General features: G+C 27.7%; 9 protein-coding genes across 12 annotated transcripts; 6 read left to right on the top strand and 3 right to left on the bottom strand.

Moving 5' to 3' along the window:
- Positions 1 to 2709: 2709 nt before the first annotated feature.
- On the bottom strand, positions 2710 to 6288 carry LOC124913403 (respiratory burst oxidase homolog protein C-like). Its single transcript, XM_047453988.1, has 11 exons — positions 5757 to 6288; positions 5515 to 5677; positions 5382 to 5430; positions 5192 to 5305; positions 4307 to 5110; positions 4133 to 4228; positions 3920 to 4035; positions 3735 to 3837; positions 3572 to 3645; positions 2967 to 3487; positions 2710 to 2876 (listed from the first exon to the last, which is right to left on the bottom strand). Exons 1-11 carry the CDS (start codon positions 6286 to 6288, stop codon positions 2767 to 2769), a joined length of 2682 nt encoding a protein of 893 aa, XP_047309944.1. The 3' UTR covers positions 2710 to 2766.
- Positions 6289 to 27642: 21354 nt separating this feature from the next.
- Positions 27643 to 36456, top strand: LOC124920456. The gene is made up of 12 exons (XM_047460948.1): positions 27643 to 28986; positions 29560 to 29694; positions 29807 to 29951; positions 30329 to 30628; positions 31404 to 31665; positions 32244 to 32410; positions 32559 to 32669; positions 33807 to 33858; positions 33940 to 34046; positions 34133 to 34261; positions 34928 to 35017; positions 35561 to 36456. Exons 1-12 carry the CDS (start codon positions 27809 to 27811, stop codon positions 36101 to 36103), a joined length of 3219 nt encoding a protein of 1072 aa, XP_047316904.1. The 5' UTR covers positions 27643 to 27808; the 3' UTR covers positions 36104 to 36456.
- Positions 36457 to 40146: 3690 nt separating this feature from the next.
- Positions 40147 to 43916, top strand: LOC124920457 (chaperone protein ClpD, chloroplastic). Of its 2 annotated transcripts, none has more exons than XM_047460949.1 (11): positions 40147 to 41232; positions 41304 to 41461; positions 41547 to 41776; positions 41841 to 41949; positions 42031 to 42161; positions 42248 to 42349; positions 42423 to 42704; positions 42790 to 42875; positions 42954 to 43248; positions 43339 to 43572; positions 43647 to 43916. In XM_047460949.1, exons 1-11 carry the CDS (start codon positions 40565 to 40567, stop codon positions 43899 to 43901), a joined length of 2550 nt encoding a protein of 849 aa, XP_047316905.1. In that variant the 5' UTR covers positions 40147 to 40564; the 3' UTR covers positions 43902 to 43916. The 2 variants fall into 2 exon arrangements, with proteins under 2 accessions (XP_047316905.1, XP_047316906.1); XM_047460950.1 differs by having other exon boundaries at positions 42793 to 42875.
- Positions 43917 to 43945: 29 nt separating this feature from the next.
- Positions 43946 to 44389, top strand: LOC124920459 (chaperone protein ClpD, chloroplastic-like). The gene has a single exon (XM_047460951.1). It carries the CDS (start codon positions 43973 to 43975, stop codon positions 44282 to 44284), a length of 312 nt encoding a protein of 103 aa, XP_047316907.1. The 5' UTR covers positions 43946 to 43972; the 3' UTR covers positions 44285 to 44389.
- A 1230-nt stretch (positions 44390 to 45619) lies between these two features.
- LOC124918665 (U2 small nuclear ribonucleoprotein A'-like) lies at positions 45620 to 47419 on the bottom strand. The gene is made up of 8 exons (XM_047458702.1): positions 47286 to 47419; positions 47170 to 47210; positions 46954 to 47083; positions 46671 to 46876; positions 46253 to 46420; positions 46043 to 46093; positions 45837 to 45959; positions 45620 to 45749 (listed from the first exon to the last, which is right to left on the bottom strand). Exons 1-8 carry the CDS (start codon positions 47365 to 47367, stop codon positions 45744 to 45746), a joined length of 807 nt encoding a protein of 268 aa, XP_047314658.1. The 5' UTR covers positions 47368 to 47419; the 3' UTR covers positions 45620 to 45743.
- Positions 47420 to 50308: 2889 nt separating this feature from the next.
- On the top strand, positions 50309 to 50762 carry LOC124913411. The gene is made up of 2 exons (XM_047453994.1): positions 50309 to 50358; positions 50477 to 50762. Exons 1-2 carry the CDS (start codon positions 50309 to 50311, stop codon positions 50760 to 50762), a joined length of 336 nt encoding a protein of 111 aa, XP_047309950.1.
- Positions 50763 to 65559: 14797 nt separating this feature from the next.
- LOC124913427 (E3 ubiquitin-protein ligase RSL1-like) lies at positions 65560 to 83145 on the top strand. The gene is made up of 4 exons (XM_047454013.1): positions 65560 to 66122; positions 66622 to 66674; positions 81377 to 81420; positions 83089 to 83145. The coding sequence occupies exons 1-4, from the start codon at positions 65560 to 65562 to the stop codon at positions 83143 to 83145; spliced, it is 717 nt and encodes a 238-aa protein (XP_047309969.1).
- A 5912-nt stretch (positions 83146 to 89057) lies between these two features.
- Positions 89058 to 94432, top strand: LOC124920460 (ribulose bisphosphate carboxylase/oxygenase activase, chloroplastic). Its single transcript, XM_047460952.1, has 12 exons — positions 89058 to 89488; positions 89603 to 89688; positions 89788 to 89797; positions 90199 to 90261; positions 90605 to 90718; positions 90901 to 90962; positions 91762 to 91816; positions 91939 to 92140; positions 92489 to 92595; positions 92718 to 92773; positions 93933 to 94028; positions 94125 to 94432. Exons 1-12 carry the CDS (start codon positions 89158 to 89160, stop codon positions 94230 to 94232), a joined length of 1290 nt encoding a protein of 429 aa, XP_047316908.1. The 5' UTR covers positions 89058 to 89157; the 3' UTR covers positions 94233 to 94432.
- A 4850-nt stretch (positions 94433 to 99282) lies between these two features.
- LOC124920461 lies at positions 99283 to 101693 on the bottom strand. Of its 3 annotated transcripts, none has more exons than XR_007097639.1 (2): positions 100058 to 101693; positions 99283 to 99971 (listed from the first exon to the last, which is right to left on the bottom strand). XR_007097639.1 is itself a non-coding variant. In XM_047460954.1 (2 exons), exon 1 carries the CDS (start codon positions 101090 to 101092, stop codon positions 100124 to 100126), a length of 969 nt encoding a protein of 322 aa, XP_047316910.1. In that variant the 5' UTR covers positions 101093 to 101693; the 3' UTR covers positions 99283 to 100022; positions 100112 to 100123. The 3 variants fall into 3 exon arrangements, 1 of the variants encoding a protein (XP_047316910.1); XR_007097638.1 differs by having other exon boundaries at positions 99283 to 99738; positions 99833 to 101693; XM_047460954.1 differs by having other exon boundaries at positions 99283 to 100022; positions 100112 to 101693.
- Positions 101694 to 144179: the final 42486 nt, after the last annotated feature.

Raw genomic sequence — 144179 nt, forward strand, 5'->3', positions numbered from 1 at the left:
TCATGTTGGATGCCTCATATGCAAACGAAGGCGTCACCTATATTTACTTTTGCAGGGTCAAACATAATAAAAATAAGAATTATGAAATTATTTAACAAGATGATTTTCATGAATATAATATTTTAGCCATGGACTGTTTTAGCTAAGAGAATTTTGAGTATCTTGACACTTTCACCAAACCACTGCAAACATCATTCGTAAACACATGTGTTCAGTAGTTATTTCTTCCTATTATGGGAAATCCATAGAAACAAAATAAAAATTAAATTCAACAGTTAGTTACCTCTGATAAGTTGAGGCAGTTATGTTGATAAAACTTGTGTCTGCTCCAGTTGCAAGTGCCTTAGCAATAAGGGTTTTCCCAATTCCAGGAGGTCTAAAAAGTAATATATCCCATTGCAAAGCTAAAACAAACAAACAAAAGTATATTTCTTTTTTTATTTTCTAAATGGGAGTATTATGATGAAATAGACTAATGAAACAGTACTACTAATAGTAATTTAATTATTTTAGTACCTCTAACAAATTTTCATGAGAGAAAAAGTTTGGGTCTCCTCAATGGGAGAATGATAAGTTCATCTAATGCTTGTTTTAGAGCTTCCAAAGGCACCAACATCATCAAACATAATCTCAATTTCGCCTGGACTTTCAACGGCTGAGAGAAAATGCTCCTCATACTCCAAATCATCATGCATGAATTTATAACCTAGTATATATAATCTTGAAAAATTCAATTTAAGATTCATTTACATTACAGGTATGTGTAGTGATTTTGTGTAGTTTTTATCGATTTGTGACTCATAAGCCTCACTATTGCAGTCTCAATGCTACAAAAGATGCCAAGTATTCTTTGTTATAAATTTAAGCAGGAATATATAAGTATTAAACTTGACAAGTGATAAAGTGAACAAGTAGTTGTCATCTCTATTATTCTTATTTTTTAATTTATTTCTCATTTATATTAGAATAAGTTGGTTAAAAGGAAAATCATCAATAATATTTGTATAAATTTCTTGCAACTTATTATGAGAATAATATCTCAAAAGTATCTCTTTCACTCTATTAAAAAAATCTCACAAATAATTTGTGAATAAAATATCAAACAATTCTCTCTTATTTTTACCATTTAAGAGGCAGATTCAATTGTTCTCCTTCTATTGGGATTCCGACGTCTTCGTCGGGGGTCGTCGTCTTTTTAGAGAGAAGAAGGAGAATGGGAGAAGAGGAAGTGAAGAGAGAGAACAATGAAGAAAGAAATGAAAAGAAATGAGAAGAACTGAAAATTTTCTAATTATATAGCAAAGACATTGTTGACTTTTCACAATGCACTCGTGCGTTACGCAACTGGAGAATGTCACGGAATGTGTGACGCAATATGGGCATTTTCGTTAGAAAAAAAAAGAGGGTCACCAGCGCTATTTAATTTATGCCCCACACTTTCCGCATTTAGGCTTATTATTGGGGTCATTTCCTAGAGTAATGATAGGGTAGCGAAAATATTGTAACGAAAGTGTAGCGAATGACATGTGAAAGTGATTAGGATTGATGATTAGGTCTTCTTTAATATATTTATTTATCTCTCCTCCTTTTATTAATAATTTCTCTCTTCTCTTCATTTATAATTTTTTTTCTTTTTATTTATTAATTTATAATTGTATATTTAAATTAATATATATATATTTAAAAGTAATAACTGTAAAAATTAATAAATATATATATATATATATATAAAAATAAGAAGTTAAATGTGAATATGATTAATTTTTTTAATTTAATTAATTTTTTGCGATTAATAGTTAATTAATTTATTTATGTATTTTTAATATAAATAATATTAAGGAGAACGAATAAATCAAATTAATAAAATATATAAATGCACATATTTTTTAAAATATATATTAAATTTTAAATATATATATATATATAAAATAAAAATTAAATATATATATTCATAATTTGAATTATTTCTCATAAAAAATATTCATATTAAATTATTATTTCTCTTTTTTAAATCATTCTTATTTCTCTTAAAAAATAAAAAGTCTCTTTTTATTATTATTTAATTTTCTTATAAGATATATATTAAAAGTCTAAATAATATTATAACTTTCATTTTTATATAACGTTTCTTTATATATATTGAAAATTAGTAATTTGAATTTTATTTATTATAAATATTAATAATTTGTATTTTAAGTTAAAATTACAAATTTATTTTTTTTAATTTTAAATTAAGTAAGTATTTATAATAATTTTATAATAAAATTAAAGAATGGAAAATATTAAATAATTTATTTAAATAAAAAAGAATTAAGAGAGAAAAATTATTAAATACAGTGTACAAATTAAAATGAAAGAGAGAAAAATTGATAAGCGTCCTATTTATTAGGGATACAATGCCACATCATTCATTCGCTACAATTTTTTCGCTCCCTCTATCATTACTCTTTCCTCAAAATTCCCCCCTAAACACAGTTTCATTTTTTAATAACTATTTTCCTCTTTTTTTTTAAGTTTCATTTTATCAAGAATTTGCTCTTCTTGCTTAATTGTGTTAATTTTTCATTTGTAAATAGAGGTAAAAGATTAATTGAGAAAACAAAAAGCTATTATTCGAATAAAGAATTTAATGTTTCACTACAACTTCCATATTATACTCTTACACTAATAACATTAATATCTTACAAAAACAATTTATTGCACAAATATACTATATTTGTGTAGTATATAATAAGAAAAATAATTTAACTCCTTTTGCTTGAATGTTCAAAAGTTCTCTTTATGGAAATCAAATTTGGTGGAAGTCTTTCTAGAGAAATCCAAAGCTAGTTGCCTTAGCTCTTTCGTCAATGCTGGTATCCCGCAATAGAAAACCCCTGCATTTCAATTATCAACATGTTAGAATCATTCAATCTTTTTCATTATAAACCGAACCAAACCAAACCAAATCAAACCGAAAGACTTACCAATGCGCGAATTGGTATGGTTGACAGCAATCCGTTTATAAACATTCCGCCAATTGGGTTTAGCAAAATGACACTTAACACGCGTACCCGACACAACATCAACCCCATTCTTCGCATGGTTAAGAGATTGAAGCATGGTGATCAATGCAGACCGGGCATCGCCTTCTTCATAAACGCTAGTGCAATAGTTATGCATTTCTATCACTCCCTCATTGTCCATTTCCGCCACCTCGTTCATGATACCTTTAAACCAGTCGAACGAGCCTTGCTCGCGTGTTACCCAATAGAAATAGGCTCTTTTCGTCTTAAAATTGTTAGAACTTCTCCTACCACTGCCACTCCCATTCTCGAGGGATTTCTCTTCTTCTTCGTGTCCTGCCTTAATGTTGCTCATGATGTCTTTAACAACACTGATCAATGGCGTTGCACCTATGCCGAGACCCACTAGCAATACTACGTCGTACTTCTTGTAGTCTTGTGTTGGTGTTCCGTATGGACCATCAATCAACACCTTTGGAAAACTGAAATACAAAACACATATAAGCATCTTTCACATTTGTTATTCTTTTATTCATTTGAACAAAGATAATTATATTTATACTTACTTGGGATTGTTTTCTCCCTGCATATAATCAGCCCTGAGGAGTCCACTTTTTCCATTAGGAGGTGGCTGACAAACCTAACAACAAAAACCACAAACAGATTTAAATTCAATGTCGAAAAACATCCATTCCATCTTATGTTAAATGAAATGAAAGAAAAACACACCTGAGAGAACACGGTCTTCAGCTGTCGAGTCCAATCACCCAATGTTCGAATATGGACACTCAGATGGTCTTCATTCGGAGCCGATGTAATAGAAAAAGGATGCCTGTTGGCACAATTCAATGATTGTTATAAATAGTGACAAAATATCTAATGTTTAACTATCCTAAGCATAGTTAGTTAACTACCATTCAAATGGAGAAACCGCAGCACAGTTGACAAACATGCATTGCCCGCTCTTGTACTTGAAGCCCTGAGGTTTCGACATGTGAAGTGCAAGTACATTTCCAGGATAAACCGTCACCTTCAAGTTTCAAGACCAAGATAAACTCATCAGATAAACTTTTACGTGATACATCTGAAAATCAGCAGAAATTGAAATCAATTGTATAAATAAATACCTTCTGGATCTTAGCAGGCTTGATGCTTGATCTAAGCACTCGAATTAATCTTTCGCAGGCATACAATGTCACTGGGATGGCCAGGTACATCCAAGTCTGTAATTTCAAAAACCAACCAAATAAATTACACCAATCTAGCAAAAACTACAGAAAATATATGTGAAAAGCACTTACAGTTTTCTTGTACCATTCTTTAGACAAATAGAGTTGGATTCCATGGGCAATGAGCAAACCATAGACGATTATGAATAAGTGATGAGTATACCAGAAAGCATTGAATCCGGTTAGCTTGTTTAACGGTTTAGGTAATTTGATTTTGCTTCGTCTGAACCAAGGTGTGGCAAGAGTGAAAGCTATAGCCATCAACACTATCATGATTATCCCACTTATCCCTTCAAAGCTCTTAACGAAATGCCAGTAAGTAGTCGGCTGCTTCCCAAAATACTGAATCATCGGCTCGTATGTGTCCGAGCTTGCACTAATAAGCCTCGGGAAATCACAAGCCAAGTGATAAATCCCGTGAATTCCAACACCAATCACAATCCCGACAGCTATCACTTTGTGAAAGTTAAGATTGTCGTCAAATGGAACAACAACTCCCAAACCGGTCTTGTTCCTGACCCAAGTAATTGTGTTTCTGCATACGGGCATCAAGATTAAAGCCATGTTCAGCTTAAGGGTTTCAGCCCCGCCCTTAGCCATGGAAACGCAATATCCCATTACATCATATGCAGCCCTGTTCTTATACTGAATGAACTTCCATGCGAATAGACCAGCCATAACTCCAACCCACAAAGCGATAACCCAAATCCTCTTCCAGTTATCGACGAAGAAGTAGTTTAGACCTCTAAAGAACCTTACTATTAGGTTGCGTTTTGTTGGTTTTAGTTTCTGGCTTATCATTTGGCTCAGGATTTTACTGTCTCCTCTTACAGAATGGCTTGGCGCTTGCAATAAGAGCATCTCCAAGTTCTCTATCTGTTTTTACACCATTTAAGAACTTTTACAAACTTACAATCATTATAGTTCGTAAATGAACAAAGCTTTAAAGGAATTTACCAAGACATAGCCGCAATTATCTGGGTCAAGTTCTTCCATGATCAAAGCTGCGTATTCATCTGCTTGTTTCTGAATTGTTGACAGCTTGTTGGCGGAAGCGCTTAGAGCAATAATCTGCAAAGTGAGCTTCGATTTAAGTAAAGGCAAAAGCAAAAGCAAAATCATCATGAGCTGTTATTCTTTCACTTACCTCTTTGACTTCTTCTTCAGTGATTCTTCCATCTGCATCTTTATCAACCCTACATTCATTGAAACTCTCTGGTTATAGCTTTGTTTGGTCATTCTTTAACAATAGTTAGGAATTATATCACAAATAATCTTACATGTCGAAGAAAGTCTGAAGACGAGAATCGAAACTCTGGTCAGCAATCTGATCCCAGAATTCTTTCAACTCCGTCTTGTTAATCGAATCGCCGGTTATTCCTCTCCTCCGGCCAAGCGCGTCGAATAGTTCAACTGCAAACTCCTTCGATTCCTTGTTCATCCCTGAGATTAATCGAATCCTCAAATATTAGGTTATTGAAATTTGAAATCAAAGTTAAAATCAGTCTCGAGTTAAACTCACCAATGCATTCACCAAACAGAGAACGAGGAAGTAATCCATTTGTAGAGGAAGTAAGATTATCAAACCGTCCCTCCACAGCAGACCAACCTTCGTTTCCATCAACGATGAACTTCAGACTCTTAAGTGCATGCGAGGCGGCCGACTTAGTCCGATCAAACCGGCCTTGCGGTGGCCGTCGCGTAGTTATAGAAGCAAGTCGTTTCAGTTCTTGAGAAACCTGTTTGATTCGAGAAGAAGCATTATGAATCACCGTAGAACCGAGTGAAGCACGTTTCTCAAGACCTTTCGCTAGAAAGGAAATCTCCGGATCTTCCGTCTTAACACTGTGTACAGCAACTGAATCGTCACGTACGTCTAATGTGATCTCAACGTACGCTTCGTCGTCTTTAGTAACCGTCTCCGGGATGTTGAAGTGAGCGCTCTTCCGTTTGTTCATTGGACCACTGTTTCCGGCCGACGGAGGATCATTTCCGACGATTTCGATTTCTGGATTTTGAGTTCCTTTGCTTGGATTATGATCACCGGTCCACATCTTCTACGTTTTAGGTTTTTGAATATCTTCATTGAAAGGGATGGAGACTCCATTTATAGCAGGGAGATATTGACTCAGTCGATAATGTTCAGCTCAGGTGAGTTTCCGATCAACTTTTTTTTAGATTTAGTTGAAAAGTCCGGTCACGGACATTCTATTTTAAAAATAATAAATTTAAGTTTTTTTACTTCAACTTTATGTGGGTATTCTCAATTTTACCAAATAGGTTTTATAATTTGATCTTTTACTATTGAACTGTCTAATGTGCTAATTATATGCTCAATTAATTGAAGACTAAACAACCCAATGTGTGAATTAGGATAAAAAACAAGTATTAACATCAATCAATGCCCTTGCTCAATTTGGCTCAGATCTGGATGCTACGACTCAAGCATTACTTAATAGAGAGGCAAGACTTACAAAAGTACCGAAACAACCGCAATATACACCACTTTTAATTTTGAACAACGAATTCTAGTCATTTATGCATTAGTCAATGGATTCTGTGATCAAATTCTATTATGAGAGAGCCATTCCAAGTAGTGTAAAACCAAACTTATTTAAATTATTTTTAGAAAAAATTGGATTAACTAATGAAAGAAAAATAAAATCAGATACATTCTTAAAAGAAAGTGTTTCACCATTTTTTAATAAGACAACAAATAAAAAGGCTAGTCCCCGAAAATGCCCAGAACGTAAGTTCCTTTGTCGTTGGTTTTTTTTAACAAGGGTAGAGGACATAACAAGGTACCGAAGAGAGTGGGGATATGTGGCTGCAGGGGCGGAGCCAAGTACAAGCCGGCCCGGGCTATAGCCCGTGTAGCCCTAAATATCCTGTATGTATTCATCAATAACGACGGTAAATTACTGTCATTATTGATTATTTCCCGTCACTAAAAGGTACTAGTGACAGTAAACTTAGTTTATTTTGTTTGTTTATTTGATATTATTATAAAATTAGCCCGGATAGATTTTTTTGATAAAAAATTAACCCGGGTAGGATTCAAATTCTGGCTTCACCCCTGTGGCTGGATTGAATCCTTTCAGATTTGATTTTCTTTCTTTGGTGGATGGTATCCTTTTGATCTTCTCTAGGGTTTTTTTCTAAAGACGAAGGCAGAATGACTGCTTCTTCCGCATCTCAGAATAAAAGTTCTGATTCTATTACGAATCTTGTCTACGATTGGAGGGTTTTAACTCTTTCTTCCCTTAGAATGAGCCATGTGTAAATTTTTGTCGAGAATCATCTAGAAGGATAGAGGAGTTGAATCCTTATGTTAGTGTGGCTAACGATTTCTTACTCTAAAGTTGAATATCCAATCTCGTTAGTTTCAGTTACCTTTTTGGTCTCCACAAATAGATTCAGCGCCAGTTGAATGATAAGTTTGAATTGAAATAGAATAAACCAATTATCACATATTTTTTACTTTAAATCTCAAATAAATTAAATAAACAACACAAGTTTATCTACAAATGGTTATCACAAATTGATTTCAATATAAAATTGTTAAAGTAATTAACAATAATGATATTTAAATGGTCTAACGATTAAATCGGGTCAATTGAGATTTTAGACATTTTCTTTCAAACTCATAATTTGGGGCGGCTTATAGTTTAAGTTACACGTTTTGTTACGACGATTTCAAACGTCGTTAACTTATTATTTGTGAGATTTATAAATAAATAAAATATTAATACCACTAATTTAACTACAAAATTTTAGCGAATTAAGGTTTTGACTACCGATTTTATGAAACTCGGAATTCAAAACTTTTATTTTGTTGAAATTCGGTAGTTAAATTAGTGATATACTTTATTTATTTATAAATATCGCGTAAATAATTATAATTAATGACATTTAAAACCGTTAAGACAAAATATTATTTTGTATAACTTCAACAATAAGGGCACTTGCACCAGAAGTGCTAAATTTTATACCTAAAATAATATTAAAAAATACATATATCTATTTTACAACATCTCAATTCAAAATACTCTACAACAGCATTTCTATCTATATACCTATAACATTAAAATATTTATTTTTTGCAAAATTAAAAAACAACTTGTAACTACTTTTTAAAATTCAAAAGACTATATTCCAACGCCTATATTTCAAATTCAAATCCAACGCCTATATTTCAATTTCAAATTCAAATTCCAACACCTATATTTCATTGGCATGTTCTATAAAAAAAATTGAGATTCAAATTTCAAATTCAAATTCCAACAGCTATTTTCCAGCGGTCATATTTCGAAATCCAACTATAAATAAAGTTTTTGTTCATTCATTCTTCACCACACTTTAAACTTTATCCTACACAATGAGTGGCAACTACGTAAGCGAAAGTTTTGAAGCTTACGTTTGGAGGAGAAAAGAACCTACAGTGTTGGAAAGAACTTATGCTTTCTCTGCTATGTGAAAAAAAAATATGAGAGAGAATAATGTTCCCGTCAGTTTTGAGAAAAAAAGATGAGAGAAAATAATGTTGCCGCCAGTTTTGAGTATATAACATGAAAAGTGGTGTTCTATATATAGAACACTACTGTTCATTTGGGCTAAATTTTTTAAGTATAGTCCATCTGATTTAGATCAAATTTGTTGTAATTTTTAGTTTTTATTTCTATTTTAGATATAGAACACCTAATAGAACATCTACTACAAGTGCCCTAAGGAGACTCAACCGGTCAGATTTAAAATAAGAGACCCTAAATCTCAATTATCTCTTCATAAGGAGATACAATTTAATAATTTGAACATATTTTAATTGTAAAACGATCTTCCTTAAAATACATTAAAATTATAAAGTTTGAATTTTATTTACAAGAGATAGACAAGAGTCATGGTAATAAGTGTGTTCGTGCTAGTTTTTACCAATAAAAAAACAAAATCACAAAAATATTGTATAGATCATAATTCAAATTGAGATGATTTTGACTCAATTTAATCATTCATTCTATAATAACCAATTTTTAGTCAAAAACAATGATATTAATACATATTAATTTTTGCTATATAATTAATTCCTTATCCAACAATGAGGATCCCAAACAAACAAAATGCCAGTAGAGGCTACTAAGTGCTAACTTCCAAATTGGGGTTAATTGAAAGTCAATAAATCAAAGTCCAATTATGTTGCATTAATTAATAGGTAATTATTTGGTATACATACCTCTAAAATTCATTAATACAAAACAATTTAAGACAAATTTAATCAATTTACAATATTCCATTTAGGAATAGTTTGATTCAGCTTATATTCTCATCTTATTGACGTTAGCTTATCCAGCTTATTCTCAGGTACGTTTTATACAGTTTTATCTTATTTAATCGTTAAGATTGGATATGTTCGATTCAGCTTATACGCTCAGTTTATTTTTTTATATAATATTATTTAATAATTAATATTATATATATATACATAATGTTATATATATTTATTAATTTAATTTTAAATATTAATAGATGATTTAAATTAAAAAATAATATATATTGCAAAATAAATTATATTAATATATTAATTTTTATAAGTTTTTTTTGTTAATATATAATTTTAAATATTAATAAATGACTTAAATTAAAAAAAATATATTCTAAAATAAATGATATGAATAAAAAATAATAATTTATTATTATTATATATATTTTTCACATTTCCACACTCTTCCGATCTAATCTTTCAATTATTTATTTATTTTTGAGTGCTCTCACCCTATTCGTATTATCATTCATTTCAATTGTAATTCGATACTTTTATATAATCAAGGCTAGTTTAATTTGTAATATTATAATTATAAAAAAAATTATAATGTATTTATATTTTGCTTAATTATTTTATATATTAAGATACATATATTATAGAGAAATGATTAGATGAGGGAATTTTGTGAGGGAATTTGGTGAGGGAATGAGGTGCCATAATCTTATTCGCTGAAAAAATCAAATAATTTCTCTCTTTTCTCTCTTTCCTCTCACTTTTACATTTTTCAACCAATACAATAAAGGTGATTACACGTCATTCCCTCACCAAATTCCCTCACTAAATTCCCTCACTCTATCACTCCTCTATATTATAAATAATAAATAAAAATATATTTAAATGTATGTTTTTTGAGAAATGATTGAGAGAAGGAATTTGAGAGAGGGAATTCGGAGGGAATGATGTGGCGAAATTTGATTAGCCAGAAAAAATAACAAAATTTCTTTATCTTCTCTCTCCTCACCTTTTATCATTTTTCCAACTAGTGACACATTCATTCCCCTATCACTCCCCATATTTTTTTATTATAATAATTTTATATAAATATATAAATATATAAAAATATTATAAATATATGTAATAGATGTGAGAGAATGAATAAAATGATTAGAGAGAGATTAAATTGACGAAAGAAAATGAATAAAATGATTAAAAGTTAATAAAATAGATGAGAGAGAATGAATAAAAAATATTTAAAATTAATAAGAGAGAAAAAAGCTGAGATTATAATTTTAAAAGCTGAGATTATTATCTTAAACGCTAAGGAAAGAGGTAAAGAGAAAATTGAGTTTAAACGTAAAAGTGTGTTTGATTATAATTTTTTGTATGAGCTTATTAGACAAAGTTACTGTAACAACTTATTAAACGCCCATACTCAACTTATAAACGCTAAATCAAACAAGTCCTTACTTTCAATTCATTCAAACATTTTACATTTTTTCTTAAAAATCAAACCATAAACATACTTTTCAAATCAATCAAATCATCCCGTACGTATGCTTATTTGTCTATTCCTCATAACAAAATTATAATTTTAAATATAATGATTAGTTAGTCAAATATAAAATAAGAGAGATAATATATCATTGATGCATGCACTAGAACAAGATTTATGCTTCTAGAAATATTTTCTCTCTCCTAACTACAAACAACTCATTAATTTATTATTTTATTATATATATTTAAATAAAACTTTTAATATTATAATTTTTTAAATCAATTATTCATATAAAAAGAATTGAGGAATTTAAAATTTATCTGAGTTAAATTTTTTTATAAAATTTATTCGGATTAGAATGATGATAATATTAAACAAATAAAAAAAATATATCTAGTTACATGTCTATAGCTAATTCCCTTTATCGATGGTGAAAAAATCTCAATAAATGCAGTATTTTTCCGGCTGCCCGAGATAGCCCGAGTAAGAAATCCCCAATTATTATTATTATTATTTTTTTAATTCACACAAACTTTAATTTTTAGATTGGTAATCCCTAAATATAGATTATATAGATGTTTAAATTATTTAATTATTTAATGCTACTAACCAATTCTAACTTCCATTATTAAAAGGAAAAAGAAGAAGAAGCTTCTCTCTAAGTTTGTTTTTGTTTGTCATGCTTATCAAATAGTTGACTGACTATATTAAAAACAAACAGTTAAATTACTATCTCTGTTTTCTTAATTTATATATGTCCTTGTTTGTTTTGGTAGATAGTTATTTAAGTCTTAACATACAAAAGAAGTATGACTAATTATTTTGTATACATATGAGCGAAATCAGTCAAAAGTTTAGAGTTTGAACAAGTTTAAAATAAAATCAACATAAAATATTAGTTTATTGACTTGTTTGTTAAATTAATCTTAAATTATTTATACTTGTTAAACAAGTATTTATCATATTACATATCCTCTCAAATTTAATTATCAATTAGATACCTTACTTTTTTTTTTTAAATTAAATAAAATTTATATCTTATTAATTTGATTCAACTAAATCCCAAAAATCTAATTTTTATAGATTTTTTTAATATCCCAAGTTCAAACAACCTCATTATTGGCATATTAATTATGAGATGATTATTGACTTTAAAATATGCAACGAAAACAATGTGAATATTTTTTTAAAAAATTATGATTTATTTATTAAAATTTTGGTTTAAACGGCCACAATTTGTTAATAATTTATGTGAAAAGTTACTTTCTTACTAATAATGAAGATCATCTATTTTCTCGTAATAATTTAAGGGTAAAATTTAAAATAGAAAATTATTTTAGGGCTTATTTATAACTTTAGTTATTTTAAAACTTTTCTCTCTCCCGCGTTGGTCAATATTTGTACAATAACTAACCAAAACAAACCGCGCTTTCTAATTGGAATAGTACGGAATATGTTCTTGAATCTTGACTAGCTAGATTTCAAACAATTCACCTTAAAATATATATATATATATATATATATGCAACAACTTATGTGTCATTCTAAGAAACATGACATGTAGTCATTTTTATCACTTTAATTATAAAGGTATATGTCTTCATAAAAATATTTAATATTTATTTATTATTTTTTAATATTTTATTATTAAACTATTATATATATATATATATATATATATATATATATATATATATATATATATATATATATATATATATATATAACAACTTATGTGTCATTCTAAGAAAATTGAGATCCTCTACTACCAAATAAGCATGCTCCTGATGCCTCTCACAAGGGAAGGTGCAATATAGTAAATAAATGAACACTTTCATTTATTTACGCCTCTCCCCGTGTGAGAGGCATCGGGAGAGCATGCTTATTTGGTAGCAGACGATCCTACTCCATTCTAAGAAATATGACATATAGTTAGTTTTATCTCTTTAATTATAAAGGTCACCATAAAAATATTTAATATATATATATTTTTTAATAATTTATCTCTTTTTAATATTTTATTATTAATCTATTATAAATAATATTTTAAAATTATTAATATATATATTATTATTATTATATAAGATGATTGGGAGAGAAAATTTGAAAAGGGATTTTGAAAGTGAATTACTGACGTGGTCAAATTGATTAGTTAAAAGATTAACAAATTTTCTTTTTATTCTCTCCTCTCAACCTTTATTCTTTTTCAATCAATGATTTAGTCCTTTTATTATATATAATTTTAAATGTATTATTAAATCATTTTTTATTATTTATTTTATTAAAACTAGCATGTATCTTGTACATTTGCACAAATAATAATATAAAAAATCGTGAATTTTTTTTTACGGTAAAAATGTGATAGCATTTTAAATTTTATTTTTAACCGTTTTAAGTTTATGGCGGGTTAACCCACAATCCGACTCAAGTATCAATTTACTCTCATATTGCAGAACGATCTTTAAAATAATTGATATAGTTTGATTATTAACTCAATAATTAGTTTGACCTCTAGAGTCCACTTCTTCCTTATACTACGAGTGAAACAAAAAATGTAAAGACTATCATTAAAGTAGCTCAAGCGAGACTTACTAAATCCACATGAATTATGTCTCATAACTTTATAAATATGACGAAATTCTTCTATTATTGCTCACTAATAATAGTGAAATCTATAACACAAAGTCAAATAAAAACTATTGATGAATCACCGCGTTCATCAAATTTGGTGTTGAATTTAAAATATAAAGTGTTATTAGCCTTATTGGTTAAAAGGTTATACTTGTTTTGTTAGGTTGCAAGTTTGAACCATACCTATAACATTTTTAATTTTATTTTTAACCGTTTTAAGTTTATGAGTGGGTCAACCCACAATTGATACAGTTTGATTCTTAACTCAATTAGTTTGACCTTTAAAGTCCACTTCTTCCTCATACTACGAGTGAAAGAGAAAATGTAAAGACTATCATTAAAGTAGCTCAAGCGAGACTTACTAAATCCACATGAATTATGTCCACTATCTTTATAAATATGAAGAAATTCTTTTATTATTGCTCACTAATAATAGTGAAATCTATAACGCAGAGTCAAATAAAAATTATTGATGAACCACCACGTTCATCAAATTTGGTGTTGAATTTAAAATATAAAAGTGTTATTAGCCTTGTTGGTTAAAGGGTTATACTTGTTTTGTTAGGTTGCAAGTTCGAACTATACCTATAACATTTTTAATTTTATTTTTAACCGTTTTAAGTTTATGAGCGGGTCAACCCACAATTAAGTATCCATTTACTCTTACATATATATCCAAATTAACCACAACTCTCGACCCGACAATCCGGACACTTTAAAAATTAAGTATCATTATATATATATATTAGTTAGTTAAAAAATTGAACTTATATTATTAAAATGTCCCGCGTTCATCAAATTTGGTGTTGAATTTAAAATAAAAAATGTTATTAGCTTAGTTGGTTAAATGGTTGTATTTATTTGGTTAGGTTGAAAGTTTGAACCATATCTATAGCATTTTTAATTTTATTATTAATCGTTTTAAGTTTATGGGTGGGTCAACCTACAATCCGACCCAAGTATTTAATTACTCTCACATATATATCCAAATTAATTACGGTTCTCGACTCCGAAGTCCGCACACTTTAAAATTAAGCATCATTATATATATATATTATATCATAGACAAATTCTTAATTAATAAGATTATTGTTAAACTTTAATCAAGAAATCAGAAACCAAAATCAAGAAAGAAAGATGAAAAATGGTTGAGCTCAACAATGATGAAAAACCAAATGTATTTGTTACAACTCTTAGACATATCATGATCCTCATATTATAAAATTACAAATTGGTTTTGAACTAATGTTATAATTAAAAAAAAAAGTGAATAAATTTTATAAAATCTTGTTTGAAATTGCAAGTGTTAAATATATAATTATAAGAAAATAAAGATCATTAATATAAACTAATAATTAATTATTAAATAAATGTACTTATCTCAATGCTCCTCCCTCAAAATGAATATCTTGAAAAAATAAATATGATCGAAGGTTTTGAAATTGAGAAAAATCTAATACTTTCGTGAAAATATCTACAATTTGTTTCTTTGTTTGCAGATGAAAAAATTGAATAAAATCAACCAAATATTGATTTCTAACTATATGACAACCTATGTCAATATATTTCGTTCTTTCAAAAAAATATGGATTCTCAGATATGTGTATGACAATTTTATTATGACAATAGAAAAATATTGGTAACTGTAATTTAAAATTCAGGTTATTAAGAATATAAGAATTTCATTGAAGCTCACAAACGGTAACAACAAAGCTATGATGTTTAGATTCTGCAAATATCTAGAAATAGTTGTTTCTTTTTTGACTTTCCAAGATATGATTGAATTACAAAAACATATACAATACTTTTTTATAGATTTTCCTGTTTCAACACAAGAATCATAATTAGATATGCAATTATGGCAGAATCATTTTCATATGAATAAAAGATACCTAATGATGTTGTACCTCTTAAATATTTAACTAAGTACAAATTGCATTTCAATGACATAAGAGAGATTCCAATATTTGGTCTTGTGTAGTTTAAATATAGAAGTATCCCAATTATCCTTCTATACCTAGAAGGATCACATAATATATCTTGAGTTTCATATTCAAATTTTATGCTTTTAATCATTGGCGTGTTTGTGGGTTTACAACTTATTGACCCGTATCATTAATAAACTAGAATATATTTCCTTTGGTTTACATAAATACCAAGATCATTTTGTACAATTACAAGACTAAAAAAAACTTTGCATTTCCAAGATCTTTGATAGGAAATTTAGTATCAATCATATATTTGATCTTTTTTATCTCTTCATAGCCATTCCCTATTATTAACAAGTCATCAACATATATTACTACACCAATCATATTCACATCATTTTGTTTAAAATATAAACAATGATCATGTTGTGAAGCCAATATCAATCAAAAATTAGATATTTCATTATACCATTGTCTTGATGTTTGTTTCTAACCATAAAGACTTTTTCTTAATTTGTAGATCATGTTTGTGTTATTAACATTATTTAAACATTACAAAAGTTTCATAAAAATATATTATTTACATGAAAAAATGCATTATTTATGTCAATGTGATTCAACACAAATTTATCAATATTATGTTATCACAAATTGATTTCATTATAAAATGGTTAAAGTAATTAACAATAATTATATTTAATTGGTCGAATTGTCAAATTAGTCTCTTTATTACGAGTTAATTGAGATTTTGGACATCTTTTTCCAAATCTCAAAATTTATGATTATTTATTGTTAAAGTTGTACGTTTTGCTGTAATGTTTAAACTGTAATGATTTTAAACGTTATTTTTTGGGGGGAAAATAGCTTAGTGTCATTTCATTAAAAAAAACCAAAAGAGGGAAAAAAAATACAAAAGTTTAAGATCAGATCTAGACAATTTCTAGATTTGACAATGAAACAATAATTGAATTACAGACAATAACAATAATCAATTACAGCCTACAACATTTTTACTTTTATTCTACTTGTGATATTCTCAAACGAAATATCCCATATATGGCAGAGCTTTCTATTCTCTTCATTCCTTTCGATTCTCTCCAGGATTGAATGAGTGTATTTCCATCTGAAGTTATATCTCTCCAAATATCTTCAGCGGTTCTACTTCTTCCACTATGAGTTCATGAATTTCTTTCTTTCCAGATATTGTAGATTACTGTTTCAAAATAACATTTCAACATACTTACATATAATGATCTTTCTTTTGCTTTATTCTTCATCCACTCTTGGATTTCTTCCCATATTCCTGGAAAGTTGATGATGTTCATGTTTGTAGCATACATCCTCCAAATTTGCATTATAAAAGAGCATTCCCCAAATAAATGGTTTATGCTTTCCTCAACTCATGAACATAGAACACAGTTGATATCAGGAATATTTATGTATTTTCGAATTCTATCTTTTGTTGTCAACATTTTCCTGTATACCAGTCAGAGAATAAATTGGTGACGAGGAATAATCTTTGGAGACCATACCACATTATGCCAATCTACCTCCTGTCCTCTTGTTCTAACCATTTCCCATGTCTTTTATGTAATAAACTTCTCATTGCTTTCTATTTTCCAGCATATTTCATCATTACTTTCATTGAGTTGCTTCTGCCTCATTAGGTTTAGGATTCTACCACCTTCTGAAATACGCCTCAAAAGTGAATCACATTTACCTTCATAGACGTCTTTAAATGAGTACTTGATGTATTCTCTTCTAACTATGTTTCTTTGCATTTCTTCTTTGAATATAATGAGAATATTATCCAACCAAGGATCATGCCAGAATAGTACCCCTTTTCCATTTCCAATTGTGGTTTTCACCATTTGAAAGGCATTTTTTCTTGTTTTTAGGATTTTCTTCAATGACCATTCCATTCTTTTATTGGTGCTTCGTGTCCATATACTTTGTTTTTCTTTCATAAATCTTGTATGCACCCATTTGACCCATAGAGAGTCCGCTTTTTGCTCCAACTCCCATAAGTTTTTGATGGTGAGGGCTTTGTTCCATTCAACACAACCTTTTATTCTTAGTCCTCCTTCTTCTATGGGAGTGCAAACATCCTCCTATTTGACTTTTTTTCCTCCTCTACCTTGTGTTCCCCATATGTAGTCTCTCATGATTCTATAGAGTTCATCCATTACTTTCTTTGGGATGACTATCTGTTGTGCCCAGTAACCAATAATTCCAAAGATGACTCTTTTAACGAGCTCGATTCTACCTGCATAAGACAGTTTTTTCGTAGCCCAACCCAAGACATAATTTCTAACATTTTCTACCAGTTGTCTGAAGTGATTGTATCAGAGTTGTTTTGATGACAGGGGTACTCCAAGGTATTTCACTGGTAGTTCACATTCCTTGATTCCCATAATATTGAATATGTTTTTTCTTTCCTTTCTTCATTAACCCCTCCATAGAAAGCCTGACTTTTGTCCTCATTGATGTATAGACCTGTAAAACTCGAAAATATTGTTAGAGCTTCTTTGATTATACTAACAGATTCAACATCCGCATAAGCCACAAAAAATAGATCATCTGCAAAACATATATGAGTTATTGTTTCCTCTTTACAGTACGTGTGAAATTTGAAATAATGACTTCTCAAAAACATTTTTAAAATGCAGTCAAGAATTTTCATCATTAAGACGAATAGGTAATGAGATATAGGATCTCCTTGCCTTACTCCCCTTTCACCCTTGAAAAAGCCTCCATGAATACCATTCACGCTCACAACAAAGTGGGGAGTGGAAACACATTGCATAATCCAATCAATGAAAATAATTGGAAAACCTGCAGCAATGAGGAATTCGTGGATTGATCCCCATCTGATCGAGTCAAAAACTTTTTTAATGTCAATTTTGAAAGCCACATGCGGCGATATGTTTTTCTTGCCATATCCATTCAATAAGCTCTGCATGAGTATGATGTTATGGGAAATAGAGCGTTTAGGAATAAATGTTGATTGCCCTAATCCTACAAGCTTATCAATAACTGTTTTTAAACGTTGCGAAATAATTTTTGAAATAATTTTGTAAATAACATTACAGCATGAAATAGGACGAAAGTCCTGAATTTTTCCGGAATTGAATTCTTAGGAATCAAATTCAACACTGTGACGTTCCATTGCTTCAACATTTTCCTGTTTTGGAAGAATTCTAAAACCCCTTCGCTTACATCTTTACCTATTATTTCCTAGTTTTCTTTGAAGAAGTTCGCGTTGAAACCATCTGGCCTTGGGCTTTTATCCTCATTCATCGAAAATACAGATTTTTTGACTTCTTCCATACTGACTCTTATAATCAATTGGTTATCACTTTCTTCACTGATTTTTTCTTTGCACAATCTGTTAAAGAAATCTTTGGCTGTCATCTATTATTGTGCTCGTTTCTGCTCCAATCAGCTCTTTGTAGAAACTTATTGCTTCCTCATGAACTGCCTTTTGTCCCTGTAAAACATCTCCATTTGAGTTTGTGAGCCTTAAGACCTGATTTCTGAAATTCCTTGATGAACATTTTTTATAGAAGAAAGAAGTATTATTGTCTCCTAATGAAGCCAATTTTCTCTAGATTTTTCCTCTTTAGAACAGAGATCTCTGAATCGCGTAAGAGCCTCTTTTTCCTCTTCTCTGTTATAAGGTAGATTTGGGGCTCTTAGTGCCTTGTTTTGTATTTCCTCCAGTTTTGTTCTGACTTCCTCTACTTTTTTAGAAATCCCACTATATTTTTTCTGGTCTAACTTATTTAGTTTCCCATTTAGTAATCTTAGTTTCTCACAAACTCTGAACATCTTTGTTCCATTAATTCTGATGTTCCAAGTTTCATTAAGGATTTCATTAAATTCTTCATCTTTCATCCAAAAGTTGAAGAACTTAAGGGGTGTTTTCTGTTTTTTTCCTTCTCCCAAAAGAATTTCAAAGGGCAGTGATTAGAGATACCTGGTTACAAAACCTAGATTTGGCTTCTTAGGTAAAACTCCACCCATTTTTCATTCACTAGGCCTCTATTAATTCTGCTCTTTCTCATGTTGTCCGCCCCTCTTGTAGTTGACCATGAAAATAGATTACCAGAGGAAGACGGTTCAATGCAGCTTATGTCTCGAATGTATTCATTAAAATCCTGAATGTCTTGTGTTATGTCTGTCTCAGGTTCTCTTTCATTTCTGAATCTTGTAACATTAAAATCTCCCATAATAACCCACGGTTCGTCGTCCGTAATGCTTCTTCTCAAATCATTCCAAAGTGTCTTCCTCTCTGTCCCAGAGTTGCTTGCATAGACTACCGCAAAGAATATTTTTACCCTTGTCACCAGATTGATAACCTCTGTCAAAATAACTTGATTGCTTTCAAAAAAATTCTTGATTTCAACTCTTCTTTTATCCCATCCTACCCAGATTCTACTTTTAACCCCATCAGAGTTATGAATAAATTCTCATTATTCTTTGAAGCAACCTTGGGCAACATTCTCTATTAGACTTTGTCTGACTTTTGTTTCAATAATTCCAAATACTGTGATTTCATTCTTTTTTGCTATTATTCTAACCTCTCTTCTTTTTATAGGGTCATTTAACCCTCTAATATTCCATGTCATTAAATTCATTAATGAAAAGAAGATGTTCCAGCTTTACTTCCCCTTTCTTTACTTTTTATTCCTTTCTGTTTTTCCCATATAGCAGGGCTATAAGGAATTGTATTTTCCTTAATTTGATTACCTTGATGTTTTGGGATTTTTGTGTTTCTCTAGTCAACTTTCTTTTGAATTGGAGATTGTACAGTTTCAATCGATTTAGCTGTCTCTTCTTTATCTTTCCCATTTCCTTTACCCACTTCCCCTTTCTTGTTTTTTCCCACGCTTTCTCTTTCCACAACCTCTTCGGTATTCATTCTTGCTTCAAGTTCAAGTTTCTTTGCTACCTCTTCATTCTCAGCCTTTAATTCTGAATCTATTACCACTCTATCTTCCTTCCCCTGTTCTTCAAAATAATGTTCTGAATTTCCTTCCTTATCTTGATCTTTCTGTTTACTCAATACTGATTCTTTAGTAACCTCTTTCTGCCTTTCATTCTCAACCTTTTCCTTTTCCAAACTTTCTTGTTCTTCTTTCTGTTTCTTTTCTGTCTCTGTCTTTGTCTCTTTCTCGGTCTTCTTTTTCCTTTCTTCTTTAATTATTTTCGGGCACTTGTAACAGACATGTTCGAATGTATTACAGTCAAAGCATCTATTCGGCCTCCACTCATATGAGATTCTCATAATTGTGGATTCACCTTTTCTGTTCATTACCGTCATCTGGTATGAAAGATTTGATCTCGGGTGTATCTCAATGCACATCCTAGCATAAGTAATATGTTCACCTTTTTCTGTAGTTGGGTCCATGTAGAGTGGACTCCCCAATAGGCTCGCAAAGTGACTTAATGCTTCAGGGTTATACATGTGGGGAGGGATGTTGCGCAATTGGAACTAAATTTGCGCAGTTTCTTTGGGCTTGCTGAAGAGGTTCATACCTTCTGTCCATTTTTCGAGTTTCATGTAGTTTTTCCCAACAAATGTGTGCCCGTTGATCAGAATATTTTCGAGATCTGATCCTTCTTTGAATTTGAGAAAGTACAAGTCATGAATGTTTGATGTTACCTTTTCTAGACCATTTTCCCCCAATTGTTCCATTAGGGTTTTTTTGGTTATTAGAAATGGCACCTTATTTCTTCCGATGAAGTTGCCCACTATGACATTCTTGCATGACTTTACGCAGTTTTTCTCAACTTTTTGGGATAGTTTGAATTCAAACGGGGAACCGATAATTTCAACTTTTGGCTTAAATGTTCTAAGGAAAATCTTTCCCCTCTCTTGAATTGGATTGTCAGCTTTTGTTTCCCCTTTGTTCTTCTGTCCTGCATTCTGTTTCTGTTGTTCATTCTGCTCGTTACTCTGGTTTTGCCCTGTTTTCTGATCATTTCCTTGAGTTTTGTTTTGTTCTTTAGTTTTCTTCCAGACCTGGTCTACATTCCAATTAGAATTGTTCTTGATAAAGTAGACTCTGGTTTTGGGACATTTAGAGAGCTTTCTCAAAGTTTCAACAGACCAGCTCACAATAGTATCGTACTCCTTCTTTTTAGAAGATTCCAGTCTTGTAGGTAATGTAGGTTGAGCTGCTCTGTGTACTGTTGGCTTTTCTCTTTGCTTAAAACGATTTGGCATTTCTTTCCCAATATCAATAATTTTGTTATCTGATTTCTAAGCCCTTTCAGATTGACCCTTTCATTAAAACCAACCCTCCATTTCCTCGGGTTTGTTTCTTTACCCAATGTTTTCGCTGTCATTCTTTGCGTTTTTTCTAGCGTGTTGACTGCATTTTAAACGTTATTAACTTGTAATATACGTGACATTTATAAATAAATAAAATATTAATATCATAATTTAATTATCGAATTTTAATTAAAATTTTGAATTCAAATTGAGATATTTTGACTTCATTTAATAATTCATTTATAATAACCCATTTTCTTTTAATGAAAACAATGATAATAATACATATTATTATTTGATGGATAATTAATTCTTTATCTCAACGAGGATCCAAAAAATTATTCATACAAAATAATTTATGACAAATTTAATTAAAATTAAGTACAATATTTTATTTTATTTTATTTCAATTCATTCAAATATTTCACATTAAAATATATATATATATATATATATATTTCAATTCATTCAAATATTTCACATTAAAAAAAAAAATCAAACATAAACATACCTCTCAAATCAACAAAAACATCCCTTCTTATGGTTATTTGTCCGTTCCTCATAAATAAATTATTAAATAAATAAATATAATCAGACATTAGTTAGTCAATATAAAATAATATATCATTGATGCATGCACTAGACCTAGATGTATGCTTCTAGAAAGATTTTTTTTTCTCTTAACTAAGAATAACTTATTAATTAATTTATTTATTTTAATATATGAAATGAAAATTTTAATATTCTAAAAGTATAAATTTAATAAAAATCAATTATAAACACAAATATGACATATATTATCATATGTTAATACAAAAATTAAAATATTTGTATGACCATGGTAGTTCAATTTTGTTTTTATTGGAGGAGTCCAAATCAAAATAAATTATAATTCTCTTTAATTTTAATTTTTTTAATTAAATAGAAACCTTATTTTCTTGCTTCCTATTTTAACTCAAAACGCAAATGGAATTATGTAAATAAATTTGTGTTATTTTAATCTCTTAAGTCAATTCTTACCACCTCTATAAATATTGTATTTTTGTCCATCATAATAAATTTCATTCTAAATTTAATATTTTTATCTTTGTATATAGAGTTAATTCTTACTAATTTAAATAAAGAATTACATTTAAATATAAAATAATTAAATGAAAATCTAAATATTAAATATTATGATAATTTATTTTTAAAAAAAATTAATAAAATAATCTAATAAAATAATACATAAAAAGAAGAAGTATCAATAATTATTTTTGATACATATGAGCAAAACTAGTCAAATAGTCAATTGAGAGTTTGAGAAACTAAAAAAAATATTATTAAAAATAATTATTATCAATAAAATATTATTAGTTTATTTGACCCTTTTTTTTTTTCTTAATCTTATTTTTCTTTTAAGAGTTCGTATATTATGGGATGAAATGATTCTTGAATTTAAAATATGGGTAGGATATTTTAAAAATATATATTATAATTGATTTATTAATAAAATGTTATTAAAAATAATTATTATCAATAAAATATTATTAATTTATTTGACTTTTTTTTTTAAATCTTATTTTTCTTTTAAGAATTTGTATAGAGAAATGATTAGGTGAGAGAATTTTGTGAGGGAATGATATGGTATAATCTTCGCTGAAAAAATCAAATAATTTCTCTATTTTCTCTCCTTCCTCCCATTTTTACATTTTATATGGGTAGGATATTTTAAAAATATATATTATGATTGATATTTTTACATTTTATATGGGTAGGATATTTTAAAAATATATATTATGATTGATTTATTAATATTTTATTTATTTTTGTATTTAGTTACATATGTGAAAAGTTATTTTTTTCTTGTAAAATATTAAATTATTTTAGCGTTTATTTCTAATTATTTCTAACCTAATAAAAAATATAAAGAGAGTTATTATTAAAATAATTTTATTTCGTTAAATTTATACAGTTTGAAAATAAGAGTTATTATTAAAATTAAATATTATAAATTTAAGTTTTAAAAAATAATTATAATTTTTCAAAAAACTAAATTGTTTTAATCGATTTCAATTTAGTTATGTAATTTTAATATTTTATTAAATTATTAATTTGTGTTAAAATTAAATTAAGTATTTTCAAATATATTTATTTTTATAGACTAAATTATTATAAAATTTAAAATAAAACATATTTTTATAATATTATAAAATTATTTTTTCTTAAATCTATTAATATAAAAAAACAATATATTATTAAATGTTTTTGTAAAATAAAAATGTTTTATATAAAAAACAATATTTATAAAATAGTGATAAATTTATTTTGTTTTAAATAAAATTAATTAAATTTTATATAGAAATAAATAAATCATTGATATGAAATATATAATATTATTATTAGTTATTTATTTTCAAATTATAAATTTATTACTAAATATTAATATTTAAATTATGTTTTATTTAATTAATATTTATTTTAAATATAATAATTATTAATTATTTTTAAATATATAATATCCTTTTTTATTAATATATTAACTTTTGTTAATGTAAAATAAGTAATTATTTGTTTTAAATAATAATAAAATAAATTTATATTATATATTTTTTTTAAATTACAAAATAATTTTATTCTTTTAATAATTATAAATTAGTTTAACAAGTTATTTTAATTTATATTGGTTTTAATTATATTATTATTTAAGTAATATAAAAATAAATATTTAAAAATAATAAATATACTAATAAATTAAAACTGTAAAATTTAAATTTTATATTATAATGATAAATTATTTTAAAAATAATTATTCTGTTTTATGTTTTAAGAGTTTATTTTTCAAAATTTTGTTTTAATAAGATTATAAAATATTAATATATAAACTTTTATTATATAATATTAATTAATTTTATTTTTTTTAATTTTATATTTATTTGTTTTGTTAAAATATAATATTTTTTTTTTTATTTTCAATCAAATATTTAAAAAGATATTAATATATATATATTTAAAATGAATTTTTAGTCTAGTAACATTTGATGCATATTTAGACAGTAAAGACAATATATTATATTATTATTTATTTATAAAACAAATAAAAATAAAAATTTTTATTTTTATTTTTAATTAAAATTATTTAAATAATAATTATTATTTTTTTAATATTGTTTTTTCAAATTCACAATAAATTAATATAAATATAATTAGATGTTCATTAAAATATAATATTAATTTAAAATAAATGTTTTTATAATATTAGTTTTTAATTTTTTTATTTTTAAACTTTAATTTAATAACAGTAATATTAAAATTTTAAATAATTCTAAATATTAATTTTATTTATTTAAAATTAAATAAATTTAATAGAGTTTCAAAAAAATTTGTTAACAAATATAATTTTATTATTTATATATTGTTATAAATGTCTGAATTAATAATAAATTTTTTTCAAAAAGAATAATCTTAAAATATAATATTAAAAAATGAAATTAAAATAAATAATTTATATATTTTAAATATTTATAGACTATATTATTATTATTATAAAATTATAAATAATATTAAAAATTATTTATTTTAATATATATTATTTTATTTAAGTATTAAGTAAGATTATTTAAATATATATATATATATATATATTATTTTTAGTATTAAGCTATACATAATATTTTTTATTAAAATTAAATATTCTAAATTTAAGTTTAAAAAATAATTATATTTTTTAAAACAAATAAATTGTTTTAACTTATTTTAATTTTAATTTAGTTTTGTAATTTTAATGTCTTATTAACTTATTAATTTGTGTTAAAATTAAATTTTATATAATAAATTAAGTATTTTCAAATATATTTATTTTTATATACTAAATTATTATAAAATTTAAAATAAAAACATATTTTTATTATATTATAATTATTTATAAAAAATTATATAATTATTTTTTCTTATAATATCTATTTTAATTTAAGACGTTATAAATAAAAATTAAATTTTAAGCATTTAATTTCTTAAAAACTATTTAGATGATATTTGAATGTTAATTAAATATAATAATAATAGAAATAACAATAAAAAATAACTGAAGTTAAAAAATACCAATTAACAAGGAATTCATAGTAAATAACAATCATTAAGTTGGTTGGCTATACTTCAAAAATGATTTTTTTTTATTGGAATTTAAAATATCGTAAATAAAGAATGTGGTAAATAAAATTAAATAAAATTCAAATTAAATTTAAAAGAAAGGATAAATAGTAAAAAAAAACATATAGAGAATGATGTGTTTCATGGCTATACTTCAAAAATGATTTTTTTTTTATTGGAATTTAAAATATCGTAAATAAAGAATGTGGTAAATAAAATTAAATAAAATTCATATTAAATTTAAAAAGAAAGGATAAATAGTAAAAAAAACATACAGAGAATGATGTGTTTCATGAGGAATTAAAATCATTATCATATTTTAATTAATATATTTCCCGCATATCATTTCTCTAAATTTAAACGTTAATTAATTAAACGGTGAAATTTGATATTTCATTCAAATTTATAATTTAAATTAATTAATTTATTAATTATTTCATTAACATTAAAATGTTTGGAGGAACCACTAAATATTGATATATTTAATATATTTATTGTTATCAATAATTAATTATAATATTATTATTAACAATTGTTTTTAAAAAAAATAAAGTAGTGATAAACAGCAGAAAAATATTTAAAAAAATTGTAAAGAATAATGTGTCACGTTCAAAATAGATTGAATAATACTTTGTTTATACATAATTACATCTTTAATTCTTTTAAATGTTTGAAAAATGTCAAATGTTGTTTGTTTTGAATAGTGTTATATAAATTGAAACATTTAATTGATGATCTTCATTCAATCATCAATTAAACTTACAATCATTAATCACTTATTACTTATAAAAGGGTTATTAGGAACACAATAATGCAATTCATTTTCTATGGATTGTTTGGTTAAAATTATCTTATAAAATTTAATATAGTTTTCAAACCAATTATTATATGACTATTTCTTATTTGTTTTCTAATTATAAAAAAAGGAAAAGACCCATTATTGATCTTGTTTCATTCATCATTTTATTTTTATTTTATTTTTAAATTCACTCCAATTGTATTTTAAATCACATTAACTCAAATTTTTAGACATGTCTCATAATTTTTATGACAATCTTATGAATAATCTTAAAAAATATTATTTTTTAGTTTAGTATAAGATTGGTGTGAATCTAATTCAAATTATAATATAATTTTTGTTGTTTTATTTAATAATTAATTAATATTTTAATGTTGAAATAAAAGTTTATTTCATATGATATTAGAAATTCATATCCATGTATTCTAATTTCAATTTTTGATATTTTTAATAAAAAAATTGAAATTTTTATAATTTTATAAAGAGAAATGATTAGGTGAGAGAATTTGGTAAGGAAATCACTTGTCTGAAAAAATCAAATAATTTCTCTCTTTTATCTCTTTCCTCCCACTTTTACATTTTGCAGAAAAAGTGATGCCAAGTTATTCCGTCACCAAATTTTTTCTCTCTGTCAATCCTCTTTTATAAATTATAATTTAAATAATTCTGTAATTTTTTTGAATAGTAATCGTATCTTTTCCTCGTAACACATGAAAAATGGTTATTTTCGCAAATTTTATTTCCCAAATAAGGATTATTTAATCAAAATTTCCCTATTCAAGGCCCACTAAAATGAATCAATGATGACTAATTTGAAAGCCCAGAAAATAATAAATAAAAAGGCCCAGAAAATGGTGAATAAAATTTGGAGGGAGAAAGAGAGAAATTGATTGAAATCTCTTCAATGGGATCACATATAGTTTTGTAGAATTCGACTACATTTTCCCGATAATCTTGTTTGTTTGATCTTCCACCATTGAATCAATACATTCTTCATATATACTTGTACAATTCTACTATTATACTTTTATTTCTGGTTTAATCGATTGAATTGCTATGAAATCTTCGTCTGGAAGTCTTATCAAGCGAAATCGATCCAGTGATTTTCCTGATTCACTAATTTTATCCCGTAAGAGACATAGACCAGTCGTTGCAAACGTAGCATATGTACAAATTAAAATTCTTGGACTTCCGTTGATTTCATCAGTCTCTGGTTCTTCATTGGGATCCATTCGTCTCGAGCCCTTCCGCTCATATACTATAGGCCGTCATCACTTGAAATGTGAATTTGTGTTTGAGGATAGGAGGGTGAGCAAACGGCACTTCCAGATTCGGTTTGATGCAGTGAACAGGAAGGTATGGATTGGGGACGGTATGTGTTTGTCTGACTCAACTGATTCTTCTAGGGTTTCACTGAATGGTTTGTTTGTTGATGGGGTTAAAGTGGCGAGAGGGGAAGCTGTGGAGTTGCGTGATGCTAGTGAAGTTTCATTGGTTTGCAGAAATTTGGATACTTGTGGATCCAATATGGGTTCTCGGATTGGGTTTGTTGTACATAGAATTGTTTATAAAGAGGAGGTTATTGATGAAGATGCACATAAAATTGGTCTAGAAAGATCATTCATTTCTGATGTAGAATGCAATAGGACTGTTAAGAGGGTGAATTCTCTTTTGTATAAATGTAGACAGGTTCTTGAAAGCACTGATCCTATTTCATGCATTCAGAAGTGTATTATGCGAAGGAATTACGACAGTTCAAGAAAAAGTATTGGGATCTCGACATTCACTCCAAGCTGTGATGCAGAATTTCCAGTGGGATTGGACTTGAGCGGTGTACAGGTGATAGCACAATCAGGTAAAAGCTCACCTGCAGATCCAGTGATCCAAAATTCAAATGCAGTTCATGTGGTTCCTGAATATTCCCAGAACAGTCATTTAAAACATGCTGACATCCTTGGAGCTAAAGCTGTGATTGACGTGGCTGCAAATGGAATCAAGGACTTGCATTCAAGTCCAGTGATCATGGAGAGCGATCCCCAGCCTTGTGAGGTGGTGTATGTTGATAGTCAGGAATGTCCTATTCCACCACCTGGAAGTAAGTTCTGCCTAAACCGCCTTAAAGGTGTCAGCCAAGGACTGCTAGATCATCATGTGGTTTCTTTGCCAGAACTTCTCCATCCAGTTGAAAGTCTTTCACAAATTTTCATTGCAACTTTCACTTGTGATATTCTTTGGTAAGTTATGGAATTGGATGATACCTGCATGATCCTTTGTGTTTCCTATCTAGAAATATAAATGTCATTTATACTGCTAGGTTTTCACTTTTCACTTGTGATATTAATATTATATTGCTAGGTTTTCACTAACTTCCACTTGTGTTATTAATGTTATATTGCTGGATTAAACTTAGTGAATTGCAATCCATGATGTTTGTTTGAATAGGGAGAATCATTGTGATATGGAAAAGAAAGAAAACCTACATGCATGCAGGTCCATTCCGTAAATTTGGATTAGCTGTTATAAAATCTTTGTCAACTAAATAAAGTGTTGATATATAAATTTTCATGTGTTCATCTCTGTAATTTGTTAAGTTGATAATAAGGTGTCATTATTCTTATTTGTATCTCCAAGGCTGTTACACATACTTCTCTAGAAAGTAGGCAACTTAAACTAATCTCATTTACCTTCTATGTGTTAAAGTTTGCATTAATAAAGTAGTCAGAAATTGTAATTGAAACATGCTGTGGAAGTGATTTTTTGCAATACAGACACAAGCAAAACTCAAAGTGATCTCCATTGCTTGTTAGGTTTTTATCTTACTGCGAAATATCTCCTTTCCTGCCTGTAACCGTTGCATGTCATGACCGGACGAAGTGCTGGAGTTCAAGTCCTAATGAAAGGATTTTGATGCCTTACTCAGATTATCCAAATGTTACAGTAGTGTAAGTGTAAGCTTTGGTTTTAATGTTTTTCAAAAGAAGGTTTACTCCTTGACATGCAGAAGTTGCATGTAATTGTTAGAAGTCGTGTAACCCTGTCAAATAATCCTAATAGGTATCCTCCATTCCCTGAGTCTATAGCTTTTGGGACGGACCGCAAGAAATTGGGCATTGCTTGCCATCATCCAAAATTGTTTGTGCTGCAAAGAGATGATTGTATCAGAGTGGTCATTACTTCTGCAAACCTGGTCCCAAAGCAAGTCAGTGTTCCATTTCCTACTTTTTTGGCTTTTTAAGATCTCAGTAAAGGATTAGCTTCTGTTTGTGTTCTCCTTAGCAATAACAAACATCACCTTTCCAATATATGTGGTGAGAAGTGTGTTGCAGTGTATTTTCATAAGCAATCTACATAAACATAGGATTAACTTTCTTGAAAGGGTTTCTGCATTGTTAATGGGTATACTAACCAAATATTACCCGTTTTCCCTGGTACAACGGTTAGGTTTACTTCTACTTAGTATAATTTTGTTTTCACCTTTCTGATGTGTCAAACTCTTGCTTTAGTATGGTGTAAGAATTACTGACCTTATATTTTCTTTCACATTGTATATTCTTCTACATCTCTTGGCTTCTACAGTGGAACAATGTGACAAATACTGTTTGGTGGCAAGATTTTCCTCGCAGAAGTACTCCTGATTATGCAGCTCTTTTTGCCGATTCATTCGGCACGGAACATGAATATCCAAAATCTGATTTTGCTGCTCAGCTGGCTGGATTTATTTCTTCTCTTGTTGTGGGTATACCCTCAAAGGCTCATTGGGTTACGGAGTTGACAGAATATGAATTTAAGGAAGCAACTGGACACCTGGTTGCTTCAGTATCTGGGGTTCACAGTCAAAAACCTCTTCCTATAACATCATCAATGTATCACTTGCCTGTTAGTATATGTTTGTCTCTTCTTTCTGTCACTGTGTTTTTCTATTTTTAATTTGATTGAGAAATGATGGGGATGTGTTCTCTTTTAGGGTTTTAAGACTCTCTTTCTTGTTATTGCTTGACAGACAAATTGATGTTCTTTTTCCACATGTCTTTCTCAGTGTTTCCTCGTCCAATATGTGACAGATAATTTTGCTCATTTTTTTTTTTTTTAATTTAGGAAGTTAACACGACCCCCACAGTCATGATCCCCATTTTAACTTAAACGTTCTAAGTGAGAATCGAACTCGTGACTTTTGTCTTAATTTTGTTCATTTTATAGATCTTAATATGCATAGGGCTTTCACCATACTGCTGGAACATTATGTGAGCCAAGGGATTTCTTTTATGTGCTTCTCCTTTTTAGTGGTGTTAAAGCTACAAAATTGGCATACTAACTAGTAATCTGATTTTTTGTTTGCTTAATGTTCTGTGAGAAAACTTTAAGTTTGTCCTCTTACCTAACATTTATACTGCTTCCACAGTTCCATGTCTATTTTGTAAATCTAGTGCCTAAGGGATTTGTTTTTTCTTATAGAATGAATAGTCTATTAACCATGGATGTGACTGCATTTATGTATGAAGGCGGATGTTCGTTCATTTTATGATGTCAATTTCCTTTGTTCTAAGAATGTTTTTTTAATCTTTCAGGTTGTTTTTCCGTGCACTGTCACTTCATTTTCACAATGTCAATATCAATAAATCAATAATATGGTTGATTTCCATTTTCATTCCAGGATGGGTATTCTGCTACAGGATTTCACAAAGTGAAGATTTTAGGTTCCATTGATACAATGGTTGTTGGTCTGGGCCATCTTTTCCAATCTAGAGCAGATTCAACTGGTGCTAAGTTAAAAAAATTGGCTGATTTCATAGGAAGGTGCCGTGAAAATGAAAATGGGATGCTGGAGGTAATTTTGAGAAGAAATACAAATATCAAAGCTGATGCGAATGCTGTGAGTGTCCTTGTCCCAGACCCAGAAGATATATGTGGTCTAGGTAATCTGTTCTCCCTCAGTTTATCGTTTTCTTTCAATTTGTCACTTTAGCTCCCAATGCAACTTGTTAACAAAGCAACTATTAGATGTGTCCAGTATAATCTGGTAAACATCCAAGTTGATGTTCTGACTACCTCAGTTTGTAAGCATTGTAATTTTGTACCTTATCTGCTTTCCCTTTTTTTTTTTTCAATTTCTCCTTGACATGTCGAGGATGATTAAAGTATGAAAGATGGTCATTAAACAAGAGAGAAGGATAAATACTTCTACCTAGCCATGGACCAGTAAATATTGTTGAACTCCTGAAGTGTCATCCCTTTACAGTTTTCACTATGACCAAAATAGTCTCAATATGTTTATATAAATTGTGTGGACTATGTGATAGGAAAAACTTCTGGTTAGTTTGGATGTTCCATATATTGCCTGAGGAGCTTCTTATAAGGATGTTGATGTATAAGAACTTAGTTTTAAATGCATGAAATATTGATTCATCTTCCTTTCCATCAGCTCGATTCCTTGTCTATTCTATGTGGTTATACTATTAATCTATTTAGCTTCCATTTCATCCCTTTGTGCTAGATGGTGTTCAAATTGGGTTTCTACCAAGAGATGTAGCAAAGTGGGTTGCTCCTCTATCAGATAGTTCCATGTTCCGGTTTTCTGGGTACATATGCCCCAAAGAAGTTCTTGCAGCTGCTTTAGGAGGAAGTTCCGGCAGGGTCCAACTTATTTTGTATGTGTCACAGGTACAATACTTTATCTATTATCTTGACATAATATTTGATTCACCAAAGTGTCATTTTTGTGGTTAAGCATTTTGAACAAAGTTTGTAATGATCAACTGACACATCTATTCCAAAGTATGCTTTCAAATTCTGATGTTGTATTATGCAGGGATCAGCATTTTCAAACATATCAAAGATTGTAGAATCCAAACATACTTTTGCAATATGCTGTATGGTTGCATTAGTGCAGAGATGCACAGGCATTTGGCGACTTCAAGAGGTAATTATGATCAAACCGTGGTATGTGGTTACCCTATGCTATGGCCTATGGGGTGGTAGAATAGCTAATGGCAAGATATAGTTTACTCTATACCAGGATTGCAATATATAATTATAATGAGCAAAACAAAACACGTGTGAACATGTTTTTGTAATAGTTGTTAGCTGCCGCTGCTTTGAACTTGGATTACCTTTTGGAGTTCTGTCATGAGTTAAATATACCAAGAGATTGTTTGATCTTGGGTTATTTGAAAAAAATCTGGATTATGAATTCAAAATCTTGTTTGATGAAAAAGTGGATTTTTGAGTTAAATTACTAAAGTATCCTTTTGTATTTATAATTGAATAAAAAAAGGAAAGTAAAATAGGGGTATTTTGGTTAATGAATTGTGAGTGATTTGATTGTTGAAAGGATATGTGATGTGATAAGGGATTATTTGGAAATAATCCAAATAACCCAAGATCATACTAAAGGCTATGTACTTTAGTGTTTCTTTATAACTGTTTTGATTCCCTAAAGACCAGCTAGCATATGGTTATATATTTTCCGTTAGTAGTCTTGAATTGTTTGGTGACCTGGCCAATCTGTTAGGGTTAGGTCCTTTAATGCAAAAGAGCATAAGGGGTAGAGGAGAGGGTATGTGAAAAGAATGAATTGAAATTGTATCTCGCATCCTCCCTTCAATCCAAGTCACACCTCCATTTCTTCTAGGTCTTATCACCTTTAATGGTTTTCTCTTAGTCTCATCTTCTCTTATCTCATTGTTCACTTGTTACAAGTTCTCATACAACAGTCTTGCTACCTAGAATTGCAATTGACCAAACAAAACTGCTATAAGATGTGAGATATCTGTTGGAATCTAACTTTTCCTCTTTGTTTTTGTTTTTCTGTTGTTTGTATCTCATTTGACAGTAAAAATGTCCACAATTCGCGTTCATAATTTGTTTTTAGTAAAATTGACCCTTTTTAAGAATAAAATGATATGGGTCAAAGCTACTCAGCTACTGATTCCACCATGTAATGAATTGTCAAAGTCACCATTAGAATGATGTTAATCACTGTTTGATAGCAAGCTTGCATCAGCACCCGCAGGCGTTGGACTTATCTTCTTCTCTGTTTTTTCTTAACTTGTTTAAGGTCTTAAGCCAATATAAATGGCCAGAAGAGCTGGAAACTGATTTCTTTTTTGGTGAGTGTTACATCAGCTGCATCCTTGAGTTCTTATTAGCATCTATATGAACTTCTTGCTCTTTATTTCCCTATTGCTAAGGTTCCTCATCAGTTGGGTCAGTCAATGCCCAATTTTTGGCGGCATTTTCTGCAGCAGCTGGAAAGACTACACCAAATATTTGTGAGTCGGAGGAATCGGACCCAGATGTAAAAGTTCAATTTGTTTTTGTTTTATGCATTTTAATGAAACATTTGGTTTCTTACTCAATTAGTAAGATTTATTTTCTTTTCAGTGGGGGTGCTGGAGTGCTAGTCAGGAATTAATTAACCCATCAATTAGGATAATCTTCCCCACAATTCAAAGAGTGATAAACTCAAGTTCTGGAATCTTTGCTTCAAAATACATGCTATGCTTCTCTGAGGTACTCTGATTGTTTGATTAACTTCAGCTCTATTGCACCCATTCATTAGTTTTAGATAAATGTGCAAAACTAATCTTACGTCACAAGAACTTTCTTCTTTTTCTGTGTAAGTTGTAACTATTTTTATGCTTGGATTGAAGCTTTATTCAGCTAAGTATAAATAACCAGGTTAACATGCATAGCATTGATGCCAATAGGTTGAAACTAGCTAAATTTGATGCTCCAGTGGTAAATATGATGTATTTGGCCATATAGTGGACTCATTCTTCTGTGCCATGTTTGTTTTTTCCATATCTTTTGGAATGTTGGTATGTTTAGACTGAACTGAAGTTTGTATTAATTATGTTGTGGCAAGGGAAAATTCTAATAATATACAATGTCCATGTTGAGTCTTATACACACGTTCATTGAACAACTCAACCATCAAACCATCTTAAATTAGTATAGCTTTCACATTTCTTAGTCATTAGACCTCTATATGGCATAGTATAAGAAAAAAAGACCTCAATAGAGTCAATAGATGTTGATATTAGGTTGTATTGTTTCATTACAATTACCATTACACTCCTATAAAGTTTGTATATTTCTTTTGTTTTGTTCATATAATACCAGTTAGAGTTTATATATTACCAGTCAAATTTTGTTCATATTTCTCTTGCTCCTCAGAAAACGTGGCAAAGGTTGAAGAACGTCAATATACTGCATGATGCAGTTCCTTGTCCAAGTGATAGAGTGGGCATTCCAATGCATGTTAAGGTATGTAAAACTCCATATCATTCTAGTTAAATTTATTCCACTGCGTTTAGACTTATGTTAATTCCCAAACAAATGGTCTTTGTCCATGCAGTGTCTTGTTCTGGCCATTCTTATTTGTATGTATATAATTCTTATAATGGTATGCAACAGATCTAGGGTTTATAAGAGAAATGAGGTGAGAATGGAATAGCCTAATCTAGAGATGAGAAACAGTTTGTCTTTCAATATATAACATCTGATAGAAATAACCTAACTACTTCCTCTATTTATAATAAAGCTAACAATAACTAACTAACTATAATCTTATACTAATATGGACCAAGTCCGGCCCGTTAGATCTCTAATGGGCCCATAAACCCTATGTCCTTTACATGTTAAGGCTTGCTTTTTTTATCTGCCATATTGGAATGTGGTCACCTTCCACTAAACCAAGTCTCGGGGTCGACCACCCTTGTATATATATTGGATAATCTCAGATGGATTTTGCAAAATAATTAAGAATTGACAGAGTTAGTGTTTGATAAAAAAAAAATGGAAACGCAGGTAGCTCGAAGGCGTTTTCAGTCGAAGAGAGGTGGAGTGCCTTTTGGTTGGGTATATTGTGGTTCACATAACTTTAGTGCAGCAGCTTGGGGACGGCCACTTTCTAGTCCAAATGGCATAAGCAAGCTCAATAGACCTGCAAAAATAAATTCTGTGACAGGTTCAAGGCTTCACATCTCAAACTACGAACTTGGTATAATTTTCATTGTTCCCCCACCGAATAACACAAAGGAGGAGAAAAGACATGTAAGCTTGGACGACATAATGTTGCCATTTGTTACACCTGCTCCAAAGTATAGGGGCAGTGACCGCCCAGCAACAGCGCGGGCTATGAAAGAAGCATGGATTGATCAGCTTAGCAGACCAGAAAAAGAAATTGTGGTTGTGGATGATAGTGATGAATTAATGGAAGAAGATGAAGAAGAAGAGGTCCCAGATGAAGAGGATGAAGTTACAGAGCAGCCTAATGGAATTGAAAATGAAGAGGAAGGTGATAAGGCCTATGCTGAGGTACTTTGGTGTCAAGTAGATGATTCTTCTTAAAGTCTCAAGGAAAAGATGAAAAAAAAAAGCATTCATGTGTAAAAAAAATTTTCACATCATCACGAAACCAGTGGTTCAATTCCCAATTACAACGCCTTGATTGAAGTGGGAGTTGGGTTAGTTTTTTCCGGAAAATAAACTCTGGTTTTCGAAAAGATAGACTACATAATGCAATGGAGTTGACTAGGAGATTTCATATTCAAATGAATTGGAGATGGATTTGAAGGCAAATTCATAAGTGTTATGCCCTTGAAGGAGGAGAAAGTGATCAAAGATAGTCCAAAAGTAGCAGAAATCATTGCTTATTTTTATTTTTAATTGTGTTTTAGACTTTTAAAGAGCATGTGTTCTATTTGTTGAGTTTAATTGTACATTTCAATATGAATTGACATTGTTTCTAATTTAATTTTACAGAATTGTAATTCAATTATAGAAAGGAATTCATTTCAATTTTATGTTTGAAAAAAAATATAATAAAAATAATTTAAATATACATTATTTTGATACAGCTTATTAAAATAGTTTACTTTTCGTCTCTTAAGAGAATATATATATATATATATATATATATATATATTAACTTACTAAATAAATAAAAAAAATATAAATTTAATTTCTTAAATTCAAACAAATAAAATATAAATATTTATTTATATATATAAATAAATAAAAGTTCAAAATATTAACTTATTAAATTTTAATTTTTTTATTAATTTGACATTTTAACCACTTAAATTTAAAATAAAATATTATCGATTTGTTTATCACATGGTGTAATAATAATTTTTTATTTATAATATATAAAAAAATATATTTTAAATTACAACTTCAAGCTCAAATAGTTGAATTAAAAATTATTAAAACACATTATTTTGAATTTCATTATAATTTTAATTTTAATTCTAATTCTAATTCTAATTTTAATTCTTAATTTTAAAATCTAAAAATTAAAATTATACTTAAATTTTAATTTTATAATTACCAAACACATTCTTAAAATATTTTTGTAATGTTTCATATGAAAAAAAAAAAGATGTTGATAGGTTAGGCAGTCTCCTTTAATTTTATTCATATTTATTTATTCTCAGATATGCTATATTTTAAACATTTTCAAGATGTCTAAATACCATGGCTTGACTTTAATGTTTGTCTATTACATTTTATGTCCGTTTAAAAGTATAACCGTTTACATTTTTTAATAGTATAATTTTATTTATTTTAATTTTTTCAAATTTACATTTGGTTATATAATATGTGAGTGAAGTTGACTACATCCTTTAGGGAATGGAAAGGTCAAATCCGTTTTGAGGAATGAAAAGGTGTACAATATAGAGAATATAAACAGAATTAATTATTGACTTAAAAAATTATAGTCATTTGAACTTGCTTATTTAATTCTAAAAGCCCTAATCATTTGTTTCAATAAAGGGGAACTATATAGAATATGTTTTTTTAGAAGTATTATTATAAAATGTAATTAATTTTGAGAAATGGTTTATCACAATCCTAAAATGACTTACTACCAAATAGACTCACCTGTTATTATATATTGTTATTTGCTAAATTATAATAATTAATTCCTCCCAATTTAATTCCAACATTAAACAAAAGTAGAAACCCTTCTTCAAGTACAAGCCAACAACACAAGTGGTCATATTTAATCACTTTTAGAAGTACAAATTGCTGTTTTTATATTGTTTTTAGTAAAACTAAAATTGTAAAGTTATTGAGATTGAATCCTTCAAAAATAATTGTTCAATTATATATTTCTCTAAAAAAAAAATTACAAAGGAATTGAATAGTTCAATTGTATTTTAATTTTTTTTCATGATTATTCTAGTATACAATGGTCGTCTTTTTTTTTTCTTTGCATCACTCAGATTTAAGTGTGTTAGTTTTGTTCGATATATTGTTTAGTCAAATTGAAATTTTCGCATCGTATTTTTGTGATTTTAATAAAATTTCAGTGTCCGTACTCTTCTTAGTAGTAAAATTGATGAAATTATCGTATCTAGAATTATTTTTTATTTTTTTTATTAAAAAATTATTAGAACTGATTTTTTATATAGAGACCCTCCTATAAGTATTTTTTCATTATTTTTATGATTTTTTTTTTATTTCGGTTATATAGGTAGATGATTCATTATTATTTTGTAGGACATTTTTTGACGACATTGTTTACTAACTCTCGGCTAAACTCATAATATTTTATATATTGCTCTATTTCAACACCTATTACTTAAGAATTTAATTGTGTTTGTCTTTTGAGTGATACTCAACAAATTATATGATTATTAGATTTTTTTCAATTCTTTTAATTTAATAAATATTAATTTTGTATTATTTATTGATTAATATTTGTTGTATGTAATTTTAAATTAAATTTAATTAAAATTAATTTCTTATTAAAACAACTAATTTCCCCCTAAAAGAATGTACATGCACTCAAATAATTTTATTATTTTAAAGAGTTAACACAATTTAACTTAATATCTCCAATAAATGAAGTTTTAAGTGAAAAATAGAACTTAGATCTTGCCATAATTGTAACCCTTATTATTACCTAGTAAGTTAATATTTAATATACATTTATAAATAATAATAATAATTTTTATAATTCTTAATTTTATTCCTTTTCTTACGAATTTGACATCTAAATCAATAATTTTTTGTTTTAATTTTATAAATGTTATTTTTTTTATTATTTATTAACTAATTTCTTATATGTAATTTAAAATTAAATTAAATTAAAATTAATTTCAAATTAAAAAAAAAACTATTTTTCTCTTTTTCAAATATAAATGATTTATGATTTTGCTATGGTAGATAATTTTAGTTGAAAAAAAATTAAGAAGATAAAATTACAATTCATAACTTTAAGATAATAAATATTTATTATTAATAAAAAAAATTAACACAATTTAGCTGAATATCTATACTAAATGAAGTGAAAATAAAACTTTGATCCTGCCTTTATTCTAACTCTTAGAATTACTTATTAAGTTAATATTTCATTTTTTAAAATTAGTTTGAGAAAATAAACACTTTATCCCGTGTTTAAAAAATATTTTAAAATTTTCAGTTCTTACAATGATGAAAATATTTCCAGATCAACACATCTCTCACTAATGAAAACGGTAGAAACCGAGAGGTAGACAGTCATCACCACCACCGCTCTGACTAAGTCACTCCACTCTCAAGTTGAACAACTTCGATCTTCACGGGTTGGAGTCTAGTTATCTTCTCATAATCGGCGTAATCAACCTTGGAGTCTAGTTATCTTCTCATAATCGGCGTAATCAACCTTCCTCACCTCCGACTTTCATTATATTTCTCTATCTATTTCAATTAGCACAAAAAGTTCTATCTTAATTAGTACAAATCTTATTCTGATTTGATGAATTTATTTGTATAGTTAATGTATTCCTTTATTGTGTTGTAGATGTAATTTAGGATGCTATAGGTCTTCCTAATATTAGATATATCTTTCGTAACATGAAAAGATAATGATTTTCATGTACAAAATAAATACATTAAAATAATGAATTGACTCAAAACTTTTTAAGAAGAGCAAAAAGATCTTTACACGATTTTACATCTAATCTTTGACATCGTCATGATAATTCCATTGTGAAACAGCCAGATTGTCCACCAAAAAAATTATAAGGATACGAGACTCAAGTCTCAAGTCTCGTATTTTAAGTCATCCAAATTCATGTCTCCCAATAAACAATTTTTTTTTTAATTATATTTCAAAATAGAAAAGAGTTACTTCATAATTCTTCATTCATGTCTGAAATTTGTTATGTATAATTGAATTATCATTTTTCAATTTGACACAGGTAAGAGATGCACTGATTGGAAAATTTGGTCAGAAATAAATATATATATTTTTTAAAAGTAATTTTTAAACATTGAACTAAAATGTCTATTTTTCAAAACAAATCATATTCAAGTTTCTTTATTCCTATTTTTTTTAGGATTCTTAATTTTATTTTATTTCTTACCAACCTTAATAATAACTTTCAAAAAAATATCAATAGTAACCGTCAAAAGAGAAAGAGGATAGAAGAAGGCTCGACGGCGTCGGCTTGCCATGGCGGTGCAGAGAGAAGGTTCAATCGTTCAACCTCCATCTGTGTACATACGATAGATTTACAGAGTCAAAGTTGGAGAAGAGAGAGATTTAGTCTTAATCCCGTTTTCCTTGTTTATATTTAGCCGCTTTTACCATTCTCAATCAGTTTTGACAATTCCACGCAATCCATTTCGTCTTCACAAGCAACGGTGACTTTCCGTGTAAACTTCTCCTTCTTCTTCTTCCTCTGTGTTTTCATATATACCTTCCTTTTTCTCTCTTCTACTCAATTCCATTTCATTATACGTAATCTCAATCTACCGTACATATATACATATCGTCATCTCTTTACATTTCTGTATATTTTCTATTCCCAATTTGTTATGGAAGCTTCCTCCTCCTGTTCGTCTCCACTTTCTGTTCACTCATTCATCGATTTCCTACCTTCTTCACTTTCCCGATCCAAAAACCGCTCCGTTTCAGCCAAATTCGGAACCTCACGTGACTTCCATGGCCGCCGTAAACTCATCGCTAGTTGCAGCAGCAGTTCATCTAGTTCATCTTCCTATTTCGGTTTCTCGATTCAACCTAAAAGGTCAGTGGATGCGATTTTCAAATCTAATAGAAAGAGACGTTCGTTAATCGTGTCGGCTGTGTTTGAGCGTTTTACCGAGAGAGCAATTAAGGCGGTTATGTTTTCTCAGAAGGAAGCTAGGGTTTTGGGAAAGGATATGGTGTTTACTCAACATCTTCTATTGGGTTTGATAGCTGAGAATCGTGATCCTGATGGTTTTCTTGGTTCTGGAATAAACATAGACATGGCTCGTGATGCAGTTCGTAGTATTTGGCATGAGGAAGGTGTTGATGATCAGAATCAAGTAGCTAAAACTGCATCTGCAACTGATGTTCCGTTTTCTGTTAGTACGAAACGAGTTTTTGATGCTGCAGTTGAATATTCGAGAACTATGGGGTATAATTTTATTGCTCCGGAGCATATTGCCATTGGCCTCTTCACAGTTGATGATGGCAATGCAGGCCGCGTACTCAAAAAGTAACAACAAATCTCTTACTTTATCGTTGGAAATCATTTAACATACTGACAATGAATGGTGTTTGTTTCAGATTGGGCGTAAACACGAATTACTTAGCAGCTGTAGCAATATCAAGACTTCAAGGAGAGCTCGTCAAAGATGGAAGAGAACTACCTTCTTCGCAAAAGAAAAAAGACGAAAAGTTGTCTTCAGGGAAAATCATCATCGATAGGTCATCTGAAAGTCGCGGTAAATTGATGAAGATTCAAATTGTCTGCTTCCAAATTTGTTTTTTCGTAAATATGGAAATTCATTCTTTTTAATTCTGGTTCAGACAAAAGTAGTTTGTCAGAGTTTTGCGCGGACCTTACAGCTCGAGCTCGTGATGGAATGATTGATCCTGTCATTGGGCGGGAACTCGAAGTTCAAAGAATTATTCAAATACTCTGTAGAAGAACAAAAAACAATCCTATTCTCCTTGGAGTTGCAGGGGTTGGAAAAACAGCAATTGCTGAAGGCCTAGCTATTAGTATTTCTCAAGGAGATGTCCCCGTGTTTCTGCAGGTCTGTCTTTTTTGTGTCTCTTCTCCAACCAACCAACAACTTCTTATTTCAATTGTTTTCTCAGGGGAAACGGATCATGTCATTGGACGTCGGTTTGTTGATTGCCGGTGCAAAGGAGAGAGGGGAGTTGGAATCACGAGTTACTACATTAATTAAGGACATCAAGAAAGCAGGTGATTATCTTTTGTTTTGGTTAAGGTTGAAGATCCCAGGTCATTTTGTTAGTTCTTGTCTTAAATAAGCTTTAATGGCAGGCAACGTAATTCTTTTCATCGATGAAGTACACACTCTAGTTGGCTCGGGTACAGTTGGTCGAGGCAACAAGGGATCTGGCCTTGACATTTCAAATCTACTTAAGCCATCTCTTGGAAGAGGTGAATTACAGGTAACAATCCTAACTTTGATGTAATTTTATTTTTTAGATGTTCATTATTTCGTTATAGAAATTTGTCTATATTGGACCATTGGCAGTGCGTTGCTTCGACAACATTGGATGAATACAGATCTCATTTCGAAAAGGACAAAGCTTTAGCAAGAAGATTTCAGCCTGTTTACATCAATGAGCCGAGTGAGGTATAGTAACATTATTGCAGTTACCTTTTCCTGATATATGTTATGGCTCACTTTTTGTTTTCACTTTTGATAGGAGGATGCAGTTAGAATACTGTTAGGGGTGCGTACAAAATACGAGTCTCATCACAAATGTAGATACACACTGGAGGCTATAAATGCGGCTGTGCAACTATCGGCTAGGTATATACCTGATAGGCATCTTCCCGACAAGGCTATTGATCTGATCGATGAGGCAGGAAGTAAGGTTCGTATGGATGCCTACAAGAGAAAAAAGGAACAGCAGATTGATATACTTTCCAAATCACCTACTGATTACTGGCAAGAAATAAATTCTGTCAAGACCTTGCATGATATTGTAAGGATTAAGGAGCCATCATCTTCTCAATTTCAATTTGAATCTAAAATCTATATTATCTGATAACTTTACTCTATTTTCCTAGCAGGCCATCTCTAGAAAACTAAACGAAAACGATGGCGCAATTGAACTTCCCGATTCATATTTGCCCTACACACCATCGGATGAAGGGTAAGAGATCCTGATTCCGAATTATGTTAACTGGGACCTGTAAATTAACTTACTTTTTATTATTATTTTAAATTTCAGACCTCTTGTTGTTGGACCTGCTGAGATAGCTGCAGTTGCTTCACTCTGGTCTGGGATCCCAGTTCAACAGCTCACTCTTGATGAAATGAAGATGTTAGTTGGTCTAGACGAGCAGTTAAAGAAACGGGTTATTGGTCAAGGAGAAGCGGTTGATGCTATTTGTCGAGCTGTGAAGAGATCCCGAGTTGGGCTCAAGGATCCAGATAGGCCTATCGCTGCCATGTTGTTTTGTGGACCCACTGGAGTTGGCAAAACCGAACTAACAAAGGCTTTGGCCGCGAGCTATTTTGGTTCGGTATGATATTTATCAATGATATTAATGCATGAACTAACGGGCTAAATTTATGTGATTGATAATCATATCGTTCATAAAAAAATCTTCTAGGAAGCTGCAATGTTAAGATTGGACATGAGTGAGTACATGGAGCGACATACAGTGAGCAAGCTGATTGGATCGCCACCTGGTTATGTCGGTTATGGAGAAGGGGGTACGCTTACAGAAGCTATTAGGAGACAACCGTTCACTGTTGTATTATTGGACGAAATAGAGAAGGCACATCCCGATATATTCAATATTCTCCTTCAATTATTCGAAGACGGTCACCTTACAGATTCTCAGGTTTGTTTGTTTTTTTAAATGATATGATAAAATGAGCCCAATGTTGTTGACAAAGGTAAGGTTGGATTCAACAGGGTAGAAGAGTCTCGTTTAAGAACGCTCTTGTGGTGATGACATCTAATGTTGGTTCTGCTGCCATTGCTAAAGGGAGACATAAATCGATAGGTTTCATGCTGGAGAACGATGAGTCGACTTCTTATAGTGGGATGAAAGCGCTACTAATTGAAGAACTAAAGAATTATTTCCGGCCAGAGTTGTTGAACAGAATTGATGAAATTGTTGTCTTCCGTCCATTAGAGCAAAATCAGGTTTGTCATCCATCGCCTTAATAAACTCTTGTTATAAATTAATCCCAAGAAACGGTTTGTGTCTAATTTGTATTGTACATTTCTTGTCAAAGATGATCGAGATATTGAACCTAATGTTGGAAGAAGTGAAGGGAAGGCTAGCATCTATTGGAATCAGTTTAGAGGTTTCGGAGGCAGTTATAAAGCTTATATGCGAACAAGGTTTCGACAGGAGTTATGGTGCCCGACCTCTTAGAAGGGCTGTTACCCTTATAATCGAGGATGTCCTGAGTGAAGCTATTCTTTCGGGTAAGTACAAACCAGGTGATACAGCATTTCTCGATTTGGATCAAACCGGAAACCCTATTGTTATGGATCAATCCGACAAAAATATGTATTTGACTGACACTACATCCATCTTATAATAGATGACGATGCGTGCAATCCACTATAGCCATTTTAATGTATATTCAAGTAACTTTGAAATGTATAGATAGATTATTAATAAAGGTTTTTGGATTTTATTCTAATTGTTTGTACACCATATCAATCAATATATTTGATATTTATTTGTTCCATTTCATGTGATATGATATTTAATGTGTATCCATTTATGCTAACATACACCATGTATAAAATATGGGAAAAAAAAAATGAGCTCGTATTCAATTACAATTCTAAATTCAATTACAATTCTAATGTTCGAAAAACAAATATAATAAAAAATAATTTGAATATATTATTAAAATATTAATTTGTTATATAATATATTAAGATAGCTTAGATGTTAATAAAATTTTCTCTTTTTTAAATGTCTATTTTTATTACGAAAAAATATCGGTTCTAACGTAAATATGTTAAAAGTAATGATATATACAGCACCTTTATACATTTGACAAAAAGAGAAAATATATTTTAAAAAAAATACATGAGAGCGAAAAATATTTTCTCTTTGACCAAATGAGATAGGTGCTGTATGAATGTGTTGTATAAGAGTGTTGTATATATCATTACTCATATGTTAATTTTGACCAAATGAGATAGGTGCTGTATGAATGTGTTGTACATGGGTGTTTTATATATCATTACTCATATGTTAATTTTGACCAAATGAGATAAATGCTCTATGAATGTGTTGTATAAGAGTGTTGTATATATCATTACTTATATGTTAATTTCTTTAATTCAAAAAAAAAAATATCAGTTTAAAATATTAACTTTTTAATTTTTTTTTTTAAAATATCGGTTTAATATGATAAATAATAAAATATGTTTGTTTAAAATATATATAAAAATAAATATTTATAATTACAATTTCAAAATAAAATAATAAAATTGAGAAATAAAAAAACACAATTTCATTTAATTTTCAATTCTTAAATGGTATAGTATGAGCTCCTATCTTTAATGCCCAACAAGGGGACGACTAAAAAATGGCATAACAAATGGAATAACTATTCCACTTCGTGAGTATTGTATTTCGGGTGAGTGCCTGCTAACACACCCCTTAAGCGAAATTTTTCATCAAAATAATTGATTCAACATCTGATATACATCTGAAAATCCTCACAATTCATACATGTTTCATTTGAAAATATAGTTGAAGATCATTCATTCATCAAAATAATTGATTCAACATCTGATATATATCTGAAAATTTTCTCTCACAATTCATACATGTTTCATTTGAAAATCTAGTTGAAGATCATTCATTCATCAAAATAATTGATTCAACATCTGATATACATCTGAAAATTTTCTCTCACAATTCATACATGTTTCATTTGAAAATCTAGTTGAAGATCATTCATTCAACCACTTACAAGGCCAATAAAGGAGTTCTTATCACTACTACTAGCATATGGTAAAACCAATTTCAAAGCACTAGTCCTGCAAAGAAGGGAAACAATCTAAGATGTTAGTTTGCAAGGTTTTTTCTTTTATTTTAGGATTATGATCCTATGTCTCTCAAGGTACCTGATCCATGTTTGCGGATTCATCATTCTTCCGAGTCTCTCCATCGTCGGTCGACATTTCATTTTCAGTTGTTGCGTCATCATTTATGATTAAATCCGAAGGAAGTTGTCCAGACCTCAATGCCTGGTCATAACACCAAATTATAAAAAAATAACTCAAGCTTTGGAAAAGTAAAAAGAATGCGTTATAGACTTGAGAGTGCGCACCTCTTCAAGCCTTGCTACTTCCTCAAGAGTCTGGGAATTCACAATAGCAGCCTGCAGCATGAATGAGGATAAACATGTGAGAATTAGAACACCACAATAGGAGGATCAAATCAAGGGAAACTGCGTATCTTCTAGGCGGTATACTAACGAAAATGATGCAAATAAGTCTGGATATCTAAACGAAAAAATAAAAAAAAGAGACATACATACCTTGATAGCTATGATTTGCTCTGGTGTGGGTGCTACTTTTTTAGGTGTTTGCTGCACTTCTTTACTAACAACTGCCGCTTCCTTGGGCACAAATGTCTTCACAGATTCCTTTTTAGCCTCCTCTTCGGCTTCTTTTGATGCAAACAGGTTTTGTGCCTGAATTCGTTCCTATAATCGCACAATGCATCATAATAAGTGGCAGCAATACTAAGTGAATCAAAACAAGTAACAACAATGATGAATCTAAACAGATAACCATAAATTCCAATTACATCAATTCTCATACAAAAGGCCTAAAAAGTAAAAAGGATGTTTAGCCAACAAAAAACGACCCTTAATGGATAACAGTTATCTTTTCGTCACTATCCCAACTTAAATGCGTCCTACATATCAACAACCAGTGAGAGTAAGAACTCACCTTTAGTTTGACCTTCTTAAAATCCAGCACTCGTAGCGATTTCAACTTGTGTATGACGTAGAGACGATAGTTTGGCTTCTTTGTAATGTTATTATCGAGTAAAGTAAGAAATTGAAGGTTGGGAAGTGATGCAAGGGGATCAATCTCAACCAAGTTTGTTAGTCTATTGCTGGTAAGTACCAAAGTATGCAACTTAGGAAGAAACTCTGCGAATAAAAGAGTCAAGTTAAAAAACAAGGCATCATCTGTAAAACTAGATGAACAAACAAACCATGAATCTAACCTCCGATATTTGGGTTGATACGAGTAATCCTGTTATTGTTAATCAACAAAGTAGTGAGTCGATTCATGCAGGGAAAGTTTTCGAGCTTAACAATTTCATTGTCAGACAAATCAATGGTATCAAACTGATCCTGCAATACTCGATTAAATGTGAAAGATTGAGGATTTGAGGTATCGTAGATGAAGAAGGTAATGAAATGAAACTGATTAAACTCACCTCCGTCGCACCGACGTTTTCTAAGACGGGAATCTTGTTGCCTGGTGAATGAATGAGACTGAGAATGAGAAACGAAAGATAAAAAAAAAAAAAGTGAGTAATGAAAATGGTTAAACCTCGAAGATCCAATTCACGTTCGCGTACGGCGTTGAAGAAGTGAGGGCTTGTCCAAATCAAATCCGCTGTTAATCTCACCATTGTTTTCCTCTTGTGGATTCTGAAAACCCTAAAACCCCTCAAACTGCTAGTTAGTTCAATTGAATCACTAATTATAACAATATTAAGTTTGTTTTGTTTGTGATAAATATATATTTTTAATTAAATTTTAGTTATATTAAATGATGTTTAACTTCTCAACATTTTTTTTTTAAATGTGAGAAGAAACTAAACTTATGTCTTGGTAAGTATGATTTTAAAAAATATATTTTTTTATTAAATTTTTTTATTTATATTATTATATATTAATATTTTTTAAATATTTTATTAAAAAAAAAATCACTTTTTAAAAATTTATACTTTCATTGACAAATCTTCAAATTCAGGTGGGATTAAAAAAAATCTTGATTAAAATTATTAATAAAACAAATGAATAAAGTTAATATTGTCTTATTTTATATGAGTTATAGAGGAAAATAGTGAATTAAATTGAAAAAATTAAATAAATTAAAGGATGATATAACATTTCAACGGTAAAATAAATAAACAAATAAAATTGGGTGGATCGGGCCCTAATATAGATCCGTCTAAGCATGACAATAGTACTCGTATGTCCAATACTTGTGAGTACTCGATGGTCGAATTCGAGTATTTTAAATCGGGTTTGGAGTCGAGGTCATGGATAAGAAATGAAAATGATTATCCGATCGAGTTCGTGGTCGAAAAATGTGCAAAACTCAAACTCGATATCCAAAATATTAATATTAATATATATATATATATATATATATATATATATATATATATATATATATATATATATATTTATTAAAGTTTAAAATCACATTTCAAATTTCATCATTACAAATCTACAACAAATATATTATTTAGGTTACTTATATATAGGGATGGCAATGAGGCGGTTTGAGGCGGGGAATGCATTTACCATCCCCGCACTGTTTTAATTTCGGGATTTTTTTTAATAATCTCTGTCCCGTTCGATTTTTTCGGTTTCAAAAAATTTCGCGGGACACCGTTAATAATTATTTTTTAAAAATAAAAATAAAAATTATACAATAAAATTATATAAACAATTTTTTTAATATAATATATATAGTAATATATTAAAATTTTATATTATTATAAAGAAATAACTTTACTACTCTTATAAAATATAGTGAATAAATAAATATATTGGTGATTTAATATATTTAATTATGTTTTTTTAGTGTTCGGGGTAGAATCAGTGTGAAATCGGCGCGAGTCGATGGACACAAATACCAATATCCCCGCCCCATTCCCCATTCCCGTTCGGTTTTTGGGAAAAACCGTCCCAAACGGGGCAATTCAGTTCGATTTTCGCGGAGCGATTTCAAATTATCATCCCTACTTATACCCATACTCTATTCAACGTTGTATTAATTTCTCTTTCCCCATAATATTTTTAATAACAAAATATTTAATCTCCCTACTCACTCTCTATTTTTTTTTCAAGTTTAACAATTTTTTAACTTTCTCACCATCTCTAGTTTTTTTTTTGAATTTTAATATGTAATAACATCAAAATTGTTATATTTTTAACTTTTACAACATAACTATACCATTCAAATAAGTAATATTTTCATTTATGTTTTTAATATTTAAAAAATAATAAATATAAAGTCATCTTATAGTTAGGTAATAGGGGTATTCGCCGTCAGGAATAAGATACAAATAGAGATACCCGCCGAATTTGAAGTCGAGGTTGAATAGTAAAATGAAAATCGAGTTCGGATATAGGTACTTCACTACCCGACAGGTAGAGCCTACCCGTCGTTATCATCCATAGTTCCGCCTGCTGTGTTGTAAATAATGAGATTATTTTAGCAAAATGTAAATTCAATATTGTTTTCATTCTTATCAAATTTAAGTTTATTTTATCAATTTTTCTTTACACAAATACCATTTTTTATATTGGTTTTAAATTTTTTGTAAAGTAAGTTGAATTTGAAGAGTTAATAGTACTTTTTAAAGAATTTCGTGCTAACTAATTTATGGTTTCATAAATTATATTTTTCAATTTTAGAGCAACATGTTTAATTTTGTTGAACATTTTTCATTTATAATATCCAAATAATACAAAATATAATAAAATTGAAAGGGAGGTAATGCACAATTCTGGTCCATACCATATTTGGAGGCAGAATGGATAAGCTTATATTATGTCATTTGAATTTATTTACATTTTGTTTGTTTGCTTGTCTCATTGTAAATAATTGTTATAAATAATATTATTTTATTTTTAAAAGTTTCAACCCATACATAATAATATTATTATTATTATTATTATTATAAACTCAACGAAAAAATCAACGAGAGCAAGTATAAGAATCCGACGTGGCCTGCCAGGTTATCCACACGTCCCAAAAACACTCCTATCGAGTCCCGAAACGCTTATTTCGGGACAAAAAAAGAAAAAAAAATTGTACCGAAATGACAATTTCGGAACATTTTTAAATTTCTCCCTCCAACTCATGTGCGTTTCGGGACCTGAAATGAGCGCTTTTGAGACCCGAAATGAGCGTTTTGAGTTATTTTAAAAAAATTCTCTCTTCTACCCAAATAACATGCCACGTTGATTCGTGAACTTATTTTTTTGTTGATTTTTTCGTTGAATTATATTATCTTCTATTTTATTTAATAATGTATAAAATTAATATATTTGTAAATGATTTATTTTTAATTAATTCACAACTCAAATATAGAGAAGATAAAAATTACATTTTATATATATATATATATATATATATATTCAACTATGACAACCACCACCTAAGAATGGATTGAATTTGATGGATAACAACAATATTAATAAAGTATAGAAGGTGGATCCGGACAATCTTAGCCAATTTTCTTGGGAATCCCAATTCATTTTCATTTCTTATTGTATAAATTCAACCATGTCTAATAGACCCTTAAGAACATATCATCAAAAACAATAACAATGGCAACTACTGTTGGGAGAGGAACACAGAGCATGAACATCTACATAAAGTAAGCAGTTATCTAGAACTCATGTTCTTCCTTAATTGGATTTTCTTTAAATGTTGTACAATAATTAATTAAAATTACTTATATATATATATGTACTTTAATTCTTGATCATTTGAAGGCCAATTATGAGAAAGGCAGCGTACCATAAGAAAGGGAATCCCGGTGAAACAGTGAAAATGAATGGAGGAGAGGAACTGGAAATGAAAGGAAAGGGTTTCGCCGTTGGCGCCGGAGATCATCAAAACGTCGTCGTCGACGGGAATCCAGAGTGGGTTCCCGATCACCGGACGGGAATTTTCTATCCAAAAGGTCAAGAGAAGGTCATTGCAGATGTTCCTCTGTCAGCTGCCGGAAAAGATGATGTCAGAATCAATTGGTTTTCCAACCATGAGGATTTCATTTGACCATCTCTGCATGCATATGCATCATTAATTAATATATATCTTTGATTTATTAATGTTATTTCATCTCTTAATTTCAAATAATTAATAAATTGGAATAAAAGTCTATCACAAATTACTTTTTATAAAATTAATTACCAGATCGATAAGGAAATACCTCAACAAATGTTTGATCAATAATTCAATCCACTACCAAAAACATGTTTTGTAAATAATATTAAAATCAAATAAATTGCAACATATTTTTACAACTTAATAATTAGCTTTTAATCTATTTTTACAATTATTATTATAAATGGCAAAATTCAACAATAAAAATAATTATTTAATATATATTTAAACACTTTTTGATGTCTTTGTTAACTTAATATCATTATAATATTAATGTTTATAAATTAAATATATGAATGTATCTGGATATTTCCATTCAATATTTATAATATCCTTCTTTCTCTTATAAAATTTTCATAATACTCTTTTTTTTTTTTATATACGTTGTTATAACATTAATTTAAATTGAGAAATGATTAGGTGAGGGAATGACTTGGCATAATCTTATTCGCTGAAAAAATTAAATAATATCTACTTTTACATTTTCCAACCAATGAAGGTGATGTTATGTCATTCCCTCACCAAATTTCCTCTCTCTATCACTCCTCATTTAAATTATAATGTTATTAATAAGAATGAGCTATAATATATATATATATATATATATATATATATTATAAAATTAAGAAGAACTAGGATGACACCTTATAGACATGAGACTTCGCTTCAATTTAGAATGTGACATTTTGATCTTTTAAACTGTCTTTTACAATTACTTGGTGGGTTAGACATTTCATTTTTAATTTAAAATATTTTTTAATAATATAACAACAATACCAAATTTTAACTAATTTAATTAAGTACATTTTTAACTAATAAAATAAAGGAAAGAACTTATTTAAACGCATTCTTTGTAGAACTAGTATAACTAGCCCATAAAAACGTATGAACTATTAAAAGTTCAATTTTTATTAAATAATTTGGTGATTAGAACATCGAAAGCGATAATTCTAAGTCAATCGAATTATATGGATAAGATCCTTAAAATTTTTAACAAGGATGATTCTACATTGGTTAAGACTCTGATAGATACGAGTCGACATCTATCTAAAAATAGTGGAAGGAGTGTTTCTCAATTAGAATATTCTCGAATAATAGAGAGTTTAATGTACTTAATCGGTTGTGTAACACCATCAATAGTCTATGCAGTAAACAAACTAAGTAGATATACGAGTAATTTGAGTAATAAACATTGACATAGGTATTTGAGAAATACTCGTAATTATGGTCTATACCAGACGAGACATCATGTTGTTATCAAAGGATACACTAATGCTAATTAGATTTTAGATATGAAAGACTCTAAGTCAACAAGTACTTGGATGTGTAACCATATCTTAGAAATCTTCTAAACAAACTATTATTGCTAAATCCACGATGAAATCTGAATTTATAACTATTGACAAGTGTGGTGAAGGAGTTGAATGTCTACATTTATTTAAAAAAATATTTCAATGTGGTCTAAGCCCGTACCAACAATTTCTATTCATTGTGTAGTCAATCTGCAATCAGACGAACTAAGAGTCATATGTATAATGGTAAATCTAGACATATACGCCGTAGACATAATATCATTAAGCAATTACTCTCTACTGAAATTATCTCAATTAATTACGTAAAATCAAAAGATAATATTAAGGTTAAATAAAAGAGTTTGTGTTAAAATCCTCACAAGGAATGAGACTTAAGTATATAATAAGTTAGTATGAATGGAACTCAACCTATGATGACTAAAGATTCCAAGAACTAGGTTCAACGGGACAACCTAATTGTACTAAACTTGATAGATTGTTATGAGTGAAAAATAATACGATAAAATAGTATTTTGGGAAAGGATAAACACACAGTCTTTTAATGATTCTTTGTTAACAAAAAGATCATCTATGTGAGAGAGAAATGGGGTTGAAAGAATTGCACGGCTCAATTCTAGTATAATTTTTTTTGAATTTTTTAAATATTTTTTGTATAATTATATTTTCATTTGATTTTCAAAAACTATATTTCTATAATTAAATGAACATCAAATTTAGTTGAAAAAAAAATATATTAAATTTTAAGAGACAAAGTAAATACCTTCAAAATTAGTCTAACATATATTCCACCTAGATATTTGTATAGAAAAAGTAGCTAAATATTTGTATAGAACAAGTCTCCTTGAAAATATTGATTAACCTAAACTTTTTGTCTTTTATTTTTTATTATTTTTTATTATTAAATTATTTTAATTAAATAATAATAATTTTATTCTTTTACATAAATTTTTAATATTTTTTCTTGAAAAAAGTAAATGTATATTAAAATTTCTATTATTACACTAGTAAAAAAAAGCTTCATTAACGACGACAAATGCCGACGGGAATAAAAATCGTCAGTATATAGCACACCATTGCCGACCAAAGCAATAGTGGTAGGTATTTGGGGTTTAATAACGACCACTTAAAAAACTCTTAGTATTTGCGGCTTAATCACGGCCACTTAAAAGGCTCTCGGTATTGTAACCACTATAGCGATAATATTAAGCACTCGTTATACTTCCTTAGTTTTAAATAAAAGGTAATATAATTACATATATCATATATTTTCAAATTAATATACTCTATATCAATTTGCTGTATTATCATAAAATTTAAAATTATTTATTAAATTTTTAATACATATTTTTTAACTCAATATCTTATTTGTATCTTATTTACATTATTTTTGTTCATAAAAAATATTTATAAACTAGATTTATTCTTAAAAAATATAACTAAATGAGATTTATTGGTAAATAAATTAACAAGTATAATTAGCTTGTTTGATTTGGTTTGGTTTTATTTTTAATGGAAATTAACTATGTTAATAATTAATGTTAATTTTAGAAAAAAATTGATTTAAGAAAACAATTTTTTATTATATTCCACCCAAATCATATAATATTATATATATATATAATATATTTTTAACAGTTTCCTATCAATTTGGGGCAACATTAATTATCCGCTTTTAATATATATTAATATAAATTTTTATTTATATTTGACTGTGTAAAATATATAAGTACAAAATAAACGTGAAACTTACATAAAATTTGAGAGTGAGATTGACTGCGTTGCGCGAGGAAATTAGGGTAAAGTGATCTTAGTCTCCATTCCGATACCCTCCTTCTCGAGCTATGGTCTACCAAAATTATTGATTTATGCAGAAACAACTGTTAACTACGCAGCTGCAAGATTCTGTATTCACGTCCAAGCTTGTATATCTCTGTTCAATCTATTGTCTGAAAAAAGAGACTGTAATCTTCATTGAAGACTGTAATTGATCGATTTGAAAGGGACACCGGTTCTTCATTGATACGGCATGCCTGCAGAATGGGAACCTCATTCTCATTGTTGGATCGGTTGGCCTGTGAGTTCAATCCACACACACTCTAACAATCTATATGTATTTCTATTTTATTCGCCTAAATCAGATTTGCACTTTGTAGTTTGGTTAAATGGGAGAAGCTAAAGTCCAAACATGATTGATGTATAAACGGGTAGGACAATACAAAAATATCATTTGAATTTATGAAGTTATTTTTATTTTACAGGACGTCTGAATAACTGGAGAGACAATGCAATCAATGGTCAATGTGCATTTGTGGAAGTTGCATCGGCCATATCAAAGTTTGAGCTAGTGACTGTCTGTGCTAGTGTTGCACAGGTTAGTTGAATGAACCATTTCCTGTCCTACCCACCTTTCAAACAATTTTTCCCAAACTACCCACCTTTTCATTACATTCCCAAACTACCCACCTTTCTCTCTCTAAATCATTAATCAACCCATTAATTAACTCACTCTCTATCTTAACCACTAATTAACTCTCTCTCTCTCAACCCATTAATTAACTCATCTCTCTTTCAACTATTAATTAATATCCTCACTTTTAAACTATTAATTAATTCAATTAAAATATATTATATAAATATTAAAATAAAATAACACATATATTTTATTTTTATTTAAATCTATAAATATAATATATATAGTTCAAATTAAATACACTAAATTAAATAATTTAAATAGCTATTATAAATTAAAATAAAATAGAATACATTACTTACATAAACGGGAACTTGAAATAAAATATATTACATAAACATTAAAATAAAATACATTATATCACAATAAAATACATAACATAAACATTACAATAAAATAAAATACATAATAAATATTAATCACGTTCAATATACAATAAAATGCATATTTTATAAATAATAAATATTAATCACGTTCAATATACAATAAAATGCATATTTTATCTTTATAATTCAATTTTTTTTTATTTGAAACTGCGACGTTTAATGACCTTCAAAATGGTCAAACTTATTGTCAAAGGTCAAGAGAATTATTTGAAACTGTTGAGAAAAAAACATCATCACACAAGGTTATTCCATACAATGAACAAAGAGAAGTGTTCGAAATCGTTACTGCAAAATACAGAACCATAAATGGATATTGGAAGGGTGGTAACAAACATAATGTGGATTTATATAGAAGTTTTTGCTCTTGTGGAAAATGGAGTAGATATCATAAAATTGAATTATAAAGATAAAATATGCATTCTATTGTATATTGAACTGTGATTAATATTTATTATGTATTTTATTTTATTGTAATGTTTATGTTATGTATTTTATTGTGATGTAATGTATTTTATTTTAATGTTTATGTAATATATTTTATTTCAAATTTCCGTTTATGTAATGTATTCTATTTTATTTTAATTTATAATAGCTATTTAAATTATTTAATTTAGTGTATTTAATTTGAACTATATATATTATATTTATAGATTTAAATAAAAATAAAACATATGTGTTATTTTATTTTAATATTTATATAATATATTTTAATTGAATTAATTAATAGTTTAAAAGTGAGATATTAATTAATAGTTGAAAGAGAGAGAGGAGTTAATTAATGGGTTTAGAGAGAGAGAGAGTTAATTAGTGGGTTAAGATAGAGAGTGAGTTAATTAATGAGTTAATTAATATTGTAGAGAGAGGATGTGGGTAGTTTGGGAATGGGAATGAAAAGATGGGTAGTTTGGGAAAATTTGTTTGAAAGGTGGGTAGGACCGGAAAGGGTTCTAGTTGAAGGAGAAAATGGATTTGCATTTGCATATCCAATTCTTGATTTATTTTCGTATCCTTATTCATGGCAAAATGTAAGGTTGATTGAAATGAGCTTGAATGATTCTTGACTTCGTGATACAGGGCCAACAGTATGTTTTATCTCTTCTCTTCTCTTTGAGGCATTTGATGTGTTTATTATAGAATACTTTTTTTTTCAAACATCCATTGAACTACTGAAATGAAGTTATCTTAATCTTAGCTTGTTGTTAAAGAAACCAAATCCACAAGCGATTCAGAGACTAATGTTGCTGTGATTGATTGGGAATTCAACATTTATGGGGTAAGATGGGTCAATTTTATTTTAATATTCACTTTTTTACTGTCTGTCTTTTAAAACCAGAATCTCCGTATTAGAGTTAAAGGCCTAATATTTTTCTAAGAAGGTGAATTTTATAAAATAAAATAATTGTGAATGCAAAGTGCTTTAATATTTGAAGGGGGTCTTCACATTCCAAACTTCCCCTATAAATTATCATATATATATATAGAGAGAACTCTAATAATCCAGATTTCCTATTCCGGAACATTAATACCTAGCTATTCGGCATATGTAACATGTATTGTTGTAGTAAATAAGGTAAAGATGGATCCTCAATAGAATATCTTCCGAATGAGGTTAAAACTTGTGTTAAAAATTAGAATTAGTTAAAAATGTGTATAAAATGTAAGTAGTACATTAATGAATATGATAAGAAAGATGTGATCTGGAATTTTATTTATCAATTTGTTTCTTATTTAGTAAATATAATTGGCAAGGTTAAATAGGTGCTTCATCATTTAATAATAAGTTTTGTCCTGTTAATTGGATTAGAGAGGCATTATAGCTATCTGTTTTTATCACAAATTTATTTTTTCAAGTTATTTGGGTCATTAATGCTCTTCTTATTGCTTGTTTAAGATATGTATATAATTTAATATATATTTTCATTGTTTAGTTATGATATTTTCTGTCAGATAAATTCAGACCGGTTCAAATAAACCTAACTTAAACAACCTTCCATGCAGGAACAAGGAACCGGACCGGATGAACAAAAGAACTGACTGAAGAAACCTAACCGGTCAAGCTATCAAACCGATCAAGAGTATTCGGAACGTGACCGCACAAAGGAAGGATCGGCCAAAGCTCAAAACCGGAACCATCAAACAGCCGATCATCCACAAGACAAGAATAACCGGAAGAAGTCCGGTTACATCACTACCAAAACACATTCGGCCAAGTCAAATGACCGACCAGTACAAGAAGATATTTTGGGTATCTGTTGAGAATGATACCAAAGGAACAGACTGAATACTTCCATATCCATGCAAGTCTGAGGAAAGACTGTAGGCTGCAGAAAAACAGTACTACCGGATCCTTCTACTTCGGGATAAGCCAGAAAGGAAATCTTCAAAGTACAGACAACTGTCCAAACAGACAGTGCCTACATTGAGTAAAAGACAAACCCAGCAGGTCTGTCTTACAAACCGGAAGAACAGACCGGCAGGTCTGAGACGACCGCAGGTCTGAACCTCTGAGACACTGAATCACTGCACCGCTGATCAGCCAATCAGATTCAATGCAGTGAAATATGACCGTTGGCATATTTCACCTATAAAAGGAGGCAATTGCAGAAGAGTAAATGTGGGACACAGAGGGACATCAAGGGACATACATTGAGATAACGAAAGCTAAGAGCATTTACTACAAGTGATAACAGTGTGCTATTCTAGAAAGCCTAAGTGTTGAAATTTAAAGTGTGTTCTACAATTTCGGTGTAAATTGTAAGAGTGTTATCGAGCAGAAAATAAGTCTCGATCGGCTTGTACTTGTATTCCTTAGTGAATATCCTTCTCGCGGTTTCGAGAGGAAGGGGTGACGTAGGAGTTTTATCTCCGAACATCCATAAACTCTTTTGTGTTATTTACTTTCTGCTGGCTTCATTACATAACCGACTAACTTAACCATACCGCTGCTCCAAACCGACTCTATACTAACCATACCGAATATCCAGATTACCGAAACCGACCCACCATCTCCAAATCTTCATCATCCGAAACCGACCGTTCCTATCATACAAGCGTACCGCTTCAACCTGAAAGCAAACCTCTTCCGCGCTTGAACCTAGTTCAAGGGTTTGTGACAGGTTGTGTAGTATTGAAACCCCGGTGTTAATCTCTAACCGGATTAACCACCACCCTACGAGTAAGAACCGCTAACCGGTCCAACCCCCGGTCCACCAGCGGCGACCTAGATCCTAACATTTTCATTTTCAAATTTTTTTTTGGATGATTAAGAGTTGATGAAGGTTGCTATATAGATTGGAGTTTTGACAATCTTTTGGTAAGTAAGGTCAGTGAAGTTTTGATCTTGTGAAAGTATACAATTCAGTTACATGTTCTTTCATTCTTCAATTATTTTGCTGATTTTTCATCCCTTTTCTTTGTTTTAGATTTTGGATGTTGAACAAGTTCCTAAATTAACACTCTATCATAATTGAAGATGGAAGCATTCATGTAGATGGACAAGGTATGATTTCCTATTCTACAAAGTGTTTTTTTTGTCTTGTTTTACTAATACTAGGCCTAAGTCAAGTACACTTACCAAGAACTTGCTTGACAGTCTAAATAGATTTGCTGGAAATTTAAAGCAAGCTTCAGAAAGTGATGTCTTCATTGAGCGATCAGTTAGAGATAATTTATCTCTTATGTCAATCCTTAACAAGCATCCAGTAAGTAATTATATTTTACTGTGAGAGCTTTCTTCAATTTCTGTCTTGACCTTCAAATTTATCGGTGTGATGTTGTGCTAGCCTTCTCCAAGAAAAAAACGTTGGTCTAAAAACTTAATACTAACATGTCTAAATTGATGTTTTCAGATTGAATCTGCCCTTCCTATATTGTCGAGGCCCATTATGAGACTAGATGCAAATAAAGATGCCGTGATTGGGGTCTTAAAGCAAAGCTTAGTAAGTTCAATTTACTCCATATTTTTAGTGCACAAAATGCAGTATTAATATTTTTCTAATTTGGACATTCATTTGATAGTAATAATGGATGGAGTAAATGAGAAGTGCCATGAAGATCTATTGATACAATAACTAGTTTCCTAATATAATTTATCAACCTTGTAGCTTTGCTGAATCGTCCTTCAGAAACTTAGAATTCATGTTCTAGAGTTTAACTTCCTCCGAACTTATAAGTTAGGAAACTCAAAATAATTGTAGCTTGTTACTTCTCTACAAATATAGCAATAAAACCAATTATGATTCATTTAACTCAGGGATCTTGTTATTTTTACAAGTAGCAATTATCCAAATTAAACATATGAGTTTCAATTATTGTAGGTTGTTAAATGCGACCTTCTTATTTGGTGAGTGCTAACAATTAAAATTATATTTGGCATTTTACTTTTGTTTTTCCTGTATTGATTAGTCATTCTCCATTTTGACTATTTCTTTCATCTTTTACTACTCTTCCTTCTTATTGTAGAGGCAATCGGTGAATCTTGGTGCCCAATGAACATGAATTGAAAGACATGCTTACAAAGATGAAGAGAAAAGTATGTTTATTACACATTTTTCCCTAACCCTACTTTTCTTAATAGGATTGCTATATATGATTACAATCTTTGTTCTTTCTCCATTCGTTCTAATGAAGATCATTTGATAAAAAATGTTTAAAATCACCTAATTATTTAGAATTAGTTCAAATTAAGCTAAAACATCTTATTTATTTCTTATGTTATAAATAAATTAAGTCTGGACTCAATTTAGAGCGTCCAAAAGACAAATTAAAAGAGTAAATAGACTTTTAGTATTTTTCGAGTAATTGGAGTTTAGACAACATTTATTGTTTAGAACCGTAACAGATTCGACACTTACAATTCATTAACACTAAGTTTTCAGTGTTATCAAACACATTTTTGGTTGAAAGGTTCAAATGTAATACCATATATCTTTCATTTTCAGGAATCTCAATATTTTATAGCTATAAACTGGAAAGTAAGAGCAATTGCACACTAGAAAGTTACTACTATCATTATATTATTTTATAGTTGTTAACATTCTAATCTATGTTGTTGTTAGCTACAAGTTGCGAATTTTAATTGTTTGGCTTTTAACTATTTTCTGCGTCACAAATTTAAATTGCTTGGCATATAGTTGATCTTTGTAGTTCAGAATCGAGCAAATAGAATGATCCAATAGATGTGTAAGATTTGTGCATAATTCACTTTTTTTTTTTGTTCAGGTGGACGAAGTAGATCATGTTGGTGTGTTTTAAGGAGAATTCATTTGAACTGGGAAGTGGAACCGATAAATTTTCTCTTGAAAGTTTTTCACTTTCTTTGTCTAAAATTGTTCATTTTGTTAAAACTGTTAAACAATTTCGATTTATTTTTGTTGTAAAGAAATATTTATGACATAATTACTGTTTAATGGTAAGTTAGAAAATAGTTTATTAAAACTTTGAAATTAAATATTTTTTAATATTTAATGTTTAGTTTATGTTTTAAGAATATAATTTATTTAGTTTTAATATTTTATAAAAAATGACATTATAAATAGAGGTTACTCAATGTTAAGGGTAAGAGTGGTCGCCATAGAACATTCTATGGCGACGGTAAGAGTTGTCGTCATAGAGCATTTTATAACGACAGTAAGAGTGGTCGTTATAGAGTCTTCTATGGCAACAGTGAGAGTGGTCGTTATAGAGTCTTATATGGCGACGGTGAGAGTGGTCGTTATAGAGTCCTTTATGGCGACGGTAAGAGTAGTCATTAAAGAATCCTCTATTGCGACGGTGATAGTGGTCGTTATAGAGTCCTCTATGGCGCCGGGCAAATACCGACAACTTTTACCGTCGTTATTGAGCTTTTTTTACTAGTGTTAATTATACATATAATTAAATTAATATATCTATATATATATATATCTATATATATATATATATAACTTTTAAAAATTATAAAAATATTATATGTATAAAAAAATTATATATATATTTAAATTATATATTATTATAAAAAACTAAAAAGAGAAATAACTACTTAAATTTTATTTTTTAATTAAAATATTAAATAAAGAAATTAAAAAGAGATGGTTACCAATCATATTTTCAAGTCATTTGTCCAAATATTTCGGTCCCATTATTATCACTATTTTAATTAATTATTATTGCCATTAGTTTTATTTTAACAAACACAATAATATATATACTGTATCGTACTTGTGAGAATATAATCCAAAACAAACATTTTCATGTGTGATTTCACAATGATTCCCAATTTGATGAAGTTGACAAAAGCAATCACTTATCCGATGATAATTTTGGCTGAAAGGATGCAATGGGTATTGATGTTCTCCATCACTAAATCTAATATTCCAAAGAAGTCCGAGTTCGAGTCATCGAACTCAGTCTTCTTTTGCGAAATATGTCTAGAAGGAAAAGCTGAAAATCGAGATGATCAGAATCAAAACATGCTCTCATTCCTTCTGCTCTGTTTGCATTAGCAAACATATCAATTTTAAGATCCAAGAGAATGTCACAAATTGGCGGACCTAAAGGGGCCTCCTCCAACTAGGGTAAAACTTTAAAGATATTTTATATATATATTTACCAAATAAGGCTTTGTTCGGTTGGTTTTGGAGCTGAATCTATAATAGAGGTTAGGTGATCAAACTCTACCTCTCACATTTCTTTTATAATAATCTCATACTTCTTTTTATAAAATTTTTATTTTATACGAACACTATTTTCTAATATTTATAATAAACTAACACTTTCTTTTATAAAAATTAATAAAAAAAACTAATTCATAATTATATTATTCTAATTTCAAATATAATTTTATTAAAGTAATTATTATTAATATTTTATTTTATACAAAAAAATATTTTCTAAGATACAATATTTATAATAATACATAAATTTTAGTTAATATATAAATAAAATTTATTTATATAAGTTAAAATATAAAGAATTATATATAAAATAATGAAAATCATATAATATTATTATTTATTTTAAAATTACATTTATATTATAATTTATTTATATATATATATATATATTATTAATTTTAATATAATTAATAATACAAATTACTTATAAATATAAAAGGTAAAATAACAATTTATATAAATATAAGGGTAAAATATTATTTTATATTTCTTAATTTTAAATTAGTTTTAAATTATTTCAATAAATAAATGTATTTGTTAGATTTTATTTAGGGGCCTAAGGTTGTGACACATATTTATTTATAAATATTTATTTTATATAGGATATTGAATAATGGAGATGTTCTATAAACGAATTTATACTTCTACATCACATGACCAACATGAGTCTTCTCAATCAATTAATGAGCCTACTAATGAGTCTAATGTTACTGATCAAATATACATGGTTAGAATATAGCATATCAAAAGATGCATCTTTTTGTTTTTGGTGTTATCTTTTCAAGCCTTTAAATAGAGAAAATGTAGATGATACATTTATAGGAGATGAGTACAAAAATTGGAAAAAGACATTAGAAAGATTCAATCGTCATATGAGAACTTCAAATAGTTGTCATAATGAAGATAGAGTTAAATTTGAATCATTTTAAGATCAAAGACATAACGTGAGAAACGTTTTACGTACAAATGGTCGTGATATAAAAATAAATTATCGCACCCGTTTAACGACAATGTTTGATGTAACACGCTTTCTATTGAGGCAAGAATTACCTTTTCGAGGACATATGAGTCAAGTAGCTCATCAAATAAAGTTAATTTTCTTGAATTAATTGATTAGTATAGTCAACGTAATGAAGATATTTTGTCTTCTTTTGTACCGACTCATGGACAAGAATAATTTAGTAATTGTGCTTGTTAGTATTTTTATGTAATTATCTAGTAAAATTTTAATTAAAAAATGCATTTATTTAATAGCCAAAAAAATGCTACGTTACTATGTATTTGGCCCCCGAGAAAATATTTCTGGGTCCGCCAACTGATCACAATCATATCCTTCCCCGCCGGCTACGGCTGTGAGGGAAAACTCGAGCTCGAATCGTGTCGAACATGGATTCCGTCAGAAATAATCGAAATATGGGAGGAAGCTTTATGCAATTCAATGATATCAGAATCTCAAAAGTACTATTGTCCATTCAGCGATTGTTCGGCTATGTTGGTTTATGATAAGGATGAAGAAGATGAGAGAATTAGTCAAGTCGAATTCCCAATTTGTCATAGATTGTAGAGTTCCTTTTCATGTGGATATTGATTGTGAGCAATTTCAGAGACTGAATAGAGAAAATGGCTGGGATGATCTTATGTGCAAACTGATTGCAACTAAAAGGGGTTGGAAACGTTGCGCAAATTGTCGATTCTTAATTTGTGGAAAAAAAGGAAGGGTGTATACACATCACTTGCAGGTTTCTTTCATGGATTTCATTTTGATTCATGATTCAATGTTTTCATTTTCATAATCTTTGTTCGGATGATGATGTTGATATTGCATGTGTGGGTTTCAATTCTGCATAGATGTGGAGAAGCTTGGACTACTCATCAAGGGGGATGTGTATGCCTAATTAAATTCATAAATGTTTAAATTCTTCTTTTTGCTTACTTAGATCTATATAGTATTATATTGTTTTGAGTTGATTAGGTATTAATGGACCAAACATTATTATGTCATTGTCTGGGTTCAGTTATGAGTTTTAAAAAAAAATGAAGAAGATAAAAATTAAATGATTAAATGATAGGCGATGATTTTGAGGAAATAATGATTATTTTTGGTAAAAAATTTAAAAAGTATTGATATATATAAATAAAATATAAAATAATAATTTAAATTAGAAGATATTTAGTATTTTGGTTAATGAAACAAGTGAGGTGATTGATGAGAAGTGATTGATTAGAAAATTGATTTGGGTTAAATTTTTTTAAAATCCAAAGAGAACAAGACCTTAGGGTTTTTTTATACAAAATTTGATAAAAATTCATATTGTTTGGTGAAAAATTAGTTATTTTTTTTTAATTAAAAAGAATAAATGAGAAATTAGTTTGTGTCAATTTATTGAATATATGTTTATGTTTTATATAAGGATATTATAATTTAAAGACTGAACTTTTATTTTCTCATGATTTAAATGTTTATGCATTAAACTATTTATTTATTCTTTTATGATAAAATAAAATTTAAATATATTAATTGTTTATATTATAAAAAAAATAAAGTTAAAATAACTTTTTTAGCATATAAAAATATTATATTTTATAAATAAAGTATAGACTGGATTAATTTAAATAAATAAATTATTGGATAAAAAGATTTTTAATTGATTAAATTATAATATTTATTTTATAAAAAATGTATATATGTTTTTTTTTGTTCACGTGATTGGAGATTTATGTAGGGGTTATCCCAAAAAAAATATTCAATTTATTTTAAAAATTTATAATAGAAACTTTTTGGATTTTTTTTACTTATATTAAGTTATGCCTCTTAAATTTTATGACTTATATTTTTTTAAGAAGATTCAGCATTAAGTACAACACACAAGTTCATTAAAAATTAATTTATTAGTATGGTTATTTAAAAAAAAAATAGAACTAGTTTGATTCTTATAAACGGGAAGATGTAGGCATTGTTACATTAGTTTTAAGCTTTTAAACAATGAATAAAATTAAACATACTTAGAATTTAACTAAATAAATTAGATAAACAATAACAAATAATAAAAATATACTAAAACAATTACACATATAACACACTGATTTTAATCATTTAAATAATCCAAATGCTATGAAAAAAAAATCATTTATAATTTTTTTAAAACACAACAAATATAAATGATTGAATAATGATGAGAATCATAATATTTTTAATTATTATCGGATAACAAATCGACTCACAGTACACTTATAATCAAGTTTTAGCCATTAATGTGAAATCCCAAGAGTTTTTATAAATAAATACTTAGAGTTTATTTGTTTTTTTTAATCTGAATATATTTGTTTTAATTAATAGATTATTTAAACAATCATTAATTAGTATTATACAACTACAACCGATATTATAAATATTCATTGGTTCAATTTTCTGGGTTATTTGAGTGTCTTAATTCAATTTTTTTTTTTTTTAGAATCAAGAATTAAATTAAAAATTTTAATTATATATTATAGAATATATTTAATTAAAACTCAACTCAAAAATTAAATAAAAAATTGTATTTAATTATATATCATATTAAATAAAATGTATGATTAAAGAAGTATTTTTTTTTTTTTTTTTATGAGTAGGGGCATGATTACATGTGTTATTTTAGTTTTTCTTAATTCATTAAAAAAAGAATGTGAATAATTTATTTCGAGAATATGATTCGAACAAACAAGGCAAAGGAAGCCAAAGAAACTTTATGAATTCTGTAACCCTAATAAATTTCCATCGATTTGATGAAGAAGAAGAAGATTAAGAAATCTTAAATGGGTCGATTAAGCCGTATCAAACGTAGTCAAAGAGAAAGAAGATCAAGAGAGAGAAAAACACGAATCCTGAAAATGGATCAAGAATCAAACTACTCCATCTGCGAAATCTGTGCAGAGAAGAAAGAGATGATCCAACTCAACACTTGCTCACATTCATTCTGCAGCGATTGCATAACCCATCACATTACAACCAAACTCAATGAAAATGCGAAACTCATATCATGCCTCGGCTATAACTGCGCAGGAACACTCGATCTCGACTCGATTCGGCCATGGATTTCATCTGAATTAGCTGTAAGTTGGGAAGAGATGTTATGTAAGTCGATGATTCCTGAATCGGAGATGTATTATTGTCCATTTAGTGATTGTTCTGTTATGATGGTTGATGATAGTAATGGGAAAGAAACTATTACACAAGCTGAATGTCCTTTATGTCATAGATTGTTCTGTGTACAATGTAGAGTTCCATTTCATGTGGGTATTGAATGTGATGAGTTCTTGAAACTTGATAAAGATGAGAGAGGATTGGGAGATTTGATGGTTCGTGAATTGGCGGCTAAAAATAAGTGGAGGCGTTGCCCTAATTGTAGATTCTACGTGGAGAAGAAGGAAGGATGTTTGCATATAACATGCAGGTTTTTATCTAATTTATAATCACTCCTATTTCATTATTATTACATGTTTATGGTTTGATATTTGCTTTCCCAATGCATGTTTAATAACGGTTTCTTTCTTAAACACTTTAAAATCATGTAGAGATAATATATTTTTATCAATGAAAGGAAGAATTTTAAAGTGTTTTAAAGAAAGGAAAAGACCTTGGGACATGTCCTAGGACAACAAATCCGTCCTGTGTCGGTTAGGGGTATCTCTCCAATGACCGTCCATTTAATATAAAAAATATATTTAATTAAATTTATTAGTTTTTTTTTTAAAGATAAAGGAGTTTAATATAGTGGTGGTTCATAACAAAAATTGAAAATTTTTATTTAGTAATAAATTCAAATTTCACCGATAACAATTTTTTTAACTAGAACTAGGGCAGCTAATTTTTTTTCTTCCGATTTTAGTAATAGATTGTCCTGTGTACAATGTTTATGGGTTTGTAATTTTATTCTATTTTGTATGAAACAGGTGCGGCTTTCAATTCTGTTATGCTTGTGGAGCCAATTGGAGTACAAATCATGGTGGGTGTACTTAATTAGGCCAAGATTGTTTTATATTGGTCTAAATAATGTGTTTTTGAAGGTTTTGCGGTTGCAGTTGCTTTTAATTTTGATTATGGAAGATATTTTGAATGTTTAATTTATCTTGGTTGTTTTTAATTTTTCTCAAAGAACTAATGTTTCAATTCTATTATTGAATGTCCTTTATTAAAATAATGTCCAAATCATCATCACAAGGTATTGGTCAAATGTATTTTTTTTTTCTTTTGTATTGTTCACAATCTATTTATATTTGTTTTTCATGGGAAAATTGATTGTTTGGAAATTAATAATTAGACAAATAAGAGTAAATGCTTATTCATAAATTCATATATTTACATTATTAGCAAATAGTATAAAACAAATTAACTTGGTGCCCATATTTATGTCCCTTTTTCTTTGCCAGCAGTAGTGGTATAAGATGATTTTTTTCATCTTCAATATTAATAAATAAATTCTATAAGATTTATCAAACTTGAGATACCATATTAAAATCTTGAAAAAAGAGAGTATAAACTAAAATGTATTATTTAAATTGTCTGCCAAACAATTACATATCTCCTATAGGAGTTTAACGTCAAACAGAAAAAATTAACTATGCAGTTTATAAACTAACTAATTGACTAATTTTTACACTTATCGTTGTTCATATATTTTCACCCAAAATTTTGCCGGAATATAAAATGGTGGTGTCCTTTCCAACGACAATCTCTATGAACCACGATTCATCAACCCCGTACTTCTTTAGCACCAAAGATGTGTTTTTTCCGGCATCAGTCATCATACTTACACTCAAGCAACCTTCAAACACAACGATGCTTACCACATGAAGAATTATCTAAATAAGAAATGCAGCTTGGAAAACTTGAAAGACTTTGGATTCGATTCATATTGAAAACATTTTTTTGAAATTAATATCACGACGGTAGCTTGTTGAGTTAACATCTTTCGAGCATAAACCATTATCTGAAAAAAGAAAAAGTAAATTAGATATTGTGGAATATCAATTTGCAGACAAAATGAAAATATCTTTTTGAAAACATCAGTATGATCAACACTCTATTTACAACATCAAGTTGGTGTTGAACTAATTAAAATTCAAAGTCAATTGTAAAAGGTTGATTTATTTAATATAATCGATAACATGAAAGGAAGAAGAACTCACAATGAATACACAATTTGTCGATGACAAACTTCACATATACACACTCGATGATAAAAAAATATCCATAACGCATTCATCTAAATCAAATTGAGAGAGCACCCAGTATTTAAAGAAAATATGCAGGTATAAAATGAAAAAGGAGGCGGTGTATAATTAGGGTTACATATGTTAAATACAATTGGGCCTCAAACCAGCCCAACAATTATTAGGTCTTCGTTTTCTCTATGCACATTAGATGAAATTAAACAAGATAAGAATTGATATGTCTAATTTTCTAATTATATATTGATTAGTATATTTTCCTAATTTATATACTTAATTATTAATTAATCTTATTAAAGAATGAGTATGATCATTTTGTTAAGTCAATATATGAGTCAATTGGCTAGTGACTTGTCATATTAATTAATATATATAATTATAAATATAAATTAATAATATTATGTTATAATTTGTTAAAATCTATTTCTTTTGACAAACTTCAAAGATTATACAAATCTAGATTAAATTAATTATTATATTGAGAAGTTAAAAGGTATTATAATATAAATGATAAGATAATACAATATTATTTAATTAGTAAATATTAAAAATTCTACTTATTTGAAAAATTAAAAACCTTTTGTCAATCTATCATTTATATATTTGTTTTATTATTATTATTTTTTTTTAATTAAGAAGAACTATTAAGACGCTTTATATTCATAGTAATTTCTTCGTTTTAACTCAAAACGTTTACGGTTAAAACTGAATTTATAACCTTTTGGTTCTTACCACTCAATTATATATTATTCATTAGAGAGAACTAGGATGATTCTCGTGCGATCCACACGGATAAAAATATAAAAAAAAATAAAAAAATAATAATATGTATTAAATGTTTAAAATTCTTAATAAATCATGAATAATATATATATTAAAATAAAAAATAGAAAATTCGCATTCCACATTTTATTCATTTCAGAAAAACAACTTATCTTCTCACATATCTCATCACATATTTTTTATGAATGAACCTCTCATCTCGTGACCTTACACATTCACTTTGGTCAATCAAATATTTGATTCATATTTTTTAACATTTAGCATTGTGACCTCACACTTTGGTCAATCAAATATTTGATTCATATTTTTAACCACTTTCAATTAATAATGGTCTATTATCCCCTAGCAAACCATATCTCAATCACACTTGGTTAAAGGATTGTACTTGTTTTGTTAAGTTGCAAGTTCAAAACATAAATATATTATTTTTAATTTTATTTTTAACCATTTTAAATTTATGAGTGGGTCAATCCACAATTCGATTCAAATATCTATTACTCTCACATATATATCCAAATTAATCCTAGCTCTCGACCCGACAATCCGGACACTTTGAAATTAAGCATCATTATATATATATATATATATATATAATATATATATATTTATATATTAGTTAGTTAGTTAAAAAATTGAACTTATATCGTTAAAATGTTTCGCGTTCATCAAATTTGGTATTGAATTTAAAATATAAAGTCTTATTAGCCTAATTGGTTAAAGTGTTGTACTTATTTTATTAGGTTGAAAGTTCAAAACATGCATATAACATTTTAAATTTTATTTTTAACCGTTTTAAGTTTATGAACGGGTCAACCCACAATTCGACTCAAATATTCACTCATATATATATATATATATCCAAATTAACCACAGCTCTCGACCCGACAATCCGAACACTTTAAAATTAAACATCCTTATATATATATATATTATTATTATTGATTTTATAAGGATATGTACATTTATAAAACTCTATATATTATAGTGTTAGTATTTATATATAAAAAAATTAATAGAAATTATATTTATATAAAATTAATAATTAAAGAGAAATTAGTTATTATTATTATTATTTACTTTATAAGGATTTGTATCTTTATAAAATTATATATATATATATATATATATATATATATATATATATATTATAGTATAGTGTTATTATTTATGTATAAAAATTATTAATAAGATAAATTATATATGATGGAATATATAATTTATGAATATAATCAGAAAAAAAAATTATTTATAATTATAGGATATATAAAATGATTTAGGAAGGAGAAGTTAATGATTTAGGAGAGATATTGGATGAGTATTAAAGCTTCAAAATCTTGCTAGGATTTAACGAAAAATTCATATAAAATGTGTAGAGATTTGGTGAGCATGTATGAAGGTGAAAACATAAATGTCTTCCTAAAATTTATATATTAAGCATTATTATATATATATATATATATAATAAGATAAATTATATTTATATAAAATTAATAATGAAAGAGAATATATATAATTAATTAGGAGATATAAAAAAAATTAAATATATATACATATGATAAAATATATAATTTATAAATACAATTAGAAAAAATAAATCAGTTATTATAATGGTTACCTACGTTCTATGTCCCGATCCATAGCTTAACACGTGTTTGTGAGACACGTGGCAATATGGACGGACTACTGCGAGTAAGCTCGAGATTCGATGCGATTAAGCTTTGGTTTGCATGCCAGACATCTTTTAAAATGAAATATTTAGTTTTTAAAAGATTTTTGAAAATACTTGGAGCGGTAAGAAATTAATTATATAAAAATAATTAATCCTTTGTTCAAATTTTAATAATCTGGGAAGCTAAATATTAATTTAACCTGAGCCCAATTTAAATTAATTAAACATAATCAATTTAAAGATTATTTATTTGAAAATCAGAGTCGCCAATAAATTTTATGAAAATCAATAAAATGATACGTGTACAAACGTATTTATACTAGAGTTTCTGAAAAAGATGGTTCGTTGTCTGTTTATGCTCGGGAAAAAGCTTTCGCGCTATGCCTTCGCGCCCGCCTAAGGACAATTTTTAAAATTCTTCTAAAATAAACAAAGTCTGGCTTCTATAAATCTAATTATAACATTTCTTATCTTTAATTAGTAGTCCAGAGGTCCTAAATGAGGATAAACTTTAAATAATTGTACAAAATTATTTAAAGGAGGTGTGTACTTGTTGCGTTGATGTTCAGATTTAACAAAAAAACCTGAAAATATCAAAGAAATGTGTTAGAGAGTATAACCAAACAAGGCCTTAGTAAAAACATTTACTTTGGGAAACATCCTGGAAATTTTTTAGAGTTATTTTCTGATCTCGGGAATAACATTTTTAGAAAATGGGGTTTGGTTCCGAATAGTATTGGATTTTTTGAAAGTTGTAACCAAACTTGCTTAAGAATTCAATCCTAGGTTCGAGTCCGATTTTGTCAATATGGGCTTAGTAGGGTTTGAGAGGTTCAATCTTGAGTGAGGGTTCAGACTTAGGCCTAGGGATGGGGTTAGGTGTAATGGTCTTAGACTAAGTGGGGGTTCGGTCTTATGTTAGGGTTAGGGCTTAGTTTCATTGGTCTTAGGCTTAAGTGGGGTTAGGTCTTGGTCATGGGTCCTAGACCGGGCTAGAGCTTGCTTTTGTTGGTCATAGACTTAAGATGAGGCTAGGTGATGCCGATTCTAAATTAGGTGTTAGGTTTTTCGGTCATAGGTTAAGTGTAAATGTTAGTTTTGTCGGTCCTAGGTCAAGTGTCAAGGTCGATCCTAGGTTAATTTGGTCTAAGTTTAGTTTTACCGGTCCTAAGTCAATTTTACCGGTCTTAGTTTTACAGTCCTAGGCAAATTCTACCGGTCCTATGTGAATATTGCCGATCCTAAGTGAATTCTGTCGGTCCTTGGTCTTGAGTGAATTTCCTCGATCAGGCTCCACGGTCTTGGGTAAATTTCCTCGGTCGGGCTCCACGGTCCTATGTCAATTTCTTCGGTCATAAGGCAAAATCTTAGGACCGATTGTTCTTATTTTGGTCTGAAACTTCAGAAGCCTATAAGTTTTGATTGGGATGTCAAAATCATAATCCGTAATCTACAATAGATTCATATGATCATGAAGAACAAAAGCCCTAACATAAATCACGATTTTAAAGTTCTTAAAGAGGATCAATTTCAAAAAAACCATTTCTAGGTCAAATTTTGGGATCTTTTAAATTAGGTCATTTCAAAGCCTGATTTTTTATTTAATTAGCTTTGAAATGATGAATATAGTTGATCTAATCAAAATAAGAACATTACAACAACATTAAAACAGTTTTTGAAGATTGAATCAAAATCCAATTTTTTTCAAAAACTCAATTTGATTAAACATGATCAAATTGATGAAACAATCACTTGAGATTCATCCATGCATGTTAACAAACATGTATTACAACTAATTGAATTAACAAATTTAGATTAGAAGCAAAAACATGAAATTTAATAAATCCAATTTTTTTAACTTTATTTTCAAAATTTTAGTTTGATCAAACGTGATCAAAACGTGATTACAGTTGCTTGGAAATAATCCAAACATGTTTATAAACATGTATTACAACTAATTGAATCAATAAATCCAGATTAATAGCAAGAACACTAAATTTTAAAAATCCAGATTTTCAAACTTTTTTTCTCAAATTTCAATTTGATCAAACATGATTAAAACCTTATTACAGTTATTTGGAAATCATTCAAACATGTATAGCAACTACTTGAATCAAAAAGTTCGAATTTAACTCAAGAACATAAGATTTCAAAAAAATTTGTTTTCAAGTTTGATTTTTTGAATTTTTTTATTCATGTAGTTGCTATATATGTGATTTATAGAACTATTCTCAATAAAGCATATATGTGATTTATAGAACTATTCTCAATAAAGAAATTCCTTAATCAACGTTAATAACAATATCAAACCGATCAAACAAGAAAATTTGAAAACATTTAAATTTTCAATTATAAATCGAAATTCAAGGCTTCTGAAATCATACCAACAGCTGGAGAACACTCATAGGAGGTGTTGGAAGTGATCCAAAAGTCTGGATCGAAGCTTGGCTCACCGGAGAAAGTTTTGACAAAAACTGTTCTTGGCCGGAATTTGTAGGTCTTCGTCCGAAGTGAATTGGGGTGTAATTGATGTCTATTGTTTGATGATTTGTTACTAGAAGGGTAGGGGGAGTTTATAGCAGGGGAAGGTCGGTCGAGGAGGGTTAATTTGAGGCGAAATTAATCTCTGGCGAGTTTATCCCTAATATCCTATCCGATAATTAGTTGCCTTATCTACAACGGGATAAGGCTTCTAGATAGAGGGCTATTGTAGGCGTTGCTGACGAGAGTAACGTGTAGGCGAAAGAAATCAACAGATTTGATCACTTGTGGCCGAAGCTAAAGCTTTTGGAAAAATGGACGCCAACGAGGTCGCGATTCTAACGAGCGCAACGTTCTAGCGAAGAAGACGGCTGAAACGACGTCGTTTCTCCTAACGTCGTATGTATTCTATCCGCAGTCAGCAGTATTGATTAACGGGGTTAGTCCATCCCGTTAGTTGATCCAATTCGGACGCGCACGTTTGGATTTGTTACAGCCGGCTGTGTGGGAGCGTCTGAGTTGTTGTCACCATTTAATTCAATATGTCCCATAAGTACGTGACAATTAGTTAAGTTAGGTTTTCTGAGTAGTCACATAACATAGAAATAATTTCGACATATTTTGTTACGTGGGCACGATACATAACGAGCCTCGGGGAAAGTTGTATGTGATGTTTATGCTTATAGCTTCTGGGATAAGAGAGAATTGTCTCACCGAAAAGGTGATCAAAGACTCAACTTAAAAGAAGTTTCTCAATTGAAATATCCTTTATCCTTAAAATAAGGAAGCTCACTTCAGAGGAAGAAAATGGTTAATCAAAATAATTCTAAACACTCATATTTCTTTTTATTAAATTAAGATTTGGTATAAAAAATCCATATATTTGTTTTTTTTATGATAAAAAACTAATTTTCATATTATATTTTTTTAATCTTTCAATCATTTAATTCATAAACAAAAAAATTATAAATATTAAAAACATTAAAATATTTAACTAATTAAAAATTCAAATATTTTACTTTTTTTATTAAACAAAATTTTTTCATATATTCAATAAAAATTTAAATATCCCAACATCTCAATTATTCTAAAACAAGCTGCGGGTTAGAGAAAATAGAGTTTTTTTTAATACTATATATGGAGAAAAAACTGTAATTCGCTTAAAGTTTAAATTACTCTCATTTATTGTACATGATAGAAGTAGTTCGGGTTGATATGGGAAGGAAATGAAGAAACAACAGCTCACTTATTTTGGTTGTTGTTCTTTTGCATCGGAGTTATGGAAGAAATTTGCCAAAAGCATGAAAATAGCTAGTCTGTCTAAGAAATTTGCCTGAAGCATGAAAATGGCTAGCCTGCCTACGAAATGAAAAGAGATCAAAAAGGAAGTCATGCTCAAAGCAAATGGGAAAAACTTCAGGTCAAGTGTTTTCAAAAGTGGCTTCGGTACAATAGTCTACCACATTTGGCGAGAAAGGAACGCAAAGATGCACTCGAGAATAAGAAGAAGTGTAGATGAGACATGGGAAGACATTGTATTTGACAGCAACACAAATCTACAAACGCTGAGACGATGACCCAATTCTAAACAAAACTGGACACTAAGCTAGAACTGGAAAATTACATTTAGAGTGTGTTTGATAACTCTGGAATTGGCATTGAAATTGGAATTTGAGGGTCCAATTTCAATTATTATGTTTTTTAGACACTTTAATATTAAGAATGTGAATTGGAATTAGAATTCCAATGGAATTCAATATAGTATAATTTGAGAGTTCTCAATTCCAATTTTTTTAGGTCAGAATTGTAATTCCAAATTAACATATTTTTCACGTTTTTGACATTTAAACACGTTTTTCACACATTAAACACATTTAACACGTTTTTCACACGTTTTCATGTTTTTGGCACGTTTAACACGTTTTTGGGACGTTTAACGCGTTTTTGGCACTTTTAACACATTTTGACACATTAAACACATTAAACACATTTTCACGTCCTTAACACGTTTTTGACACGTTTAACACGATTTTCACATTTTAACACGTTTTCGACACTTTGGCACATTTTGCACGTTTTGGCACGTTTAAAAAGTTTTTCACATATTTAGCACGTTTAACACGTTTTCACATTTTTGACACATTTAACACGTTTTTAACACATTAAACATGTTTATCATGTTTTTACCACGTTTAACACGTTTTTGACACGTTTTCATTTTTTAACAAGTTTAAAATATTTTTGACATGTTTAACACGTTTTTTATACATTAAACACGTTTAACACGTTTAACATGTTTTCATGTTTTTGGCACGTTTAACACGTTTTTGGGACTTTTAACGCGTTTTTGGCACGTTTAACACGTTTTTCACGTCCTTGACACGTCTAACATGTTTTTGACACGTTTAACATGATTTTCACGTTTTTAACACGTTTAACACGTTTTTTACACTTTGGCACATTTTGCATATTTTGGCACGTTTAACAAGTTTTTTACATATTTGACACGTTTAACACGTTTTTGACACATTTAACATGTTTTTACATTTTTGACAATTTAAACACGTTTTTAATGATTTTTGGTACGTTTAACACGTTTAACACGTTTTTGACATGTTTAACACGTTTTTGACATATTTAACACATTTTTCATGTTTTGGCACGTTTAACAAGTTTTTCACATATTTGGCACGTTTTTGACATATTTTCATGTTTTTAACACGTTTAAAATGTTATTAACATATTAAACACGTTTAAGACGTTGTTGACACGTTTCACATGTTTTTTATGTTTTTGACACATTTGACACGTTTGACATATTTTTAACACATTTAACACGTTTTTGACACGTTTAATACGTTTTTCACGTTTTGGCACGTTTGACAAGTTTTTCACTTATTTGGCATGTTTAACACATTTTTGATACGTTTAAACGTTTTTATGTTTTTGACACATTTAACATGTTTTTAACACATTAAACACATTTATCATGTTTTTGGCACATTAAACGTATTTTTGACACGTTTAACACGTTTTGGTATGTTTAACACATTTTTGGCACGTTTAACATGTTTGATAAATTTTGGCACATTTACCATATTTTGACATGTTTAATACATTTTAGCCCGTTTAGCACACTTGTGACATGTTTAAAATGTGTTAAACATGCCAAAAACGTGAAAAATTTGTTAAACGTGTCAAAAATGTGTTAAATTTATCAAAATATGTTAAACGTACCAAAAACGTGTTAAACATGTTAAAAATGTTAAACGTGCCAAAATTGAGTAAAACATGTTAAAATGTGTTAAATGTGTGAAAAACATGTTAAACGTATTAAACATGTCAAAAACGTGTTAAACGTGCCAAAAACGTGAAAAACATGTTAATCTTATCAAAACGTGTGAAAAACATGTAAAACATATTAAAAATGTCAAAAACGTGTTAAATGTGCCAAAAACGTAAAAAACGTGTTAAACGTGGAAAACGTGTAAAACGTGTGAAAAATGTGTTAAACATGTTAAAAACGTGTTTAACATGCAAAAAACGTGAAAACATGTTAAACGTGTTAAACATGTTAAACATGTCAAAAACGTGTTAAACTTGTTGAAATGTGTGAAAAACATGTTAAACGTATGGAAATGTGTTTTAAATGTGAAAACGTGTTAAACATGTCAAAACGTGTTTAAACATGTCAAAACGTGTTAAACGTGTAAAAAACGTGTTGAATGTTTTAAACTTGTCAAAAACGTGTTAAACTTGTCAAAAACGTGTTAAATGTGTTAAACATGTCAAAAACATATTAAACATACAAAAAAACGTAAAAACATATTTAAGGAGTTAACATTTTGAATCAATATTTTATTTTATTAGGAATTGGAATTGAATTACAATTCTATCATTTTCCCAAACATAGGAATTGAAATTGAATTATATTTCTATAATATTTCCAAACATAGGAATTGAATTGTAATTCAATGCCAATTCTCATGGAATTGAAATTAGAATTCTAATGTCAATTCCAATTCCAATTCCCCCTCATCAAACACACTCTTAAAGAAGTCACGAGAAGGGAAAAAAATTAGTTAGATAAACGTTTTCAATTGTTTGTGTGTTGTGTAACTCATTTGTTTTTAGACTGTTTCGAACTAAAATTTCCTAGGCTTATCTAAGAAAATACATAAACTTATTTGTTTGTTTTTTTTTTCCTTTTTTGGGAAAATAAAATGACGTTAATTCGTTTTTCTAAAAAAAAAAAGGGTTTAGGTTGGATTTTTTTTTCCACTGTTTCAACTGTTATTTTGTTTATTTTAATTGTGTAGGTTTTTATTTATTTTTTATTTTTTATAAGAGATATCGAAAAATAAAGTGATGAAAACCAAGTAACTAACTCTTCCGTCGAATTAACTCTTTCGTCGAATTTTATCCAAGATTGATAATTTAATAAAAAAAATTGACATACGTCTTTTTAAAATTTTTGATTAAAAATAAACCTCATGACTAAAAAGTTGTCACCTAATTTTTTTAAAAATTAGGAAAATAATTTAAGTGCATGCATTTCATGATTAGAAATTCTTTTTGAGTTCGAAATTTAATTACGTGTGTGAAATGACTAAAAACGTTATATCCCACAATGTCCCGTAAATATCTACTTAATAATTTTGGTCTTTAGAATATATTTTTATACTTTTTAGTTTTTTTTATTTTCTTGTTTAAATTGGAGTTGAGAATGATTGTCCACATTTATGTTTTTTTTTTTTACAAAGTATAGACAAACATACATGTAGCAAAGAAAAATAAAATTCATGATCAGGGTCGCACCTCGACGTGCAGAAACTATGTGTTTGGGCTTTGAACCATGGATGATCCTTCATCCTTTTTACGGTCTAAAAATATAGGAATTTTTAAATTTACTTTTCTTTGTTAGTTCATTCATTGTCAAAGTTGAACTAGCTCTTGATATATATATTTTTAAATTTCTTTTGTTTTTTTATTTCTTTTAATTTTTTAAAATTATATTATTATCATTTTATCTCTACTTAATTTATTAATTAAAATAAAAAGTATTTTAAAATTTTTCAAATAACCCATTTTCTAATCAAATAAATTTAATATATACAAATTAATAAATTATAAAAATACTCAAATAATCATATCTATATATATATAATGATGCTTAATTTTTAAAGTGTCCGGATTGGCGGGTCAAGAGCTGTGGTTAATTTGGATACTTGGGTCGGATTGTGGGTTGACCCGTTTTTAAATTTATAATGATGCTTAATTTTTAAAGTGTCGGATTGGCGGGTTGAGAGCTGTGGTTAATTTGGATACTTGGGTCGGATTGTGGGTTGACCCGTTTTTAAAATTAAAACGGTTAAAAATAAAATTAAAAATGCTAGAGGTATGTTTCGAACTTGCAACCTAACAAAACAAGTACAATTCTTTAACCAACTAGGCTACAAAGACTTTATATTTTAAATTCAACACCAAATTTGATAAACGCGGGACGTTTTAATATTAATATAAGTTCAACTTTTTAACTAACTAATCTATATATATATAATGATGCTTAATTTTTAAAGTGTCCGGATTGGCGGGTCAAGAGCTGTGGTTAATTTGGATACTTGGGTCGGATTGTGGGTTGACCCGTTTTTAAATTTAAAACGGTTAAAAATAAAATTAAAAATGCTAGAGGTATGTTTCGAACTTGCAACCTAACAAAACAAGTACAACTCTTTAACCAACTAGGCTACAAAGACTTTATATTTTAAATTCAACACCAAATTTGATAAACGCGGGACGTTTTAATATTAATATAAGTTCAACTTTTTAACTAACTAATCTATATATATATAATGATGCTTAATTTTTAAAGTGTCCGGATTGGCGGGTCGAGAGCTGTGGTTAATTTGGATACTTGGGTCGGATTGTGGGTTGACTCGTTTTTAAATTTAAAACGGTTAAAAATAAAATTAAAAATGCTAGAGGTATGTTTCGAACTTGCAACCTAACAAAACAAGTACAACTCTTTAACTACAAAGACTTTATATTTTAAATTCAACACCAAATTTGATAAACGCGGGACGTTTTAATATTAATATAAGTTCAACTTTTTAACTAACTAATCTATATATATATATAATGATGCTTAATTTTTAAAGTGTCCGGATTGGCGGGTCGAGAGCTGTGGTTAATTTGGATATTTGGGTCGGATTGTGGGTTGACCCGTTTTTAAATTTAAAACGGTTAAAAATAAAATTAAAAATGCTACAGGTATGTTTCGAACTTGCAACCTAACAAAACAAGTACAACTCTTTAACCAACTAGGCTACAAAGACTTTATATTTTAAATTCAACACCAAATTTGATAAACGCGGGACGTTTTAATATTAATATAAGTTCAACTTTTTAACTAACTAATCTATATATATATAATGATGCTTAATTTTTAAAGTGTCCGGATTGGCGGGTCGAGAGCTGTGGTTAATTTGGATACTTGGGTCGTATTGTGGGTTGACCCGTTTTTAAATTTAAAACGGTTAAAAATAAAATTAAAAATGATAGAGGTATGTTTCGAACTTGCAACCTAACAAAACAAGTACAACTCTTTAACCAACTAGGCTACAAAGACTTTATATTTTAAATTCAACACCAAATTTGATAAACGCGGGACGTTTTAATATTAATATAAGTTCAACTTTTTAACTAACTAATCTATATATATATAATGATGCTTAATTTTTAAAGTGTCCGGATTGGCGGGTCGAGAGTTGTGGTTAATTTGGATACTTGGGTCGGATTGTGGGTTGACCCGTTTTTAAATTTAAAACGGTTAAAAATAAAATTAAAAATGCTAGAGGTATGTTTCGAACTTGCAACCTAACAAAACAAGTACAACTCATTAACCAACTAGACTACAAAGACTTTATATTTTAAATTCAACACCAAATTTGATAAACGCGGGACGTTTTAATATTAATATAAGTTCAACTTTTTAACTAACTAATCTATATATATATAATGATGCTTAATTTTTAAAGTGTTCGGATTGGCGGGTCGAGAGCTGTGGTTAATTTGGATACTTGGGTCGGATTGTGGGTTGACCCGTTTTTAAATTTAAAACGGTTAAAAATAAAATTAAAAATGCTAGAGGTATGTTTCGAATTTGCAACCTAACAAAACAAGTACAACTCTTTAACCAACTAGGCTACAAAGACTTTATATTTTAAATTCAACACCAAATTTGATAAACGCGGGACGTTTTAATATTAATATAAGTTCAACTTTTTAACTAACTAATCTATATAGGTGTTGAGTAAATGGATACTTGGGTCGGATTGTGGGTTGACCCACCCATAAACTTAAAACGGTTTAAAATAAAATAAAAAATGTTATCCGTAATTTTTTTTTACGATTTTTATATTAATACTCGTGCAAATGCACGGGAAAAATGCTAGTTCAAATAAATTTCTCTTATTTGCTCTCGAAAGTCTTCAACATTACAGATTGCAGATTACAGGCCCACTCTAATTAAAACAAAATGTCAGTGTGGATCCGTCTCTACATGTATGGACCATCATCATCAGTATTTTGGTGATTTTCTTCAAGAACCCAACTATCAATTAATTATTTGATCTTCCTTTTTTTTATTACTCATGAGTCAAATTATTATATTAATTAAACAAAATAACAAATTACCTTATATTTTTATAATTTTATTATTTACTAGATAAAGGTATTTAGGTAATTTATACTTAAAAAAATCAAATTTTCTTCTAATCAAATCAAACTATGTATATATTTTTTTAGTTATTTTTTATCCCAAAAAATTAACATCCATCAAACTAGCTAGAGAGGACGAAGAATTATCTAAGGATTTGATTTAGGTTATTTGAATTAAAATAAAAACAAAAAAACAACACTTTTCATTCTATTTTTTCGTTTATATTACTAAATTTATTAACTAAAATATCATTTTTTTTAAATTATATTTTTTTATATTTTATTATTATAAAAAAATTGGACAAAAAATAAAACAACGAATTAAACACATAATCCTCAAACACACTTAACAATTTAATTAGGCACACTTAACAATTTAATTAGGCGCAGAACTTGTCTGACATGCTCGAACCCAAGACCTTAAGATGATAATATATATTTTTTTATTTTATTATTATATAAAAAAAATTTAAAAAAAAACCACTTGTTTGATCTTTAGTCTTAGGAGATTTTCTGATTTTCTCCTTAAAAAAATATGTGTTAAATAAATAAAAAAAAACAGGTTTAGTAGTTTAAAGGTAAAATTATTCTTTATTTTTTTTCTCTACCTTGAATGATAAATTAATTTTAAATAAAAAGTAATTTTAATAGATAAAAAATAATAGATAAATGAAGTAATGAATGTGTTTTAGATAAAAAAAATTTAAAAACCCAAAGATCAAACAAGACATAACTATCTCTTTTCTCTATATATGAGTATATCATATTGTGTGAAGGATTGCAGAATTAGCTTCTAATAATTTTCTTATCGACAATGGGTAACAGGGGATGGAAGAAGGCCAAAACCTCAAGTCATTGCTCTTCCGAAGGTGAGTCCATCCATATATATTATTAAAAAAAAAATTGATAGAAATCGGGAAAAATCTTGACAAAGAAAAATATATGAGATGATCAGACATTCATTGAGTGGATTAAAAATTTAAAAATTCATTCTCCTATAAAATTTTCAATTCCCCTAATAAAACCTTACACTTTCTTGTCAAGATTTTTCGCAATCGTTATCTTTCTAATTATACAATATAATCTCTTTATCAAGCTGTTTTATACTCATAAACACATCTAATTTATATAAGGTTGTAATATGTAAAAAGTATGAATTATTTATGTATTAATTTTTTTTAAATAATAATATATATTTGTGTTAATTAAGATTTGTAAAATAAACAACATCTTAATTGTCCTGAGTTCAATTCTTCCATTGATTTTTTACATGAAGTTCAAGCATACCCAACAACTTGAAGCGATGTTGAATTATCGATAATATGCTCAAAAATTGTTTGATATTAGTTTTCTTTCAAATTTTTACTCAAAATTTAATATTTTTACTTATTTTATTTTATCTATCTTATCACTTATTTCATTCATTCAAATACCCAAAAATACTATTTATTTAATACATTCTTTCTCATTTATTTAAAGGTGAATGTTCATTAAACTTTAAAAAAGTAGTTTTAAAAAATCAAAAACAAAAAGTAATTAAGTAAAATAATAATAAATATTTGTGTTAAGATTTTTAAAATAAACAGCATCAATCCTAGAGATTGTTAGATATATGGATTTTTGTTTGAAAGAAAAATTGAGTGTTAAATTTTTTTTTTTTTATCACATTACTATTATTTTAAATATCAAATCACTAAGTTCATTAATTATAATACAGTAATACTACTGACACCGAGACGGATCTATGTAAGGCTTCAGCCTACCCCGGAAAAAAAAATTATTTTTATTATTTTTTTTACAGTTCAAATTTAACCATACCAGCTAATTTCTTAAAACTTTTTAATATAACTTACTATTTTTTATATAATTATTTTATAAAAAAAATGGTATTTCGTTTCATTCAAAAAAAAAAAAAAAATCTATTTTTATTTTTAAACCGAATTTTTTTTAAGCCCACTCAACTCTAAATTCTATTTCCGGTCCTTCTCATATATGTTCTTTCTCACATGCAGAGAGGGAAATTGGACGAAATGACCCTAAAAATAGGCCTATTTGCCTCCGTGGTCATGTTTAATAAAATTTGATCTGATGACCACTTATTTTTTTTTTTGACGAATTTACCTTTTTCGCGTAACGCTAAGTCACTTAGCGTTACGCTAAATGGATTAGGTTTTATATAAAAACTCAAATTTTTTCATTTCCTTAATTTCTTTTCTCTCTCTTCTATCTTCTCTTGTTCGACGGTGGCGGCGAAGCGACGGCGAGGGCGCCTACGGAAAACAACATCAAATGAAAAATAAGTAAACTTAACCTAACCTGAATCGATTTTCATCATACACATCCATGTTTCAAACCCAAACTCTAACCCTAAATCGTTTAATCTATTCATATTGGTTAATATTTGTTTATATTTGGTTGATATTGGTTGATATTTGTTGGTATTTGTTGATATTTGTTGATATTGGTTGATATTTGGTTCATTATTCTTCATATTGGTTGATATTTTGGTTCATTATTGTTCATGATGATATTTGCAGCTCATTAGAGTTCCGTTTCAGGGAAGATTCGCGTCTCCCGTCTCGCTAAGCACTTAGCGATTCGTTAAGCACTTAGCGTTACGCAAAGCACTTAACGTTTCGTTAAGCACTTAGCGTAACGCTAAGGCGCGCATATGAAGAGGTTTGACTGGTTATCAAAGAAGAATCTCAGAGCAGGATATTTCTTATGGGCAATGATTGCATATGGATTAGGTATTTGTCACTATCTCTATCATCATACTCACAAATTCACAATCTTGTTGGAAAATTACCAAACATAAAATTAAAAGTGATTTTTCTTCCTTTGGTTATGATCCAGATAGTGTAGTTTTGGTTACTTCATTTGGTTATACTCATTCAGCTTATTTGTACTTTCATAATCAAGATCTTATTGGAAAATTACCAATTATTTTCTCTTATCAAGATCTAAATTATAGTTTTTCCTTTTTTACTTCATTTGATACCTCATAATTCATGGGTTGTTGTTGTCTATGCAGGCACTTTGTTCACATTGGGAAGAAAACGAGGAGATCTCATAATCATGTGGACTAGAGGAGAACCGGAGAGGCCTTGCCCACACCATCAACTTGAAACCTCTCAATAAAGATCATTCCTAACCACGAATGAGAATACTACTACTAGGCTGATGTAACTCTTAGAACATGTTCTCATTATATATACTTATATAGGTAGTTATATAACCTCTGTAATTTTGTGTCCAACAGTGTCCAAATATGCTTCTTTTTAAAAAGATTTTTTCATAAAAACAATGCTAAACACAAAGATTACATCGACTATATCTAGAGTTGTTATTTGTTAATCTGAAAAAAAATACTGAATTCCAATCCAGAATGCTACACCAAGACAAGATGCTAGTAAAATAGCAACAAGAAAATTGAAAGTTTTGTTTAGTAATATAACATATATTTAAAAGTTTGGTTTAAAACATCATTAGGAACACTATGAATAAAGTTTGGTTTAAAACATCATTATGATTGTAATGAAAGTATGCAAAGAAAAAACTTTTAACTTGAAACATTGCATATGATCAAAGTAATTGTATCACAATTCACAACCAATTACTACAATTTATATTAACAAGTGCAATAGTTAGTTCCACCCTTTAAATTACTAGCAATATTGATGTCCCTTCACCATCTTAATGATAAAACCTGCCACCTTTCCTTTTGCCATTGCTGTCCAATAATGACCAAAATGCATTTGTGTCTTTAGCATGTGTACTAGGAGCAGCAGCAGCAGCCGATGTTGTAGGTGAAACAACTTCCCATTCTACTCCACGAAGTGCGTTCGATTCCACCTCATTATTTGCCATTTATCGAGGCTTGAAGAGCACTCTAGATATAAGACCCCATAGAAAACAAAGAGAGTGACATATAAGATCTCAAAATGGTTTAGTACATATAACAATCTGAACAAAGATACAATTCAATCATGCAAAAAAGCACAAGATTTCCCTATAAAACATACCACTTGAAGCTTTCTATCTCTCTAAAGAGGAAAGTAAGACATCATCTAAAGCATAAGAAAAAAAACTGGTAAGGTATTAGTTGAAGAAACAATTAAAGGAACCACATTTATTTCATAATTTGGACCTTCCTCAGGTTTCAACTGACACATTAATTGAATAAACAATATTTCAATCCAGACTCTGCTTTTGGCCATAAAAGTCAGCATAAGATTTAGCTAAAACTGCAGATCGGGGTAAATAGATGTGATTGATGATTAAGAAAGAAATGAGAAGGTCTTAGCGAAACGCTAAGGCTTAGCGAAACGCTAAGTCTCATCGTGGTGCAGATGCAGATTCAAAAACAAAAACAGTGATTCGAAAATGCAAATGTGAAGATGATAAACGAACAACAAAAACATGAAGATATGAAACTTTAAGAGAATAAACGTACCAAGTGGGATGCTCGTGCTCGTCGTGGTGCTCATCGTCGCCGCAGAAGCCGCCTCCTATAGAGAGAAGGAGGAGAAGAGGGGAGAAGAGAGAGAAGAAGAAAAAAAGAAATGAAAAAAAATGGCTGGATTGTATTATATAGTAAGAGTATTCTGAACTTTTCACAGCGTCTCACTTCGCGAAACGCGAAGTCCCTTCGCGTTACGCGAAAAGGGTAAATTCGTCAAAAAAAAAATAAGTGATCATCAGATCAAATTTTATTAAAGATGACCACGGAGGCAAATAGGCCTATTTTTAAGGTCATTTCGTCCAATTTCCCTGCTCAATTTCCCTGCAGAGAAGTGAGCAGCATTCCGTGGCAGTTTGTGGACATGAGTGAACAAGAGGACATGGTTTACCGAATGCATAGGCTTGTTGGGGACAAGTTGGTTAGTTAATTAATTAATTAAACCCACCCATTTATTATAATTTATAAATCCAATATTCTAATTGATTTGAAAAAATGTAAATGATTGCTTACTTAATTACAAATTATTTAATAGAGAGAAAGAGATGAAATATTAATTTTTTTTTTGTTATTTAGATGTATTCTTTTTTTTATCAGAGAGTTTGATTATTATTATTTTTTAGATTTTTAGGGTTATTTGAGTGTTTTTATAACTATTTGATATTTTTTATCTCTCAAATTTATTTTATGTATTTCTAAATAATATTTTATAATAAATCATTATTATTTTAAAATAAATAAAATTAAGATAGCAAATTATATTTATTTCTTTTCGCCTCTCAAAAATAATAATAGTATATTATTTGTATAATAATTAGTGTGACAATTTTTGTAAATCACATTTTATCAATTCATTTCTACTAATATATTTTGTAAAGCACATTCTAACTATTTCTTCAAAAAATTATATATATATATCTTATTTAAATAAAATAATATTTTAAAATATATTTTAATTATGCATATATTAATAATATGAATTCCGCCGGAGAAAACACTGCTCACACAAAAAAATAAAAAATATTAGTTAATTATATATCTATCTATCTTCTAGAAGTTGCAACTATTTTTGTGATCTTCATCAATCCATTTCATTTTATTTGTATTTTGTACTGGTTTGCGATGCTTTGTATTATTATTACAATTAATAATATGAATTTAGTTTAAATAGTAATTTTTTTTAATAACTTTAGTGATAAATATAAAAATTTAAATTTTGAGAGAATTTTTTTTTGTGTTATCATTATCTAGTTATATATATTATTAAATATTATTATTTAAAATATAATATATATATATATATATTTTCAGTAATTAAATTTGATTTTTTTTTTATCAATGTGGTACAAAATATATAAATTATAAGTTGTATAGAAGTATGAATTCTATGTATATAAAATAATATAAATTGGATGTGTTATTATTGTTTGGTTTAAAATTTTAAATTATAAAATATGGTATAAGATGTATATGGTTTATAATTTTATGTTTAGTATATTGTAAAAAAATAAAATGATAATTTTATCTTTATAGATAATTAAAATAAAAATAAAAATGTAAAATTATTTTTATATAATGAATATTCAATTAATATTATTCACTTAATTTATTTATTGTTATTATTATTATTATTATAAATTATTGTACTATTATAATTATTATATTTAATAATTGGTGTAATTTTAATTAAAATATAAAAAATAATTATAATAAAAACTGTAAATTATATTTATTTAATTTAAATATTATTAATAATTGTAATAAAATAAAAATAATATATATAATAAACAATATTATAATTTTATAAATATATAAATTATTTAAATTTTAGAATTTTAAAAAATAAATAAATTATTATTTTATGAATTTATATTTTATAAATTAAAATAAATAGTCAGTTATTTAAATAAATGAATGGACGATATCATTTAATAATTAATATATTGATTATATAATTGTTAGTATATTGAATTTAATTATCATTTATAATTAATAATATGTTATACATTTATAATTAATATTAATTTGGTTTAAATTAAATTATTTATTTATATTTTATATATTAATTGAAATATTAAAATTATAAATATGTTTGGAATGATTATTACATATTTTGAATGATTTTTATTTAAAATGTTTAAAATATTTTAAAAATTTATTATTTTATAACTAGCATGTATTACGTACATTTACACAAGTAATAATATAAAAAACCGTGAAAAAATATTACGGTAAAAATTTTATGGACAGGTCAACCCACAATTCGACCCAAGTATCCATTTACTCTCACATATATCCAAATTAACCACAGCTCTCGACCCGACAATCCGGACACTTTAAAAATTAAGCATCATTATATATATAGATTAGTTAGTTAAAAAGTTGAACTTATATTGCTAAAATGTCACGCGTTTATCAAATTTTGGGTTGAATTTAAAATATAAAGTGTTAATAGCTTAGTTTGTTAAAATGTTGTACTTGTTTTGTTAGGTTGCAAGTACGAACCACATCTATAGTATTTTTAATTTTATTTTTAACCGTTTTAAGTTTATGGGCGGGTCAACCCACAATTCGACCCAAGTATCCATTTACTCTCACATATATCTAAATTAACCATAGTTCTTGACTCGGCAATCCGGACACTTTAAAAATTAAGCATTATAAATATATAGATTCTTACGTAACGTTCTTTTAATAGTTTCAAATAACTAAGTTATATTTTAAAAATGATATTAGTCAATTTTGACTCTTAACAACACTACTCTTATAGTGTACAAATTTTTAATAGACTTTAAAAAATTATAGAACTCTTAATGCGTTTTTTTGAGGTGATGCGGGCTTAATGGGCTTTATTATCTCAAATGAGGCTGTCTAAACCCAACTTATTAAACCTTTTGATTTGATAATAATCTACTAAAACTCTTTTAAAAAAATACATAAAATTTAAAATAATAAAGAATGAACAAAATGCACATAATAATAATAATAATAATAATAATAATAATAATAATAATAATAATAATAATAATAATAGGTAATGCAGTTAAATTGAGATTTTACGTAGAATCGTTCACCGGTTCTAAACTCGTAAAATATAGAGTTTACGTAAAATCGTAGGAGTTTAATTTAAAAAAATAATAGTTATATATTATTATTATTTTTTATATTTAATTAAGTATTTTAGTTTTAAGAAATTATATATTTTAATATAAAATTAACTAAAAAATAAAAAAATATATATATAACACTATAAAAAATTATAATTACAAAATTAGTTATATTAATTAATTAATTTAAATAACTAATAATTTTATTTTTTTAATTTTTAAATATAAATTTATTTTTATTAAAGTAAAATCGTATAGAATCGTCGAAATTATTTATAAACTCGTAAAATTTAATTATCGTAAATTTAAAATCGAAAGAGTTTATTTATTTAAGAGTTTACTTAAAATCAGACTCACTCGTTAAACTAATGTGAAATTGTAAGAATTTAATAGTTAACAGCCTTAATAGGAGGAGTCTTGATAAAAGGCTCTTCAAAACCATGAACTCTTCTAAAGAACCTCATCTTTTAAAAACCTCTTTTTCATAAAACAAATTTTTTCATGCTTTGAGTCTATGAGCACAACCCTTCTTGCGCTTACTACTATTTCAATGCACTACAAATTATCAATCTCTTTCGAGTTTCTTAATCCCGAGTTTATAAGTTTTGAGTTATTTGTTGCTAATTCCGAGTTTATTTGATGATAACGGCTAAAGGTTTATGTGATTTTAAATAAATTTGACATTTTTTTTTTCAAGTTTATATAGTATATTCTAAAAATGACTATTCAAGTAAATTCTTTGAATCAATCTTTTCTACTCCGAGGTAAAAATAGAATCAAGTAAAAATTTATATTTTTCAGAGAAAGCACAGTTTACATCACAAACTTATTATATTATATCAATATTGTATAAATAAAATTGACTTTTTTTTATTTATTAAAACAAATAGGAAAGGTGACCTTTAAGAGATATATATGTGGCGCCAAATGCTTCATAAATCCAACTGTTAATGCTACTTCGATAACGATAACATCAAGCGATCTGAGTAAGAGGCTGCCGGAATCGGAAGAATCATTGAATCCAGTAACATCGATCAATGGCAATTCTCTTCAGCAACTTCACCTTTCCAGTATTCCATTCCTCTTCATCATCACTCTCTCCTTTTCTCTTTTCAAAGAAGATCTCAAAGCCTCCGTCATTTTTGATAGTACGATCTATCTCGACTTCCGATCAAGATGGAGAAGAAGGAAAGAATCTGGAAAATAATAAGAAACTATCGAAACAGTCGTCGTGGGAAACTAAGGACTCGGAAGGGAATGATTATCTTTACAGGCTCGGAAAAGAGGCTGATAACATGAATATCGCTGTTGGAGCAAAGGCAGGCGTAATTGACGATCTTTTCACGGGAAATTTCCTCGGAAGAGACTGTTAATACTCTATCCCTTTCTATCTAACAATCTATTCTATTTGTCTGTCCGTCTATTTGTGAATTGTTGAACAGTCATTTGATGAATATGTGGTTATTATCATTATTGTTTCAGCGGATATTGTCTTTGATTATCGTCAGAAAGTGACCAAGTCATTCGAGTATCTTAAGGGAGATTACTACATTGCACCTGCTTTCTTGGTATGATAATTGTAATTACTCTTTAAAGTGTTCTTTCTTTATCTACTTTGCTTCATTTCATTAATCATGACCTTCAACTGATTGATTTCTCTTTCACAGGATAAAGTGGGTAAGTCATCGGAGAAACGGGCGATCAATTTCAATTTGTGCATCAGATAATTGTTGAACAGTCTAGAGAACCATATAATATTAAATGAGGGGATGGCATTGAACCAAACATCCTTTTATCATGGTCTGATTTTTTAAAACATGATTAACTTCTTGTGTATAAGGAAATAAAAAGTTGTTCATACTTCATACCAAATTAGTGAGGAAAGTATGATCCAAATGATTGTGTTTACCCACCCTTTTGATTGGTAAGGTTGTTACTTGTTTGTCATAAAGTTAAGCAAATATTCATTCAGAATTTCTTTTAGGTTTTCTAGTTGGGAAGTTGACTGAAACAATTTGGCTTTGTTGTTTCTACAATTTACTGGGTACTTACACTTTCTTGTTTCTTTGCCTATGCAGCCTGCCACATTGTGAAGAACAACATTTCTCACCTTATAAATGCCAAAGTTCCTCTTATTCTAGGTAACTAAGGGATAACAATTTGGATATGAATACTGTATGACGTTTACCTAATTCAAATGTCAGTTAATATTCTGCCTGTGTGAGCTGTTCTTGTCTAATTCTCATTGTTAAAGAATGTAATATGCCTGGCATAATCTTAGGGACTACTTTAGCCAAAATGAATGGATTGGATGGAATAGACATTAAATCCTGGATTGGAATCTTCCTTCTTAATTTATTTTCAATATGGGTGTTTATTTCATTTTTAAGCTCAGTCTATGAAAGATAGTATTTCACTATTTATTAATTGTTTTTGGTCATGACAGTACCTTGAGAGAATATTATTTTGACGTGTATATAACAGGGATTTGGGGAGGCAAGGGACAGGGAAAATCATTTCAAACAGAACTGATCTTCCAGGCAATGGGAGTTGAACCAGTAATAATGTCTGCTGGAGAACTGGAATCAGAAAGAGCTGGTAGGCCAATCCACTTGATGTTTGTGCTCTGGAAATATGGATTTATATATTGTGCATATTTATATCTGTTTTTGATGAGTTTAATTCATGTTTAGTTTCTCTCATAAGCAGTAATTACTAGGAGAGGATAGTGTTCAAATACTTGGAGTTTTCTGACTGGCACAGCCTTTCTCTTTTAACAGGGGAACCGGGAAAGTTGATACGTGAACGGTACAGAACTGCTTCGCAAGTTGTTCAGAACCATGTTAGAAGCTCTAATACTTTCACTATTGATATATGTATGTCATATATGGCTATTTATGTTGATTTGATTGGCTTACATCAACTAGTTTTCCCTACTCCTTTTAGATCATTGGACTTAGTCCACAAATAAGCATGATTCTTCTGAAATAAAGAGTTCTCTTTGGAGAGTTAGAAGTAAACAATTTGATAAGGTATTTCGGGATAATTTTTAAGAATGACTAAATTAACTGTCTTTCAAGGTTTTAATTGCTTTTGATGAGAGATTCTGGAAATAATGAAGTGGAGCTAGATAATTTAATTATAAAAGACTTACTAATAATTGATTTGAGATGTCCACAGTGTTATTGATATGAGTTTGGAGATGCATCCATACTTGTTCTCCAACTATTTAACCAAGGTGGACACAAAATATAGGTTTGTGACATTCTATCAGCTCAGACTTACAAATAAAGTTGTACGGTTTGGATAAAGAAAAATTCTCTCCTATCCAACATTTGACATCATTTTCCAAAACAAACTATGTTAGTTCCACCTTTCTTTTGGTGCCAACCTGAAAGGGCCTGAATTTTGTTATACATTCACCAAGGGTGGTGAATTGTTCATGACTGTCTTTATACAGTTCTAAGGGGAAAATATAATTTACTTCCTTTCTCTTTCCTTGTCCAAAATCTAAGCATGTTTTAAAGCAGTCAGTCACCTGCATTTGCATGATTGATCCCAATGATGTATTCTGTAGTCAATTTCTTCCAGAAGTTGAAATTCGTATCACTTAGTGACTAGTGCTTACTTTGACTAACCAGGGAAAGCTAAGCTGCCTTATGATAAATGATATTGATGCTGGCCTTGGTAGATTTGGTAAGTAAGAATATGAAAGTCACTTTATAGAGAAAGAAAATTACATCCAGTTTCTTTTCATTTGCATGTTTTGGCATTAGTTCAGCGATCTTCCTAAATCTGGCATCTTCTTTTTCCTTTAGGGAACACTCAAATGACTGTCAACAATCAAATTGTTGTTGGGACACTGATGAACTTGTCAGATAATCCTACAAGAGTTAGTGTTGGTCAAGACTGGAGAGAGTCGGACATTACTCACAGAATTCCTATTATTGTTACGGGAAATGATCTCTCAACAATATATGCGCCTCTGATTCGTGATGGAAGGATGGAGAAGTTTTACTGGTACTTTCTGTGATGTGAATTAAATTATTTATATCGTTACTTTAGACACTGATCAGTTGCCACAGACCTGCTTCTTTTATTTTTTGAAAAAGGTCTGACCTGATAATATATTGGTAGTAGAATCTTTTCTTGGATATGACCCTCATCTAACACAAAACAAATCACACCGTTCATAGCTAGAAACTGAAATTCACGGTGTCTGGTTTAGACTAGTATGATATTTCCTCATTTTACTGGTGCCTTGAAGTGGTCTTGTCTTCTTCTTTTTCTAAAATATAAAATATGATCAACGCATCTAAAATGTTCAAATTTTTGCATTAACTAACAACTGAAATGCTTATGGGACAGGCAACCTACAAGGGAAGATATTATTAGTATTGTCTATAGGATGTATGAGAAAGATGGCATGTCAAGAGATGATGTTATGAGCATAGTAGACAAGTTTCCTAATCAGGGTACTGCTTTTTCTTCTTACATTTTATATTATGTTGATACCAATCCTCAGAAGCTTTTGCTATGATATGATTTGCTCTTTGTTTATCTTTTTATTTTTACATCTCCTTGTTTTTCTCTGCAGCCCTGGACTTTTATGGTGCTCTTAGATCACGAACATATGATCGATCAGTCTCTAAGGTATCTTAGTATCTACCATTCCTCCCCAAGTACACAATTTGCTCTGATCATCAACTCCTAATTATAGTTTGAAGCCATCCACCTTTTATTGATCTATTAGTTGTACAGTTATTGATTAGGAGAAAAGGACATATAAGATTCTAGCTTTGGTTCAATGTCAAATAAGCTCCTGAACTTCAAAGTTACGATATAGCCCAAACGTTCACAGAAAAGGTACAGATCAACCCATCTTAAATAAACCATTAAGATGCTGACAAAAGGTTTTTTTAGTGGTTTACGACAATGGGCTGATTCTTTACCTCTTCTTTATACTTTATTTGTAGTTCAGTGTTTTTTTTAACCTGACAACAATTCTGGGGCAAAAGAATTCAAAGAAAAGTGAAAGGGGGTGGGAAAGAAAGAAGAGAGAAGAAAAAGGAGAAAAAAACCCCTCAAAACAGCTTAGATAACTTCTACATGATGAAAATTATGAATGACTAAAGTACATTTGGAAAAACTAATATACCATTAAGATAAAGAAAGATGATGATAATCACAAAGTTCCTCAAATTCCCACACAAAGCACATAGAGAATCAATGGCATCTCAAATGAATACAGTAATCTCCAAAACAAAGTGCTTCACCCTCCTAGAACCAACCAAACCACACAATAAAATCACTCATTCAAAATTTTTACAATCACTCATGGAATGAATCCCAAGCTATAAATGAAAATCTTTGGAGTGTGTAGGTTACTTTGTTGTTGATCTGTTTGCCAAATGGAAACTATAAGGAAAGCTACACGAGAAACTCAATTTTTAAAAGTTTGGATTATAATCCAATACATGAGAAATTATGGATTTAATTTGATTACAATCTAATCTACAATTATTATGGACTGGATTAATCATTCTCTCACCCCCTACTTGTAATTGAAAGCGTGTACGCATATGCAATAGACTTTTAAAAAGAATCAAAGCATAGGAAATCACTTTCTTCCTGACTACATGCCTTCTTTTTCAATAATACAACTTTTCTTTCTTTTCTTTTTTATTTCACTTGAATGTTGTATGTTTAAAGATTACTTATTTATCATTGGAGATTATAGGTTCTTCCTTGTCACTTTATTAATCCTCACTAGTCCTGACACAATTTGTTCAATTCTCGATTCCAATTGTAGTGGGTTGATGATATTGGTGGTCCCGAAAATCTCCAAAATGCACTTCTCAAACGCGGCAAAAAGAATGCCGAACTTCCCTTATTTGTTCCACCTAAGGTTTGTGATCCCCAAAGCTTAAGTGTTTAAGCAATGAGACAGGATTTGAGTTTTCATTGTGAAATTGTGATCGTGGGTGCTTTTCTTATTGAGCAGCAAACGATGGAGGCTTTACTCGAATCAGGATATTCCCTTATCAAAGAGCAAAAGTTGGTAATGGAGACTAAACTCTCAAAGGAGTACATGAAGAATATGGATGAGTAATAGTTTTTGCACTCCCCTGAGGTAAGTCTTACTACGGCCACTACTCTATTTTTTGGTACATAAATGGGGTGGATGGGGTTTGAGAAAAAAGAATAGAAAAACAAAGAATTGTGATAGTGATAGTTGATTTGCATATAACATCTTTTTCATGTCTCTGAAAATAGAGAATGAAAAGAAATGACATGTCTTCTCCTGCTCATAATGTGATTAATATGTGATTTAGAATTGGTCTGCTTTTCTTTTCTTTTTTTTATTTATTCATACATAATTCACAATTGTGGTCCATTTGGATGTCTTTTCAACAAAAGCATCTTATTTACCAATTCTAACCTGCCTTTGCCTACATTTCACTATTCTCAGTGCCTAGAAACCTCTTATGTCCATCTGGGTCCTATTTAGTACTAGTTCACATGTACTTGCCCAATGATGAAACTCATCAGTCATCAGTCTATCACCATTAGATAAATTGTTTTTTATGTTTCTCATGTGGTGCAAATTTGTATGATTATTATTATTATTATGATAAAATTAGTTGAGTTAGGAGCTGGTTTAAGAACAAAATTAGGTGGGGGCATTAGCAATATGATTACAAGTGAGTGACGAAATAATGAGATCACTGGAATTGATTAGTGATAGTCATTAAGAGGATTAAGACATTTAAATACAATTTGAATGGAGCACTTTGCTTCAATCAATTACATACTACAATAACCCCAATGCTAATCCCCACAATCACAACTTTTTCTTTTCTATACTCATTTTTTTCTCTTATATAATTCACTTTTCAAATGTATATTTTTATTGTACAATTTTCCTTTTATATAATTGAGAATAGGTTTAAGCTAACTATCAAATTAATTAATTATTTCTTTGTTCCACTTTTATTATTATCCATCTGTGATGTGAAGGGTATTGAGAACTTGTGGGAAAATTAATTTGTCCTTCAATATAATTTTCTAAGTATTTTATTATTATTATTATTTAAAACATTAAGGAGACAAAATTGTGGGTGACTAGGAAAGGCAAAGAGTATCTTATAGGCTAGATGCTTCTATTCTAGCAAATCTAATTATTTTTAAATAATAAAAGTATACCTAAAATTTACTTTTAAATAATAATAATAAAGAACTCCATATAGATTGGTTTAGGATAAATATTTTTTTTTCTATTATTATTGGTCGGTAACGGTTCGTTCAGCCTTACTTACTCCCTTAATTAGGTAAAACCATGTATGAGAAGAAAACTAAGTTTGGTTTAAGAATTTAAAAAATAGTTGGTCATTCATTTTGGTCGGTTGAATTTCATTTTCATGATTTCGTTTTTCACCCCTTAAGATAAAACCGCATTTCGAAAGAAAAACAATATACTTGATTGAGGTTGTGAATGTAGAGGGGTCTTTGACATATATCTCTTACGCTGTATGTTTAAATTGCTTTTAGAATTGTGTATATAACTTTTTTTTATGGTGTTTTTAAAATATATATTTAAATTTTAGTAATTTATTTTTAATGTAGGGATGTAGTATAATTCTGTTTTTTTCTTTCATTTTAGTACACTATTAAATTCAAAGCACACTAATCTTTAAGCTTATTTTGTTTATTCAATTTTTTCCAAAATTTTGTTTCTTTCAAACTTTTATAAGAGTCTCAAATTATATTATGCCAATCAATTTCTATTTTTAATTATTATAAGTATTAAAACATTGATATACATTTTTTATTAATCCATAAGTGGTAAAAGTTTATTTTACTAAACTAAATATCTTAATTTTGATTCCTACTAAAAATGTAATAAATTGAAGCAATTATTTAATTTTAAAATCATTGATGTATTTATTAATACAAATTTCTTTAAAAATTATATTAATATGCTAGTCAAATGAACTAAAAATCAATAATAATTTGTTTTATTTATAAAAATTTAAGAAGCAAAACGGATTGTGAAAGTAAACGAAGTTTATTTCCTTCATCTTAATATACATATTCCTTTACTTTGGGTTCTCCATTGGGGGATGGATGTAGGTGAAACACGGGATAAGTCCTTATGTGTCCCTATTTAAATATTGATCTAAATTTTAATAAATTTATTTATTTATTTATAATTGACTCAATAAATTAGAGATTTTGTGATATGCACATTTAACAGTAATATTGCAAATATATATATATATATATATATATATATATATTTTTCATTAAAATAAATGTTACATGTCTTTCATGGACAAAACTCTTTTGATAGTCATTTCACTTTTGCACGAAATAATTAAATTCCTAATTATAACTATAAAATTCATTCTAATGGATGTCATTATAACTATAAAATTCTGGATTCTGAAAATGGTAATTGAATCTCCAACTTGTTTGAAAATTTTAGATTTGCTATCAAACTTTTTTTTTTACACAATAATATTTTTTTAAGATATTAAAGTTTATATTAGTAAGAATTGTTCATAAAAAACTAATTTAAAGAAATATATGTTTTCTCAGCCATTAAATGACTGTATTAACTTTTTTGGGTTAAAATTATCTAAAGAAAATGAAAAAAATAGAGTGGATATGTATAAATAAAGTTGCAACATGTCATCTGGTTAATTTTTTTTCTTAACAAAATAGAACCATCAAACCTGTTAACAATTTCTAAATAATTTTTTTTTTTTTATCAAAACTGTTAATTCCTTTTTTTTAACAAAAATAAAATCTACAACTGATAACATAAAATTTCCAAAATCTTAAAAAAAAGTTGTGATTTAATTAAATAACTCAACCTTATATTATCTTATTATATAAAATCACTTAATTCATTAATTAAAATATTAAATTATCAAATATTTTAAATTATTATTTTTCATTTTATCATTACATATTAATACTCATTGAATATTTTATTAAAAAAATCTTCAAATCATCAATAATTTTTTTTTTTAAATAATACATATTTATCAATTTTAGAATGAAAAAAACTTGTAAAATTAAACTCTTCAAACTTTATAAAAAAAAAGACTATATATAATATTAAAATTTTATTAATAAAAATTTAAAATTAATAAAATAAACACTTTAATAATGATAATCATATTAACAATTTTTTAAAATGATCTGAATATATGAAAAAAATAAATTCAAATCTATCACTGTCATTTAAGTTTGTGCAACTATACAAGTAAATAAAGTAATTATGTCTTTCTGATAGCCAATGTCAGTTTGACAAATTAATAGTCATGCTAAAATTTAAAAGTTAGATAATAATGTACCAAAAACACAAAATAATATAAAAAAATAAAAAGAAAGCAACAAATGTCCATTAGGTTTATTTTCACATTAAATGGCCCACCCACCCACCTTTACTTTACTAAATATAAATAACAGATTACAATAATCTAGAAACAAATTCATAGAATAAAAAAATTAAAGTAGTTTGAAACTAAACTTTTAATCCATTTATATCAAAATAAATATCTTAATAAAATTACATTTAAAACCAAAACTTAGTAAAAAAAAATACTAATTATTTCATAGTGTCGGTAGTCAAACTTAGTAGATAAATTAATATATATATAATAAATTAAGTAATTTTATATAATTTCAACCATATAATTTCCAAAATTCTGAAATTTGAATGAACTGCAATTTGATAATTTGGTCAATTACTTTTATTTATTTATTAATTCTAAAGTTAAATGAACAAAACATTAGTTAAGAAGTAAAAAAATTATATTAAAATAAGATGTTTAAATGAGAAAGATTATATTAATTTATTTGATAAAATAAATAATAATTTTAAAAAAATATATAATATATAATATATATATTAGAATAAATAAAAGTGACAAGAAAGCATACATAATCACGTGTCTGTAGTGAAGTTTCTTTCTTTTATTTTAAAAATAATAAATAAAATAAATAAATTACAATTCGGCACCGCTCGCAAACGGTTAAAATCTCCCCCACCTACTCAAATCAACTTCCCACTCAAACAGTTTCTTCATTTTCTCTCTCTAAATATATATATATATATATATATATATATATATATATATATATATATATATATATAGGCATTGTTTATAGAGAGAGATCTCTTCTCTGAATATATATGTACTATAGAGCTAGGGCAAGGAATTGATAGTTATATATAGAAAGAGAAGAGAAATCTGGCCGGAATAAGAGCGATCGTGTGTGGAGTCGGCGGCGGCGGAGGGAATCGGAGAAGAAGAGCGAAGAAGATTAGATCAGTGATGAATTGCTGGTGGCAGAAGATCGTTTTCCCTGTCCGAAGAGTTTGGCTGTCTCTTTCTTCTCGAGTTAGAACTCGCAAAACAGGTCAGTTCTCTCTTAATTTCTGCGATTCAGAATTCAATTTCACATTCGTATCATGATTCATGCATGTATGTATGTGATCATCAGTCAGTTTTGATTTCGATTATCAATTTCTAGGTCAGATTGATTGAGAAAATTGAAATATCAAATTGGAGAGGATTGAACACGAATCTAGATTCTATTTTCTAGGGTTATTAAACTAATTAAACCGACTGATATTTGTAATTATTATTATTATTAATGAATTAGTAGGTCATACATGAGTCATATAAATTATATAATATAAAATAAAAAAAGCATATTCATACCCGAATGTTCTTTCTTTTCTTTGGTGCTTCCACCATATTATAGCTGCGTTGAAAAGAGGCCTTCTTTACTTTATTATTATATTAACTTTACTTTTTTTTTTTATATATTTTGAAAATCTTTATTTTTATTTTCAAATTTCAAATATTTATTAGAATATTTAGAAACAATTGTTTAAATTTTAAATATATATATATTGTCTAAAAAAGTAATTAAAGATTATTTTATACTTATATCAAAACATATTTTGATTCATTTTAATTTTATTTTTCTAAATTCATAGTTAAGTTATTCATATTTTTATTGTTTTAAAATGAATTTGAGTTAAATTTAAATAAAGAAATAACATATATTATACACACATTTATTCTCAATAATTGAACTTATAAATTCAAATTAGTAATTCAAATAAATAATAATACTTGAACAAATAAATGATTAATAATTCAAATCAAATTGTCTTCTTTCATAAAATGAGAGGAGCATAATAACAACAACAATTATGGGGGATATAACTAGAACTAGAACAACAATGAAGATGCCCTATAGTTTGAAAATATAACACAACTAGACAAATTAAAGATATGCTCTGCTGAAATTATTCAATATCATCTATTATCATAAATAGGTTCTGGGCTAGTGAAGCTTAGGGATGACATACAGACCTGTGGCTATGAGGATGTTCAAGTTATGTGGGAGATGCTCAGGAGATTCGACTCAGAATTGACAACTGATCATCGTTCCAAACGTAATCAGCAGCAGCAGCAACACCGACATGCTGTTTGGAGGAGTTTCTATTGGTCCAACCAGAGTCGACACTGACTGACTGACCGAATTCATCGACAATAATAAAGTTTGTTTTGCTAGTCTCTTTTGTTTACCTGAAATATGAGCAAAGTACAGATTCATATCTGCAAAACTTGCTATTACCATAAAAAAAGGTCAATATATAGTAAAAGTAAATTTGGGCTGTACCCCACAGTTATGAAGCCACCATCTGTAAACATTTTGTCATGCCATGTGATCAAATTGGTCATGGTTTAGTGCATGAGCTCTTCAGATAAGGCTTTCAGTGTGCGATTCAGCCCATATTTGTGTGTTATCATCATCATCTCTGTTTATGTTTTTTACTGTTAGCCCCCCTTCCCTTCAATTCTGTCGAAAGTACAGTTTAAAAAAACTGAAAGTAGCCATACATACCTTGGCCATTATCTTGGAAGGGGGCACAAAATTATAGTCTCAAATAAACGAAAGGGCGGTATTCATTCATTGATTGAATGAACGGTTGCATAATCTCTCCAGTAATATTGGCCAATCTTCACCAAGCTGAAGTGGGTTCAGCTCCATTGCAGCCTTAAAGTCTTGCAGTGAAATCGACCCGACCCGATTTGAATTCTGCATAGAACGATTATCGTGAATGAGACCATTCATGTATCTTGATGGAGTCGGCTGTGGCCTTGCATTTAATGAAACACTTGAAGATATCAAATTCTTTAAGTAAGAATCTAGCCCGGCTTTCAACAGATTGGCACAATCCGCAGACACTCCTCCCTCAAGTCCCTGAGCTAAAGCAATCTGTTCCATTCGTTTCTTCACTCCTGCCGAGTCTAACAGAACACCAATCTCCGATGACGACAAAGAAGATCCAATATTACTCACAGGCTGCGTATGGTGGGCCCCGCCCACGCTAGCAGAACATAGCGGAACTCCCAGAGGAGCTTTCAGCAAACTCCAAGCCGACGACTTCTCCTTCTTCTCCTCCATCTTCTTTACTTCTGAAGCTAATTCTAACTTATCCAAATTAGCCACAGATTGGCTAATGTATGGTTTCAGGCATCCATTATTGGTCTTTCCATTAGGCAAACTCTCTGTTTTCTTATTCCAATCTGATTGAAGCTCTCTACTTCCAACTGTTGCAATGGAAGTTTTCGAAACTTGCTGCTGCTGCTGCTGCTTCTTATTAGAAGGAGGAGGTGGGATCTTCGAACCATAGGCGTTTTTAATAATAGATTGAAAGAGACGATTATGTAGCGGAATATTGTCTCTACCGATGACATGTAAACAAACCTTATTGAAATCATCCTTGCTTATCTTGTAATTGAAGAACCTATTCAAATAATAGAAATACTGTTTTGAGAGTTCTGGCCCTATTTTCTCAACTATCTGAGTCTTCAAATCATCAAGATTAATTCTACGTGGTGGATGATGAACTGCTGGTCGCATTTCTCGACACATAAATCTTACTAAAAAAAGTTAGGGTTTTTACCCTTTAATCTTTCAGATAGCAAAATTAACAGGTTCCTGAATCTTTGGAAACCCTAATTAATGAACAGGTGAGAGTCCCGAATTCCCTCAAACCCTAATTTAATTCTAAGAACTAAAAACCGTTTCTACGATCGCTGCAGTAGGAAGTTAAATCGAAACCAATTCAGAAGGTAAATCCGGCAAGATGATTTAAGTGAATGCAAGGAATTGAAATCAAAACCTTGGATTTCGCAGGAAGAAGATTGACATTGGACAGAGAGATATCGAAGTTCCGAAGAGAAAGAGTTGGACGGCTAACCTCGTCTGAACTCGTCAGATGTCGAATCGAGGAAATTCGCAGATGTTGGTAGCTTCTTCTTCTTCTTCTTCTTCGATAGTAGCTTACTTACGATCTGAGTTAGAAATCTATGTATAGACGCATTCAGATTGAGCGCCGAGAATTGAAGTATCGATTGCTTGAGAAATCAGATAAGGAAGAACCCTTCCTTCCTTCCTCAATCGGCGTCTCTCTAAATTCTGATCGCGCCTTCGATACTCTCTCCCTCTTTCTCTCTCTTATTTCGATTTTCACTTTTTTCTCACTGCGCAGATTTTTTTATTTTATTTTTATTTATTCAGTATTAAACTAGCTTGAAACTAATGAAATCATCTCTATTTATTAAATTGCTAAACAAAATTGTGAGATGTTAAAATTATAAGAATATATAGTTTGACACCTTAAATATATATATATATATATTATATTATATTATATTATATTATATTATATTGTGAATAATTAAAATTTCAATTATTCAATTAATTTTCAAAATAAATATTTGCATTTCAAACTAAATTTTAGTTATAATTGAAATATTATTAATTATAAATTTTATGTAAACCATATAAATGAATGATCTTAATAAAATGGTTTGAAATATTTTCAAACTTGTGAAAATTGGAGGTAAGAATCAACCACGTTTTAATTATTTTTAAGAAATATATATATATATATAATTATAATTATAATTATGCCGAACTTTTAATTTTTTTTAAAATTTTGGATTGTCGGGTAAAGAATTGTGGTTAATTTGAATATATATATATGAGAGTAAATGGATACTTGGGTCAGATTATGGGTTGACCCGCCCATAAACTTAAAACGGTTAAAAATAAAATTAAAAATGTTATATATATGTTTCGAACTTACAACCTAACAAAACAAGTACAACCCTTTAACTAAGTGTGATTGTGATGTGGTTTGCCGAGGGATAATAGGTCGATATCAATTGAAATTGGTTAAAAAATATGAATCAAATATTTGATTGATCAAAGTGTGAGGTCACAATGTTAAATATTAAAAAAATATGAATTTAGGTCGGATTGTGGGTTGACCCGCCCATAAACTTAAAACGGTTAAAAAAAATTAAAAATGTTATAAGTATGTTTCAAACTTGCAACCTAACAAAATAAATTCAACCCTTTAACCAACTAGGCTAATAAGACTTTATATTTTAATTTCAACACCAAATTTGATGAACGAGGAACGTTTTAAAGTTTAATTTTTTAACTAATATATATATATATATATATATATATAATGATGCTTAATTTTCAAACTGCCTGGATTGTCGGGTCGAGAGTTATGGTTAATTTAGATATATATGTGAGAGTAAATAGATATTTGGATCGGATTGTGGGTTGACTCGCCCATAAACTTAAAACTTAATTTTTAAAGTTTCCGGATTGCCGGGACGAGAGATATGGTTAATTTGAATATATATGTGAGAGTAAATGGATACTTGAGTCGAATTGTGGATTAACCCGCACATAAACTTAAAATGGTTAAAAATAAAATTAAAAAAATCATAGATATATTTTGAACTTGCAACCTAACAAAACAAGTATAACCCTTTAACCAACTAGGCTAATAACACTTTATATTTAAATTAAACACCAAATTAGATGAACGCGAGATATTTTAATAATATAAGTTTAAAATTTTATCTAACTAATCTATCTATATATAATTATGCTTAATTTTTAAAGTGTTCGGATTGCCAAGTCGAGAGCTGTGATTAATTTGAATATATATGTGAGAGTAATGGATACTTAGGTCAGATTGTGGGTTGACCCGCCCATAAATTTTAAACGGTTAAAATAAAATTAAAAATGCTATATGTATGTTTCGAACTTACAACCTAACAAAACAAGTACAACTCTTTAACCAAGTGTGATTGTGATGTGCATATGGTTTACCGAGGAATAATAGGTCGTTATCAATTGAAAATGGTTAAAGATATATGAATCAAATATTTGTGTGAGGTCACAATGTTAAATATTAAAAAATATGAATCAAATATTTGATTGACCAAAGTTAAAATGTAAGGTCACGAGATGAAAAGTTTATTCGGAAAAAATATGTGAGAAAATAAGTTGTTTTACCGAAATGAATAAATTGTGGAATGAGAGCGTTCTATTTTTTTTTTCGTGATTTATTAAGAATTTTAAATATTAAATATATATTATTAATTTTTTATTAATTTTTTTTTTTAAATTTTATTCATATGTATCCTACGAAATTTTTTCTAATTTTTTGAATTTCTCTAGATAAAAAATAACCTTTTATATTGTCAATTTTATAAAAGAAAATTTATCACTACTAATAAATAACAACTATTATTATTTGTAAAATTCTGATATATATGCAAACTTTTGTTGGATAATTATTGAGTAATAGTTAAACACATCAATTTTAACATATTTTAAAAACATACAATCTTTCCACTAAAATCTCTTTAAAATTAATTAAAATTTTTATACAAATAAATATTTAATAACTAAATCAAAATTCAAAAAGAAGATAGGGTTTAATATAGGATTAAAAAAAAAACAATAGGTTCTTACTAATTATCACTAATTAGAATAAATAGATAGACATGTGATTTAAAAAAAGAAGGATATTTCTAAATCATACTCTTTTTTTTTTTTTCTCTTTTCTCTCTTATTTCGTTTTTCGATTTTCTCTCACTGCCAGCAGAATTTTTTAATTTTTTTTTCTTTCAGTATTACAGCACAGCACAGCACGGGCTTGAAAATCCACTACTTAAATTAAGAATTTTTAGAGAAATGATAATATCAACGAATGAATGAGTAGCGAAATCAATGCCACGAATCTACGTGGCCTTGCCAGCTAGGAGAGAGAGAAAAAAAGAAAAAAAAAAGAAAAAATAATAAGAAAAAAAAAAAAAACGTTTCAGTTTCCCCCTTCTTCTTTCTTCTCTCTTTCTTCTTTTCATTTATTCTTTCCGGCGATTTTTCTCTTCTATGGCGATTTTTCTCTCCGGCGGCGGCATCCCCGACTTCTTCAACTTTATTCATCTTCTTTCTTTCGATCGAAAATGGTAGGTCTTTTCCTTCGGGTATTTCTGTTCACTTCACTGTCTGCATTCGTGAATATCTTTTCTCTTTTTCAGGCTGGTGGTCCAGGTACATCTCCAAGCAAGACTCCAAAATCTCCAAGGACAAGGTAAATAACATCTCCTTTAGAATCCTAAAACATTTTGATGATTTGAAGACCGTTTAGGTTTTTGCGGTTAGGGTTAGGGTTTAGGGTTAGGGTTATGGATTTTTATGATTCTGCTGATTCTAATGATTTTAACGATAGAAATGGTTGATTTTGTGTTTATTTGCTTCTATGTGATGATTTATGTGATTTTTGATATGTTTGGCTGTTATGGGTCCCGAAAGTGTTGTTTCGGGGACCCGAAAGTATGATTACATAGTCAAGAAATTTGATTTTGATATGTTTTTTGAATGAACGGTCCCGAAAGTGTGGTTTCGGGACCCGAAAGTGTGGTTTCGGGACCCGAAAGTGTGGTTTCGGGACCCGAAAGTGTGGTTTCGGGACCCGAAAGTGTTGTTTCGGGACCCGAAATGTGTTGTTTCGGGACCCCAAAATTGAATTTTGATATGTGTGGCTGTTATGAGTCCCGAAAGTGTTGTTTCGGGACCCGAAATGGGTGGTTTCAGGACCCGAAATGGGTGGTTTCGGGACCCATAAATCTGATTTTGTAATGTTTGGCTGTTATAGGTCCCGAAAGTGTGGTTTCGGGACCCGAAATAGGTGGTTTCGGGACCTGAAATGGGTGGTTTAGGGACCCATAAATCGGATTTTGTAATGTTTGGCTGTTATGGGTCCCGAAAGTGTGGTTTCGGGACCCGAAATGGGTGGTTTCGGGACCCATAAATTGGATTTTGTAATGTTTGGCTGTTATGGGTCCCGAAAGTGTGGTTTCGGGACCCGAAATGGGTGGTTTCGGGACCCATAAATCGGATTTTGTAATGTTTGGCTGTTATGGGTCCCGAAAGTGTGGTTTCGGGACCCGAAATGGGTGGTTTCGGGACCCATAAATCGGATTTTGTAATGTTTGGCTGTTAAGGGTCCCGAAAGTGTGGTTTCGGGACCCGAAATGGGTGGTTTCGGGACCCGAAATGTTGTTTCGGGACCCGAAATAAGGTGTTTCGGGACCCGAAATTTAATTTTTTAACTTGTTTTCTCTTGGTTTTTAACTTGCTTTAACTTTGTTTCTCTTAGATTATCTGTTTCATGTTTTTTAAATGTTTATCTTTTGTTTTTGTAGGGCAAATAAACGTAAAAAGAATGCCAAGAAGCAGCATCTCCCAAAGCAGTTCACAAATCCCCAAAAGCTCCCAAATTAGTTCCGAAATCCCCTAGAGCAGCAGCTCCCAAAGCAGCCCCACACAACCTTTTTTTAACTAGGACATCTTCTTTTGGCCTTTTCAATCTTCTCCAACTTCTGTCTAATGATCAAAAGGAGGCTGTGAAGTCAATAGGCTTTGGCCATCTACTTTCATTATCACTTTCAAATGCCCCGGGGAGATATCCCGTTATCTAGTGAGGCAGTTTGACTGTGATAAATGTTCTTTCACTCTAGAGAATGGCGAGGAAGTGAAAATCGAAGAAGAAGATGTTGAAATGGTATTGGGTCTCCCCAGAGGGGAGTTGGACATTGTAGAATATCAGAATAACGAGACTGATGACAAGCTGAAGGCATTTAGGACTCGATGGGGTAACCCTATTAATGGCGCTCCTTTAGTGACTGCTATGCCGACGAAAATGATTGAGAACAAAGCTGCTGACAACAATTTTAAGATAGACTTCGTATTATTTGTTGTCAGCTGCTTTCTCTGGTGTGATCACCTAGGTCAACTATCAAGGTACTATCATTTTTGTTATTTCATTTGCATGACAACTTATATGACATGTTAATAAATCCTCAAATATGTTTTTTCCCCTTGCAGGTATAGAATTCTGAAATTTATTTCAGATGTTCATAATATCAAGAAGTTCAATTGGTGCAAATTTGTACTTGAAGGATTAGTTCAATCATGCGCAAAAGTGAAGGAGAATGAAAAACGACATTTCCAAGGACCACAGACGTTCCTTATTGTAAGTTATCCGTTACTTAATTTCTCTGTTTGCAAAAATAATTGGTTTTAATTAACATATGTTTGTGTTCAGTTGTGCTACGTGTATAGGGTGAGCAACCCACAACTGGGAGGAGTTAATGACCGTCGATTTCCAATACTGTCATGTTGGAATGACACGACTTTGAAGTTTAGACTGGATACGGAGATTGAAAATGGAGGATTCGGACGAGGAAGCGTTGTGGGACGAATTCCACTACCGGGGATATGGGGGGAGAACGATGAGGAGGATAATGATGTGGGGGATAATGATGAGGAGGATATGAATGAGGGGGTGTCTGAGACCCCAAAGGCGGCGGCGGCAGCAGCAGCAGAACCTAGGAATAGGTCACCACCTAGGAATAGGTCACCACCTCGGATGAGGCCACCTAGGATGAGGTCAGAACCAACGCAATCAACACCTACGAATCAAGGCCTACCTATGAATATAACACCTATTAACACGGCAGGTCCGGACTTTGATAAACTGACTTTTACAGAGAATTTGGCGTGGATTGCTAAATGTACGTTGTTTATTGAAAAATCCACGAGAAGACTGGAATCTTTAACTTCAGGCTGGGATGCAACGCCAATGTATGACAACGCCATCCACGTAATTTATAGAGCAATGGACAGTAATAAACCTTTTAGGGATGCCATGCACAGATACTTCAAAGATCGAACACCCACTGAGGATCATGGGGTAAACGATCAGGACGCTCACACTGAGGGGGCTCACACTGAGCGTGCTCACAGTGAGGGGGTTCAAACTGAGCGTGCTCACAGTGAGGGGGCTCAAACTGAGGTAGCTCACACTGAGGTGGGTGTTCTCGAAGAGGAAGATGAAGATGAAGTACCTGAAAAAGATGGATCTCCAAGAAAAAGAAGGAGAAATCCAGTGCGACATATGAAAATTCCAGCACGCCTTAAATCTCCATACATGACGCAGAACAAGCCGACGAAGATCATCCAGCCTGCCCCTCAAACTCATGATGTCGCGGGAAAAGAATTGGTTGCTTCCAAAAAACAGAAGAAATATCCCATACATATGATGGAACTTCCAGCAAGCCTTCAATCTCAATATATGAAGAAGAACAAGCAAAGAAATCTAGAGTTCTATCATTTTGTCAATATGGAATACCGAGATGAAGTCGTTGTGGGATTCATTTATGCAGTTGATTCGAATGCCAGGTAAATCAATATTTCATAGTTTGTTAAATCATGTTTGTTTGGCTGAATTAATGGTCCCGAAAGTGTGGTTTCGGGACCCGAAAATGTTGGTTTCGGAACCCGAAATCTTGTTTCGGGACCCGAAAATGGTGGTTTCGGGACCCGAAATCTGTTTTCGGGACCCGAATATGGTGGTTTCGGGACCCGAAATCTGATTTCGGGACCCGAAAATGGTGGTTTCGGGACCCGAAATAAGGTGTTTCGGGACCCGAAAAGGATGGTTTCGGGACCTGAAAGGTGGTTTCGGGACCCGAAAGTTTGATTTTTAACTTGTTTTCTTCTTTATCTGGTTTCAGCAAGGAAGTATTCTATGTATCCGAGCTTACCAATATCAACATAGAACAATTTCAATCAATGAAAAATGAATGCCATGTTGAAAGTGGGATAATTGATGCGTGGGCAAACATGATCACTCTTCACTGCAAATCAACTTCCGACTCGAAAATAGTATTTTTGACAGTCGTTTCTGTAAGTCTCTATATCTTTCATTGTTGTTTAAACCAATTATCTCTTATTCTGATGTTGATTTCATTTGCAGGACTTTTGGAGCATGAAAGACCTTTTCATTGAAAGATTGGTTGAAGAAATGAGAATTTTCGAATTAACTCCCGAACACATGAAAACTGCTAAGCTGGTAAGTCATTTTTTATATTATCTGATTTTTGATTATATGTGTCATCTGAATCTTGGTGATATTCTTGTAGATATTTTTCCCAATTTTATATGAAACTCACTATTATGTGGTTGTCATCAATATGCGAAACCAAGCAATTGAAGTCCTCGACAACCTCCCACTGGACCCAGATATTGAATGGGATGATAAATATGTCACAACTCGGCAACTGGTAACGTTGAAGTCTTTTTTACACATAATGTATTGACTTCTTTGATAGTGTTTATTAACTTCTTTGGTAAAACAAGTACAGAACGTTGTGGACTACTTCCAAACTATCGACCAAGGGATCGCGGATAAAATTGCTCAATTCCCGTTCAATGTTTTGAAATTACCTTGGCAAGACAGTTCAAATAAAACGGATTGCGGAATATACTGTATGAGACATATTCATTGGTACACGAGCGATACACCAAATTGGAATTGTGGTATAACGATAGAAAATGTAAGTTACATATTTTCACATTTCATTTGTTTTACAAATCTTTAATAACCGCTGAATTAAAATTTCCTACAGGCAAGGGGAATGCTTGAAGCATCGCGAGTCAAATACACTGCAATGATCATCCGTTCAAACTTAAACAAAAATATCCAGAACATCTTAAAGAAGTTTGTAGACCTTTTAAAAGTAGAATATCCTGAAACATATAAGTTGTATGATAACAGCAACTCTTAATTAATTTAGTACATTTTTTGTCTTCAATTATAATCATGTATAAACTAAGTTAAAACCCAAGTATAAACTAAGTTAAAACAAGTTAAAAACCAAGTATAAAGTAAGTTAAAAACCAAGTATAAACTAAGTTAAAACTAGTTAAAAACCAAGTATAAACTAAGTTAAAAACCAAGTATAAAATAAGTGGTTTCGGGACCCGAAATGGGTGGTTTCGGGACCCGAAAGGTTGTTTCGGGTCCCGAAATAAGGTGTTTCGAGACCCGAAAGGTTGTTTCGGGGCCCGAAATAGGGTGTTTCGGGACCCGAAATATGTGGTTTCGGGACCCGATATAAGGTGTTTCGGGACCCGAAAGTTGGTTTCGGGACCCGAAAGGTGGTTTCGGGACCCGAAAGGTGGTTTCGGGACCCGAAATATGTGTTTTCGGGACCCGAAAGGTGGTTTCGGGACCCGAAATATGTGTTTTCGGGACCCGAAATAAGGTGTTTCGGGACCCAAAATAATGTGTTTCGGGACCCGAAAGGTGGTTTCGGGACCCGAAATAAGGTATTTCGGGACCTGAAATATGTGTTTTCGGGACCCGAAATAAGGTGTTTCGGGACCCGAAATAAGGTGTTTCGGGACCCGAAAGGTGGTTTCGGGACCCGAAATAAGGTATTTCGGGACCCGAAATAAGGTGTTTAGATTTTTAACTTGTTTTCTCTTGGTTTTTAACTTGCTTTAACTTGGTTAGACTATCTTCGTTAGAAATGAAAGGACAAGAATGATAAAAATGTAAAAATATTCAAAGTTATAAGATGATCAAAATAAGTACTATCTTCGTTGAATGTTATCACCACACGCATGATCTTCGACATATACTTGAGAGGACAAAAGTGATGTGAAGGATAATTGAGTTGAAAGTGGATCATTCCATTGTTGTTGTTGTGTTGAATCCAAAACTGTAGATGTTGTGGCCGTATTTCCCTTCTTTTTTGATCTCGAAGTCTTGGGGATTTTTTCAATTAAAGATTGTTTCCTCTTTGTTGGTGGTCGTCCTCGACTTCTAACTTTCTTAGGAGAGTGTATCAAAATGGATGTAGCGGGAGATTGAAATGGAGATGGAGATGGAGATGGAGATGTTTCTGTGCTTTGGTCTTTAGATGCTTCAGTGCTTCCATGGTTAAGTGACATAAACTGTTCCATCAAACCTTTTATTCCGTTCATCCAAAAAGAACAAGTTACTTCCGATTTTACTCCAACTTGTTGAACCTCTTGCATCAATCGAGTTAGACTATTGTGACGTTTTTCTTCTTCCACGGACATATCTGAATCATAAATGTTGGTGATATTTTGATACCCACGCTTAATATCTTTACGCCACCGGTCCATTATATAATACATTGGTACCTCATTCACCCTCATTTTTTTCAACACAGCCATGATATGTCTACACAAAATACCTTTGAACTCAAACAATCGACATTCACATTTCACATTGCAATCCTTTTCGGTGTAATGTACTTTGTAAGAAATATCTCTTAGATGTTCTCCATTAACCCCCAACATGATTTCCTCAACTCTAAATATAGAAACTGAACCTTCCTCTTCAATGGCTGAGATGTCGCACAACATCAAACCTCTAACTTCTACTTGAACCAATCTAAATATATCTGGAGTGTATAAGTTTTGGTATTGCCTTTCGAAGGCAAATCCACTAACAATTGGTATCAAAGAATTAAACGATTGGAAATCCAATTTCTTTTCTCTCTCGATATTTCTCAACAGAGCCCTATCATATTGCTCGACAAATTGTTTGAGGGATGTTTTGGACTGCACGTAGTCATCAAAGAAGGCGTTCATACTTTCACTCCGTTGAGATGTTGACATCCCGACCCAAAATTGTCCTTTGACATAAACAGGTATCCATTTAGATCTTTCCAAATACAAAGATTTCAACCAAACATTATCTTCCAACTGATAATCTTCAATTAGTCTATTCCAATCCTCTTCGCATTGTTGAATATTTATGGAATTGTATACAATGTTTTTCAGCCTCTTCTTTATTAGATGGTATTCAGTATGGCTTCCAAGTTTTATAGGAAGTTTCTTCATTATATGCCACAAACAAAATCGATGATGCGTTTTAGGAAATACCTTCTCAATTGCAATCGCCATGGATCGACATTGGTCTGTGATTATGGCATTGGGAGGTCTATCATGCATACATTCCAACCAAGTTCTAAACAACCATGTGAAAGAATTTGAATCTTCACTTGACAATAACCCACATCCAAGCAAAATGGATTGACCATGATGATTAACACCAACAAACGGAGCGAAATGCATGTCATAGCGATTTGTCAAATATGTTGTATCGAAAGAGATAACATCATGAAAATCTTCAAAGGCAGCCCTGCACCTACCATCTACCCAAAACACGTTTTTAATTCGGGATTCCTCGTCCAAATCAATAAGGTAGAAGAAGTTTGAGTTCCTGGTTTGCATTCTTAAGAAATAATTAGTGAGTGCTTCAGCATCCCCAATCCCTAACCTCAACCGTCGTGCTTCTGTAACGTAATTTCTACATGTCCTCTCATCGAAAGACATGTTTTCATACCCTCCAGCTTCAACTACAAATGATTGAAATGTTTTGGCCACAATTATTCCAGCTTCATCGTTTGTATCCAATCTCCTCTTTACATTTCCGTCAATTACTTTGTAGGATCTAACATGACGTATTCTCTTAGGGCTTAAAGAATGGTTGTGCTCAAGAGAAATACTTGTTATCACATATTCCCCTTCATTTCGAACAACAACATTAATCTTTGCTTTACAATCTGTCTTCGTTATTGGTCTAGGCTGATGAAACTTGTTTTTTGACTTCGATTCTTTCAGAAAACTCTTGGCACAACCAACGCTGAAGTATTTCCTCTTACCACCTACATTTTTGCTCCCTAATTTGGTAATGCCGAATCCCGTTAAGTGGGCATATGATGTGTAGAATTCAAGAAGTTGTTCTTCGGAGGAAAATGTCATTCCAACACTAGGAATGTGACTGCAAAAATTAAGTGAAACCGTAAGAAAAAAGTCCATAAACCACTCATTTCGGGTCCCGAAACCACCCATTTCGGGTCCCGAAACCACCCTTTTCGGGTCCCGAAACCACCCATTTCGGGTCCCGAAACCACCTTTCGGGTCCCGAAACCACCTTTCGGGTCCCGAAACCACCTTTCGGGTCCCGAAACCAACCATTTCGGGACAAGGAAGAACCCTTTCTTGTCCCGAAACCAACCATTTCGGGACAAGGAAGGACCCTTTCTTGTCCCGAAACCAACCATTTCGGGACAAGGAAGGACCCTTTCTTGTCCCGAAACCAACCATTTCGGGACAAGAAAGGACCCTTTCTTGTCCCGAAACCAACCATTTCGGGACAAGGAAGGACCATTTCTTGTCCCGAAACCAACCATTTCGGGACAAGGAAGGACCATTTCTTGTCCCGAAACCAACCATTTCGGGACAATGAAGGACCATTTCTTGTCCCGAAACCACTAGATCTGTTCAGGGTACCTTTCGGGTTCAACATGGGTGGATCTGTTCAGGTTAAGTTCTTCATCTACTGGGTTGTTCAAGTTCGGTGCTTCGGTTTCCTGAAAATTCAAACAGTTTAAATCCATAAATACTTATGTAAAATGTAAACCCTAGATCTGTAAAATCTAAACCCTAGATCTATAAAATCTAAACCCTAGATCTATTCAAAAAAAAATAAAGATCCTTAAAAAGGATACCATGGAGAAGTAAATGCTGCCGTAGAAAGAAATAAATGCAGTCGGAGAAGAGAAATAAATGCAGTCGGAGCCGGAGAAGAGAAATAAATGCAGTCGGAGCCGGAGAAGAGAAATAAATGAAGCGTTTCAGAGAGAGAAAGAAATGCAGAAATATGAAACCCTATTGGGTGAAAGAGGATATGCAGAAACGTTTTAATTTTTTTTTTCTTTCTCTCTCCTAGCTGGCAAGGCCACGTAGGATTCGTGGCCTTGCTTTCGCTAACCCTTCGTTGGGTTTATCATTTCTCAGAATTTTAATAGGTTAGTGTTCTTTTATTGTTTTATTTATATATTTAAATGATTATTATTTAATTTTTTAATTAAGAAAAACTATAATGACACTCCAATCGTCACAATTCTCGTTTCAACTCAAAGCGTTTTCAGATGAAATAGAATCCGTGACATTTTGTTCTCTTAAGTCGACTTAGTTAATTTTTTATCGTTACTAAATTAGTAATCGAACCTATTAGAATAAAGAGATAAATTGTATTAGAATGATGTATATTGAATTACATAAGTTATGTCTATTATATAGACATTACATTGAGCTTATAAGAAAACTAATAATATAATATAATATAATATAATATTGATATAATATAATATACTAATAATATTATCACAATTTATAATATTGTGATGTGATAATATCTTACATATATATTATCTTATATTCTAACAACCCTCCTCAAACTCAAGATGGAAAACACTTGATCAACCTGAGGTTGAAGAAGAGATGATGAAATGTTGATGTTGTATTCTTTAAACTTAAAAAACTCGCGAGCTCTATGGATAAATCAACGAAGTGGTAGAATCCCATGGGAATAGAATGCTGGGGTGAAACAACAACTAAATGAACTCCGAAGTTACTCGCGAGTCTCGAAATTCATCCAACGACGGGATTGTAGTGTGTTGTATTAAGAAAACTAGCGAAGAAGGTAGAATTCCAAGGGAATAGAATGCTGGGGTAAAACAACACCTGTAAAACTCATTCTAACGATAAAATGACAATGTGTTGACTAAATAACCAATAAAGAAGCACATATGATTGAATTAACACTAATAAAAATATGGCATTAACTACTAGGATAAATTAACAACTGAAAACAAACTCAGAGAATATGATTATCGAAAAAAGTAAAAATATCAACATAATTATTTGAAAGAAGAAAATATTATTAAGAGATAGTAATAATAATTCATAAAGAATTATTAGAGCCCTCCATCAATGGTTAAAGTAACCATTGATGGAGGCAGCGGAAGACTATCACTTAATTGACTTGACTTAAGAACGATAATAAGGCTCTGATACCATGTTAGAATAAATAGATAAATTGTATTGAATGGTATATATTGAATTACATAAGTTATGTCTATTATATAGACGTTACATTGAGTTTATAAGAAACTAATAATATAATATAATATTGATATAATATAATATAATATACTAATAATATTATGACAATTTATAATATTGTGATAATATCTTATATATATTATCTTATATTTTAACCAAAACAGTTTGATCGCTATTAAACTGAGTAACTGAACTATTGAATTCAATTTATAAAGAGTTATTTATTTGTTTCGGTTGATTTTCAGTTCGGTTTAATAATTCAAGTTCAATAGGTTTTTCTTATAATTTATCCATTTTAAATTTGAATAGATATATAAATTTTATTTATAACACAAATATAATTATATATTGAATCCATAGTTAATTAGTAAATATATATATCATATATATATATATATTATTGTTTTTGGTTTCTTTTCTAAATTATATATGAAATGAAGTCTTTTGACTAATAGGAGAGAAGTTGCCAACTAAAAACTAATGAAATCATTCATGAAAATGCTAAACAAAATTGTGAAATGTTAAAATTTAAAAAATATATAGTTTCAAACCTTAAATATTGACCGAGATATTTTATTAATTTAACAAAATATTATTATATTGATAAATTAATAATTTATCAATTTAAAGAGATTTTACGTATAATTTTAAATTTAATGTTTAAGGTACTAGTTATCATGTATATTAATTAGAGATAAAAAATAAAAAATTAGTTTATGATAACAACAAAATTTGATACTGACATAGTACATTAAATAATTAGAAATTGATTACTATAAAATGTCCATTAATTTCTTTTTAAATCACATCAACTATGACTCTTAAATTAAAAGTGTTGGATTAATTTATAATCAATTTAATAATTATTGACTTTTAATGCAATATTTATAATTTTGGGTTATTATGTAATAAATATAAACTAAAGTGATCAAATACGGTATTAAGGAGGTTTATGGGGTACGTAGGTTATGGAATAAATGCGTAGAGACCAAAGGGTTATTTAAATATCTACGAGAGACTGATTTATAAATAACTGAAATCTAAAAAAAGATGGTTATGGTCCTCAATCTACACAGCGCTACACTGGATTCAAGCCCATTGGACTTAATACTTGTCGATTGGTATTAGTAGGGTTACGTCATTCAGTAGGTGAAACATCTCACTTGTCTCCCCATCGATATAGAGGATTCACAGAGTGAAAAATCCCAAAGTGAAGTTAAGGACTATGCTAGATTGGAAGATTCATCAACCGAAATTCATCCCAAAGATAATCAAGAACAAACAATAGAAGCTAAATGTATGTTCCGTTTTTAGTAATTGAATTGATCTATAATCTCAAATCTCTTGTTTATCATTTGATAACTATTTAAAGTTTATATAAAGTATTATTAGATTTAGTTTATAAAATCTAACAATTGGTATCAGAGCTTACCGTCCATTAATTCTTAAGGAATTGATAATTAAATTCGTTTTTCAAAAATACTAGTTTTTGTTGTTTTGATTAAATGCACGTGAGTTGATGGTTTATATGATTGGTTGACAATATTATGCATATATATTATTTTAACACTAGGCTTTTATTGTGAATTAAAGTTCTAAATAAATAACAACTATCAAATATAGAAGATTGAATTCTATGAATTTCATATAAGAAAAAAACCTACCAAATATAGAATATTAGATTCTAGGAATTCCATATAAGAAAAAAATCTACCAAATATAGAAGATTGAATTTAGGATGATTACAATCATCGTTATTAGAATTTTTTTAAAAATTTCGTAACTTCTATATAAAGGGGTCTTCGCCCTTCATTGTAATAAAAAATATATTTTAAAGTTATTTTTTTTAATTGAATATAAAGTGCATTTTAAGGAGAAAAATTAATAAACATTAAATATTTGGTACATCTAGACTTGTTTTTAAGTTGTCTAATATTCAAAAGAGACTCATTGAAGCATGAAATTACCAAAGTGGCACTTCTTTCGAAAAAAAAAATCTAAAAAGAGTATTAGTTGCATGGCCAATCGAGCTAGTTTTTAAATTGACACCTCTGAATCTCTTTAAAATTAATTAAATTTTCTATACAAATAAATATTTAATAACTAAATTGAAATTAAAAAAGAATATACAATTAATTTAATATAGGATTAAAAAAAAGTTCCTTACTAATTATTACTAATTAGAATAAATAGATAGAAATGTGATTTAAAAAAAGAATATGATACTTCTAAATCAATTTAGGATTCAAAAAGACTAAGAATGATAGTTTTGAAACTGGCCTGCCAAGTGTTTGGACCGGCAAATCCGGTGAATCGGTCATAAAATTGGACTAGGTTAATAAAAAACCCGAAGATGCAATCAATGTAGTTAAATTGTCAACCGGTATGTTGGATCGGAAATTCAGCAGCCCGAGTTAACTCAGCAGGTTTATCATATTTTTTAAACAAAATCACTTTTTTCTTTCTCATTTATCACTGTCTCAGTTCCCTCTCTCCAATTTCTGGTTTCCATTGGGTTTACCCATTACTAGTTCCATGTGGGTAAATTACCGATTTTTAATTTTAGACACTAAAAATGACCAAACTTTTTCATTCACCTCAAGTTCCACCTTCTACAGTTGATTTCGTTTTTACCAAATAAAAGAAACGATTTAAAGTATCATTGTAAGTCATAACTTAAACCTAATTTATTCTTTAGATAAAAACATAGTTATTCAAAAATCGGAGATTATAGTTTGATTTGAACCAGTAACCAAATATTTTCACCTTGTTCAAGTTTGGAGTGATTTTCAAAACTATGCTCACATCCTTCCTTTGATCCCAACTTTAACTTTATAATTTTATTTATTTAATTTTAATTAAACTTAAACTAGACTTATTTATATCATATTATATAAATTGTTTTAAATAATATATATATCATATTTATTTTTAATTACTAATAAATAAAATTAAAAAATTCAATATAAATAAAATATTTATATTATTTTATTAGATGTTTTTTCAATATTGTACCATCATTTTTTTAATTCTTTTTATAATTAATTTGTTTTATAAAATTTAAAATTATTATTAATTAAATATGTTTAAAATATTTAATTAATTCAACTATAAAAGAATTTTTTTAGTAAAATAAAATAATTAAAAATATAAATTTATTTTTATAAAATAGTGATAAATGTATATTTTAAAAACTTTAAATTATATTTTCTTTTAAATAAATAGTTAATAAAATTAAAAGATATGTTTTATGATTTTATGATTTATATATAATATTTTTTTTTTTTTTGTAGAAATTTCAGAATTATAATAAAATTTGGTTTTAATAAATCATTTTCAAATATAATATTTAACAAAATAAATTAAGATAAGTTTTAAAAAATTTAAATAATTAATTTTTAAAATAAATTTTATTTTTTATAAATATTTAATTTAAGTAGAGTATAAAATTTTATAATATACTTTTAAAAATAATTTCAAAATGAAATATTATATAAATATAGAATTTAAAAATAAAAGTTAATATTAAAATAAAATAAATATTTTTAATTATTTAATTTTATTGATATATTTTTAATAAATAGTTAAAATTATTTATTATAATATGTTAGTAAAATTTTATTAAGTTATTAATTTTGTAAACATTATGTATTTTTAAATACATAAATTATTATATTTTTAATAATAAAAAAATTAAAGTTTTTAATTTTTTATATACTTATTTTAATGTCATTTCAATGGCTTATTTTAAATAAGTAAAAATAATTTTTTTAGAATTATATATTTTAATTTCTTTAAAAAATTTAACAATAAAAAAGTTTTATATATTTTAATTTTTTGATAAGTAAATTCAAACATAAAACTTATTCAAATAAAATGTTTAAATAAATAAATACTCTAAAATAATTTTAATTTTTTTTAAACTATAATTTTGTAATATTATTTTTTTATTATATTTTTTTTTTATTTTCTTAAAAAATAAAAACATAATTATTAAATATTTATTATATAATTTTGTTTTTAATTTTATCTTCAAATATTAATATTTGAATTAAATATTTTATTTAATAATAATAATAATTATTTTATTATATATATTTAACTAATATATATTTTTCAAATATGAAATTTAATAATTTAGTTTTTATTTTTTATATTATTAGTATTTTATTATTGTTATTTCTAATCTTTTATTATATATTAAATATAATTTTATTTTTTAAACTCTTATTAATATATATTTTTATAAAAAATAATTTGTTTGTTGATAACAACCGTAAAATTGCATATGAAACTATTAATATTAAGAAGTGAAAAAAAATTTAAATTTTCAGCTTTATTATAATTTTTTTAAAATATTATAATTTAAAAAAAAAATTAATTTAATTAATTTATGAAATTATAAATTCTATTAAATTATAATTATTATTATTATTGGAAACTACAATAAAAAAGTTTTGTAAAAATATATATATTTATTTTATTATGTATTACTTTTATTAATTTTAATGAAATTAATTAATTTATATTTATTTTTTATTTCATTAAATTTTACATAATTAATAAAAAACTAATTATTATAAAATTATTTTTTTAAGAGAATTTAAATTATTGAAAACTAAATATATTAATAAATAAATTAAAAATGAAAGTTATTATAAGAATTAATTATTATAAAATAAAAATAAATATTTTTTTATTATTAATTTGTAAATTCTTTAAACTTTTATTTATACAAGTAATTTTAATTTAATTAAGTAAATAATAAATAAATAATTTTTAATTCAGCATATTATTTTTATATTGAAATTTAAATTATTTAATAAATTAAATAATAATAAATATTATTTAAATATAACAATAATATATATTTTAGATTTTTATATTACAAAATTTTAGAGTTTTGATTTTAATTTTATTTAAATAACTTGTAATTTAATTTAAAGTTGAAATAATAAATTATTTTATTATAATAATATTGAAAGTTTTTAGAATATAAATATATTTTTTTACATAAATTAATTAAAATATTATTAATTTATATTAAAAAATTATATTTTTTAATATAAATTAATAATATTTTTAAATAAGTATATTATTTTTATATAAAATTTAAATTTCTTAATAAATAAAATAATAATAATAATTATTGTTATTTTATATATTCACTAATATTTTCTTTCAAATATAAAATTTAATATTTGGTTGTTATTGTTTATTTTATTATTTTTTAAACTCTTTTTAATATATATTGTTTTTATATTTTATAAAAAAATATTCATAATTAATATTTTAAATTATTAAATAATTAATTAAAATTGTTAAATATATTTATTAAAATTTTATGTATTAAATATTTAAATTAAAATAATTTTATAATAAAATATAATTATTTTTGTTTATTAAAAAGTTGGTTTTCAATATTTTGTAATAAATTTCAATTTCAATTATAAATTTAAAGGAAATGAGAATAAGAGTTTATATAAACTTGAAATAAGTTTAATTTTATTAAATATTATGATTTTTTAAGTTTCTTGCTAGTTATCTTTAATTTTAATTAATTTATTTTTAAATTATTATTTATTTCTTTGTTATCATTTTTCAAAACATAACAATATAACATTATTTTGTTTTTATTTTAAAAAAAAGCAATTATAATTTTTATTAAGTATGTTTATTTTTTATATGAAACTAAAATAAAAATTTTAATTTTAAAAATATTATTTTTTATGTTTATATATATATATATTTTATTATGTTTTAATTTAAATTTATCTCAATAAAATTTATTTAATTAATATATATTTTTATTTTATAAATCATACAAATTAATAAAATTATTTTAAAAAATAATTTTAAAATATGAAAAATGAAAGTTATTATAATTTTTAATTAATTTAAAATTAAAAATAAAAATAGACAATTATTTATTATTATTTATTTGTTTATTTTGATTGTAAGAAAAGGGTACAAATATTTGAAAATAATCTGAAAAGAATAAACTAACAAAAATAAACATAATATATTTTTCTACATATACAAAATTTTCAATCATTTAATTAATTATTATTTAATTTTCTAAATAAATATTTGTTTTCCAAACTAAATTTTATTTGTAATTAAATTTATTAATCATAAATTTTATTTGAAATAATAAACCTATTAAATCAATAATTTTAATTAATAGGACATTTTGAATTTTTTATCACTTTAAATTAAAATGAAAATTAAATATATTTATTTAATTAATATTTATTTTAAAATATAGATAATTCTAATAATTTAATATTCAAAAAATGTAATTTTAAATTTATATTGTTTTATAAATTTCTGAATTAATAATAAAATTTGGTTTTCATAAATAATTCTGAAATATAATATTAAAAAATTAAATTAAGATAAGTTTTTGAATAATTTAATTAATTATCATTGAAATATATTTTTTAAAATAAAGTATAAGTTTAATATTTTTTTATAAAACCAATAAATAATAAATAATATTAAAATTATTTAATATCTAAAATATTGAATTTTAAAATAAAAGTTATTATTAAAATTAAGTATGGTAAATTGTACCTTACAACTAATAATTTAAAATATTTTTTTATATAATTATAATTTAGCGAGATATTGTAAATAAAAATAAAATTAGTAAAACAAAATAATTATTTGATTCTCTTACAAAATTAAAATATAAATTTTTTAGTCACAAATTTAATTCATTATAATAAGAAAATTATATTTTGTTTTAAAATAATAAATTATTAATATATTTTATATTTAAAAAAATTAATTTAGATTTAAAATATTTATGATAAAATATAATATTTAGTAAAGATTATATAATATTAGTATTTAAATTTTTAAATTTTTCTAAAATGAATTTGGTATATTATTAGTTATCCAAAAAAAAGTATAATAATTTTGAAAAATATATATATATTTTTATATTTTGTTAACTTTAATTTAATAATATTAATTTGTTTTAATTCTTTATTATAAAATATTAATTTTTTATTTTATTTTTAAATTTTCTTATATATATATATATATTTATTTTATAAAAAATTAATAAAATTATAGATTTATTGTTTTAAATTGAAAACGCCATGTGTATAGGGAAGCCCACCCCTGATATATATATATATATATATATATATATATATATATATATATATATATATATATATATATATATATAAAAAATAGAAAGTTAAAAATTCATTGCTTACTTTTCATTTTTTTAATTTTTTCAAAGTAATTTGCAATCAAATAGTTACAATAGATTTTATTTGTGTTCCTAAAATTCTCTATTCTTTTTTTATTTATTTTTTATCTAAATTTTAGATTTTTTCTTTTTAATTTCTAAAGTGATAGAATTCAATCCTCCTTAAAAAAAATCTAATTTTCTTATGTAATTTTTATTTTTTTTTATTTTGAATAGTCAATAGTTTAATTATGTATAGAATGTTTATAATATATATTGAATGTACAAACTTGAAAACATATTATTTTTAGCATTTCTTGATAATTTTTAGACTCACACAAATTATTCATTCGACTCGTTTAATAGTGATGATATTGGTAAACTTCAACGAAGTTTATTTTGAAGATTTTACGAATAAGGACATCGTTACATTGCAATATGAATTGGTACATTATAAAATTTATGTGACATAGAATTTGATGTTTTTTACCCTTCGTTGAGTTGTTGAGTTGTGTCAATAATTAATCAATAGTGAACAATCAAAATTTATGTTATGTTGTCTAGATTTACCTTAGTTGGCTTCTATTATCATCGGTAGAATATCAGAGTCAAAGATACATTAATAGTTTTTCTCAAAGTTTTAAGTGGTGTGCGACTTTCATTATTTTCAATGGCTAAGCGTTCATCTCATGAGAGCCATTATTATACTCTTTTTGAAACTTAATTTTTTTGAGATAAGTTGTGATAGCTTAAGAATCTGACTAATATCTGGTGTAGAATTATTTTAACCATCACACACATATATATATATATATATATACACACACATTTATATTTATTTGTATTTTTATGTATTAAAATATTTATAACTATTATATATAATGATCTATTTGAACTCAAACAATTGCTCCATAAACTAATTAAATAATCAATTAACATATATTTATATGGGATAATAATATATTGAATCTGAATATGAGATATTGAAATTAGAATGGGATTAATTATGATTGGCAAAGGTAAGTTAAGTTTGACACAATGTTTACAAAGAGAATTACAATTTTATTTATTTATTTGGACTCCCATAATAAATAATATTGAGTTATCATATATGTTAATAAAAAATGTTTTAACTTTCTTATCAACTTATGACAATAGATGTCATATTTGTGTTTATAATTGATTATTATTTTTTTTTATTAAATTTATATTTATTTATATAATTAAAAGTTTTATTTAATATATACATATATATATAATTATTAAAATAAATTAATTTTAATTAGGCGATAGAAAATAGTTCTAGGAACATAAATTTAATTTTAGTGCATGCATCAATGATATATGACTAACTATAACCATTATGATTGATTATATTTAAAATTATAATTTTTTTATGAGTAATAGACAAAACGGATTTTTTTTTGATTTGAGAGGTATGTTTAAGGTTTATTTCTAAGAAAAATTGTAAAATGTTTCAATGAATTGAATGTAAATGGAATATTGTAAATTGATTAAATTTGTCATATTTTGTATGAATGAATTTTAGAGGTTGGTATAAAACTGGATTGTTCGATTTGTTATTTCAATGTCACATATAAATTAAATATTATTTCACACTCTTTTTATTTATAATATCACTTAATTCATTAATTCAAATATTAAAATATTTTTTTATTTTAAATTATTATATATATATATATATATTTATATTTATATTTATATTTATATTTATATTTATATTTATCACTCTTTACCAAGAAAAATATCATTACCTCTTAAAAATATCGATTTATTTAAACTTTTTTCTATCCCTATTTAATGAAAATATTACTCAAGTTAGTTCTTTTATTTTCCTCATTTGAGGACGAATTTGGCTTCACATGCCAGAGACAAAAAAAAAAAAATTAGAATCGCCAAATCAACATCACCTAGCTTCGCCTGAAAATTGTAAAATGCGCTTCAATCTGCTCCCCATCATTAAAAACATTATAAAGCATCTGTAAGAATCCATTCACTCATAAAATTGTTTCAAGATATTTTGAGTTTGTGTTCTAGCTAGGTTTTATTCAAAATGTCTTTTCTTTTATCACAAGGTAGAATGTTAACTTCATTTGAGAATATGTTGATGATGAGTTGAAGCCATTGTTGAAACTTCATAGATTTAATCGCCTCTGTAGACGACTTCTGGCCTGAGATTTCTAATAGATTTCATACCATCTGATTCATTATGCATGCATGTCAATACTAAAAATTATCCTAGAATCCATCCACCACTGAGAATGAATGAAGTCGCCAGCAGAAGATACCACTTCTTTCGGAAACTCAATCAAAAGACGAGCTAAAGGCGTAGCTCGCTAAAGTCATCGGGCATTTTCATCCGCATCTAACACGGGTTTAGCTTGAACGTGGCCTTAAAACATTCCTCGTTTAAATGAATAAGTTTAATAATTTTAATAATTATTGTTTAAAATAAAATTTATTTTTTATAAATATTCTAATTTAAATATAGTATAATATTTTATAATACATTTGTAAAATAATTTTCAAAATAAAATATTATATAAATATAGAATTTCAAAATAAAAGTTAATTTTGAAATATATTTATTTTTATAGAATATTTTTTCTTATTATAAAATGTAAAATAAAAAAACTTTTTATAATAATTAATATATATATATATATATATATTTAAAATATTTTATTTTAGTTAAGTAAGGTTATTTAGATAATAAATAAATAATTTATATATTTTTTAATAATCAAAATGATTTAATTTTTAAATTAGTATATTATTTTTATATAAATTTAAAATTTCTTAATAAATAAAATAATAATAATTATTATTGTTTTATATATATTCACTAATATATTTTCTTTCAAATATAAAATTTAATATTTTAGTTGTTATTTATTATATTATTATTTTTAATCTTTTATTATATATTACATAAAATTTTCTTTTTCTAAAACTCTTTTTAATATATATATTTTATATTTAATAAAAAATATTTTAAATTATTAAATAATTAATTTTTGAAATAGTCTATTGATCGGAAAAAATTAAATTAATTTCTTTTTTTAATATTTTAATTTAATTTAAATAAAGTATAAGTTTATGTTTTAATATTATTTTTTTTGTAAAAAAATAAATAAATTTATATCGAAATAATATATAAATATACAATTTAAAATAAGAATTATTATTAAAATTTATATTTAAAAATTAATTATAATTTTCCAATTTTTTTTTATCCAAATCTCGTTATTATATGGGATAATTAAGTTCTTTCAAACTATTTGTAGGCTATTTATGCGCATGAGGGCGTGTTGGGTTTAGCTAATAAGAAAATTTATGACACCTTATACGTTGAGCTTAGTAAGTACTGTTTTAGGCCTCCAAAGTCACCATTGGTACATTACAGTGAGCCTTGAGAAGCCTAAATAATATGATTTATGATAAAAATAAAATAAAATTATTCATCTCTCATTATAATACAGAGAATAATAATCTGAAAAATATTCTAATTAGGATATAAGAAATATACAAATTGTGAATTAAACAAAACTTTAAACAAATGAACTAAACTTTATAATCCAATATTAAGCAAACAATCACATAATTGTATTACTATTACGTTCCTAATAATGATTCATTATTTGATTCATTAAAGCAATCTAGAATCATAAAATTCAGTACCAAGAAATCTTACCTTGTCAATATTTGTGAGTAATATGTTAGTGTACTCCTTGATGGTCTCTAAATCCTTCATCTTTACCATCTCAAATTCTCTAATTAAATGGAGGATCTGTACCCCCTTAATCTTTTCATTTCCTACATACTATTTTTTGAGAAAATTTAGACCTTAAATACTGACTTTATGGTCATTATCCTGATGAAAATCTTAGTTGACACAACAATAAATAGAGTAGCATTTGCCTTTGACTTCCTTGTCTTCTTCTCCTTATGATTCTTTATTTGTGTCAGTGTTGGGTTAGATTGTAATTTTGGCACTTTATACTCCTCCTCAACAACTTTGTAGAAATTATTTACCTCAAGATGAACCTCCATTCGAGCAACTTAGACATGGTAATTGTTACCATTGAACATAAATTTTGCTAATGATTTAAAGGGTATATCTGAATTGATGAAAAAGATAGATATCTTGGTGGGTTTCTCTCACTTATAGATCTCTCAAAAAGATTGCTCTTATACCAATTTGTTGGTTGTTTGCTAAGAATATTTTTTTTAAGTAGAAGAAGAGATGGATGTAAAAACCTTATAATTTTTATCGAGCTGAAATAATTTAAATACAACCAAATGACTAGATAATAGAGCTAAAAAATAGGAAAACAATAGACATGATCTCCTAGAAACTATCCATTTTATTAATAATTAATCAAGCACAAACTAAAATTGAAACGCAAAAAATTAGAGAAAATAACATCAGATTCAAGCAAACTTCAACCATGCATGTAAAATTCATTTGATTTGTTGTAGTATAGAGAAATGTCATATAGGCGACGACTGCTCCCATCATAGTTCTCTTCTAGGGCACAATTGATTTTTTTGTCTGATTGTTGTTCACGATTGTTGGGGCCTTCTTGTTGTTGTTCAATGTAGTATCTACATTTGATTTGTTGCTGAAATTTCTAGGTGCCTTAGTTCTCATGTTCACTGATGTATTATCTATGTTTGTATTGTTGTTTGTAGGGGCCTTATTAGGTTGGTTGACAGTTGACACAACTTTTGGCTTGGTGCTTGGTTGTTTAGTGGTTATACTTTTTGAGTTAATATTTTTAGTCGTAGTGTCTGTCAAATTATTGAGAGTTGTAGGAGCATTTGAGTTGTGTGGATTCCCCTTTGTACCGATGTTCTGCTTTTTTGTAAGCAGTGAGTAATTTTTGCACTAGTTGACTTCTTTACTAGGAGCTTGTGTCTGTTGTACATGTTTTCCTTTTAGTGCTGTTTTTCTTTTATTATAGGGAGCCTCGTCCAATTGAATTTTCCACTTCTAGAAGATGTATATGCTATTGGATACTTTCCTTTGGAGGTTTTAGATTTTCTTTGAATACTTTTGCAGCACATATTCTCCTTCATCAACCATTTCTAACTCCAAGTCAGTATCTATATTTTCTGAAATTATTTCAGATTCTGTTCAACTTCTAGTTCTCAATCAAAATACTTTTCTTCTTTCTCTACAATGATATGTTTTTTCTTTTAAGATTGTGATTCAACCCACTTTTATTGATAAAACATGTCCAAGTTAATTAATAAACTGTTATAGACAACATAAACATTAATAAAGCATATTTGAAGATCATATATATATATATAACAAGTGATGTAAATGAAACTAACATAGCATAAAATTAATTATTTAAATAAGCAACTGTAATTTAGGTACAAAAGTAATGGACATGTTTTTTTAAATGAAAGAGGTTTAATTCATCTAAGAGTCGTCCACATAAAGTATGTATAAGTGGAAGTACAATAATGTTTGTCTCTTGGTACCTTCGAATGGTGTTAAAATACCTTCGAATGGTGTTAAAATACGACTAAAAGTTATATAATTAAACATTTGAAAGTTTTTTTTTATCACTTTTTCTTTCCTCTCTTAAATGTGGGTGGAGTTTAGTTTATTTGATCATGTGAATGTTCTTGATCAAATATTTTATTGTTTATTTATATTATTTGAAAGTTGAAAATTCAAAATGGGATAGAAGAAACTAATTTATCAGTCACCAAGGAGACTAACTTGTTTTTCATTAAATGCATTGACGAAATCTTCTAGATCTCTCTTAAACTTTTTTTTTTTTCATTTTATTTAAAATCGTTGAGGAATTCTTATTAAATAACATTATTCATTATTAGCCTTATATATTTATCTTTTCTATTTAAGAACAAAGTAGAATTGGTGTAATTAATTGAGGCCATGACTATTTTGAGCATGAAGAATGTGATATGAGGGATCATGTTCTACTCCTTAATCAATAAATTACTCATCATCTTGTTTGATGATGTCCTTATTTTCAGTTGACTTCTTAAGACTACATAGAAAATATTCATTATAAACTCTTCACAGTCTTATTCATTATAAACTCTTCACAGTCTCGATAGATATTTATAGTTGTTATGAATGGTTGGAAAAATCTGTATTTTGTTTAATGCCTGCTATTACCATATATTTTTAAATCTAGAGAAATGAATAATCCAAATCAAATGTGCACAATTTGGCAAACATGCATACACTATGCCAAAGTAGTTTACCATTTTGCAGGTAAATATTCTCCCAAGTACATATGTGTATAGAATAAAGATATCTTAAGTAGATAGTTCATAACCAACAATTAATTAAGTGATTTTTGTAAGACTTAAACCACAACTGCGTGTTTAGATATTGTCATCGTCAATTAACATTTTTCTTCCTTTTAATTCTTCTGAATCTTAAACCATCTCTTACACATAGAAATAGATTGTAATACATACGAATGATCGATCATCTTCCATTTTAGAACAAATAATATGTCAACACGAGAGAAATATAGGATAGGAGGAGACATTTAATATGAGCTAAATACAAAATCATAAAAATTTAAAGATAAATTACCGGCCTAATTTTTTTAATGTTAATACTGAATGACATAATTATAGTACTAGTTAACTAATTCAAAAAAATGTTTTTCACCCCGAAGCGAAAGAGACTAAGGAATGTACATGTGTGTATAATGAACGATGGGCACTTACAATTGATTGAGGAAAACATAAGTTATATAGAGAATGAGACTCTTTACCTTGTTTCGTTATTTCATTCCTCGCTTGCTCAATTGTTTCTCTATATGTTGTAAATCTTCAGGAGATTTATCATTCTCTGAACCACTTGGTCGTCGACGCCTTGGAATTGGTAAGGGGTCATTCTATTCTCGTTGGTTTGGTCCCAATGTATTTGTGGGTTGGAGTTCGATTAGTTGGCAAGAGTTGAAGGGTTTCGGAGGGTCGTACGGGAGTTTAAGGGTTTTGGAGTGAGGTGTAAAAGTATCCCATTATTTTTTAATATATTAAAATACCATCATTCCTTTTGCAATATTTTTAATGAATCCTATATCTTAAAAAAAAAAATCAAAGAAACAATAGTCACTAGAATATTCTATTTTTTAAAATGCTTAATTTATATATATATATATATATATATATATATATATATATATATATATATATATATATATATATATATATATATATATATATATATTCTTGTTACATTGAATTCACTTATTGATATTGTAAATGCGATTCTAACCGCGATTGATTATGTGTTGCGATTGGATCAACGACTTCTATTTTTTTCCATTATGTTGCGATTGGATCAATGACTTCTATTTTTTTTTCATTATGTTGCGATTGGATCAACGACTTCTGTTTTTTGCCCATTGTGTTGCGATAAATCTAACGATTGTTTCTCATTTATCAATCTCCCAATGAAACGCATAATAAATTAGTTGTTTAGTCAGTCGCATGTTGACTTATTTTATACTTACATTATTTTTAATAATAGTCATTATTTCAATGACATAAGTGAAACAGTCGTTGATTCAATCGAGAAGTAACAAACAAATAACAAAGTTGGAGTCCAAAATGCAAAGCCACATAATAACTTAACTTAGTATATAATTCAATATCATAATAGAAGCAGTCACTGAATCAATCACGACAGAGACATGCGAGATGCACTAGTTTAGATCAAATTGCTAAGTCAAATGAAAATTAAAAAAAATAGTCCAGAAAGACGTTTATTTTATGACAAATTAACAAACAATAAAATCCTTACTATAATTAGGAAAGCTTTTTTAATATTATTTTTTGTGACTTTGTTTGCAATTCAATCCTTTAAACTAGCCACTAAATAAGTAGTAGTGTCATGTAAACATTGTTTACTAACTTTTACCCATGCAATTATGTAACGCAATGATAAATAGGTTGTGGGGTACATTGTAAAACTTATTTTTTTTTCAGTATGGGTGGTTAATAAAGTTGCACAATTTAAAGAAAAGCTAAAAATATATGCAACCAAATTTAAAATAAACGTTTTTGCACAAATATACAACTAAAATAGTCACTTATATATATAATAAATTACTAAATAAAATAATTATTGTAATATGCTATGCATCAAATTGCAAAATAAATTGTAATTTCAATCTAATTTTTAATAGTGCAAACGTGTTGCATTTAATTTACAAAAGAATTATTACATTAGTTACATCTTATTTAGCAGTTTAGAAAATATTATTGTTACAAATAAAATTGGAAATGATAAGATCGGATAACACATGAAAAATAGGAAAATTCATATTAATTAGCTACCTTATTTTTGATTGCTATCTTTTATTTATATAAAATCTAAAAAGAAATGTCATTAAAATAAAATTTAAAAATTACTCACTCTTTACCAACATATTTACTAAAAAATATAAATTTTCAAGTTTTTATCATTTTTGTTGATAAATAATTTACCATATTTCCAATATTTTGACATTAAATTACTTAAATACTTACAAATGGTTAAAACTTAAATTAAGTCAATTTCCATTACAAAAATAAGTTATTGAATTTGTTTTTAGTGATATGGTCGGTCTGCGGCCCCTTGGGGTGATCTCGTAATTCCTACGGGTGGAGAAGATGAAGTTGGTCCATGAATTTTCTTTCCTTTAACCGCATTTTGTTCAACCCAACATCAAGTTGTTCGTAAGGGCAATAGTAGAATGAGAACCTTATCCAAGAAGATCTAAGAAATCAAATAAGAGAGGTGCTTTCTGCATAAGGGAATAAGCGAAGTAAAAAGATTTCCTTCTAATTAGTGGCTGAGTTTGTCGGTCGCATTGAAAACATCTTTATCATCAGATGAGGTTTCATCGCCCGACTCTTCAGATAAAGATGTTAGGGTCGGCTAACTTATCTTCGAAATTCGAAAATAAAGTAGAGACAGAATAGGAAGATATTTCCATGAATCGAAGGTCGATTTGACTGTGAATTTTCCATTGCAGATACCCACTTGGTACTGGTTCTCTATTTGAGATAAGGAATCAAATTATGTTTGTACAATTGTCTATAGGCATTTTCCTTAAAGTTGAAGATGCTAATTATTCTATTGGATTCTCAACAAATAAAGAGATGAATTTTCAGCTAAAATTATACATCAATATATCAATATCAGGTCAAAATATTTTTTTTTGTTTTATTTTATTGTGTAATCGGTTTAACGTGATTAAATGACCGCAAAGATAATAGATAAAGAATACTTGCCCATAATATAAACATACTTATATATATATATATATATATATATATATATTTTATAATATATATCATATTTACTTTTAATTATTAATAAATAAAATTAAGAAATTCAGTATAAGTAACTTTTATATTATGTTATAGGAAGTTTTATTTTTCATTATATGCTATTATTTTTTTATAATTACTTGTGTTACAAAATTTAAAGTTATTATTAATTAATTATGTTTAAAATATTTAATTAAATTGATAATAAAATAAATGTTTTAGTAAAATAAAAAAAATATAAATATAAATTTTATTTTCATATTGTAAAATAGTGATGAATCTATATATTAAATAAAATTAATTATATTTTCTATAGTTAAGAAAATTAAAGATATGATTTTATAATTTAGAAATTATTTTTAGAAATTTTAGAATTATAATAAAATTTGGTTTTAATAAATCATTTTAAAATATAATATTAAAAAAATTAAAATAAGTTCTAAATAACTTTAATAATTATTTTTTAAAATAAAATTTATTTTGTATAAATATTTTAATTTAAATAAAGTATAATATTTTATATTATATTTGTAAAATAAATTAAAAACTAAAATATTATATAAATATAGAATTTAAAAATAAAAGATAATATTAAAATTAAAATAAATATTTTAAACTAATTACTTTTATTCATTATTTTTTATATAAATAGTTAAATTATTTATTATAAATTATTTATTAATTATTATAAAGTTATTATTTTTGTTAATATTAATTATTTTTTAAAATATAATATTAAAAAAGTAAATTAAATTAAATTAATTTATTGCTTTAATATTTTAATTTAAATAAAGTATAAGTATATGTTATAATATTTTCTATAAGAAAAATAAATAATTTTAAATCGATATAATATATAAATATACAATTTCAAATAAGAATTATTATTAAAATTTAAGTTTAAATATTAATTATAATTTTTTTAAATTAATATTTTTTACTATTTTAATTTAGTTATGTAATTTTAATATTCCTATAAAAAGTTATTAATTTGTTTTAATACTAAGTATTTTATAAATATATTTATTTTTATAGAATATTTTCCTTATAAAATGTAAAATAAAAACATGTTTTTATATTATAAATAATTTATATATAAATATATATTTAAAATATATAATATTTTATTTTAGTTAAATAAGATTATTTAAATAATAAATAAATAATTTATATATTTTTTAATAACCATTTAATTTTTAGTATATTATTTTTATATAAAATTTAAATTTCTTAATAAATAAAATAATAATATATATATATTACTAATATATTTTCTTTCAAATATTAAATTTAATAATTTGGTTGTTATTTATTATATTATTATTATTTTTAATCTTTTATTATATATTACATAAAATTTTCTTTTTCAAAAATTCTTAATATATATTTTTTATATTTAATAAAAAATTCATAATTAATATTTTTAATTATTAAATAATTAATTAAAACTGTAAAATATATTTATTAAATATTTAAATTAAAAAAGAATTATAATAAAATATAATTATTTGTGTTTATTAAAAATTTGGTTTTAAATAAATTTTTATTTAAATTTTAAATTGAATTATCACTTATATAAATTTTATAATATAAATTATTTTTATTATATAAAATTAAGTTTATTATATTATTATTAACATATATAAATATATAATTTTATTATTTCTTTTAAAGTAATATTGATTTTCTGTTTGAGATAACAGTGATTTTATTAAAGAAACTTTATCATATTGTATTAACGTCGTTAATCAAATTTAAAATAATTTATCAAATTTATTTTTAAATATTTTTAATTATTAATAAATAAAATTCAAAATAAATAAATAAAATTTATATGATTTTATTGGATTTATTTTATATTATACAATCATTTTTATATATACTTGTTTTATAAAATTTAAATTTATTATTAATTAAGTATGTTTAAAATATTTAATTAAATTAATAATAAAATAAATGTTCAGCAAAATAAAATTAATAAAAATATAAATTTTATTTTCATATGGTAAAATAGTGATAAATCTATTATCTTAAATTTAAATGAAATTAATTATATTTTCTGTTAAATAAATAGTTAAGAAAATTAAAAAGACATAATTCTATTAAATATATATTATTTTTAGAAATCTCATAGTTATAATAAATTTTGGTTTAATAAATCAATTTTTAAAATATAATATTAATCAAAATAAATTAAAATAATTTTAATAGTTATTTTTTAAAATAAATTTAATTTTTTTATGAATATTTTAATTTAAATAGAGTATAATTTTATTATAATGTATTTGTACAAATAATTTCAAAATAAAATATTATATAAATATAGAATTTAAAAATAAAATTTAATATCAAAATTAAATAAATATTTCCAATTATTTACTTTAATTCATTATTTTTTATATAAATATTTAAATTATTTAATAAAATTTATTATAAATATATTTTTTTTATATTTTATAAAAATTTAATAACAATTATAGATTTATCACGTAATAATTTTTTAAATATATGTAATTTATTTTCTTTATTTTAAATGAAATAAATTTATTAGAGTTTAAAAACAAATGTTAAAATATATGATTTTATTATTTATATTTTTTATAATATCTGAATTAATAATAAATTTGGTTTAAAAAATCATTTTAAAATATAATATTAAAAAATTAAATTAAAATAAAATAAATAATTTATTTCAAATATTTTATAGACTAAATAATTTTAAAATTTAAAATAATAACATTTTATATTGAATTATATAATTCATATATATTTTAGTTATTTTTTTAAATTTTTTAATAATTAAAATGATTTAATTTTTAAATTAGGTTATTATTTTTATAATAAAATATTAATTTTCTTCATAAATAAAATAATAAGTATTATTATTTTTTTATTATATATTATAATAATATAATTTTTTTCAAATATAAAATTTAATATTTTTCTCTTTTTTATAATGATTGTTATTTTTTATATTTTCTTATAATCTTTTATTATATATATAAATATTATTTTTAGTATAAATAAAATTTAATTAATTATATATTACAGAAATTATTTTTTTAAAATATATGTTTATATATTATAAAATATAATCATAATTAATATTTTAAATTATTAAATAATTAATTAAAACTGTAAAATTATTTAAAATGTTATTAAGTATATAATAATATCATATTAATAAAATGTTGTTTGTGAATTTCTTATTTATTTATTTTCTAATTTTTTTTAAACTAATAAGATAATATTATCATTATTATTTTTATATTTTTTTATAATTATAAATTTTATTAAATTATATTTATTTTTATATAAATTAAAATAAATAATAAATAAATTTTACCTATTTAAGTTTATATAATTAAAGTCAATTATAAATTTATTATAGTGTGAAATAATTGTTAACAAATATAATTTTATTATTTATATTTTGTTATAAATATAATAATAAATTAATTTTAAAATATAATATTAAAAATGGGATAAATGATAAATATAGGAATTTTGTTGATAAATTTGGTTAAATTTAGGACTCTCTTACAATTTTATGGTTATAAGAATTATACTTACACTATTTTGTTATATTTAAAACTTTTTACTAACGGTGTTAAAAATTCGATAAATTTGTTAAATTATTTATCATATTATTTTTAATTTAATATATATATATTTATTTCGATTTCGATCTCCTATTCTCTCTTTCTCCCTTTGCTTCATCGTTGTCATCAGACTAAAATATAATCAAACATTGAAAATTGAAAGTATAATAGGGATTAAAGCCAGTTTACTCATTTGTATGTTTTAGATTCAGAATCATGTCAAAAATGAGTAAACTGGTTCCCTCAGAAAACTCATCACCTTCCCGCTGCTCTCTTGGATCATACCATCATGTACGCCGCGCTAATCAGCCAAAATATTATTCATCTCTTCTCTTTCTGTTGGGTTTTGGGCTCATATTTAATTAGAGTTTATATATTGTAATTGGGCTTTAAGCCTTTATTGGACTTAGGAGTAGTAGTTTAGTCTTTTGGCTTTTGATGTACTCCTATAAATAGAGACATTGTAACCTAGGGTTACTTGGACCATTATTCCATGGAATATCAATAGAATGGACGACTCCCCGAGGATGTAGGCATTGTTGGCCGAACCTCGTTATATCTTGTGTTCTTTATTATTCTTTACCACTTTATCTTTATATCTTCTTTTATCGTGTGTTTAGATTAGATCGTTTCTCAACAAGTGGTATCAGAGCATGTTTTGAGAATGTTTAACCTAATCTATTTGTGAAGATATGATAGAAACCCTAACCACCATTGAAGAAGTTGTTTAATATTTGTGCTTTTGTTGAAGATGGCTGGTTATTTGAGAAAACGACATTGGTTGGAGAAGAAAAAGGGAAAATTATATATCTCCATATATATCTCCATATATATCTCTATATATTCCATATATATAGATATTATATTATGATATAATATAATATAATATATAGAGAGGAGCCAAGAATCTTTGAAGCGGTCAACAACTAAGACTTTTTCAACTAAGACTTTTTATTTAAGTCTGTTTGATTTCATAAAATAGGTTTAAGACCTATTTGATTCCAATTTTCACAAATTTGTGTTTATCTTCTAAGAGATTTGATATTCGTCAATATGGAGATTGAAAATTGAAGTTGAAAAAGAAGGTGGAGTGCTTATTCGATGTTGCAGATTATAGAAGACAATTGATGCAACATGTAAAGGGTTTTCTAATTAAAGCGGGTGGCTTTAATGTTTGTTTGCAAGAGTGTGGTTTTGATATGTGTGTACAAAGGCCGGATTTGGATTTGCATCAAACCTTGTGAGTAGGTTTTGATTGACAATCCCGGTAAGTGCTGGTGCGAAGTTGTCAAGTGGGTGTTGATGCCTCAAGGGTTCTACCAAGAATGATAATTTCTAAGGTATGAGTTGAGGATGCACTAATCATATATATGGTTTGTTAGATTCTTTCTATGCAGGATTCTGCTAGAAGAATGTGGAGAACAAACGATACATCTTCATGCTTATTGAAAATTAGTTGGAGGTTTTATTATAACCGATTGTTGTCTTGGCATACATGGGTGACATTATTTCACTATGGCGAGGGCTTTGACTTGAAGAAATTCTCGGCTGAAATAAGTTTGGAGAGATTTTTCTTTGGAAACCGGTTATTGAAGAAGTCAAATTAAAAGAGGGGTAGAGAGAAAAACTAGTAGTAGATTTTCGCCTACAGCCGCGCAGGGTTCATCAAACTGACGATCGGAGATTCAAACAGAGTCCGATTGCGCTGAGATTTTGTCGAGAGGGTTGGTAACTCATTACTCTACATTTTCAACGGTCGGATCAAGTTTTGGACGTCTCAAAGTTTGTTTTTCTGGGGCTTAAAGTGTCTGCCTAATTTTAATTTTATTTGACTTATTTGGGACCAAAAAGTTTGTATCTTTTTGGTTATGACCTTATCTTATTGGAAGAGCTAATCAAGATGAAGACTGTGGTGAGATTATGTGCTTTTACACTTGACAAAAACATGATCGAGTATGGAAAGTTGTTATTTATATGGTGTTTACCGATGATAACATTGTCGACATGTTAACAGGGCAATCCTTTAGGCCAATTGCAAGATTACATTGAGTTGGCGGGTGATTAAGGATTGACAAAATTCCAGTTAACACACAATATGAATGAAAGACCAGGAAGAGGAAGACTAATGAAAGACACTTATAAGTTGAGGTGGAGACATCTTGAAGGCAACTCTCAAACGACCGAGAAGAAATCATTGCATTATCTTCTAATGTGAGAAGATAAATAAAAACCTTGAGTGAGATTCCTAGTCATGAAAAAGGGGCTAGATGGGAGACTCAGTTAATTCGAAGGTGATGATTTTGTTACTTCTTTTGTTCTATCTTATTTGTCTATACATTGTGGATCATATATTAGATGAATGGGATGATTGAGACCTTGAATAGGGATTCCTAGTCATGAAAAAGGGGCTAGATGAGAGGTTCGATCAATTCAAATGAAAGGAATTTCGATTTCTTTTAGAGAAACTATATATGATCATTTGAAGCATGGGTGAAGACAATTGAAGAGAGAGAGATATATTGAATATTGAAATAATATTCTTGGATTGCTAGGCGTTTTTGGATTCAAAAAACTAGTAGATTGCAAGCTAATTTATTCAAGGAGAGGTATGAGGTTTAAGTTGATTGAGTATGCAACGTTCAAGGCAAGATGGGTGACAAATACTTTGTCAGATCTTGAGTTAGAGAAAAGAGATGTCGTGATAGCCTAATTTATTTGTTATGAAGTAGACGATAAAGGTTCGTCTTGGGTCTTCTCGTTTTTATCAATATCTTATTTTGAGGAGTAGACGATGAAAGTTCGTTTTGGATGTCCTCAGTTTCGATAGATATCTGATTTTGAAAAAGTAGACGATGAAAGTTCGTCTTGGGTCTATTCGGTATTTTGGTTTCAGTCGATTGTTGGACTTGAAAAATAAGACACTCAGTTTGTGGCAAACAAAGGTAAAGATTATTTTGACATAATAAAGAATTGTTAATTCTAGTTTCCGCATATGTCAACGGGTATGAACAAAGATTGGGAAGAGTTGTTGAATGTCTCTAGTCGCTGAAGTAGCGTAGTTGCCAAATTTACTTGTTGTTATAAACTCTATGATTTTATCTTCTAAGGGCATTTAAACGGAAGTGGAGGTATACTGATTTATCTCGTGAATGGCTCGAATAGTGAAGATTGATGTGTGGCTCATAACTTTTTGATGGCGCGATATACGTAATGGCGGAGATTGTTATTCTTCTAAGGGCTCTTAAATGGAGTGGAGGTGAAGATTGATGGGTACGACGTAATTTATTCATCACATCTCAATAAGCGCAGTATTCGCCCAAGGTGGAGATTGTTGGGTTTTGGGCTCATATTTAATTAGAGTTTATATATTGTAATTGGGCTTTAAGCCTTTATTGGACTTAGGAGTAGTAGTTTAGTCTTTTGGCTTTTGATGTACTCCTATAAATAGAGACATTGTAACCTAGGGTTACTTGGACCATTATTCCATGGAATATCAATAGAATGGACGACTCCCCGAGGATGTAGGCATTGTTGGCCGAACCTCGTTATATCTTGTGTTCTTTATTATTCTTTACCACTTTATCTTTATATCTTCTTTTATCGTGTGTTTAGATTAGATCGTTTCTCAACACTTTCCCGTATTTCTCAAGCAATTTATCATCATCTTTCTTCTTCATCATAGCTTTCCCGATGCACCTGGTAAGTATCACGATGTCCTCGAGAGCAGAACAACCGCCTTGACCTATGTCATGAGTAATAGGATGAAGAGCATCTCGGCAACGCAAACATTGTCTTTCACAATATTACCCGTCAATAAATTCCACAATGGCCTCAATTTCAGCTCTGAACACGAGATCGCATCTAGCCCTGTCCTCTCCACCACCGCGAGCATTTCCTTTGGGGAGTTCCTAGCCTTGTTCAGCACAAATTGCTTCATCTTCATCGCTTCGCCTTCCTCGTTACCACCTGATGTTGTGGAAGGAGTGAATGTGCAAAATCAATACAAGGAATTGTTATTACAGTGAACAAACCCGAAACGCACTTCATCGCCAAAGTAGACGTGAAATCTGGGTTCTAACTCATGTCCTCCTCCATCAGGGGCGATTGAATGAGACCTGTTAGCGTTAACTGAGTTTTTTAGACCCAACCATTTTGCCACTTGGGAGTTAACACTATTAAATTTGGTTCTAGTTGGCTTTGATCTTCCTATTATATCCTCATTGTTTGAATATATTTCAGATAAGTAGCGGAAGGGAGGAGGTGAAGTGGCAGCGAAAATGGTGACAAAAATGAAGTAAAGGGAGAAAGAAAAAATCAATGATTTAACCGGACTTTTAACAAAGTTAGTACAAAGTTTTAAATATAACAAAATAATGTAAGTATATTTCTTAAAACGATAAAATTTTAGGAAAGTTCTAAATTTAACAAAATCTTACGACAGATCCTATATTTATCATTTATCTTTATTAAAAATATAAGGCATAATAATAATTTTAAAATATATATTTTTATTTTTCAATACATAATTATTTAATATATATTATATATGATTGTTTTTAATAAAAGAGTAATAAAATTAGATATTTATCATTTTTAAATTAAAACAAAAATAATAATATTTATTTAATAAAATATATATACTTTTAATATTTTAATATTATAATTATTAATTCTATTTATTTATTTAAAATTGGTTAAAAGATAATCGTTATTTATAATTGATAATAAAATAGATTTTACAATTAATTTTAAAATATAACGTTACAAAATTAAATTGAGTTGTGAATAATTTAACTAATTATTTTTAAAATAAATTATTTATTTTTAAATATTTTATTTTAAATAAAATATAAGTTAATTTTTTATATATATATTTATAAGAAATAAATTAATATATATATATATATATACTTATATTTTATATAATTAATATTTTTATCAAATTATTATAATTCTTTATATAGATTTATATATTGTAAAGTAAGAAGTAATAAATATTTTGATTTTATTTTAAAATTTAGTAAAATAAAAAATATCGTTTGTATATATAATTTATTTATAATTGTTAAAATTTATTATAATTTCAAACTAAATAATTTTAAATAATAATTTTATTTTATATTTTTGTATTAAGAATAATATATATATATATATATATATATATATATATATATATATATATATATATATATATATATATATATATATATATATAAAAGTTATTCAAATAAAATGTTTAAATAAATAAATACTCTAAAATAATTTTTTTGAAACTTTAATTTTGTAATATTAATTTCTTTTTTGTTTTTTTTATTATATATTTTTTTATTTCTTTAAACAAACAATTAAAACATAATTATTAAATATTTATTATATAATTTTGTTTTTAATTTTATTACTGAATATTAATATTAATATTTTTTTAATAATTTTTTTTAAATATCGATAATTCTAATAATTTAAAATTCTATTTATGTATTTAAAATTTAATAATTTGGTTGTTATTTTTATATTATTAGTATTTTATTATTGTTATTTTTAATCTTTTATTATATATTAAATATAATTTTATTTTTTTAAAACTATTTTTAAATAACCACAATTAATACTTAAAATTATTAAATAATTAATTAAAATGAAGTGTTTGTTGATGACTACCCCAAATTTCGTAAAATTACATCTACATCTTAAATTTTAAAATTTAATATATATATTTTTTTCAAAATACTCTCTTTTTTTTTTACATTTTTATAATATTAGTTTTATTTTTAAATCTATTTTTTTAATTATTTTTTCAAAATTAAAAATATAATATTATTATTTTATTATTTTATAAAGGAAATTATAAATTCTATTAAATTATAATTACTATTTTTATTTGAAACTAACATAAAAAGTTTTTTTTAAAATATATATTTATTTTATTATGTATTACTTTTAATTAATTTTAATGAAATTAATTAATTAATATTATTTTTTATTTTATTAAGTTATACATAATTAATAAAAAAAATTAATATTATAAAATTATTTTATAAGAGAATTATAAATTATGGAAAACTAAATATATTAATAAATAAATTAAAAATGAAAGTTATTATAATAATTAATTATTATAAAATAAAATAAATATATTTTTATTATTAATTTGTAAATTATTTAAACTTTTATTTATACAAGTAATTTTAATTTAATTATGTAAGGATATTAAAATAATAAATAAATAAATTTTATTTTAGGATATTATTTTTATATTGAAATTTCAATTATTTAATAAATTAAATAATAATAATTATTATTTATTAAATAATAATAATAATTATTTATTAAATAATAATAATTATTATTTATTAATATACCAACAATATATATATTAGTTTTATATTACAAAATTTAAGAGTTTTATTTTAATTTTATTTAAATAACTTGTAATTTAATTTAAAGTTGAAATAATAAATTATTTTATTATAATAATATTGAAAATTCTAGAATATAAATATATGTTTTTTATATAAATAAATTAATTAAAATATTATTAATTTATATTAATAAAAAATATATATTCTTTAAATATTATGACTTTTTAAAATTTTCATTAATTAACCTAATTTTTTATAATCTTAATAATCCAAATTATTTAGAATAATGTTAAACTTATAGAAGTTATTCAAATGTCTGAATTATTTTGGATATGTATATGAGAATAAATGAATACTTGTTCGGATTGTGGGTTGACACGGTCAAAAACTTAAAACAATTAAAAGTTATATTAAAAATACTATAGGGATGTTTCAAGACTTACAACCTAACAAAAACAAGTGATCAAATGAAAATTTGACTTACCCTATTTTCAAATAATATTATTATTTTTAATAATATTAAAATAATATTTTGAATTTTTATATTAAAATAATTTAAAGAAAGAATTAAAACCTAATTAAGGATCAATTATTATGATTATTAAATTCTATTCCAAAAATTCAATATTTAATCATGAATTATGTTGCTTAATTTTCAAAGTATTCGGATTGTCGGGTCGAGAGATATGGTTAATTTGGATATATATGTGAGAGTAATAAATACTTGGGTCAGATTGTGGGTTGACTCGCCCATAAACTTAAAACAGTTAAAAATAAAATTAAAAATTCTATAAATATATTTCGAACTCCTAACAAAAATAAGTAAAACATTTTAACCAACTAAGATAATAACACTTTATATTTTAAATTCAACACTAAATTAGATAAACGCGAGACATTTTAACAATATAAGTTTATCTGCTAATTAATATATATATATATATATATATATATATATATATATATATATATATATATAATTATGCTTCATTTTTAAAGTGTCCGGATTGTTGGGTCGAAAGTTGTGGTTAATTTGGATATATATATGTGAGAGTAAATAGATACTTGGGTCGCATTATGGGTTGACCCGCTCATAAACTTAAAACGATTAAAAATAAAATTAAAAATGCTATAGGTATGTTTCGAACTTACAACCTAACAAAACATCAACAACCCTTTAACCAAGTGTGACTGTGATATGCTTTGCCGAGGGATAATAAGCCGATATCAATTGAAAGTGATTAAAAAAATATGAATCAAATATTTGATTGATCAAAGTGTGAGGTCACGATGTTAAATATTAAAAAATATGAATTTGAGTCGGATTGTGGGTTTACCCGCAATAAACTTAAAACAGTTAAAAATAAAATTAAAAATGTTATAGGTATGTTTAGAACTTGCACCTAACAAAATATAACAAAATAAGTACCACCATTTAAGCAACTAGGCTAATAAAACTTTATATTTTAAATTTAACACAAAATTTGATGAACGAGGACATTTTAACAATATAAGTTCAACTTTTTAATATTTAAAAGAGACTCATTAAACTGAAGTCACCAAAGTGACACTTCTGGTAAAAAAAAATCTAAAAAGAGTATTAGTTGCAGTGGCCAATCTAGAGCTAGTTTTCAAATTGACACATCTGAATCTCTTTAAAATTAATTAAATTTTCTATACAAATAAATATTTAATAACTAAATCGAAATTCAAAAAGAAGATACAATTTAATATAGGATTAAAAAAAATAAGTTCCTTACTAATTATTACTAATTAGAATAAATAGAGAGAAATGTGATTTAAAAAATATATGATACTTCTAAATCAATTTAGGATTCAAAAAGACTAAGAATCATAGTTTTGAAACCGGCTATCAAGAGTTTGGACTGGAAACCCGGTGAACAGGTCATAAAATCGGACTAGGTTAATAAAAAACCGGGAGATGCAATAAATATAGTTAAATTGCCAACCGGTAGGTTGGATCGGAAATCCAGCCGCTCAAGTTAACTCAGCGAGTTTATTATATTTTTTAAATAAAATCACTTATTTTCTTTCTCATTTATCACTCTCTCAGTTCCCCTCTCCCTTATTTTTGGTTCTCATTGGGTTTACCCATTACTAGTTCTATGTGGGTAAATTACCGATTTCTAATTTTAGACACTAAAAATGACAAACTTCGTTTCGATCTCAAGTTCCACCTTCTATAGCTGATTTCGTTTTTACCAAATAAAAGAAACTATTTAAAGTATCATTATAAGTCATAACTTAAACCTAATTTATTCTTTAGATAAAAATATAGTTATTCAAAAATATAGGAGATTGTAATTTGATTTTATTCGAAAATCGGAGATGGTAGTTTAATTTGAACCATTAACCAAATTTGTTTCACCATGTTCAAGTTTGGAGCGATTTTCAAAACTATGCTCAGAATGCATCCTCCATCCTATCCTAACTTTAACTTTATAATTTTATTTATTTAATTTTAATTAAACTTAATCTAGACTTATTTATATCATAATATATAAATTGTTTTAAATAATACATATATCATATTTATTTTTAGTTATTAATAAATAAAATTAAAAAATTTGATATAAATAAAATATTTATATTATGTTATTGGATGTTTTTTCATATTGTACCATCATTTTTTAAATTTTTTTTATAATTAATTTATTTTATAAAATTTTAAATTATTATTAATTAATTATGTTTAAAATATTTAATTAATTCAACCGTAAAAGAATTTTTTTAGTAAAATAAAATAATTAAAAATATAAATTTATTTTCATATTGTAAAATAGTGATAAATGTATATTTTAAAAACTTTAATTATATTTTCTTTTAAATAAATAGTTAATAAAATTAAAAAATATGATTTATGATTTTATGATTTATATATAATATATTTTTTTAGAAATTTCAGAATTATAATAAAATTTGGTTTTAATAAATCATTTTCAAATATAATATTTAACAAAATAAATTAAGATAAGTTTTAAAAAACTTAAAAAATTAATTTTTAAAATTAATTTAATTTATTATAAATATTTAATTTAAATAGAGTATAAAATTTTATAATATACTTTTAAAAATAATTTCAAAATGAAATATTATATAAATATAGAATTTAAAAATAAAAGTTAATATTAAAATAAATATTTTTAATTATTTAATTTTATTGATATTTTTTTAATAAATAGTTAAAATTATTTATTATAATATGTTAGTAAAATTTTATTAAGTTATTAATTTTGTAAATATTATGTATTTTTAAACATATAAATTATTATATTTTAAATAATAATAAAAATAAAAGTTTTTAATTTTGT

This window comes from Impatiens glandulifera, chromosome 1 (genome assembly GCF_907164915.1).
Source record: "Impatiens glandulifera chromosome 1, dImpGla2.1, whole genome shotgun sequence".
Lineage (NCBI taxonomy): Eukaryota > Viridiplantae > Streptophyta > Magnoliopsida > Ericales > Balsaminaceae > Impatiens > Impatiens glandulifera.

Excerpts from the sequence above, each read along its gene's own strand:
- LOC124913403 (XM_047453988.1), bottom strand. The coding sequence starts at position 6,288 with ATGTGGACCGGTGATCATAATCCAAGCAAAGGAACTCAAAATCCAGAA. Across the intron at positions 5,431-5,514 it reads CTTCAGACTTTCTTCGACAT|GGTTGATAAAGATGCAGATG; the intron begins GTAAGATTATTT and ends CAATGAATGTAG. Across the intron at positions 3,488-3,571 it reads CAGGGAGAAAACAATCCCAA|TTTTCCAAAGGTGTTGATTG; the intron begins GTAAGTATAAAT and ends TTTGTATTTCAG.
- LOC124920460 (XM_047460952.1), top strand. The coding sequence starts at position 89,158 with ATGGCAATTCTCTTCAGCAACTTCACCTTTCCAGTATTCCATTCCTCT. Across the intron at positions 89,489-89,602 it reads AAATTTCCTCGGAAGAGACT|CGGATATTGTCTTTGATTAT; the intron begins GTTAATACTCTA and ends TTATTGTTTCAG. Across the intron at positions 92,596-92,717 it reads AGACAAGTTTCCTAATCAGG|CCCTGGACTTTTATGGTGCT; the intron begins GTACTGCTTTTT and ends TTTTCTCTGCAG.
- LOC124920459 (XM_047460951.1), top strand. The coding sequence starts at position 43,973 with ATGATCGAGATATTGAACCTAATGTTGGAAGAAGTGAAGGGAAGGCTA.
- LOC124918665 (XM_047458702.1), bottom strand. The coding sequence starts at position 47,367 with ATGGTGAGATTAACAGCGGATTTGATTTGGACAAGCCCTCACTTCTTC. Across the intron at positions 46,877-46,953 it reads TATCAACCCAAATATCGGAG|AGTTTCTTCCTAAGTTGCAT; the intron begins GTTAGATTCATG and ends TTTTATTCGCAG. Across the intron at positions 45,960-46,042 it reads AAGTAGCAAGGCTTGAAGAG|GCATTGAGGTCTGGACAACT; the intron begins GTGCGCACTCTC and ends TGTTATGACCAG.
- LOC124920456 (XM_047460948.1), top strand. The coding sequence starts at position 27,809 with ATGAAATCTTCGTCTGGAAGTCTTATCAAGCGAAATCGATCCAGTGAT. Across the intron at positions 29,952-30,328 it reads CAAACCTGGTCCCAAAGCAA|TGGAACAATGTGACAAATAC; the intron begins GTCAGTGTTCCA and ends TGGCTTCTACAG. Across the intron at positions 30,629-31,403 it reads CATCAATGTATCACTTGCCT|GATGGGTATTCTGCTACAGG; the intron begins GTTAGTATATGT and ends TTTTCATTCCAG.
- LOC124913427 (XM_047454013.1), top strand. The coding sequence starts at position 65,560 with ATGGATCAAGAATCAAACTACTCCATCTGCGAAATCTGTGCAGAGAAG. Across the intron at positions 66,123-66,621 it reads TGTTTGCATATAACATGCAG|GTGCGGCTTTCAATTCTGTT; the intron begins GTTTTTATCTAA and ends TGTATGAAACAG. Across the intron at positions 66,675-81,376 it reads CAATTGGAGTACAAATCATG|GGGATGGAAGAAGGCCAAAA; the intron begins GTGGGTGTACTT and ends AATGGGTAACAG.
- LOC124913411 (XM_047453994.1), top strand. The coding sequence starts at position 50,309 with ATGGCAACTACTGTTGGGAGAGGAACACAGAGCATGAACATCTACATA. Across the intron at positions 50,359-50,476 it reads AGCATGAACATCTACATAAA|GCCAATTATGAGAAAGGCAG; the intron begins GTAAGCAGTTAT and ends GATCATTTGAAG.
- LOC124920461 (XM_047460954.1), bottom strand. The coding sequence starts at position 101,092 with ATGTGTCGAGAAATGCGACCAGCAGTTCATCATCCACCACGTAGAATT.
- LOC124920457 (XM_047460949.1), top strand. The coding sequence starts at position 40,565 with ATGGAAGCTTCCTCCTCCTGTTCGTCTCCACTTTCTGTTCACTCATTC. Across the intron at positions 41,462-41,546 it reads TAGGTCATCTGAAAGTCGCG|ACAAAAGTAGTTTGTCAGAG; the intron begins GTAAATTGATGA and ends ATTCTGGTTCAG. Across the intron at positions 41,777-41,840 it reads ATGTCCCCGTGTTTCTGCAG|GGGAAACGGATCATGTCATT; the intron begins GTCTGTCTTTTT and ends TTGTTTTCTCAG.